General features: G+C 36.0%; 13 protein-coding genes and 1 non-coding gene across 25 annotated transcripts in view; 7 read left to right on the top strand and 7 right to left on the bottom strand.

The window, feature by feature from the left end:
- The window catches only part of LOC132190288 (VIN3-like protein 2), a 4,950-nt gene extending 4,502 nt beyond the window's left edge, over positions 1-448 (bottom strand). For both annotated transcript variants that reach the window (XM_059605230.2, XM_059605231.2), the window contains exon 1: positions 360-448. In XM_059605230.2, the coding sequence (XP_059461213.2) occupies positions 360-408 (49 nt within the window). In that variant the 5' untranslated portion in view covers positions 409-448. The remainder of the gene's footprint in view (positions 1-359) is intronic.
- An 8,377-nt stretch (positions 449-8,825) lies between these two features.
- CER2 (HXXXD-type acyl-transferase family protein) lies at positions 8,826-11,505 on the top strand. The gene is made up of 2 exons (XM_059603517.2): positions 8,826-9,295; positions 10,602-11,505. Exons 1-2 carry the CDS (start codon positions 8,864-8,866, stop codon positions 11,457-11,459), a joined length of 1,290 nt encoding a protein of 429 aa, XP_059459500.2. The 5' UTR covers positions 8,826-8,863; the 3' UTR covers positions 11,460-11,505.
- Positions 11,506-15,701: 4,196 nt separating this feature from the next.
- ATR1 (P450 reductase 1) lies at positions 15,702-23,278 on the top strand. The gene is made up of 18 exons (XM_059603515.2): positions 15,702-16,374; positions 17,091-17,150; positions 17,260-17,336; positions 17,440-17,497; positions 17,613-17,696; positions 17,773-17,809; positions 18,773-18,842; positions 18,994-19,188; positions 19,270-19,362; positions 20,149-20,374; positions 20,453-20,536; positions 20,637-20,788; positions 20,884-20,980; positions 21,120-21,269; positions 21,353-21,430; positions 21,524-21,646; positions 21,736-21,849; positions 22,636-23,278. The coding sequence occupies exons 1-18, from the start codon at positions 16,069-16,071 to the stop codon at positions 22,714-22,716; spliced, it is 2,085 nt and encodes a 694-aa protein (XP_059459498.2). The 5' UTR covers positions 15,702-16,068; the 3' UTR covers positions 22,717-23,278.
- A 1,646-nt stretch (positions 23,279-24,924) lies between these two features.
- LOC132190414 (uncharacterized) lies at positions 24,925-32,840 on the top strand. Its single transcript, XR_015909147.1, has 6 exons — positions 24,925-25,436; positions 25,716-25,908; positions 27,371-27,457; positions 28,320-28,706; positions 30,865-31,015; positions 31,629-32,840. It is a non-coding gene; the product is annotated as an uncharacterized LOC132190414 (transcript).
- Positions 32,841-33,422: 582 nt separating this feature from the next.
- On the bottom strand, positions 33,423-36,986 carry LOC132191040 (spindle pole body component 110). Its single transcript, XM_059606061.2, has 2 exons — positions 36,893-36,986; positions 33,423-36,163 (listed from the first exon to the last, which is right to left on the bottom strand). The coding sequence occupies exons 1-2, from the start codon at positions 36,984-36,986 to the stop codon at positions 33,510-33,512; spliced, it is 2,748 nt and encodes a 915-aa protein (XP_059462044.2). The 3' UTR covers positions 33,423-33,509.
- A 1,071-nt stretch (positions 36,987-38,057) lies between these two features.
- LOC132191133 (uncharacterized) lies at positions 38,058-41,531 on the bottom strand. The gene is made up of 3 exons (XM_059606147.2): positions 41,368-41,531; positions 39,770-40,363; positions 38,058-38,705 (listed from the first exon to the last, which is right to left on the bottom strand). Exons 2-3 carry the CDS (start codon positions 40,230-40,232, stop codon positions 38,656-38,658), a joined length of 513 nt encoding a protein of 170 aa, XP_059462130.1. The 5' UTR covers positions 40,233-40,363; positions 41,368-41,531; the 3' UTR covers positions 38,058-38,655.
- A 4,048-nt stretch (positions 41,532-45,579) lies between these two features.
- On the top strand, positions 45,580-51,020 carry LOC132190119 (L-Aspartase-like family protein). The gene is made up of 6 exons (XM_059605011.2): positions 45,580-46,003; positions 46,601-46,981; positions 48,990-49,138; positions 49,627-49,918; positions 50,371-50,535; positions 50,631-51,020. The coding sequence occupies exons 1-6, from the start codon at positions 45,680-45,682 to the stop codon at positions 50,877-50,879; spliced, it is 1,560 nt and encodes a 519-aa protein (XP_059460994.2). The 5' UTR covers positions 45,580-45,679; the 3' UTR covers positions 50,880-51,020.
- A 742-nt stretch (positions 51,021-51,762) lies between these two features.
- LOC148583911 (chromosome-associated kinesin-like protein) lies at positions 51,763-57,751 on the bottom strand. The gene is made up of 12 exons (XM_088510360.1): positions 57,455-57,751; positions 56,638-56,751; positions 56,444-56,560; positions 56,277-56,357; positions 55,101-55,172; positions 54,881-54,974; positions 54,748-54,779; positions 53,951-54,024; positions 53,354-53,416; positions 53,087-53,231; positions 52,438-52,893; positions 51,763-52,206 (listed from the first exon to the last, which is right to left on the bottom strand). Exons 1-12 carry the CDS (start codon positions 57,584-57,586, stop codon positions 51,952-51,954), a joined length of 1,635 nt encoding a protein of 544 aa, XP_088366486.1. The 5' UTR covers positions 57,587-57,751; the 3' UTR covers positions 51,763-51,951.
- Positions 57,752-58,865: 1,114 nt separating this feature from the next.
- On the bottom strand, positions 58,866-69,101 carry LOC132191039 (P-loop containing nucleoside triphosphate hydrolases superfamily protein). 2 transcript variants are annotated; one of them, XM_088510358.1, is made up of 28 exons: positions 68,873-69,101; positions 68,453-68,640; positions 68,129-68,275; positions 67,879-68,031; positions 67,534-67,787; positions 67,162-67,340; positions 66,870-66,994; positions 65,860-65,896; positions 65,640-65,731; positions 65,434-65,550; positions 65,241-65,354; positions 65,058-65,141; positions 64,765-64,972; positions 64,316-64,416; positions 63,715-63,813; positions 63,519-63,632; positions 63,326-63,442; positions 63,157-63,237; positions 62,499-62,570; positions 62,326-62,419; positions 62,208-62,233; positions 61,887-61,972; positions 60,958-61,029; positions 60,600-60,827; positions 60,330-60,474; positions 60,125-60,220; positions 59,600-60,022; positions 58,866-59,497 (listed from the first exon to the last, which is right to left on the bottom strand). In XM_088510358.1, the coding sequence occupies exons 2-28, from the start codon at positions 68,585-68,587 to the stop codon at positions 59,171-59,173; spliced, it is 3,726 nt and encodes a 1,241-aa protein (XP_088366484.1). In that variant the 5' UTR covers positions 68,588-68,640; positions 68,873-69,101; the 3' UTR covers positions 58,866-59,170. The 2 variants fall into 2 exon arrangements, with proteins under 2 accessions (XP_088366484.1, XP_088366485.1); XM_088510359.1 differs by having other exon boundaries at positions 68,979-69,101.
- A 5,533-nt stretch (positions 69,102-74,634) lies between these two features.
- Positions 74,635-81,648, top strand: LOC132189065 (mechanosensitive ion channel protein 3, chloroplastic). Of its 5 annotated transcripts, none has more exons than XM_059603554.2 (14): positions 74,635-74,790; positions 75,343-75,524; positions 75,663-75,722; positions 76,021-76,178; positions 77,101-77,221; positions 77,314-77,411; positions 77,512-77,625; positions 77,839-77,899; positions 78,332-78,481; positions 78,663-78,773; positions 78,996-79,163; positions 79,269-79,382; positions 80,028-80,084; positions 80,599-81,648. In XM_059603554.2, exons 2-14 carry the CDS (start codon positions 75,444-75,446, stop codon positions 81,418-81,420), a joined length of 2,115 nt encoding a protein of 704 aa, XP_059459537.2. In that variant the 5' UTR covers positions 74,635-74,790; positions 75,343-75,443; the 3' UTR covers positions 81,421-81,648. The 5 variants fall into 5 exon arrangements, with proteins under 5 accessions (XP_059459537.2, XP_059459536.2, XP_059459534.2 ...); XM_059603553.2 differs by having other exon boundaries at positions 74,635-74,807; XM_059603551.2 differs by having other exon boundaries at positions 74,635-74,918.
- Positions 81,649-83,191: 1,543 nt separating this feature from the next.
- Positions 83,192-89,342, top strand: LOC132189064 (mechanosensitive ion channel protein 3, chloroplastic-like). The gene is made up of 14 exons (XM_059603550.2): positions 83,192-83,280; positions 83,751-83,927; positions 84,032-84,091; positions 84,396-84,553; positions 84,793-84,913; positions 85,006-85,103; positions 85,204-85,317; positions 85,512-85,572; positions 85,985-86,134; positions 86,316-86,426; positions 86,650-86,817; positions 86,922-87,035; positions 87,687-87,743; positions 88,269-89,342. Exons 2-14 carry the CDS (start codon positions 83,847-83,849, stop codon positions 89,091-89,093), a joined length of 2,118 nt encoding a protein of 705 aa, XP_059459533.2. The 5' UTR covers positions 83,192-83,280; positions 83,751-83,846; the 3' UTR covers positions 89,094-89,342.
- Positions 89,343-89,802: 460 nt separating this feature from the next.
- LOC132189066 (putative CoA ligase CCL5) lies at positions 89,803-93,453 on the bottom strand. Of its 3 annotated transcripts, XM_059603556.2 has the most exons (5): positions 92,223-93,453; positions 91,154-91,299; positions 90,915-90,982; positions 90,408-90,510; positions 89,803-90,334 (listed from the first exon to the last, which is right to left on the bottom strand). In XM_059603556.2, the coding sequence occupies exons 1-5, from the start codon at positions 93,451-93,453 to the stop codon at positions 90,221-90,223; spliced, it is 1,662 nt and encodes a 553-aa protein (XP_059459539.2). In that variant the 3' UTR covers positions 89,803-90,220. The 3 variants fall into 3 exon arrangements, 1 of the variants encoding a protein (XP_059459539.2); XR_009441002.2 differs by lacking the exon at positions 89,803-90,334 and having other exon boundaries at positions 90,481-90,510; positions 90,915-91,050; XR_009441003.2 differs by lacking the exon at positions 89,803-90,334 and having other exon boundaries at positions 90,481-90,510; positions 90,915-91,041.
- A 184-nt stretch (positions 93,454-93,637) lies between these two features.
- LOC132189067 (uncharacterized) lies at positions 93,638-95,573 on the top strand. 3 transcript variants are annotated; one of them, XM_088510356.1, is made up of 4 exons: positions 93,638-93,722; positions 94,437-94,658; positions 95,030-95,097; positions 95,272-95,573. In XM_088510356.1, the coding sequence occupies exons 1-4, from the start codon at positions 93,687-93,689 to the stop codon at positions 95,318-95,320; spliced, it is 375 nt and encodes a 124-aa protein (XP_088366482.1). In that variant the 5' UTR covers positions 93,638-93,686; the 3' UTR covers positions 95,321-95,573. The 3 variants fall into 3 exon arrangements, with proteins under 3 accessions (XP_088366482.1, XP_088366481.1, XP_059459541.2); XM_088510355.1 differs by having other exon boundaries at positions 95,237-95,573; XM_059603558.2 differs by having other exon boundaries at positions 95,030-95,175.
- A 1,698-nt stretch (positions 95,574-97,271) lies between these two features.
- On the bottom strand, positions 97,272-101,729 carry LOC132190653 (O-fucosyltransferase 31). 2 transcript variants are annotated; one of them, XM_059605692.2, is made up of 10 exons: positions 101,386-101,729; positions 100,894-100,956; positions 100,724-100,805; positions 100,512-100,579; positions 100,263-100,351; positions 99,968-100,171; positions 99,125-99,395; positions 98,539-98,766; positions 98,208-98,405; positions 97,272-97,648 (listed from the first exon to the last, which is right to left on the bottom strand). In XM_059605692.2, the coding sequence occupies exons 1-10, from the start codon at positions 101,506-101,508 to the stop codon at positions 97,439-97,441; spliced, it is 1,536 nt and encodes a 511-aa protein (XP_059461675.2). In that variant the 5' UTR covers positions 101,509-101,729; the 3' UTR covers positions 97,272-97,438. The 2 variants fall into 2 exon arrangements, with proteins under 2 accessions (XP_059461675.2, XP_059461676.2); XM_059605693.2 differs by having other exon boundaries at positions 100,724-100,793.
- Positions 101,730-102,453: the final 724 nt, after the last annotated feature.

The following is a 102,453-nucleotide window of genomic DNA, read 5'->3' as shown; positions in this document are numbered from 1 at the left end:
CTCCCAAATCTGTACATACATTTGCAAAAAAGAAGAAGACGAATATAAGACTGACATGAATGCTGAAAGCCAGAATCAAAATAAATACATGATGAAGGCCCCAAAAATTACCATATATACCTCTGAAAGAGAAAACCCATAAGATTTCAAATACTGGGCAACACACATTCTCAACAATGCAGCAATCAATACCAGTTCTAATGAAAGGAACAAAGCCCAAAAAGGCAAACCCACATTCCGGAAGAAAGTTTATTGATACCACAGGCATTGTCCAACGAACACTCAAAAAGACACAAAAAGCGTAGAGCCCAAAAACATATACCACAAAACACCATAGAAAACATGAAAAGGGAACTGACCTGAGAACACCGAATCCGTGGCTAAAGAACTTTCTTCTGGTTTGCTCATAATGCTCCAAATAAAATAAATAAATAAAGAAAAAAAACCCTTTTATTTAACTCGTATATTTTGGGAAAAATATGGGTTTTATAGTGTTAGAAAAAAGAGAAAAAAATAATAAAATCTCATGAAACAGAGGAGTCAGAAAGAGAAATAGAGAGAGAAAGTAGCATTTAACTATTTAAGTATTAAAAAAATAATATTTATATCTGATTTAATATGAATATGTTGCAGAGGCGTATCAGAACTCAAGAAGGGCTTGAATGTTGTAAGGGTTGAGTTATTTTTGCATGATATTATTATATGAATATCACAATAGTAAAGCCCCCACACACAGCGTTGAGAGGGTCGAGAATTTCGGTTTCGGGTTTTTTCTTTTTCTTTGATTCGGCGCTCAGTGAGAGCCGTGAGCGAGACAAAAAAGAAAGCCATTGCGGGTGGGTATTGGTACGGCGCGGGCGCTATTATTTCGCTACTGGTGAGCCCTCCCATTGGTGCCGTACATCTGCAGTTTGTTGTGATATGTGCCTCCTTCATTCATACAATGGACCACATCTGGGCCTCACCTAGACTTTAAGAGAATGTAAAATTAAATTTGGACCCTTAAAAAACTATATTGTAATTTTTTATTTTTTTTTACAGCCAAATCTTTATTTTTTTTACCGGGTTTTACATTTTTGGTAAATGAATAACAAGTCATCTATTACTTTTATCCGGTTTAAAAAATAATATTTGTAAGATTAAGATAAATTTTTTGTAAGATTAAGATAAATTTTATTGAAAATTTTAAATAAAATTTTGAAGATAAGTAGTTAAGAAATGATATATACTACATTTTTATCCATAATACTTTTTTTTTTTTTGAAAAGATTTTTATCCATAATATTTATGTGGTAATCCCAACAAACTTTTAAATTTTATTTTTTAAAAAAAATTACTGATCCAATAGTTAGTTGGGATGTCACATTCATATTGTAGGATGAAAATGTAATTTAGCAATATTAATTTTGGATAGGAGAATGACAGAGTTTTCCTCTAAATTGGGTTGGAGAAACTTAGTTTATAACAATAACATGTGTCATTTGAACATGTGAGATGCACATGTTTTTTAATAGTAAGAATAAAGTTTGAATAAATAATATTAAAAACTTATGTGCATTTCACGTGTTATTAAAAAAATGGATACATGCCAATTTTATAGACTGGGTTCAAGGAGGTTCCAGCAACCTAATTTGGAGGAAAACTTTGTCCATAAACTGGGTTGAAGTGTTCTTTTAGTTATAAGTGATATTGTTTCATAAATTTTTTTTTAAAAAAAAAAAACAAAAACAGAACAGAAAGTGACATTTATTTATCTTGCCATATTTTTATAAAATAATACTAATTTAAAACTAGGAGAACACTAATAGAGTACCTAACATTTTCAATTTGGATATATGTAAGAGTAATGATACATACCATACAAGCCGCCCATAAATATCATACAAAATCAAAAAAAAAAAAAAAATCATACAAAATTGACGTGGCAATGTATATATATATACACACAATAGATCTTGCTACATCAACTTTATGCGATATTTATATGATGTATGTGTGACATATAACATTATTACAAATTAATATGTAATTAATTCATACAAACGAGTCTAATAAAGTAACTTTACTTTATTATACTGGTTTGTATGAATTAACACGGGATGTGCTATACATCATCTCCGGTTTTTTTCTATTCTCCCATTTTTCAAAATTATAATTGAATCTGTAGGATTCATATGTGAAATCCATATGATCCCACAAATTCAATGGTAATTTTAAAAAGTGAGAGAATAACTAGGAAAAAAATGTAACATTTTCTATTACTACAAACATGGTTGTTAATTTATGTTTGCTAACATTGTGTCAGGTTGAGCCCGGCCCGAGGTCAAGCTCGGCCCGATTGACCTTCAGTCTCAAAGTTTTGAATCCAGGCCACGACAAAATAAAAGCTTCGCCCAAAAAGTTGCCCGAATACCCTCCGCATAAGCAGTATCGGATGAGAGTCGCAGAGGAAAGTAGACAAGGCCATGCCATCAACCGTACTGAGTCTACTGACTATGACTCCCAAAGACTCATAAATTATAATGCTCTGCTTTTTTTTTTTTTTTTTTTTTTAAAAAAAAAAAAAAATCCAGAGAATAACACTGCAAAATAATATTGATATTTTTATAGGGTGTAATCTGCACCATATGAGTAAATAACATCTTTATTTTGCATGAAACACCTAAAAATAAAGTCTCAATGTATATATATATATATATATATATATAGGTGGTTGCTGACAATCTCCACATCTACTTACTCATATTCCGCTATTCGCAAGATCATGATTAGGGATTGAAAATTCGCCTAAGCCATGTGACTAAATGAATGATAGATGAAGAGCGATTTTTAACCGCCCATTTGGACACCCATAATAATTTTTCAATACTTGTTTGACACCTTCCCTCTTCACAGTGTCATCTTTAATCAAAATATGCATCGGATCAATTGATTTGGATTAGTCAATGCCTTTGCTTCCTTTTTTTTTTTTTTTTTCCTGCTAATTGAACGAGGGAAAAGGACTAGAGGGGAAGATCTTTCCCATACTCCTTATCATATATAAAAGTCCCCTTTGTAAAAATGGCGTCAAATTGCTTTCAAAGAATTGGAAGACAAAAGAAAATATGACATTATTCATGATTCAAATTATATTTTATATATTTAATGGGGTATACATATTAACATATGGTGTATATGATGTTACGTCACATTAGATACAATAAAATAAAATCTTGACAGTAAAATGAATCATTCACATTTCATTTGAAATTGAGAGAAAGTTATTTGAGTGAGATTCTATTCCAAATATTTAACACCTATGTCCATACATTTACCCTTGAATTACAATGAACTGAATAATATCCAATTAGTTATATTAGAGGGGTATTTTTGTTTTATTAAAAAGTGAAAAGATAAAAATACCCATCCAATATAACTAACTAAATATTATCCAGTTAAAATGAACTGGAGATGATCTTGTTCCTTTACTCTTAGCCCCTCGGACCCCTCCCCCTCCCCCTCTTATATACACAACTCCATTATCTATTTTTATATTTTTAAAGCTTATATAGCATGATCCCTCAAATTTAAAAATTAATTTTCATACATCAAATATCATATTTATGGGAGAGAGAGAGAGAGAGATAACGTCACATAACAAATTTGCATGCCATTGGCTAACTTCAATTGTTTAAATGTCTCTAAAATTGTTAAATGTATTTTTGTCATTTTATTGCAAAACAAAAAATAGACATCGACGTAATTCAAAGTTGAAAGGGTTATTTTTGTCATTTTACAAAAAAAAAAATAATAATAATAGACATCGACCTAATTCAAAGTTGAAAGGGTTATTCACAAATAGGCAGTTGTTTGAGGGGTAGGCCATAGTCCTATATATTACATTGAAGGACCACAATAATTGTAAACTTTTTATTTTTTATTTTTTATTTTTTATGTTAAGTACATTTTTTTGGCCTGTGTGGTTTATTCAAAATAGTGACAGAAATTAATGCTCTGTGCGACGTGTTTAGACTGCCATAAATGAATGAGCCAATAAACACATGCCGCGTGTAGCCCAAACCAAATCCCATTGTAGCCACTGTTCCGTTGGTTAGTGGAAAGGGGTTTATTCGGCAGGACAAAGGTCGCTCGAATGGAGAAGGTAAAGGTCATTTTCTCCACCATTATGTAGCCTCATAATGCCGGAGGTTGTTGGTGATGATTTTTTCTACATATTTTGAAGTTGAGGTCCCCAAAACTGTTAGTTCTGGTTAACGTTATTTGGAATTTTTTTTTTTTTTTTAAATGTTTTAATGTGATATAATTAGGTTGTTTGATGATATTTTTGTTTTCCTTTTTAAAAATAAAAAATAAAAGGGAGAAGAAAAGTATTTCGTTATTGTTTTAATGCACCTATGATGAATGGTGTTTGTTATTGGTTGGATTGGTGTTAATAAAGACATTTACCTACCAAATCTTGAAAGTCACTTAAGTCAATTAATTTCTTGACTTTATACTGAGAATGAATAGTTACGATTTTTTTTTGTTAATATGTGATTGGTTAAATTGATTAATTGTCGGTTACAAGTTTTTATGTTAAGATTTATCAACTTTCTTGTTCCTATATAATTAATAAAGCATATGTTTTATTATGGGTGAAAATGCTGTTAATAAATTTTACTAACTACAACCGCTAGGCAGTTAATCGCAATTAGCGGTTATTAAATAAATAACCGCCTTTACAAGTTGGGCCTTTTGGGCCAATTTTGAGAGTTGCGCTTTTTTGAGGCTCACTTTAATCGTTTTTTCTTCCTTTTTTTTTTTTTTTTTGCCTTTTCAGGGCCATTTTAGAATCAAAATTTGTTATATACCTCAAATTGGGTCGAATTAGTATAAAAGGAGCCCATATTAAAAAATCTAAAATATTTGACCACAAATTTACATTAGTTTACATTTACTTGTACTTAAAAAAAGTCTTTAAATGCATTTCATAACTTGTTAAGAATCAACATTTATCAATGTTTTAAACAATGAATTAAACACAACATACAAATAAAATTTCCAAAATCCTTGTACGCAACATAAATTTACCAATGACTTATGAGTTATGTCATATTATATATGTATTATTTGTTATTATATAATCATATGATTTAATGATCAATTCATCATGTAATATAATCATATAAATTATAGTGACAATATATTAATACTTAAATTGTGATTTAATTATCTAAAAAAAATTGTAATTTAATGATAATGTTATAAGTATAATTATTATTATATAAAAAGGCAGTTAGCGATTTTTTACTAACCGCTTTTAAGGCGATTAATGGTTATAGCGGTTAACGGTACGACCACCTTTTCAGCCCTATGCTTTATAATAAATGGAAATAAAAAATAAATCAATGGAGCACATACCAAAAGAACAACTACAAATCAATTGGACAAAACAATTATGAAACCTAATAGATAAAATTCAAATTTCACTTGAAAACTTAGTTAAGTCAGTTATTTGTTTGTTAACGATGGAAAAAAAATTTATATCGCTACCAATAGCTGGAAGTCAGTTATGAATCTGTAAGCCGTAAATGATTAATTTGCATACCCATATTAATGTTTATAAATAGAATTAGCCTCGGTGTCTTAAAACTCATTTAAAATTATTCAAACCACATGGTGATAAAAGGCAATATATATATATATATATATATATATATATATATATATATATATATGAGACATGCTATATATTTTCCCTGGGTTCTTTTTCCATTTTTCCAATTTTCAAAATCACTATTAAATATGTGGGACTTATGTTGTAGGTTTCACACGTAAGCCTACATATCCAATGATAATTTTGAAAATGAGGAGGATGAGAAAAGAGAAAAACAATCATTTTCTTTTATATATATATAAAAAGTTACTGTTATAAAATTCAGGCATAAAAAACTGGATCTTCAATCTACAATGTGTAATTACTTGCGTCCATAAAAAAAAAGGAAAAAAAAAAAAAGAGTAAGTAAGTAAGTAATTTTAACTCAAAAGTAATTAATTCTTCAATCTACAGATTTTTTTTTTTTTTTTTTTTTTTTTTTTTTTTTTAATTCAAATGATGGAAAAATGTTATAAAGGAAGATAATTTTAACTCTTGATCCAATCCAAAAAGAGAATGAGAGATAATTTCTTTTTAAATTTACCGTTAAATTTATAGGACCCATTCTAGATCCAATGATAAATTAAAATAAAAATTGAAAAAAAAAAGAAAAAAGAAAAAAGAAAAAGAGAAATGAATGAATAGCAGGTCTCTTTACATATTAGTTTGTTTCGTTTTCTAATAAAGAAAAATGATAATTTATATTTTGTATTACATCTTTTATCCATCTGTCTTCTAGTGGGTTCTCACCTCACCTCCTCACTCCCAAAACCTTTGGTAAAAACCAAGGTATCTATCTCATTCAATTGCATTATGTGATTCTAAAACTATATTTTTGTGACAAGTAACACAATTTCATCTTTTAGCATTACCCGCCTTTCACACATAAAGCCCATAATATATTTGGGTAATTGATTATACAAATACTCGTCGCTGAGTTTGAAGAGATGAGTAAAGATGAAGAAGACGCCCGTATACATTTGTCATGGTGCCATCTATTTTGATTTTAGAATGTCCCTCCTCCTCTCCACCCTCCCCTTTTGTGCGTTTTTTTTTTTTTTTTTTTAATTATTATTATTTTTTAATTTTTGTAGGTATTTTTCGGCCAAAAATTAACAACTTCAACCGCTACCACCCGCCCTCCAAGGTGTTGCGCCTCCCTTCTCCTCCATCCACTCCACCACGTGCTAACGTTGGTCGGTGCCCATCATCTCCTCCACTCTAGTCGCTGCTGGTTTGCTCGCTGTATTGCTTATTTTATTTGTTTTGAATAATAGTTTTCTCTTTAGATCTGCTCTTGTGAGCGATCTACGAGAAAAATGATGTAGTTTTCTGATCGTTTTGGGTCGATGAGTAGATCTAGTTTTCTCAAGAGCAGATCTATGCTTTTATGACTGTTTTTCTGTTGGGTTGAGTTTTCTCTATTTTTTGTTGTCTGTATTTTTGTTTGAATAAGGATTGTTCAGATCTTTGGGTTGTGGATGTGATATGTTTTCAGAGCGAGGAAGAGTTACCTATGCATTGAGTTAGATTCTGTTTGGAACAGATATGATGTTACAACTGAAAAGTAGTCATAGGTTAGCGGGCATTGATGTCATAGATAGGTCTTAAATGCTTGATTTTTATGTAAGCATATATGATTTGTAACCTCGTAGCTTCGGCTATGTTTTTTCAAAACTTTTTGCTCTCTGATGTAAAAACGTTATACTCGTGATCATTTTTCAGTGAGACTGGAATTTTTTCAAAAAAAATAAAAAAATAGAATGTTCTTTGAGTCAAAAATTATTTTTTGATTTTTTTCTAAAGAATAAGGTTTATGCAAAAGTGGAAAGAGAAACCTTAATAGATTGAAACCTAATTTTGAATAGGTGCCATTTTTCAATTGGTAGAATCCCTAATCTCATAATGAAATTGGAGGATCCTTGTTCCTTATCCTTGTGAGTCTGTGACAACTGTGTGTGAATGTGATTAATATGTGATCATGTGAAAGCCGCCACTTAAATGCTCAAAATTAAAAAGGTCTGCTTCATAATATATATTTTCCCCAACAACAACACGAAGACGTACAACTTCCAACCGACCATTATTAATGTGGGAAAATATAGTTTTTAGTTTATTCATTAAAGCTCTCATTAAAATAATTTTTGTGAGATTTATCATAACTTTACGCTCGATAATGTAAAAGTTTTATATTTTGATTTTTTTTTTAATAATGAATAACAAAGATGGATTAATTATATAATAGGATTTGTTTTCATAAATATTTTAAATTTTACCAATTATTGAGTTATATTAGTGTGTTCTGCTGCATAATCTGCTGTATCTAAATCATAACGGTACCGAAGTGGTATTCAATTATCCAACTGTTCTGGTCCTTTTTCTTTCTTTCACTTTATCGTACATAACCCATTAAAACTTAAGTGCCGTAAAGAAGAATAAGAACACTTTTTTTTTTTTTTTTTTGTAAATTTTTTAAATGGTCTAGAACCACTCAGCGAATTTTATTTATTTGTTTATGTTTTGATTCTTTAGAATTATTTTTGAAAAAAAAAAATTTGGTTGTTTTTTATGAACTAAAGACTACCAATATGACCAAAAAAATGAATATTTGAAAGTAAGGGCAAAAAAAATAAAAAACTTAAGAGTATGACCCAAAAAAAAAATAGGGCTAAAATTTTTTATTGGATATGGCCAAAAATTTTAAAAATAGGGTCAAAATTATTTTTTGGGGCCAATTAAAAAATAAAAAATAAAAAATAAAAAAGAGTAAAATTAAATATGAATTGATAAAAAAATTTATAATAAAATTTTCAGGCTCATTTTATCGCACTCACTTCGCACGTTGACTTAACATGAGTTGAATGGAGATCATAAAAAGTTTTATTTTTTTTTAATAATGTTAGATTTTATATTTTTATTCTATAATTGTCCAATAATATTAATGTGACAATTTAAATTAATTATTAGATTTTTTTATTTAATAATAATTAATTCAAATAAATGTTAGATAGAATTATAATATCTATTAATTTTTATTTTTATAACCGGTTATTCTAACAAATGTTAAGAATATATTTATTCTAAGAAAATTCAAAAAAAAAATAAAATCAAGAGAAGGTAACATGCCACGTCGTGAATATCCCCGAAGGAAGGGGCGGGCAGCTATTTAAGGGAAGCGGATCTTGTCTCTCTGCATTGTTATACTCAAAAGGGAAATCCTGAACAACTATGGTCTCAACAAGTATGGGAAGCCCGGAGATTTGTAACAGAAAGCTAACGACTGCGGTGCCGGCGACACAGACCGGCGAGAACAAGGTTTCGGAGCTGACAGACATGGACTTGGCGATGAAGCTCCATTACATTGAAGGGGTTTACTTCTTTACGAGTGAAGCAGCTGAAGGGCTGAGACCAGAGGACTTGAAGGGACCCTTGTTCCATTGCCTCTCTCGCTTCTTCACCGCCTCAGGGAGGGTTCGGAGATCCGAAACCGGCCGGCCCTTCATCAAGTGCAACGATAGTGGAATCCGAATCGTTGAAGCCGACTGCGACCAAACCATTGAACAAGTTTTGGCCACCAAGGATCACTCTTTTCATAGCTCCCTTGCTTATACTCAACATCTTGGTCCTGATCTTGGTTTCTCACCTCTCGTCATTATACAGGTATTACTCTCTTTCTCCCCCGTCAGTATTCTCTATATTTTTGTTTCACAATTATTCAAGAAATGATTATATGAAAAAAGTAAATATATTTTTTTTTAAAAGTACGTTTTATTTCTTTCACTCAATTTCTATAATTATGTATGAGCGAGAAGTTAGAGCTAGTTAGCTAGACTAGAGTATAAAGGATGAATGCCCACATGGGAATTGGGATGAGCTTTATTTTCTGTTCCCATATGTTTCGGGGTTTTTTTCTTTTGGATATATACTGTCGGATTAGTCCATGATCTCTTGAAAAGAAAACTTATCCAGGTAAATTCTTGGGATCCGAATCCTCAGCAATGGGGGCAAAATTGCTAAGCCCCTAATTTTATCAATCCTAGCCCTTTAATATTATTCAAGTGTCTACAAGCCACCACATGTCCTAATAATAATAAAATAATAAATTATTAAAATAAAATAATAAATACTATGGGGGTGGCCGGCCACCCCAAAAGGTCAGTTGGGGGTGGGCCACCCCATGGCCATAGGGGGTGGTTCGGCCATCCCCAAAGACCGGCCCTTGAGGGTGGCTTATGGCTGAGCTGGGGTGGTCAGCCACCTCCTATGGGGAGAATGGGGTGGCTGAACCACCCCATATTTTTTAATATTTTATTTTTATTTTTTTAAATATAAATAATATTTTATATTGAGTGGGATATGTAGCGGGTTAGTGACTGTTGGATGAAAATGGATAGTCGAGATTTAAAAAAAAAAAAATTGATAGGCAATTTTCACACTATTGCCATAATCCCAATCCCTTCAAGTAAACCTAAAACCTTGTAGTCTCAGTCCCATCCCTACTGATATTTTGATTAGGCTGTCCCATTAAGCATTAAGTGCATCACACCCATCTTAATTTGGACAGGATCCAATTCTCTTTAGTATAGGGGCAAAATTGTCCAAAAAAAATTTAGACCATTTTATCCCTACTTTAACAAGAACCGGCTCTTCTCCGATCTATTTGGACCGGAAAGGATCCAAATGCCCTTAATTTATTCATTCTAGTAGTCAAAAAGGTCACTTCTCCTTCTCTTTCTTTTTTTAATTTTTTTAATTTTTAATTTTTTAAGTTATTTAATGTTTTTATAAGCAATAAAGTAGATATAAAGGGGGTGGATGTCTGTTAGTGGTGGATATTACGAATTTACGATGTTAAATATTATCTTAAAAGTGTTTTTTTTTTTTTTTAATATTTAAAAAGAGAATAATTTTACCCTTTATTTTGACCCCTTTTTTCTTCATCTGGCCGGGCACGACTTGTGATCAGTTCACACGGTTCAAACATGGAGGAGTGTCCGTTGGACTCAGCTGGGCTCATGTTCTTGGAGATGCATTCGCAGCCATAGCCTTCATCAATTTGTGGGGCCAGATCTTGTCTGGTCACGCGCCACCGAAGTGTCTCCACGCGCCAATTCCCAGGAAACCCAAATTCCCACCTACTATTCCCAATAAATCAATTCCCACATTGAAAAGGGTGGACCCCGTAGGAGATTGCTGGCTAACTGCCAGTATCTGTAAAATGGACACGAACTATTTCCATGTCACCGCAGAACAACTTGAGCAGATGGTAGCAAAAGCTCGTGCCGTGGCCAAAATCTCACATTTCCAAGTCCTCTCTGCTATAATATGGAAATATTTATCTGAAATCAGGGAAGGGGAGACAAGGATTGTAACAATCTGTAAAACAAATTCCCACAACAGGGAAAATGAATATCCAACCAATGCCATGGTGCTGAGCGCAGTTGAAGCCGATTTCTCAGTGGCGAAAGCCGATATATCGGAGTTGGCAGAGCTGATAGCTGAGAAAAGAGTGGAGGAAAATGAAGAAATGGTGGAGATAGAAAATGGGGAGGCCGATTATATAGCATATGGAGCAAACTTGACATTTGTGAATCTGGAAGAAGCAAAGATTTATGGGCTGGAAATGAAGGGAAATAGACCTGCTTTTGCCAACTATGCCATCAATGGGGTTGGAGATGAAGGTGTTGTTTTGGTGCTTCCAGGGCCAATAAATGGGAAAGGGGAGGGAGATGGGAGAGATGGGTTGGTGGTCACCGTGGTTCTTCCTGAAAATCAGTTCCCGCTGCTCATAAATAAGCTTGAAAGGGATTGGAATGTCGTTTAAATAGTAAAAGATTGACATGCAGGCTGATTCCCTGGATATATATATAGAGAGAAGAGATGGTGGTGAGATGGCTGGTAGAATGCAAAAAAGCATTCCTCTGTATATATATATAAGTTGTGTGCTACTTCTGTTTGATGATTGATATGATATATACTATGTTGTTGTTTTTAGATGTATTTGTAAGAGCAGAAAAAGACGAGAACTGATATACATCTCAATTTTTTTTTTTTTTTTTTCTCAAAAGTTAATTTTTAAATGATGTGTCATCATTTCATGAGATTTATTATTTTGAAAAATGTGTCACCAACTTATGAGATAATGATACATCATTTTAAAAATGACACAAATCCTGACTTCTTTCACTTGTTTCAAATTATGGATATGTAAGAGTCGAAGACAGAGATAGTCTAGTATGGTACCACCTTACGTATACGTTGCACGTTGTGGTGTTAAGGGGCATATTATTTTCTGAGAAATGTCACACATCCCAAATTTGTTTTCTAAAATTTGGTTCTCAAATGATATGTCATCATCTCATGAGTTGGTGACACACTTTCCAAAATAATAAATCACATGAGATGGTGATGCATCATTTGGGAACACAAATTTAGAATGTATAGCACTCCTCTTAATTCTCTACTGCGCATCCCTATATGCCTAATGGACTGGACCATCGAGCCTAGGTGGTTTCAGTATTTGGGACTAATGTGATCCGTTTGTAATGGGCTCTCCTGTCCCAGACCCAATTGGACAAATATTCGTCTTTGGTTGCAAGTCGATAAAGAAAAAAAGAAACATATAAAACATATGGGCCTGAGACTAGACCTAATACGAGCTTGGCCCACAGGCATGCGACACAAAACGCGACGCTCGATAGTCGATAGCTCCACCACCAGCATTATGGACCGTCCACGTGTTCATTGTAAATCGAAGGGAAGTCAAAACAACCACAAAGTTATAAAAAATAGGAAGGACCGAAGGAGGAAGGACATAAAACAAACGACAAAATCATGACTTGTAAAGCTAGTGACACCCCCTCTGGTTTAGCAATACATAAGCGGTACACCATCTCAATCAAACCGCTTAATTAGCAATACATAAGCGGTTTGATTGAGATGGTGCCTTCTTAAATATAGTTGGTTAAGGTTTTTAACAGGAGAAAAAATTTGAAACTTTAACTTAGGGTCGGCTTATAATTATGTTTGAGGGGTCTAAAAGTATTTTTAACATTAAAAAAGTTTGTTTGCTAAAAAAATTAAAAGCAATTGTAGGGATTCAAAAAGCCTAAAAATGATCAAAATGCACTTTTAGTAAAAGCTTAAAAATGAAACTTTTGCCCAAAGTTATTTTTGACGTAAAAACTTTATTTATTAAACGTAATTCCAAACAGACTTTTAGTTTTGAATAAAACTTTTGCAGTAATTTGTGGTCTTTATACAGTGGTATCAAGAATCCTTGATTAATACTTGGAATCAGAATCCATCTTAATTCATCATCTGAACCTCTATATGAAAAAAAAAAGAAAAAAAAAGATTGGATCTCTATATCCGAGGTATTAAAATTCGTTGAAATTTGGACAAACTATCCATAAAAAAAGATTGAGATGCTCACTTGTTACCCAAATTTCAATCAATCATCCAAAAACAAGAAATTTTTGATAGGAGAAAATTGGAATTAATTGATTGATGTGATATAAAAGTAATACGAGTACCAAACTTTTTTAGTGATGTGGACAAGTGAGTTTGACCTTTTTTATTTTTAAAGAAAAATCTTTATCAAACATATATATAAGTTTTGTAACTCTTTATTTTCTGTGCCCGAGTTCAAATAGCCAATTAGGGATTTTTTTTTTTTTTAGGAAACTTCACGAAAGACTCATGGATTACTACGCAATTTGAAAAGACCCCACAAGTTTCAAAACCTCTTAATTTCACTCATGATCTTTTAATTTGATGCAATCTACCTATTTCATCAGTTTTTGGACGTTAAAATTGATGAAAAGCTTGTTTGAGATTACGATTTTTTTCTACTCAAATCAACTCTTTTTTTTTTTTTTTTTTTGATTGTGAATTTAGAAGAAAAAAAAAGAGTTGAGATTATGTTTAAGGATATATTATAAAAAATATAATTAAAAAACAACCAAAATATTAAAAAACAAAATTTAAAATTTAAAAATACAAAAATTAGGTTAAATTTTGAACCATCCCTAGGGGTGGCCAGACCACCACAAAGGGGTGGATCAGCCACCCCCAAGTGTCTAGGGGTGGCCGAGCCACACCCAACGACTACTTGGGGGTGGCCGATCCACCCCTAGTGGGTGAATCGGCCACCCCCAAATTAGACGGGAGTGGCCGAGCCACCCCCTTAAACCGATTGGGGGTGGCTGATCCACACCTAGCTCCCCTAGAGGCTACTTTCAGCCGCCCCCAAATTAGACGGGAGTGGCCGAGCCACCCCCTTAAACCGATTGGGGGTGGCTGATCCACACCTAGCTCCCCTAGAGGCTACTTTCAGCCGCCCCCTTAAATCGGTTGGGGGTGGCCGATCCACACCTAGCTAATGGGGGTGGCAAGCTTGCCACCCCCAACTGCTACTTAGGGGTGGTCCGGCCACCCCTAAATATTTAAATTTTTTTTAATACTTTTAAAATGTTTATTTATAATTTTTATTAGTTAAGGTGAAAATCTTTTAATTGAGTTTAAAAGGTTGCCAAACATGAATTTAGCAAAGAATTGAGTTGAATTGGGAAAATTATGTTTCCCAAATATCTCTGAAACTTTTATAAAATTTTCAATTTACCCTTAATTTTTAAATTAATTAATTTTTTAAATTAAAAAAGAAAAGAAAATTGAAGCGTTAGTCTGTATTTTTAATGGGAAAGGTCAATTGTATCAAATTGAAAATTAAGAGGGGTAAAATTGAGAGTTTATAAAATTTGAGATATTCTCAAAACAAGTGGTAGTTCAGAGATTCTAAATGAAGTTATTATTATTATTATTTTAATTTTAATTTTTTTTTTGTAAGAAGCCGGTAGGGATCCTTAATCCATGAAAGGCTTGGGCCCCATTTGGTAAACCCCTTCCCCTCTCCTCAATATTCAATACTATTCACTTTTTTTTTTAAAAAAAATCAACATCAAAATATTATCAATTTTTTCATTTTTTATATCACATCATTTACCTTTTATTGCTATTTAAATAAAAAAAATAATTATAAAACAAAACATTTTCACCTTTCCATATCATTTTTTTTTTTTTAAATACCAAACATTCTTATTTTTATTTATTTTACATCAATCTATTCAGTTCTGTATCCCGGTGGTCAATGTTTACTGTCAAGGTTTACCAAACAAAGCCATAAAAAAAAGAAAGTGGCGTACTGAACGGACGTAAACAACACAAAAGTCACAAAAGAAAAAGCGCGAAATCCTGAACATCAATACAGCTTTTGTCAAAGCGCTGAATACCGTTCCGGTAAACGTGAACAAAACAAAACGGGTAATGCTATATATATTATTGAGATAAAAAACAGCACCAATCGACGATTTGTCAACGCGCAGAATTCAGTTGCCGTAAGCGACCGCAAACGCGAACGTCACACGTATTGAACGCTCGCATAGGAGAATCTTTGATTTTCAGGCCCAGATCCATGCAATATTCAAAGGTAATATTTTACAGTATATATATATATTATTTAGAAATGTAATACACCGAGCTTCTATTCTATTTTTATCTTAATTGTTAATGCGTTACGGATAATCAGACAAATAAACGGCTCAAATCATGTGTAATGCAAATAACAAAATAAGACATTTTTATCTCAATACAATTTCACTTGCTCCGGTGATCATGTCAATTAGTCAGTAATTTTTTTTCTACAAGAAATTAATTTAAAAATTGATTGACATTACAGGGGAAAGCCCATGTTTGCAATGAAGCCCCCACAAAATAATTCCTCAATAAATACCCGACCCTCCAAAAGGCAATTTTCATAATTTTGCCCCCACATGTGAAGATTTCCGATTCCATCCCGGCACTGCTATATGGTACAGTGAAATAGTAATGACGATATAAAAATAAAAATATATATAGCATTACTCTCACTCGAAAACGGTGGGGTGGAAGGGTACCGAATGGGTCCAAATTATTTTTATTTATTTATTTATTTTTCATTGCTATCTTAGCTGGACCATTCGTTTAGAATGAAGGGTTTATTGCAGTAGTGTTGCACCATGCAATTCCGATCTGAATCCCTCGTGAAGATAATTGAAAGCGCCCAAAACTTATAGTCAAACCCAGTGGGACCCACCTCACAACACACACAGAGAGGTAGCTCTGGTCTCCACGCTGTTCTCTCTCTCACACAGACAGGTAGCTCTGGTCTCCACGCCGTTCTCTCTCTCTCTCTCTCTCTCTCTCTCTTCGTCACTAGCTTTCTTACACACAACAACCACCGGCTTTTAGGGCTTCCCGAGCTCTCCAAAAAGACGCAAGAGAAAGAGAAAAGAGGAAAGAGGAAAAGCCCTAGCCTGAGTGAAAAGCTTGTCCGTACGAAAGAGCTTTGTGTTTTTTTTTTGGTTGGAGCTTAAATTTCGGATCGGACTGACACTATGGGGGGTTCGGATTCGGAGTTGGTACGGACGCTGGAATCGGCGCTGGGGATATCGCTTGGCGGGTCGGTGTCGGACTCGGTGGTGGTGATCGCGACGACGTCGTTGGCTGTGGTGATCGGGCTGTTGGTCGTGTTGGTGTGGAGGAGATCGTGGGATCGGAATGGTAGCAGGGAGGTCAAGCCGGTGGTGGTGCCCAAGTTGTCGGTCAAAGACGAGGACGACGAGGTCGAAGCAGAGTCCGGGAAGTCTAAGGTTGCCATTTTCTTTGGTACTCAGACCGGCACTGCTGAGGGCTTCGCTAAGGTAAGCTTCTTCTTCTTCTTCTTGGTTTTGAAGTATGAAACAGTTTAGCTGTTGATTGTGTGATTTGTGGTAGTTATGGTGTTAAGCTGAAGATTTGGAGTGAGGATTATACCTGAAACGTCTTTTATTTATTGGTTTGGTTTGTATTATGTGTAATTCCTTGTCTCACATAGTTGAATCCTAATTCATTATTGCAAGAATTGGTACAATTGGTGCTATGAAATTCCAATTTGTTTAGAATTCGGATTACAGTGGACATGAGTCGAGGATGCGCTGTGTGAATTAGGCATTTCTTGCATTTAGGAGAAAGTTTTGCCCTGGTTTTTGCTCCCAATGCGAGAAGGGCGCTCCCTAAACGATAGCCAAGCAGCTTCTTGGTTAGTTTTCAGCTGATGTACGGAACCTGGTCTTAAACAGTATCAGGCAACATGTTCCTCAATCATTAATAACATGTTACTTGGTGTACTAATAATCACACATTTTGCTAATTTAGTTGGGAACACCACAATCATTACGGTAGGGGATGTTCATCGCTAATTCTCTATCCTGGATGGTTACAATCTATGTTAATACGTGACTTGAACTCCTGAAAGAGTCGGTTCCTCAATAAAAAAGTTTATTTTCGTCATTGTTTTTCCACAAGCAATTTATATTTATTTTTATCACTTTTGCATAAGTGTTCTTAAGGCTTTTATGTTTGCGTTTTTCAATTATAGGCTTTAGCTGAAGAGATCAGGGCAAGATATGATAAAGCAGCTGTCAAAGTTGTTGACCTGGTATGTTGGATTGGAATTGTTGTGTGATGTTGCATCATGGGATGCATGATTGCTTCTTTAAAGAAAAAACATTTACTATTCAACTTCTTGTTGACTATGTTTAAAATAGGATGATTATGCCGCGGATGACGATCAATATGAAGAAAAACTGAAGAAAGAGACTTTGGCTTTTTTCATGGTGGCCACGTAAGATAGATCTTTAACTTAAATGGCATTATGTTAAACTTGGAATGCATATTGCTTTTCAGAATGCATGGTATATTCAATATATTTGAGCTTGACATTGTAGTTATGGTGATGGGGAGCCAACTGATAATGCTGCGAGATTTTACAAATGGTTTGCTGAGGTTGGTAGATTTACTGCGAATCAACCATGAAAACAGATTATGAAGTCACAGTCTGGTTGAATTTCCACTTTAATTTTTAGCTGATATATTAAAATGCCTTAAATTCTATTTTCAGGGTAAAGATAGGGATCCATGGCTTCAACAGCTCAGATATGGTGTTTTTGGTTTGGGTAACCGGCAATATGAACATTTCAATAAGGTAAATTAGTAAGTTGGGTATGCTCATCCATATCATATTGTAACTGTGACATCTGATGGCACCCCTTTTGAAACAGATTGGGAAGGTGGTTGATGAACGACTTAGTGAACAAGGTATTTGTTTTCAATATTGACATTCACTATCATGAGAAGCATCTTCTGCTGATCTTCTATTGTCTAATCCTGTAACTGCGCCAATTATGGGCTACAAATTTACTGTTTGGACTAGGAAGCATTTTGTAGTACTTCAACAGCATAAAAAAGTTTGTACTTGTGGTAGATTTCAATGAAGATAAGCATGTATAATACAAGTATGGGAATATTAGCATTCTCTTTTAATGGTAGCCTGACTATAAATGATATTGGCTTGTTGATGTGACATGAGCTTGTGAACTTTCAGCTAAATGCTTTGTGAATGCTTTAGTGGTGTGTGAGGTTATGTTATTTGTAGTGTTTAGTAATTGATATGTAATTTTCAGATAAATTAATGTTAGGATGGCGAATTCAGTGAGTGACTGGGAGACACTGTTTGTCTGCTTTAACTGGTCTAAATTATTATTTTCTGCACTGCTGCCAAATTGTCTTACATAATGTTTTAGGTTTATCAAAACCCCATTAACCAAATTTGTGGATCTCATCTTTGTAACTTTAGAGGTTTCTTTCAACCGGGTTTTATACAGAGCAAGCTCATCTTGTTGTTTAAATATTGATTCTGGTTGCTGGATAATCATCATTAATTTCTCACCCTCTTAAGTTTTTGGCTCGACTCTTGATACCAAAGTTGGTCATTCTTTCATTTGGCTCCTTAACTTCTGAGATTGTGCATTCAATTGAATCAGTGGTTGGTCGTAATATATTCGCTGTGTGAAACTTAATTTTTTCTGGTTTCATACTTGAGCTTCTTTCAAAACGCGACTTAGTGATATGCTAAGTATATACCCACGTATATCTAACTAGTAACTTCCAATTTTGTAAGAGCATAGTTGTTGATCAATATTTGCTAGACACCATGAAATGAAGTCTTCAATTTCGTTTTAGTTGTCAAATCTGTGTAAAGCGTTATACATCTTGGTGCAGGTGCAAAGCGTCTCATTCCGGTTGGTCTAGGTGATGATGATCAATGTCTTGAGGATGATTTTGCTGCTTGGTATACTTTATAGTCTTTAATAGACTTAACTTTTATCTATTCTGTTGCAAAATTTTTAACTGATTTCTAATGTTAGCTTTGGGAAGATTGAGCATTAGTGTCCAGTACGACTTGTGTTTTCTGCTTGAATGATTTGGTTGTTCTTTTATAGGAAGGAACAATTGTGGCCTGAGTTAGATCAGTTGCTTCGAGATGAGGATGATGCAAATACTGTATCTACTCCATATACAGCTATTATTCCTGAATATAGAGTAGTGATTCATGATCCTACTATTACATCTTGTGAGGATAATTATTCAAACATGGCAAATGGGACTGCTTCATTTGATATACACCATCCTTGCAGGTGCTTTGAGATTTAAATGTTGTTAGTCATATCACTGTAATTATTGTTTACTAAAATTGGTTTTATTTCTTTTACCTGAAGGGTTAATGTTGCTGTTCAAAAAGAGCTTCACAGACCTGAGTCTGATCGCTCGTGCATACATCTGGAGTTTGATATTTCAGGGACGGGTGTAAAGTAAGTTCATAAGTACATAGTACTTCCTTGCAAATTTGGGTTTCAAGTTAATGATTTTATTCTGGTCACCTATAACTCATGCATTCCATTGACCAGGCTCTGCCTGAAAGTTAGCCATAAAAAAGAGTAGTTGCTTTTTTTGTGTTTTTTTTCTTTGCAAACAGTAGGATCATTTGGCAATGCTTTTTAGGGTAGCTTTTTATCTTTTTAGCAAAAGCTAAAGCATTAACAAACAACTCAAAACACTCAAAACTATTTTTACCTTTATTTTACAACACAACCAAAAAGAAAAAGCACCTTCTAAAATGTTTTGTCAAATGAACCCAGTATTTTCCCTTCCATGGTGGGGTTTTTCTTAGATTAAGATCTTGTTGGCATTTGAAGTATGATATTTTGTTTATCATCTCTCCAATCATACAATTGACAAGGAAATAGATTTATCACTTAGGCAACCTAGGTCACAGGGTGTTTTTGTGTTTATATATTTCTCTATTTGCGCAAATGCTTTATCCAATTGTCAATGGAAGTATTGGAAAGAAATGAAAACCTAGAATCTTATATTGTAACCGGTTAGGATTGGAGTGGTTGTAACATCCTGGCTTCTGTATATAGTCTTCTAGGATGTTTTATTTGCTTACCAATATGTGCTCCCCACCCCCCATCCCCCATCCCCCCTTTCTCCCCCGATGTTTAACAAATAGTGGATTAATGTGTTGTACTTTATATTAGTTCTAGAATCAAGTCTTTAACTGGTGACTATCATTCCTCCCTTTTTTTTTTTCTCAGGTATGAAACTGGAGACCATGTGGGTGTTTATGTTGAGAATTGTGATGAAACTGTTGAAGAAGCTGGGAAATTGTTGGGTCAACCTCTAGATTTGCTGTTCTCTATTTACACTGACAATGATGATGGCACACCCCTTGGAAGCTCATTGCCACCTCCTTTCCCTGGTCCTTGCACACTCCGCACTGCATTGGCTCGTTATACTGATCTATTAAATCCTCCTCGGAAGGTTATCTCTTTGCATTTGCAGCTTATTTTATTACTTAAATATTTGGTCTTACTGGTTCCTAATTGTTTATTCTTTCAGGCTGCGCTACTTGCTTTGGCTGCTCATGCTGTTGAACCTAGTGAAGTAGAGAGGCTCAAGTTTTTATCTTCGCCTCAGGGGAAGGTTAACAAATCCCTCCCCACCCGACTTTTGTCTTTGTGTTCTTGTTTCACATTTTTTGTTTGTGTTTGTGTCAAAATTTGCTGTGTTTTTCATTTTGCAGGATGACTACTCAAAATGGGTTGTTGGAAGTCAGAGAAGTCTCCTTGAGGTAATGGCTGAGTTCCCGTCAGCAAAACCTCCCCTTGGTGTATTTTTTGCTGCAGTAGCTCCTCGCTTGCAGCCCCGTTACTATTCAATCTCATCTTCGCCTAGGTATTTTATCCTTCCTGGTTATGGTACTCATACGTGGGTTTATCTCATAATATAGACCTTTCACCTAATATTGTTGCTTCCTATATTTTGTACAGATTTGCACCCAATAGGGTTCATGTGACCTGTGCTTTGGTTTATGGTCCAACTCCCACTGGCAGAATTCACAAAGGAGTGTGTTCAACCTGGATGAAGGTAATACTCATGTGGCCTTCTTTTGTGAGCTGTAATGCTGAACTAATTTTATAAGGGGTTCTGTCAATGCCACACGTGGATCATCTCTAGGAACAAAGCTTAGGTCTAAATATTTCTAACATTCAACCATATGAAACAGAATGCAGTTCCTCTAGAGAAGAGCCATGACTGTAGCTGGGCTCCAATTTTTATTAGGCAATCTAATTTCAAGTTACCAGCTGATCATTCACTTCCTGTTATCATGGTGGGACCTGGTACTGGCTTGGCACCTTTCAGAGGATTTCTACAGGTCTGGATTTTTTTTTAATGGATTATAGGGTTTCCTTGCTAGTGTATGAAAATATGAGATTAAAAGTAAGATTGTTTGTCCAGGAAAGAGCGGCCCTTAAAGAGGAGGACGTGCAGCTTGGCCCTGCATTACTCTTCTTTGGATGTAGAAATCGCCGGATGGTAATGATTGTTGCTATGCGTACCTTTGAATCCTAATTTTTGAAAAGAAGTGAGTTTGCTGTACGATTTCCTAAATTTTATCTATGTTGGTAGGATTTCATCTATGAGGATGAGTTAAATAATTTTGTGGAACAAGGTGTGGTCTCAGAGATGATAGTTGCATTTTCACGGGAGGGGCCTCAGAAGGAGTATGTTCAACATAAGATGATGGACAAAGTAAGTAGTGTAGGGGGCAAGCAGAGGTTGCTGTTCGTAAGATAAACATATTACTCCTGATTTCATCAACAATTCTTTTTCATGCACAGGCTGCGTACGTATGGAGCCTGATTTCTCAGGGGGGATACTTTTATGTTTGTGGTGACGCCAAGGGTATGGCTAGAGATGTTCATCGGGCATTGCATACTATTGTCCAACAGCAGGTAAGTACTCTCTCTCTCCCTCCCTCCCTCCCTTGCACACACTCAAAAGACCAGAGCTAAACTCATACTTGAGGGGAGGTAACTATCTATAGGGATATATGGAATAATATGGTTCAGGGATATGTTTGCTTATTGTTGCAACATATGCTACTTTTATTCTTGAAGTTACGATTTTACATCTTAACACACTTATAATGTTTCCTTTATATGTTCTTGTTTATCTCTGCTACACCTAATTTATTACAATTTTATTTCTTGACTGCTCACTATAGTATATCATTAGACTTATTGTTGACCAGGAACCTATTTTGTATGTTTATTTACTTAATTTGGTTGGTAACGTGCAACATCCAATTGGCACTTCCTTTCACCAATCTCACTTAGGGTACTTTTGGGTACACGGAAATTGCTATTCTATTACGAAAAATAGTAGTTTTTATTCGAAATGAAAAAAAAATGTGGAATGAAATAGCATTGGAATAGCCATTCACAAGTGTTATATGATTATGATCTTATCCTTATCATATACTCTAACATCAAGGCTATTCCCATTGCCCATGAGAGAAGGACTATTCCAAGTGTTAGACTATATGCATACTTTAACACCAAGGCTATTTTAGTCCACCTTTCATTCTTAATAAAGGCTATTTCTTCTTCCTAATGGAATTGCCATTTTGTGTACCGAACGTTCCCTTAGTTTTTGTAAGTGATATTTGGATGCCATGGTTGGTCTTCTATTGGAGGAATATGTGTTTCAAAATCTTTTTTTTCTGGTATGTATTTCAGGAAAGCGTGGATTCATCAAAGGCGGAGGCTATAGTAAAGAAACTCCAGATGGATGGACGATACCTTAGAGATGTATGGTGACAGTTCCATATTTTCCATTTTCTATCCATGGTTGTTTGTAGCATCTGTGCCAAATGTAGCAGTCAATTTATTTTATCTTCAAGCTCAAGTATCTTTTACTGGCAAGTTTCTGCCATCCTGGAGCTGTAGCAGAGCAGCAGATTATGACGAAGGTGATGGAAACTGAAGCCCTGGTTCGGTGGTTCCTATAAAATTTAATTATGATTTGAAAGATATTTTTGTCCCCCTCCCCCTTTTTTTCTTTCTCCCCCAACCCCCCCACCCCCAAAAAAGAGCAACATTTATTTTTAGAAACAACATAATAGTAGCTAGTTATGAAGATGTCGGGAAACAAAATACTCATAGGTGGTTATTAGGTTGTTTTGAATTGTGTTGTACGAATTAATGATGATATAGCGGAATAAAGCTGTAGTCTCAAAATGTTCTGCAAGTTAAATAGGACTGAGAGATTGATTCACCTAAATTGTGTGGCATTGCCATGTGCACCATTTAGTACTGAACTGGTTGTGATGTTAAATTTTCTCCTTGAATGGCATATAATAGACTCTGCTGATTCACTCTCTTTGGGATTTGGTTTAGGTCCGATAAAAAAACTATAGCCATTTTCTGTTGTCCTTTCATTTATTGGACATTACTAAGAGGTTGGTTGCCCATCGTCTTTTTTGACTTGATGGTCCAGATTAGGATGATGGCAGGTCGGGTTGATTCCTATATTTTTTTTTTTTTTTTTTTTTTTTTATATTTTGTTGCCCCATATCAACCACAGGGAGATGGTATTTTAATGGGAAAACGTCATTTCTCTTTCTTAAAGCATTTACAATAGATGAGCTAAATGTTATTTTTATCTAAAATGGCTCTTCAACTAGCTTCATTTTGGGATTAAATCCCAACATTCCGTTGTTTTACAAGACGACTTATATTATATGATATCCGCTATTCATTTGCATATGTGCTGATAACGGATATGATATTCTCTGTCCAAAGTTAAGGCTAAAAATTCACCTATAATTCATGCAAATGGACAGATAGCGGATGCAAGGAAGGCATTCCGATCAATGTTGATGGAACAAAAACAATCGAAGGCATTAACATTTAAAAAATAAAAAAGAAAAAAAGAAAGAAAGAGAACTCGCTGAAACATCTCTCAAGAGACATTATAAAATAATTGCTTAGCCCATCACGCCAGGGGTGAAAGCTTCTGGATTGCCTGGTAACTGGTTCTGACGGGTGGGGTCAGTTACCCGTAGAAGTTTGATTAACAGTGATGATTGTTGTACAGCATGCGTTTACGACGTGCAATTAATCTTAGTAAAGTTCTCCTACGTTATCAAAAAAAAATAATAATAATAATAAATAACTACTCTCCAACAAGCATTAAAAACAAAAATGCTTCATCTTTTGTTTTTAAATTAGAAATAAAAATACTATAATTTTATTCAATATTCATCTAACAAAATTAACTTTTCACTTCCAACTAACCCTGGAATTAATCTTTGTTAAGTAAAAAGTAATTTCAAGATTATTATTATTATTATTGTTGACAATTGTAATTTGTGTAATACAAATATAGAATCTAAGATTATTATTATTATTTGCTCGTCGTTATTATAAAAGAAATAAAGCACTTAAAATTAGGGGTGAAAATTTAGAATCGTTATAACCGCTAACTGCTAACCGCATTAACCGCTAACTGCTTTTGAAAGTGGTTATTAAAAACCGCACTGAAAACCGCTAACCGCTTTATATATATATATTTATTTATTTGTATGTTATGTACAAGACTATAAGTGAAGTGATGATTTACAAAAATTGTTGTAATTTTATTTATATTATATGTTGTATAGATTTGTAGAACGTGACCAACAAGGATTTTGGTATATAACAATTTTTAATGCTAAAATGGCCATGAAAAGGAAAAAAAAAAAAAAAAATTGTTTAAAGTGAGTCTTAAAACCAGCAAAAAAAAAAAACCCCAATAAAAGGCCCAAAAAAAGCAGTTAGTAGAAAAACGGTTATTCGGATGCAGTTAACCGCTAACCGGACGATTAACTGTCTAGCGGTTAGTGAATACGGTTAGTAAAATTTACAAATCGTCTCGGCGGTTGCAGTTAGGTTTTAAACACTAACTGCAACCGTTTTTTCAACCCTACTTTAAAATGGGAGTAAATGCTGTACACTAAACAAAGAAAAAGAAAATTACGGATTTATAATAAATGCAAAATCGCGGTAGGGGCACTACCGTCAATTCGTCGTCCTCTTCAGCCACCGAGGGCAGACCGGCAGAGCAACGATTCCAGTCATCGCGGGGAAGGGGAGAGTGTCGTCGATGAGAGAACGGCGTCGCCGGGAACCCGTTCCACCCATTTCTGTTGGCCAACAAGTTCTGAAGGGGCGCGTGTCGTCGACGCTCTTCAACAGCTACTCCTCCACCCTCTTTCTTCACCTCAACTCTTCTCTTGCGACCAATACTTAGCTCTCTGTCTCTCTCTGAAACACAATCTAGGGTTTAGAGTTTAGGGTTTTGGCTGTTTTTGAATTCGTCTCTCTTTTCCTTTTCTCTTTGCGGCCGATTTGATAGTGTTGCTTTTTGAGGTTTCCAGATTACGTAAGTACATAACAATATAACATGCCATAGGAAAAACAAGAAGAATGGTTGAGAAAACAAAGAAGCGCATGAAGGGTTCCATCAGCGAAGAAGACATCTCCACTCTCCTTCAAAGGTCCCATCTCTCTCTCTCTCTCTCTCTCTCTCCAGCTCTTTCTTTTTATCTACTCTATCTGAGATTCTGCATGAATACATATTTATTCAACTTCTTCTGGGTAATATGTTGTTTTAGGATTTTTGTTTTATTGTTTTCTATCTTTTAATTTTGGAGGATATAGATTCTGCACACACACACACACACACACACACACACACACATACACACACATAGATAGGGGTGATATGTCGTTGGGTTTTACATTGATGTGGGTGGAGGGGTTCTGGGATTGGGCAGGTATACGGCAACGACGGTTCTGGCGTTGCTTCAGGAAGTCGCGCATTGTCCGGGCGTGAAGATCGACTGGAATGCGTTGGTGCAGAATACTTCAACTGGGATTTCGGATGCTAGGGAGTACCAGATGCTATGGCGCCATTTAGCTTATCGTCATACTTTGCTCGATAAATTGGAAGATGGGGCTCATCCTATGGTCTGTCTGCCCCCTTTCCTTGAATTTTCATAGGCTAACTATTTATGAATGATGGGGTCTGATAGTCGAAGTAAATTGGTGAATTTGTAGTGGTTTGTGGGACTAAATGGGGTTTGTGAGATGCAAGGGTGGAGCTAGAAATTTAGGTTTGGGGGCAAAAAACTAAAAAAGAATACTTTTTTAGGATGTAAAAAAAAAAAATCATTTTGTAGGGTAAACATGAGAAAATTTAAAAATTTTAGGGGAAATTTTAAAAGCCTCCACCCATACACCTAGTTCCGCCCCTGACTAGCTGAGATGACAAATACGATGGCTGTGATTGAAGTGTATGTCTTCGTATTGCATTGTTTGCTACTTTTATGACAAGTTAGGATTCTATATGGAAAAAAAGTAGAGAGGGGATATTTCACTAACAAAAGATGAAGTACAATGGTGGTGAGAAACACTCAAATCCTTGCCCTCCATACACCCAAACGTCTCCCTCATTGGTACAAATTTCACATGGCACGAGAATTTCTTTTTGTCTAATTCTTTGGCCATGACACTGCTCACAAGGAGAGGATTTTACCAAAGCTCACTAACTGACAGAAATGCGGCCACAAAGGCAGTTGAAAAAGTTGACTGTCTCAAAGGAATCTTTTGGTCCCATTAGATAGAATTCGAGCAATGCAAAAAGATACTAATGGTTGAATTCGATCCTAAATAATAATTGCATACTAGTTCTATTGGCACATGGTGCATACATGGAAGCGAATTCGATCCTAAATAATAATTGCATACTAGTTCTATTGGCACATGGTGCATACATGAAAGCGACCTTAAAAATGTAACGTGTTTTAAGGATTGGCGAATTCCTTGAAATAGGCTTTTGGATATTAAATGACATATTCTGGACCTACATATGATAGTCGGACCAAAACTCTTGCGACGTGATGTTATTCAGGGTATTTAAGAAAAAGTATAACAAGCCTAGTTTGTGTTTTAACTTGGCTGGCCAGTAAAATATTGCCAACTTATATTTTGTTTGGTACTGAAGATTCTGCATATTGTGGATATACCATATGGACTGTTCTAATAATGAGACAACATAAAATGGAAAATGCACTTGTTTTGGTCATTTCTAGTTTGTGTTGCTGCTTGTTTTTGCATTCACCAATGTTGTATTCTTTAGCATTGTCTTTTCAGTTATAATCATGAATACCTTAGAGATATAGCCTAGTAATTTTGCTAACTTAGAATTTTGTTATCTTCTTGCACACCTGTATCTTCAATGAATTGATTATCATAGAACTTTGGCGTATTTAAATAAATTATAACGTCCACCTCTTGCAGTAGACCTTTCCCCACATTATCTTACCAGCTATACCTTGTATTTTATCTCAGAAGTAAACTTTGCCTCACATGATCATTAAGATACATATATATTTTTCATCATTACACTGATGTTAAAATTGGCTTGCAGGATGATGATAGTGATTTAGAGTATGAAGTTGAAGCTCTTCCCACTGCTAGTAATGAATCTTCTACAGAGGCTGCAGCATGTGTAAAGGTATGTTGAGTATGATGATTGATTTACTTCAGAATTCTTCGTTTTGCATTTTCTGGGTGAACAGTTTTAATGGAGTTGGTCTGCTTCATGAATTGACTATTTTGGTTTTTTACTCTCTTGGATGGACAAAGAGCCCTGCTAGTTCTTTGTTTAAAAGTATGCTTTTCAACACAAATCTAGCATCCAATCTAGACATTTGTAGGTTTCTTCAGGTAATTAGAAAATTTTATTTTGTAAATAAATCAGTGTTTAGAGTAATAGCAGAAGAGTAGTGGTGAAACACAAAGAGACTGTCCCTAGATAAATGTACTGGGCAAGTAGGTTCAGTAATTTCCAGTGACTTTCTGATTCTTATCTGCACATATTCTGTAAAAGGTATTAATATTCACAAAAAGTTACAACCTTGGAGAACAAAAATTATTCACACAGAGGTTTATGAATCAATTAAGGGCCAAGACGCATGCCATGAATCCTCCTCCTGACCCAACCGACATAATATGGGGTAAATTTTCTTACTCATAGATTGTAGGATATCTTAATGGCTTGTGCTATGAATGGGTGGGACTACAGCTGAGATTTGTGATAATTCGATTGCTTGCATTGAGTATGGTTATATTAGTTGTATATGAGTTCAGCTTCCCTTCGTTTTGATTAAATTTTTGAATATTCACATGAGGCAGAACATCGAATATCTGGTCAGTCCATTAGATTATATACTAAGGCTGGCATGTCATATTTTGCACATCTATTTTGATTTGATATTTTTGAACAATCATAGTGCTCGAACCATTTTTTATCTTACTGGTTCATAGATTTTAATTCCCTCCTGTTTAAATTCTGGGAGCGATCGCTTTTTGTTCAGGTACTGATTGCTTCTGGTTTACCAAGTGAGTCTAGCCTCCCAACCAGCTCAATAGTTGATGCACCATTAACTATAAATATACCCAATGGTCTGTCACCCAGAGCTCCTTCAGAAAATTCAGAAGCTACCTGTTCAATGCAAGGGACAAGCATTACTGTTTCGGTTTCTGTTCAGAAGCAGGCCCTTCCTGTAGCTATACCTGCTGAAGTATTGGATGCGAATGGATCAGCCAGTGGCAACCTGCCTCCACGAAGGAAAAGAAAACCATGGTCAGAGGCAGAGGATATGGAACTGATTGCTGCCGTGCAAAAATGTGGTGAGGGAAATTGGGTGAACATTTTAAGGGGAGACTTCAAGTGCGATAGGACTGCTTCACAGTTATCTCAGGTTAACTAACCCTTATAACTTTTACATGGTTGTTCTCCTTTTCTGTGTACTTTTTTCATCAATGCCTTTTCTTCATCTGTGTGATTAATGCAGTGGATAGAGAACAAATGCTCCATTTGAATGATAGTAGGGTTTAGCCAATAAAGCTGTCGAGTGTCACCTGTTCCCTTCTGTGATTGACCAAGGGTTTAATTTTCCAATTTTACTGTTGGATTTTATCCGTTTTCCAATTTATTTGCTCTGTGATCCTGATGAACCACTTTGGCCATGGGGTGGATGATGGCTGGCTCATTTCTAAGGAAATCATTGATGTGTGCCATCTGTTAGACGGGCTTCTAAGCACTACTGCAAAGTAATGTATTTACAGTGGTTCTTGCCTTTTTGTAACTTTTCATTTTCTAATAAATTGCATAAGTTGGGAATCACCTGATTTGACAATTTAGGGCCATTTGAATGCTAATAAACCTTTTTAACATTTAGAATTTTTTTTTAGTGACATGGTGCAGTTTTAATTTTTACCTCATAAACGTTTTATATTTGATAATGCTAGCTCTAGTCCTTAACTTTAAATTTCAATAGCTTCTATATATGAATTACTACCTATGAGTAGGTGGATGGTTACTACCATCCATCTCCACTTCCTATATGTACCACAGAAATGAAGAAAAAGTAAATTGTGTTGGATGATTCATGAGTTTGACTAAGTGTTAGTCATGTTCCTTGAAGTAAAAAATGAGAGCCAATCCTTTTAAGCCAAATTTGGGGTGATACAGGAGTTTGATATGATAAATAAACTCAAATGAATCATATTGGAATCAAGGGTGTATTTGGATGACTTGCACAAATTAAACTTTCCATCGTGTTTATATAATAGATGACTTCAGTACAAACTCATTATCACTAATTGGGCCCCCATGAATCTGCCATCTAGGAATACACAAATTGAGCGATATTCAAAATTGTGGCATTCAATTCTTACAATTGATCTCCTACCATTTGTTTGTGATGAGACGAAATTTTTTCAATGACCCTATTGAAGAAATTCAGTCTACTCTTTTGAATCCTATACAATTTACAACATTAGCCACCAAATTTTCATGTAATGCGTGAACCCTAATAGGTTGTGTATGTATGTGAGATTTTATCTGTACACACTTACCTAAAACAGTATTTTTTTTTGTGACTGATAATCACTAGCAACAACATTGCCAGGGAGGAATTGACTACATGCAACAAAAATTGAAATTTCACTCTCATATTTAGGTTCCATTTGTTTTGATATAAAATATTTTTCCCTAAAAAATAGTTTTCTAGTGTTCGGTTTGGTTGCATTGAAAATCTCAACTGTAAAATCAACAAAAAACCTACAAAATGTAGATAGGTAGTGGTGGTTGGAGATTCCCGCTTTTGGGGGGGGGGGGGGGGGTGGTGGTAGTAACGGCTCAGAGGAGTTTAGGGGCAGGGGGATGTGGCGGTGGCAGAGTGGTGGAGGGGCAGGGAGAGAGGTGGGCATGAGGCACAAGCTTCACCTGAAAAATGGCATATGCTTCAGTGAAGTGTAAGTTGTTTTCTTTCTTTTTTAATATAAGTTTCTGTTGACTATGAAAAGCTTTTTCTTTAACTAACAATCATGAAACTTAGTTTCTATTCTCTAAAGATCCGTTGTCATCTAGTCTGGTCAGGATGTCTGGGTTTCACCCAGTTCTCCCGGGTTCAAATCCCGGCAACGGATTTTTTTCGTCTTTTATTAGTTTTTATTTCATTTTAGTGGATATTGTGAATGTCACTTTGTTATAATGTCTTTAAATTTCTTTTCTATTATCATATCAGGTCGACCAAATCAATATATTTACGAAAACCCTTTAATGTAGTGATGAAATTGTGATACATAATGAATCCTATATATTCTTGTTTATTACTAAAATGAATTGAATCGTTATGCATTTACCTCTTGGTGATAGTTTTGTATAGTCATTGTTTGCCCTGACCTTTGTTCTACTAATAATCAAGATGATTTTCTGAACATGGTAGGATGTATCATGCCAGTGAAACTCAACCTCTGTCCACCCTTAGAGCTTTTTTTCTTCATTTCTTCCCTTTTCTGCCTTTTTTTTCTTTATATTCTACTGATTGTTATAGATTTTTCCTGCATATGCAGAGGTGGGCCATTATTAAGAAGCGGCGTGGCAACTTAAATGTAGGATCCAACTCCACTGGCTCACAACTTTTTGAGGCACGGCGGGCAGCTCATCACGCAATGTCCCTAGCCCTCGATATGCCAGTTAAAAACTTAACAGCCATACGTTCTGGTAATCCCCTCCATTTTATTCTATTTTTAGTATATTGGAGTGCCTGGCAAACAGTATATCAAATATTCTAGTACTGCATGGTTTATCCCCCCCCCCCCCCCCCCCCCCCTAATTTGGAATCTTGACTATTTGATGGGTGTGTTCTCTATGGGGGACACATCTGTCTGAAAACCTACATAAGCTGTTGATCAGTTTTGAAATTATAGGCATCTACGTTTACTTGAGGCCAATATCTGGAACTTTCTTTGGTGCTTGGTCCAACGTTTAGCTGTGTTTTGAATTATGAGAACTTATATCTATTTTTGATAATTTGGAGAAAAATGAAATATGCATTGATTAATTTTCTGCTCGACGGACTGAATATGGTTTTGACAAGGTGACCAGATGATGTGTCCTGAGAGGACAAGATAAATGTTTGGTGGTTCCCAAAGCTGTAAACTAGTACTATATGCCTGTACTGACGAATCTACAAGTTCTGATGAATTTGTCTGAATGATTAACTTCATTTTCATAAGCGATTGCTTACTATTTTTTGGCTTCTGGTGTTTTTAACGCAATTAGTTTTTGGTATGTGTTTAAAATTTGGATGATCTCTCCTTGAATTTGGCAACAGCTGCAACAAATACAACTAGTAACTCTGTGCTTCCTACAACTGGTGAAGCTGCTATGGTTGCCAGCAACTTTATACAAGCTCAGGACCAGTCTGAAGAAGGCTCCATTCCTACAAAATCCTTTCCCATTGGATCATTGGGTTCCCTAGCAAAATCTCAAGTATCCTCAATAAAACCTTCAACAAAACCTACTATTGATTTAGATTCTGCATTAAGAGCAACTGCAGTTGCTGCTGGTGCCCGCATTGCTTCTCCATCAGATGCTGCATCATTTATCAAGGCTACCCGGGGAAAGAATGCTGTCCACTTCAAATCCGCAGGTGGTTTTTCGACCAAATTGTCTGTGCCTGGCGGTGTGTCAACTCACTCAGAGACCCAAACTAATGTACGTCTTGAAGCCAAACCGTGTTTGTCCTATCCTGCTGCCACTGTCACAAGTACTGCTTCACATCCCGGTTTGGTAAACGCTTCCTTGCCAACAGTTCAGCATGCTCCATTCGCTTTTGCCACATCATCAAATATGTTGTCTGAACCGACTAATGCTGTTGGCTCTAGTCTGCCCTCTGAACTTCTGCCAAAGCAAGAGGTTAGGACTGCAGAGGGATCAAAGCCCCGTCACCAGACAAGAAAGCAGAGTGCACAAAACAATTGAATGGTGTTAACAATCCAAATAGTTCTTTGAACACGAAGACAGTTGAAAGTGATGAGAAAGCTGTGCCATTGACAACGGCTGAAGGTAGACAAAACATGAGCGATAATGATATGATGGGTTCACCACTTAGATGTGAAAATCAGTCTGCAATTGAGGTGAATTTTCAGAATCAAGGCACAAATGAGAAACAGGCAGATTTGCCAACAACGGTAGCAGATGGATGTGGTGAATAGCTGGAAATTTCAATTTTGAATTGTGTTTAGGAAATTGTGTATAAATTTTAGATGTTAGAGAATATTGTGGAAATTGGTGTAAATTTTTCTCATTTTGTTAATAGGGTGATGGTATTGTGGGGGAATGGGGGATGCACTCGAGCATTCAAGATGGAATATCGTTCGAGTTGGGTGGTTTCCATTTGAAAGGGAGGTCTCTTTGGGATGCTAAAATCTGTGTTTGTGTGTGCATATGTATATAGCAGTGTTTCCGGAAAACAGAAATTATTCGCATATGACATATAGTATGCAGGCAGGAGACCGACCTGGCAAGGAGCTGGTAATGAAACTATTTATTCCAGTTTTTTTTTTTTTTTAATATATATATATATATATATATATATTTTATTATGGTATTTTATTATTATTATGGTATTTTTGTTATTTTGAGTGTAACCTCAATGATAGATTAGGGGCCAATAAATGTAATTTTCCCAAAACATTCAACCTGGAAAAGTAGGAGGCAGGAGTAACGTAAATCTGTGTTTGGACGTGCAAAAATGACATTTGACTATTTGTAAGTGCAAAAATTTGACACTGTTTCATTTAAATATTTCAAAATTTTGAAGTATTAAAGTATTAATTAAATGATTAAATTTAATTAATTTAAGCTTTTGAATCAGCTTTGAAGACAAAGGATAATTTAACATAATCCATGGGATTTCAAAGAGAAGAAGCAATAAAATCACAAAAGATGCTCGCTTTGATTTATCCTTTTCAGATAACCATATACTTATCCTTGATCTTGGAAGGTTTCCCACTGACACCTTTTTGGCTGGCCACGGTATTAGAAGATTTGAGTCATGCAAAATGCACAATTATGCTTTTTTTTTTTTCTCTTCCAGAGGGATCATCATCAAAGCAGGTTTTTTTTTTTTTTTTTTGAATGTATTCAACTATCAGAATCAAGAAAGAAGACTCCAATTGAAAGTAAACAAAACAATGAGAGAAGGGCTAATCTACACATGCAATCCAGCTAGATCACTGTACTGTTTCTGCAATGCCGGATTCGCACATGGGAAGAATGAAGGGATTGATGGCTTTTGCTTCTTCACCTTAACCCCAAATAAGAAAGACCTTAAGGGAATTCTAGGCTGACTTCTCAAGTATTTCTTTGATGCTGTAATCCCAAGCTCTTCATCCAGCTGCTCCAGGGTCCTCTCAACATCAACCTTCAGTGCTGTCACACGATTGAGGCCTGCTTGTAGTTCATTGGAGACCTTGCTGTTCTCCTGTTTCATGTTGAGAATCTCACCTTGAAACTTTCCAGCCTGGTATGCAGTAAGAGCTGTCTTTTCTTCTGCATAATCCGCCTTGGACATTCTTGATAGGTTTTCTTGAATGCTGCATAAGGATGATAATCTACTAAGCAGATCCTCTTTTAGCACTGCATTATGTTCCAACCATAAAGACACTTCAGTTTGTATCTCTCTCAGGTGTCTGTATATGGGTTTGAGATCTGATTTTGATGATTGGTTTTTGCCACTTCCTTCTTGCTTCTTATCCTTTACTTTCTGCAACTCTGCATGCAAATCCTGGACTGAAGTCTGGAATTTTTGTATCTCATGAACTGAAGTGCTAAACCTAAGCCAGAACTCCAGATTTTCCTCCAGCAGATCATCGATTTCGGAGCGGAATTTTTCTTCATTACTTGAAGCAGCATGGTGGTGATCAACCTGATTTACCTTGATGTTTTTTTGCTTTGCAAGAGATCTTTTCGAGTTTCCGGGGGATTCGCCGATTAGTTCTGTAGATTCATCACCAAATAAGTCAGAAAGTGTCTTTCGATCCGAATTCGAAGGTAGGAGGATGTTAGAGGCCTCTGTGATAGCTGCTGTTTGGCTAATGCTTTCCTGATTCACGTATTTGTATTCTGGTGTGGTATTTGTACTTGGCTGTGGGCAGCTTAGTTTCTGAAGTAAAGATTGGATCATCTCATCTTTTGAGGCAGCAGCACTCTTCAGTTCTCTTATCTGCATTTCCAGTTCAAAGTTGCTATCCTTGTTTTTCTTCTCCACTTCACTAAGCTTCTTCCTTAATAACTTATTATTACCAAGAACTGAAGTGTACTCATCTAGTATAATCTTTTCTCTGTCCTCTAACCCCTTTACAAACATCTTCTTCCAGATAGGTTGATCTTCTTCCTCCTCTTCCTCTAATTCCTCTGCCACAACATCAAGATTACTGTCTACTGTCTCAGATGAATCTTGCTTCTCATCTCTCTCCTGCTGCAATGGTTCCTGAGGTTTTTCAGGCATCGAAAGGGTGTCGTCAACCTTCTTCTCTTCCTTTTCTGCTATCTTTTCTCTATCTTCTTCCGACCCATTTTCTGGTTCGGCATCAGGAACAGCTTTGATCACATCCTGGAACAATCCTGTATCCTCATCCTCCTTATCCTGCTCCACACCTTGCAATTTCCCAGAAAGATTATTAGCTTCAGAGAAATGTGTTTGCAGATTGTTATTTTTGTCTTCCAAACTTGTGTTGAGAATTTTAACTCTCCGCAGCTCCTCCTCCAACTCTTTTAACTTGTTTCCCATATTTTCTGAACTCTCAACAAGATTCTCCTTATCCCCTTCCAATCTTTGAATGTGTTCCTGAAGTTCATCTGTTTCTGACCTTAGTGTCTCTACCAAAGCAGTCTCAGAAGAGGCAGCAGTTTCCAGAGTAACAACCATTTTTACAAGATCATCAATCTTCTCTGCCAGTTCCATCACACTCAGCGAGCTTCTTGAATTCACATCAACTTGTTCCTCAACAACGTTCTCCCGTTCCAATTCCATGTCATGTCTCTCTTGCTCCATGTTCTTCAATTCCACTCCATCCGTTTGTTTGGAAACAAATTCATTTTTGATTGTTGCAAACTTCTCATGGACATCCTTAATCCTTTGGTGCTCTACTCTTGCATCTTCTGCTGATTCCTCTTGTTTCTCTTGCAACTTAACCAAAGTCTGTTCGCACGATTTTAGAGCCGTGGCAGCCATCAAAGTTCGAGCTTCATCATCATCTATACCAATTTCTATGCCAAACTCATCCTCTAGGCCGCAAACTCTTTTCTGCGTATCCGTGATTTTGTTTTCAATTTCCCAATACTTTTCATTAACGCGTTCATACAAGCTTTGCACAAACTCCTTCTCAGTTTGCAGTGCCAATGTTTCTTTCTGAAGCTTATCAATCTCCTGCAATGCCTCACTTTTGCTCATCCCTGAAGCAGCTTTAGCAGAACTAACAGCTCTCTTAAAAGGCCCCTTCTTCCTTGAGATCAACATAGATTGGCTCCTGAAATCTTTCTCTGGAATCTTGGGGACTTTTGGGATGGGTTTGTTTGGATCAGTGGATGTTCCAGGGAGATTTTCTTCATCATCATCATCATCATCATCCATTGCATACTGAGCATGCTCAGGGAAAACTGTGGCAATGGTGCGGTTGGCAGTTTGCAGCTGTCTTGACAGGAGATCATATCTCTCTGCCAAAGCTCTGTATGCCCTGAAGGCTTCTTCCACAAAGTTTATGAGCTCCGGCCTCTTCTTGTAGTACATTTCTGCCCTCTCTCTAAACGAATCCCCATCATTGTCAATGATTTTGAGCGTCTCTCTCACCTTCTCCTCCAAATCTGTTAATTGTGAAAATACATGTCCATTTTTACAATGGTCTCAAAATATATATGAAATTTTTTTTCTTACAAAAGAAAAAATCATATTACCCAATTGGGACATTCAAGTACAAATTCTAAAGCAATGAAATAATTCAGCAGTTGCTTAACCATTATAACTTGGTGCTCTTTTAAGCTACAGTCTTCAAGATATAGGTTTTGACAGAATGCATTATAACCAACTGGTGAAGAATTTCTGAGAATGTATTAAAGTATTGATTAAGCTTAAGTTTTTGGAATATTCGGTGATTTAACATGGTATCAAAGCAGACGTTCTAAGTTTGAACTTTGTCTCTGTCATTTACCTCTCATTTCAATTAAATATTTTATGTGTTATTCCTCACTTATCAAACGAGAGTTTGAGTCCACATGTGAGGAGGAATGTTAAAATATAAATTAAATGATTAAATTCATCAATTTTTATCAACTTAAACTTTTGAGATAGGTGATAATTTATCAGAAGTGTCAGTGAAGAACGAATGAATGCAAGGGAATAGACGAAAGTTAAAGGAGAAACTAAGAAACTTCTAAACATTCAAAAGAGAATTGAACCAAATATGAGTGAATCCAAACCAACAGAAATTTTCACTGCTCTATATATTGACATTAACGAGTTGATCATGAGAACTGAGAAACACCCAGATTGATAGAATCAAAAAAAAAAAAAAAAAAAAAACCCAACATGCATACCTTGGAGGTTTTCTTCCAGCCATCTTGACTGCTTTGTCCTGATGTGGCTTGCCCACCACCATGAATATGCATTGCTTGCTGCTCTCTGCAACATTCTGTCTCTCTCTCTCTGTCCAGAGAAGAGTCAATGACATGCAATGCAATTCATTGGAGAAAAACCGTGAGGGTGATGATGGTGGTGGTGGCAAGCAAAGTAAAAGATGGCAAAAGAGAAACACGGCTTGGTAAAATGCCCGACTATGGACATAGGCATGGAGGGGAGGATATTTCGCCACAAGTACAGGGGCCAGCTGGATCTTTTGGAAAGCTCTAATTTTGGAGGCCTCTAATGAGTTGTGTCCACGTGGCAGGTCATGGCTTTGCCAAATAGAGAGGGCATTGTCTTTTCTAAATTTGCACAAAACTGGAATCACTGTTGTTAGCAAAAGAATGAAAATGAGCCATTTTTTTGCTGCTATGCTTAGAAAGACTCCAATGGCTCATGGTTACAACTGGAATATAGGAGATGTTATGTACAACAAAATGTGCGTAGGATTGATGAGATAATATATTAATATGGATAGGATTTGAACAAGAATTGCCCAATATATAATAATTAAGTGACATACAATCAATTATGACACATTTACGGATCTTTTAAAGATGACAAATATAGGAGTTGGGGGATTGTCATGGGCTTGTGTGGTTTTTTATTTATTACATTATTATTATTAAAATAAAGATGAGTGAACTACAGTCACTCTATCTATAGGGAAACATGGTTGTTAAATTATAGTTTAGGAAAGGTGTACAAAATGAGCTGGAAGGAGGTTTTGGGGGGTTTTCCTTCAATTTAGGAAAAACGAAAAACAGTTCAAAGAAGTTGCTGGAACTGCTCATAAATTTTACTCATTCAAGAGCTTGTTATTGCAACTGAATCACCAGTTGCAAGAGCTTGTCATTGGACCAAAAAAGGATAAACATGTAAATAAACGTGCATTGGTAACATTGCAGAGAATTCGTTAATGCAACTCCATTATCCTCTAGATACTGAAGATTTGCATCAGTGAATCCTTTGTTTCATATTTCCTCTTGTTTTATAAGGACTTCAACTTGTTCCCAAATTGCATCCTCTTCCACACTGCTTTCATTCTTCAAAAGAGGCCATAACACAATAATAGAGAGAGAGAGAGAGAGAGAGAGAGAGATATAACATCTTAGTATTCACAGAATATTTACATTTATCTCATTATTTACACATGATATTAAATGAAACATAGGCCTCCCTCCCTTATATACAACAAAGAATTGCAAGAGCACACTCACACACATATTCCATTTTTTAACCCACTTTTTCCTTCACCCTTCTTTAAATTTTCTAGCCAACTCACACATCTGTCTTTTTTTTTTTTTTTTCTCCTCTTTTTTTTCTAGCTAAGCACTCCAATTACGATTACATTACACATGTTATATTCACACCCTCCAATTTGTATGGCAAAGAGGGGGAAGACGGGCAAGAGTTCAAAAAGAAGTGAGAAAGCAAGTTCTCTCTCAACATTGGGAGAGCCATCCATCCCTCATCCTTCACCATCATTGTTCCTCAGAGTTAAATTTGGTTGGACCCAACATTAGGCCAATCCCTTTCTACTAGTAACTTAAATTACACATCTCTTTTTCCTTCTTTTTTCTTTTTCTTTTCTTTTCTTTTCTTTTCTTTTTTCCTTTTTTTTTTTTTCTTTTTTTTTTTTTTTTCTTTTTGATTTTTGGTTCACCACCATCAGTATTCAGCTACTTTGAAGAGAAGAGAGCCACTGTTCCATAGATTTCTTGCTCTCTGCACATTGAAGAAAAAACAGGGAAGAACTAAGTAATGACAATTAGCACATGGAACTATTTACAGTGAAGAGAGCCACTGTTCCATAGATTTCCATCTCATATACAAGCAAATAACAGACGGGAAAAATTGCAATATTAAAACTCAAGAAGACAAAATACACTAAAGATGTTTTGCTGGCACGAAATTGGTCATTTTCTTAGCTCAATGAAAATCCCAAACAATTCAGCATCCAATATACAAGTTCAAAAACAGCAGCTCCTTTGAATGAGTGTTTCCCGAATTTTTCTTTTTTCAATTGATGAGTTACATAGGTATGCAGTCGGTTTTGAATCAACAACCTTACCTCAACCGTGTTCTTACAGGAGAGGAAGTATCATTTGAGCAAGAGCTCATTGGCAAGTGTTTCATGGAATTTACATACCCAATATCAAAACTTAATGACATGCAATCACTCTATGGATTACAATTTACATATTTCATCAAGTCCAGGTTTCAACATATTTTAGCTAACCAAGGTTAGTGCATCAGGGCATTGACAGAACTTTGCATGCTGTTGCTTCCTACATGAACTTCTCTCCACTTTTATTTCTTAAGACCCAGAAAATGTAAGCTTTTTATTGACATTCAAGGCAAATAAATTAACAGGCTATATCAAGACATCAAATTTTCAGTATGACCAACACAAATTTCAAAACCAAGTTAAGGTTCTGCTTTTCCTCACATGAAATTACCAACCCAGTAACCATGGCTGCTGCATTTGACAGTTAAATAATTTCTGTATATGGAAATTTACCCCTTTCTGATATGATCCTAAATTATTCGCAATATAGCCAATGACTCAAGCATGGGACATAACTCTACAGTATTGGCGCATTGATAAGCAGAATACTTATGATTTTAATTCAACATGAAAGGGGCTAGTGTAATGCATCCAACAATCAAAAGGTGACTTAACCAATTATATTTCAAATACCAAAAACACAAAGGAAAACCATATTGATCCTAGGACAAGAACCCATGTGAGCAATTAAATAGGAAAAACAAGAAGAAGCAGCTCTTACCATCCAAATAACTATCCGGGATGTTCCCAACAGTGCTCAAGATATTGTTCTTCGAATCCTCCACGAGATCATCATAGCCATGCCCATAGCATGGAACTAGCACAGCAAAACTGTCATCAGTGTCATCATCACTCTGGAACCCAGGTCCATGAGGCTCCAACCATCCAATTGACCAATCTGAATCATCGGACTCTGAACCTGAAACACATCCTCCATCAGATGGGACAAGAACAACATCATATTCCCTATCAATTTTCCGTTCTTCCCGACTATGCCATTTGCGCTTCACTCGTCTTGATGAGGAGGCCATATTGGCCCGTTTAACCAATGGAAATTTCAGAGCATCAGATTCCCACATACTTGAATCAGATGAAGAATTTATAGAAGACCCATTGGAGATTCTAGGCTCCTGATGCTTCCCACTCCACAACCACCATGTGAGATTAGTAAAAGCCACAGCCATAAATTCACCAACAATAAATAATCCCAGGCAATTGGAACCAACTATTCCAGAGAAAAAATATATCCTCAAGTTCTGGTACTTGGAAGTCCAAACTGGCGATATGAAGGGTAGTTTTGCCCTCGATGCAGAATCTTCATTGAAAACAATTTAATCAGTGAGCATTCATGAATAACAAAAAATGAAGTTATACATGCAAGTTCAATTCAAGAGCTAGTGATCGGAAATAACTAGTAAAAGAGAAACTACTCACTTTCATGAATCATATGCAGCAAAAGCTATAACTTTTAATGAAATATGGATAAGTTTGGTCGCTGAGAAATCAGAGACGGTAAAAGAGCGAGAAAATATTTATAACCTACACAATTTCTTCTTTAGATTGTCTTTCTGATTAATTGACAACCAAAAATGTACAAAAATTTAATCATTCAGTTTCTCCTCTTTCCTTCAGATTTTCTCGGCAACCAAACATAGGCTATCAGAGTATAACAAAATTGTAATTACAGAATTACACACCATCCACTACAATGAATAAAGACGCGCACAAAGAGTCCAAATTAAACCCAGAAAATCTAGCTCGTCCAAAACTCACCTTTCCTAAAGAAGAAAATACGTATTTACGAAATTTAGCTCTCTCAAAAATGAAATGAAAGAGAAAAATTCGGAGAAACAAAAAAAAGAAAAAATAAATCTCAAAGCCCACCTGGATTACGGGACTCGTTCTCGACGCCAAATTTTACAAAATTAAAACAAAAAAAAGAAAAACTTTCCCATTATCCGAATAATCAAAACAATCAAAACCCATGTCTTCGTTTCGGACTTTCTAATCAATAAAGCATCGAAATTACAAAAAATAAATAAATAAATAAATAAAAATAAAAACACATAAAACTAATTTTAAAAGAAAAGTTCCAGATTTTATATATATATATTTCTTCGTTTCTACGAGACGTATGAACAAGAACGATAGCGGAAACTACCTTTTGATCATAGAAATCCAGATATTGCAACAAGGAAAGCTTAAATTCTTTCCTTGTTGTTCAGACTTCGAATATTTGACGAAGATTCAATGTACCCCCCAAAAAAAAAACTTAAAAAAACTAAAACAAATAAATAAATAATATTAATCCATTTATACCTTGAGAGTTTTGGCCAGATTCACATTACGCAAATGGAGCCTCGGCTTCTATCTCTCTTCACTCAGAAGAATCAGTTTTTTATTTTTTTCTCGCAGAGAGAGAGAGCCGGGGTTGTGTAATCTATCTATATAACGTGTCGTCCTCCTCTAACCTCCTCCAATAGTTTGACGGATAGAATAGAATTATATAAGAACTATAATTTCGAAGTAGGTTAGTCCGGTGCAATTACATGCAGGCAGCGGAGGCACAGAGGGGATACACGTGGAAGAATAAATAATTTTGATTGGAAGACGAGAAGGAACATATGGATATGGGTGCAGACGATCAGAAGGGGTCGTGTGGCACTGGAAGGATGGAAATGCCAGGTCAGAGTTGATGTGCTGGGGGTGACTACTTGGAAGTTGGAAGGTGGGCCAGAGCCGGAGGGAAGCTTAGCTAAAGTTTGGTCAATTTGGTGGCGTTAATCTTGTTTAAGTAACTTTAAGTAACGACCCACTTGTCCCTTGTTCGGTTGTTTGTTCGGTGGCAGCCCTTATTGACCCCTCACAAATTACCCCTCTGCCGCCATTCAAGGAGACGTGTCCTTAGAAATCATCTTTAGATTTTTAATATATTTATTAATAAATTTTAAATTTAATCGTAATTTTTAGCAATAATATATAATTAAGAATGTGAGAATAAAAATGAGTGTTGCGTTTTTCTAGAACAATTTTCTTTTGACATAGTTTATTAAGATTCAATCTTGACCGTTGATTAAACTATAGCCGAATCTATGTTCATATTATAACAGCATATAAGCCGAGGTGTTATTAAAATAACAGCATATAAGCCGAATCTATGTTCATATTATAAGATAAATTTATGTGTACTTTTAAATACTTACTCATTAATGTGACAATAAAACTTATTATTGAATTTTAGATAGGTTAATTTGTATATATCATACCGTGATTTTTATTATTATTATTGCATCATGGCATAAACAATTGAGAATTAAGTACTTTAAAGTACGCATAACATTTCTCAAATTATGATATGCAAAATATGTGGACTCTTTCAAGGTTTGAATATACTTTGCCGAGTTGAATTTAGATCTCTAAAGTACCATGCTCGAAGTGTATAATATATATATATTTTTTCTATTCAAAAGAGTAGGTTGGAGAGACTATTCGTTGGGAGCCGCACATGAAGGGTCTAGATGGTAAGAACTGCAGGCGCTTCTTCAAGTCCAACTGAGCCATAATCTAACACAACCCCACCAAGGCATCAATGTGAACCAAAGTGGCTAATACTAATTAGGCATATGCGGGGATTCTCTGTTGTGGAGATTTGAATCCACGTCCTAGTACATGCCTAACCACTTTTAAAAAAAATTTGGATAATTGAGCCACTACTGTTGATGGTGCTCAAGTGCAAAATATTATAAGAGATTATGAGATATTCTTGATTGGACTATTTATTCGAATAAGGCTCTCCTACTTATTAAGTAAGGGGCCCCAATAGGGCTTTTCATAATCCTTTGCCTAATTGCAGGATGTATGGAGAATTGTCAAAATTTCAAATGGTAAGAGATTTCGATCGGACCATCTTATATCTAGGATCATAACTTGAAATATAGATCATTTATTTAATTGTTCATATTAGATTTCCAAAACCTAATAGTGTATATTGAAACATTGTGAATATGTTGTTGTATCATTTAAACATATATTAATACATGCAACAAAACAAAATTTTGAACATAAAATTAATAGTCTCCATTTTTAATACTTGAAAACAGAGAAGATCCTACTCCCTTTATGTGTTATATCTAAACGATGAGATCCATGGTCTAGAAAAATAATTTTTTAAAGAGACGAATTAAGAATTAATTTTAATCATCTACAAAATGGTTTGGTAATCTAATCGTGTCCAGCTCACTTTGGACATTAATCAATGATAAAAACAAGTTGTAATTAATTGAACACTGAAGACCAGACTTGGCAAGTGGAGACGTAGAATGACCATATATGTATATATATATTTTACGGTTCTCTGGCCCTTTCCTGGAATGTAGGCAGAATTACTATACAGTCAACTATGGAAGGAAAATATTAGGGGCATATGAACCATTCACTGCCTACCGACGGCTTATAGATCACCACCGAATGATCACTGACCAACAATCGACTTCCAGCAGTTAGTAAGCGGAATTAAAATATTGTTTTGACATCGGTGTGGTTCGGTAGACAGTATAATTTGTTTTTGTCGGTTAACTGACTTAATCCATTTTTTAAGTGAATTTTGAATTTTATCTAGTAATTTTTTTTATTGTATTTGTCCAGCTGATTTGTGGTTGTAATTTTGGTTCGTGTTTAATGAATTTATTTTTTATTTTCATTTATAAAATGTATTCTTTAGTTATAAGGAAGTTGATAAATCTTAACATAAAAATTTATGACCGACAATTAACTGACTTAACCAACTGCCTATTAACCGACTAACTAATTAACCGAAAAAGTCGAAAATATTCATTGTTCGTATAAAGTTGGTTAATAAATCGGTAGACAAAAATACTCCTACCGATGCCAACCGAACTGATACTCACTTCTAAAAAATATTGTTGATCGGGTAGCCATTAGCCAACCCATGCTTTTACCGACCCATAAAAATACTGTCGCTTGGGTAACCAATCCCATGATTTAAGGTTGGGGATGATGTTCATGTGTGGCGTCCACATCCAAGTTGTATTAAGGTGAGGACAAAAGCATGTTCGGTCGGGCTGGGGCTCCAATCCACCACCTAATTAAATAGGACGATACATAAAGCTCCAGCTTAGAAACCATATACTTGTGATTTAACGTGTCTTTGTTTATTTGTTTGTTTTTTTTTTTTTTCTCGCCTTCTCTCTTCAATCAATCATTCATGAGTGACGATTTATGCTTCATCCACCAGCCCACCCAATGCCACACATGCCACATGGCACTCACCACATGATTGTGTCGACAAAGACCACCCCCATTTTCGTATTGCTTTTCCATCAACTATGCATACGTGGATGTGCATCTATTTCGTGGTGCATAATCTATTGTATAAAAGAAACTATTGGATAATTGAACCCTCCATATTCTAAAATGGGTGACTGGCAAAAGCCTTGAAAATAATACGGCTAGGTGTAGCATAACTTTAAGAGCAACGTAAGAGTATCTTTTGATGTGATAATTTGCAAGATATTTACTAAGTTAGTCGCTAAACAATTAAATATGGTTGTGATTGACGTGGTAGTACCACTTGAACTTTCACATTTGTTTGTAAGTCTACATTTTACTTACCGAACCAACAACTAAGAGCATATCCAAAAGAATAACCAAATATTTAGTAATAGTCAAATCTGATTGTTATTGATATTTTTTTGTCTCCAACATAATAAATAATTTAATTTTTTTATCTAATGTGAACAGTAAGTAGGTTGATTAGTCTATTTACTATTCACACTATAAAACTTTGTTTATTATTATTTTCTTTTCTCTCACTTTCTTTCTTTCACATTCTTTCTTACACAAAATAATATTTTTAAAAAATAAATAGTATGATAGAAAATTTTTTGGAGTGTATATGAAAAAATGAGTAGTTAAAGTAAAAATTTGTACTTTTTTAGTAGTTATTTTGCCTGCTTCAGTTGGAAGAGAGATGAAAGAGAAATGTTTATATTAAAATAATGTATAAAAACACTGTAGTAACCCTTGATGGTCGGTTAAATATAAAAAATCTCATGTGAGTATGTGGGTTTTTTTTTGAAATTTTTTTTAAACATAAGAAAGTGAATGACGTATAGGCATCTACTACTAGTACTCTAAGTAATTAATATGATAAATGTTACGTGAATTGTCATATCAACTTATAAAAAGGTTATATAAACTATTATATCAATTTGTAAATTTACCTGACAATTGGATTAATTTAATTATTTAATAACTAATATGAGTAACGGTAATTGTCATGCATGATGTTATAGTAAAAACCGTACTAATTGAAACAAACGGGTTGTGTGTCCCGTCCAATCCTGGTTGTCTTATGCCGAAAAGCAAAAAGCAGAGATAGAACCCATTGAAATCAAATGGGCCCGAGCCCAATTTAACGAAGACCGAGGCGCGAGGCTCTACTTTTTTCCGGAGGTTGGACCCACCGAACCTCAAAAACCCTGTTGGCCTTCCACTTCAACAAAACCACTGAAGCTCAAAACCCTGAGATAGTCAGTCCCCCACACCGCACCACACTCACTCACTGAAACCAAAACCACCTATATATAAAAAAACCACTTTTCTCAGGCGAATGGAATCGCTGGCTATTTGTACGACCGCCTCATTCTTCTCGCGCCCATTCCGACTCTCCAACCACGTGAGCGCCAAACATCGAGTGCCCTCGCTCGGTTTTGAACGAGCGCTTAAGGTCTGCTGCGCCTCGGAAACCATGAGCGCTTCTCAGGGCGATCGAGTGGCGGAGAAGGGCAAGGAGGCCAAGCTCTGGGGCGGACGGTTCGAGGAAAGTGTGACCGACGCGGTGGAGCGGTTCACCGAGTCGATCTCCTACGACAAGCAGCTCTATAAGCAAGACATTATGGGAAGTAGGGCCCACGCTTCCATGCTCGCCAAACAGGTCTTTACTCTCTCGCTTTGCGTGTCTTGGTCTGTTTGGTTCCTGAGATAACTTCGAGGAGATGAGCAACTTGATTTACAGTGTTTACGTTGTGCTTTCGTTTGGTTGCTGGGAAAATGTGGAAAAATTTTGAATTGAGCGAGGTGATTACGTTTTGTACGGACACTTGGCTGAGTCTAAGTCGTGGTTTTTATTATTATTTTTTGGTGAATTGAAACGTCACGTGATATATTGCTTTACTTTCATCAGATTTCTTGGCAAGCAAACAGGGGTTTGGGGCACTGGTTTCATGAGACCAAACGTTCTTTGTAAAGCTTATTCAATGTTTGGTTGATTAAAAAATCTACTTTGATCATCCAAGTAATGTACCAGGCTTTGTCGAGTTCAGAATCTTAATTTTTTCTTGAATCAGTTAGAATTCGTTGAGTGTTGATTTTTCCTTAGAATTCAGAGGCGAAAGTGGGTGATAAAAGCCGAACAGCTCGCTTTTGGGTTTTCGAATTTCGCAAAATAAATAAATCCGTTTGTAATGCATACTCATTTAGTTAATACAAGAGACAATTCATTGACATTGGGTGATATGTTGTTCTATTGCAGGGATTGATGAGTACCAGTGATAGGGACAGTATCCTTCAAGGTCTGGATGAAATTGAGAGGAGAATTGAAGATGGTCAATTTGTTTGGAGAACTGATAGGGAGGATGTGCACATGAACATTGAAGCAGCACTTACTGATATGATTGGTGAACCCGCCAAGAAGCTCCACACAGCTCGGAGTCGCAATGATCAAGTTTTGACAGACTTTCGCCTTTGGTGTCGTGATGCCATTGATAAGGTTGTTGTACGCATCAAACATCTTCAGATTGCTCTGGTGACTTTGGCTTTGAAGAATGAAGGCCTTATCGTTCCCGGTTATACACATTTGCAAAGGGCACAACCTGTTTTACTGCAGCACCTTCTCTTAGCATTTGTTGAGCAGGTTTGAATCGATTCATTTGTGCATTATCTGAGACTGCATGAGAAGGCTTCTATTTATGTTTAGCCAAGTTAAAGAGATGTAAATGATATGGTTTATGCAGTGTTTTAGAGTCTGGATGGTTTAACAAACCCAAAAAGTGAGAGGTTCAAGCGTTAGAGGTCCAACAGGCAGTTCAATAAGGGTCAGACCATGATGTTATAAATATTTAATATATATATATATATATATGTGTGTGTGTGTGTGTGTGTGTGTGTGTAATTAAAAGTGTTGGCATTGCTAAAGAAAATTTTTGGTAGGAGTGATAAGAGTGTTAGTAAAATAATTATAAGGCATGAGTTCAAATTTTAGCATTTACAGACAGTCTTTTTGTGATCATTTGTATGAGAAAGAACACACACACACACACATATATGGATGTATGTATGTATGGAAGTAAATATTAGTATAAGACCTTATATGAAAAGTCAAGGTAGCCTAGCGGTAAACACTATATATAACTATCTCTTTGTGTGTGTATAATTAAAGGGATGAAATTGACACTAAAAAAAAAAATTAAATTGATATTAAAATAAAATAAAATTTACTCTGATGGTTGCAATGTTAGTAAATGATTACTCCATTAGATTTAGATTTAAGTTTTTTTCATTTTATAAATTGATATTGGGGTGTTCCTTAAGTGACTCCTGCTTGTTTGGAGCTAGGATACGCAAGTTGTCACCCTAAGGGGCAATTACCCTATGAATTCTAGAATTTGGAGCAAAATTCAGTCTAATTCGCAATTTGATTGATCAAAATTGTGAATTTTACTGCTAATTATTATTTTTCCCTGCTACTTACATATAAAGATCATAAGCGTAGGGTCTTGTGTTAGAGTCTAAATAGCAAGTTGACATGGACTGAAAATAACACATAATGAGGCCTTAGGTTAGATTCTAAAATTAATGCAGCAGTGTTCTGTGTGTTGAGGCTTCTCGTTGGTGGATGAAGGCGTGCCCCGACAACCCTTTTAGTTGGTTAGCTCTTCTGGTGACGACTGTGGTCCTAGTTGTTTGTTAGTGAATTTTGTCATTCCTATTGGGAATTGGAGGTGGTTTTTATTGAATCCAAATCTTTTGAGTTTGTGGTGGAGGGCGGGTCTTTCTTGCTATGGATTCTTGAAAGGATTGGAGTTAGCGTTGGTTGGTTGTTAGCCACCGTGGAGGCCTTGGTTCAAGAGAATGAGACCAAGGATTTTCAGAGAACCTCCATAGTTGGGATCACAACCTTCCTTGCCTAGCATTGCTCTAATAAGCACGGGTGTTTCTTGGATGTGGCAGAGTATGATGGGGGCGGACGTTGGAGTTTTATTGTAGTGCTGTAAGGTGGTGGTGGAAAGGGGTGGAGATCTTTCGACCATAAGTTGCACTTGGTTCTTCAAATTTTCCATTTGATATATGGTTGAGTGTAGACCTCAGACAAATGGGGTTTGAAGTGGTGGCTATTTGTCGCGTGGCTTGGGCTCATTGTTGTAATTTCTGATGGAGGTGGAGGTGGTTGGCAAATAGGTCATATGCGGAGGTACTGGCGGGAGCAAGAGTCTCTGAAAACTAGAAATCTAGAAATTTTTAGGGAGAAAAAAAAGAAAAGAATAAAAGAATAGAAGCACATGCATTCTTGACGCACAGTAATAATGCAATGTTTTCAGTGACAACCCATAGAGTCCATGAAATGGCAAGAGGCCCTTGCAGAAGCAACTGTAAGGATGGAGTCTTAGGCCCCTCCTGAACTTAAAACTCCATGATTGAAACTCTGGTGCTTCCCATAAGCACGAACTTCATATTTATGAAATCCTTTGGAACCCTTGTTATTGGCTTTTTTATTCTAATCATGCATAAATTGCTCATAACATTAATACATTATTACCAGCATAATCATAAGTGTTGAAATAAATCCTCTTTTAGGTTAATTAAACTGTAGTTTTCATTTAGAGTCCAAGAGACTTAACTATTGCCAAAATGTTGTCTTGTAGCTTGAACGTGATGCTAGTCGTTTACAAGATTGCAGAGTTAGGCTGAATTTCTGCCCTTTGGGTGCGTGTGCATTGGCTGGCACTGGCCTTCCCATTGACCGATTCATGACTTCAGATGCTCTGGCATTCACTTCTCCCATGAGGAACAGGTATGCCCTTGATAATTTATCCCGTAGGCAGTCAAAGCTGAGTACTTTTGGTCCTGTGGCAGCATTAACAGTTTTTTTTAACAGTATCTTGCAATCTGTCTTTCACATAGTCATCTGTTATTGTGTAATGATCTCCCAAGTTTGTCAATGTGGTAAATAGATGCTAGAAGATGCAATATCTAAACTTTAAGTTTATACTTGGAGATCATTTCCTTGGTGTAAGGATTAATTTTGATGGTAAAACAACATATGAGAAAGCAAACATATGCCGTATGGAGAAGTCAATTTGTTTTGAATGATGCATTAGATTATTAATTACGTTAATCTGTATAATCTGATTCTGCCCCCAGAAGATCAATTAGCTCAATCTGGTAGTGGTGATTTGTTGTCCATTTGCATTCATCTGTTGCTCCTATTTGTTCTATTTTACCTACTTCTTGATTGCTGGCATGCTAAAATAACTGGTTACTTTTTTATATTTTGAGCAGTATAGATGCAGTTTCAGACCGAGATTTTGTTTTGGAGTTTCTTTCTGCTAATGCCATCACGGCCATTCATCTTTCTCGGCTTGGTGAAGAATGGGTACTGTGGGCTTCAGAGGAATTTGGATTTATCACACCAAGTGATTCTGTTTCCACTGGAAGTAGTATAATGCCTCAGAAGAAAAATCCAGATCCAATGGAACTTGTTCGTGGAAAGTCTGCTAGAGTCATAGGAGACTTGGTTACTCTTCTTACATTGTGCAAAGGGCTTCCTCTAGCTTACAATCGTGATTTGCAGGTAGAACACTCTGATTCATTCATTTGCTGATGGGAAAACCTATTACATGATTATAAATAGCAGATGATGGTGCTCCTGGCAGGGAGAGAGAGAGAGAGAGAGAGAGAGAGAGGGGTGGGGGGGGGGGGGTGTTCAGTTGGGTCTATTTCAGCCTTTATGCTATTCAAAGCTTACCTGCATACTAGTGCACATGCACGCATGTTGCAATGATTCACTCACGAATGCCTACATATTATGTGTTCATCTATAAATCTTTTGAAAGTTGCAGAAGATAGTGTAGATGCTCGCTATTTCTGCAACAGTTGTGGGTGAACTTTACTTCGTTCAGAGTAACTCATGCAACTGTCTTGTATATTAATTATTCATCCAAGACAGTTTTTTCCCCCCTCTTCTCCATCAGTCTCTTGAATATTTTTGATGTTTGATTATGGAAGTCTTTTTTCCTTACACAGGAAGATAAGGAACCTGCATTTGACAGCGTGAAGACAATTTTGGGGATGCTTGAAGTGTCAGCAGAGTTTGCGCAGAACATCACCTTCAATCGGGAGCGAATACGAAAGGCTTTACCTGCTGGTCATCTTGATGCCACAACACTTGCCGATTATCTTGTGAAAAAGGTATGCCATGTTATATATGTTGATGAACTTTTTCACACCTTTTTCACCAACTAGAAGAGCTCAAAACCCTTTTTTTTTTTGTTTTTCCCTTACAGGGAGTGCCTTTCAGAACTTCCCATGATATAGTTGGAAGGGCTGTTGCCTTGTGCGTGTCGAAGGGTTGCCAGCTTCAGGAGCTGCGTCTTGATGAGCTAAGAATCATAGACCCTGTGTTTGAGGAGGATGTATACGATTTTCTTGGAGTAGAAAATGCAGTTAAGAAATTCTCCTCTTATGGTTCCACGGGATCAGAGTGTGTTGCCAGTCAAATTGACTACTGGGTTACCAAACTTGAAATCAAATGAAGCTGAACTCTAGGAGTATTTGACATGATCTCCTCACAAAAGGGAGGAAGTCCTTTTTGGGAACAATTTTAGATCAATGCTTTGTTGTATGGAAAACCAGTTCCAGTTAATAAAATATTGTGTCTTACATTTGCTCTTCAACGTTCATTGTGAGAGTTCATGATTGTGATTAACCCAAATCTAACTAATTTTTAAAATCTAAATCTAAATTGTGTCTCCATTGGATGGAGCAGATACATGAATGATGAAGTTAGGGAAATGATAAATTGGATGAATTTAGTTTTCAAGACCGCATATTTTCACGGTTATAAATTTGTCTTCAGCAGGGTGTATTTCAGTGAAGGGACTCTGGAATTGTATTAGAATTTGGGCATTACAGCGAGGCCTTTTTGTGGGTCCAGTCCTGTTCAGCGATGGGGCCCAGGGGATCAGTTGACGCTGTTACTGTTGCTCGTAAGACTGCGCGTTCGATTCGGCAACATCTTTCTTCCGTTAAGCTTGTTGTGTATTTGACCAAAACGACATGCTTTCCTTACTGCGGTTTTCATTTCATTCTTTCATTTAATGTCGTTTCCAAAACGTCTCTCCTTTTGTTTGGACAATTATACCCCTTAAAAAAGGAAAACCGGCACCTCTCTAGAGAGGATCCGATTGCACCTTATATGCCCGACGCCAAATAAAAAAGTCACAACTGAATTTTATTTTATTTGTTTGGGAAAGTTCATCGTTCTGTTCGAATTGAAATTTTTTCTAAAACTCCCTAATTTTAAAAGGTGACTGCAGTAGAAGATGAAAATCCATATTTCCATACAAAAAACAGCATTCACTACATCAAGCTGAAAAACCAATTACGTAAAAAAAAATTCACCAATCGTCACAATCCTCACAATCCACAAATCCATTCCCGTGAGACAATATTCTCTTAAGATTCCGAGAGAAAATTTCACTTCCAACTAATGATGTACATCTCAAACTGTATGTATTGGTGTGAATTTCGTACCTCAAACTCCTGTGTTGGTGTGGATTTCCTACTAAGAGGGGGGATTAAGGAACAATTGTCAATTGACTCAATTCAAAGGCTATGGTTCTCTTTTTGATTCAATGCTCTGGCCTGCCGGACCGGATATCTAGCAGCAGGAACACCAGTTGCCTTACTAGGTACCAGGTCATCAAGATGTGGGACTGCTACCTGCACTTTACTTTTATCTGCTTCTTTTGGGGCTTCGATTTTTTCTGGCAGCGAGGAAGGTGGATCTGCGGCAACAAGCTGAATTACCGGCTTTCGCCCTTTCTTTGTCTGGCGAGGTTTTAAAGCGTCTGATTGAATCTGTAGGGGTTCAAATTTTCTGTTAGCAAGGAGAAAAATGTACACAAGATGGACGCTGTTTGTGTAGTGCTAAAAGAAAAACCCAGCAAGCAGTTGCAATGACTTGAGAGTTACAATTTTTTTTTTTTTTTTTTTTTTTAAGAGAATGCAGACAGCCAGCAAATGTAAGGTTAAGTTTCTGCCTAATATGGGAATGAGTTAAGGAAAAGACATTTGTGAGAAGAATGATACCAAAGTATTCCCAATGTCACATAAAGGATCCTTTCTTGGCCTACAATTGTTGTTCATCTCAGCAGGAGGCTTCTCAGCTAGTGCACCATGAAGTAGAATTGCGCCTTGAGAACCAACAATGCCAGTCTTCTCTGCCTCAACAATGTCTGAACAATCCAGAATGCTTTCAGCCGTTTCTGATTGTGGGGAGTTGCTCAACTTGACTTGAACTGCTTCTCTATTGGTGCACTTAGAAAGTGCACAGCCGCATGATTTTCCACAGCTATCACCCCTAGATCTGCATTTACATTTTGATGTCTTGCACAAAGATTTCTTACTGCACGAGCAGCACTTCCCAACTGCACTTTTCTTCTTTGCATTATTAGCTTCCCCAAAATTTTCTGATTCAGATGTATTTGGGCCCTCAAATAACTCATCACTACTCCCAAGAGAAAAAGAGGGTTGACTCACATCATCCTGAACATCAGATAGCATTACTGAATTATCTCACGATTATATTTCGATAACAAGTAAATTAATCTTGCATTTGAATTTGAACCATGAGAATTTATCAAACCTCAAAGCTTTATTCGTGTTACTCAGGCTGGGTTAGAATATTTTCTATTCTGATATAAAGAAAAAACATCACACCACAGCCAAATGCACTAACCTGTAATTTATCCCTATGATTGAGTTCAGCCTTTTGGACTTTTAGTTGTGCAAGCAAACCACTTAGACTGACTACTTGTTCCTTCAGCTCTTTTATATCTAAATCCTTCTCTAAGCAGTCAACTTCTTTCTCCTGTAATGTGCACCTTAAAAGTTCAAGGAAGAAAAGGTTACCGAGTTTTTATCAGTATAGAATAGCCACATAAAGTTGCCTGGGAAAAGAACACAGAAACAAACATGAAGGAAATTCAACAACAAAGTTTCCCACCTATAATTTTCTTGCTTCAGCATTTCTGCTTCTTCCTTGAGCTTGGCGACCTCCTCAGCCATCCTAACCATCCCATGATATGGCGAATGCATTAATTGATGGTGAAGAGAAATACTCAACAGATCTTTTATGTGTAATGACGGATTCCTTATATGTACTTACGTTACTGAAACGTCAGCAATTGCTGCCAACTTTAATTTGTACCCTTTGTGAAAACGTGGGAACAAATTGCAGATAGACAATGGGAGTACCCATTAGTGTTCTCTATTCAGCTTTATGCAAGCTGGGCATACAAGACATCTTTGCCTCAGCTTTCGGGGGGGAGTGTTGGAAATTTTTTTATATGATTTTAATAATTTTATTGTAATTATTTATGTTGTAATCCGCAATGAGTATATTTCCATATAGCTTGTATATTAGTCTTCTATTTAAACTTATGTATCCGTATGGTAAATCATCAAGGAAATAAGACTGTTTCGTTTTCTCTTCTTCTTTTAACCGTTTATACCAAGGACTGAACCTTTGAGAAAATCACAATGAGAACAGATGAAAGGACTATGATAGTATTAGCAGAAGGAGAAAGATGCAGGAACTCACTCTTCCATTTGACGTTCATATTCAGAACATAATTCATGTAACCGTGTTGTGGCGTCAAGTTCATGTTCAACACTCTGCACCAGCCATTTTAAAGAGGTAACATATACAAAAAATATAATAATTCCCCTATAACAAACCATAGACCCCAAAAAACCTATCAACCATCCAGGCATGCATTAAATCCAAATATCCAGTAAAGCCAGCAATTGCACATGTATCCAGAGTATATAACTTTTTGGTCCTTAACTCCCAAATTGAATTCAAAAAGATTAAAAAGACCCCAGTGCTGTAGAGATACAGTTCAGTTAATTCATAACTCGCAAAATAAGACTGTCCAAAAAAAAGCACCACTTTCTCTATGGATCATGAAATTCTAATTACAAGGTGGAATAGACTTCTTGCTTGGGTAAAAATGTCATGTAATCTTGGAGAATTACAATTTTTCAAAACAAACTACAGTATAAAAGGCAACTTGTCACAAATTTTGGAGAGAAAAGGCGGGGAGAAAATTGATAGCATTATGGCCACGAATTTGTAGTTGTTTAGGCTCAATGAGCTCACAAGTATTTCATGTGGCCTTTTTCCCTCTATATGAAAATCTTAATGTCTTAATTCCAAATAATATAACCAGTCACTTGCAAGTAAACATTCCTGAATCGAACCTATGCACAAATGTTATCCAATCAGAAGCACATCTAAATTGCCATTTATATTACACGAATTATTTAAATGGTGAAAAAAACCACATGCATGAATCACAAATAGAGTCTAATTCTTCCAATTTGGTTATTAAATACCTGAATTCTAGGAATGTTCCCACCTCTTGCGCCTACATGAGATTTGACCACAAAAAAAAAAAAAAAAAAAAAAAACTGTCAACGTATTGTACTTGTGGAAAACAAACATGAAATGAAAAGTAGATCTCCCAACCAGCTGATCTGCGCAATAAAGCTTTTCGAGATTCTAAAAGCTCTTTTAGCCGTTTTGTAGACATGGAAGCTTCTTCTGTTTTTCGTTGTAAAACCTGACATAAAAAAACGAAAATGTAAGAAAAATAATTGTCCAGAAGTTATACACCAAAAAAGAAAACAAAAAAAGTGGTTTCAGTAAGTAGTATGTTTATAATATCATAAAGAAAACATGAATTTACCATCTTAAGTCTTTGGTTTGAAGCAAATATCTTTTGCATCTCATTCTCATTCCTCCTTCCTTCCTTCCTTAGCTGTTGATGCATATATTCCAAAGAAATTAGACACAGACATAATGAAAATCCCAGATAAAACAGACAACAATCACCAACAGCAACATTAACAGAGCCATTCAAGTTACTAGTTTAAATCTCTATAGTGCCAAAGGATAGCCAAAAAAAAAATGTTTGAGCACAAGTTCTCACACCATTCTACAGTTTGTTCAAGCTTCAAATTCAAGGGCTTTTACAGTGAGTCACTAAAGAGGTAGGTTGAGTAATACATCTTTTTGTCAACTACATCCAATGCATACTTCAAATCGACAAGGGAATATATTACGATGTCTCAAATCAACTGCATAAGCATTACGCAATACTATGACATCCTGTTATGCTGACACATACTCAAAGCATGATCAAAGAATTCATGCAAGCAACTTTTTCCTATTGAGACAATGTATGATTGTATTTTGTAATTCTATTCGAGAGGAACTTCTATTGGTGAAAATTCATATTTTTTACATGCCAGTTACGGACACTCTCGACATAGTTTCAAAATTTTGATATTCAAATTTTATTGAATATTATAATAGACCAATGTGATACCACATTCAATGAATATTTTAAAATACACTATCTGATAATAAATCGAAAATTTAACTTGTTTCAGTTTATCAATGTGCCTTCGACATGAATATATAAACATCATAAGAACAAACCAAGGAGAATCATATAGATCAGACCAAAAACCTGGAAAAAAGCTAATCAAGAAATACTTCTAGATAAAGATGAGAGCATCGTGGAAAGTAAAAATCATCAGGTGACCCTTTATTAGATTTTCATGACAATATACTTCAAAATTCAAGTATGGCTAATTTATAAATAAATAAACAAATAAGAAGAAGAAAAATGAATATATATATATATATATAAAATGAAAATCTTGGACGGTCTGAGAAGGAAGATAAGCCAAATTTGAGGCATCAACTTGAGACTAACAAATGAAAATAGAACGACTAATCGAACTCAACCCACATCAAACGCCTTATACTTCAATTCAAGTTAACCATGGTGCCTGGATTTAAAATACTGGTTTAACAAAAGGCATAATGGAGTTAAATCCTTAAGCAATGCATATACCTGAAGAACTTCTTTTTCCAGTGAAGCCTTGCATAACCTAAACTGCACAGACTGTAGCTTGATCTTACATTGCAGTTGAACCTAAATATTAGGAAATTGTTAATAAGGGAAACATTGAAAATAAACAAGTATTTACATAAGCATGGTCATCTACAAGAATCCAGCACCTTCTGAGCCTTTAAACTTTGAATCTCGAACTGTAACCTTTTTGTTGCTTCATCACCTTTTGGTCTTTGAGTTGAGAGTTGAGATTGAATATTTTGTTTCTTCTTCAACTCTGTAACCTACAAAAGCAGAATATGGTTTCAGAACATGTAATTGAATAATCAAACATACTGTCACAAGCAAATAAAAACTGTACCTGTTCTTCAAGGACATTCAGCTTTTGCAGATAGTCCTCTTTGAGCTTTACAACACCAACATTAGGAGTAGATGAAACATTTGCAAGTTGTTTCCTTAGTTCCTCATTCTCCTTCTGCCAATTTTGACAAAAATTACAGTAAGGCAGCTGTACTGATGTTTGACAGTTGAAAAAACAAGCTGAAACAAAGTGTTTCCAAAGTTCTCTCTCAAAAAACAGTTGCGTTGAGGAACGATCCCTTTCAAAAGACCTTTTCCATGCTTTCATTTTCATACCTAGACTGAGAAGCACAAAGAAATTTCTCATATTATTATCAATATTTTCTAAGTGCATTCTCTGAAACGAAAATGCATGCTTTAAAAAGCACTATCAAACAAACCTATTAAGTAATATACATTTCATTTTACTCCAAAAACATTGTCAAGCGCAATTCAAATAAGCCAAATAGCTGTACTGCGCTGGAAAGACTTTCCGCTTTCCCAGGTTCTCGATGAGATCCCAATATCCGAACACTATCGTTTCGTTTCAAAGGTTCAATCAAGTTAAACTTCCGGAATTTTCAACTTCCCAGCACTTGGAGGACATAAATATCTAAAGACTCAGAACAGTTCTAGCACCTTAGTTTCCACATTTTCTCACCAACCAGTCTCGTTGTTCCTCAAGTACTCAGCAAAACGAAAACCTAACTAACACTCAAACAAATCGCTTTCAATTCTTTTCCTAAAGTTTCTCAGCAACCAAACGGAGACTGAAGAAAACAAACAATGACCGAAAAAACCAGAAATTCTAAACACTATAAAGTGAAAATAAAACTGACCTGAAACGCGTTGTTTTCTTGTTGGAGCTGACGAACTCTCTCCTCGTAATGCTGCTTTTGCTTATTGTCAGGAGCTGATGGCGACGCACTGCCTGGGCTCGCTTGCTTTGAGCGACGATTCGTCTTCTTCATGTTCTGCAATGCAGGGAAAAAGTGAATGGAAATTCAGAAAACCCTAATCGGTTCTCGCGTTTCGAGTGGATCGGATCCAAATGCCTTCGTTTCAATAAAAAAAGCAATTTTCTTGGTGCTCGGGATCCATTTTCACTGCTGAGTCCTTTTATTATTACATTCAATGATTCGATTCACTCGGCAACAACGTCTAATTTGCCACGTCAGTATCAATACCCAAATCAAAATGGAGCGAAAAATGCAAATTTGAATTCAAATTTGCCACGTCAAAGTTTTTTTTGATTGTAAACGTTGTCGTTTGAAATACTTGATATGCATAAAACTATCTGCCGTTTTCAATCGTTTGATTAATTGATTCAAGCCGAGAACAATCCAAACGGCCTGTCATTTCACAACTATGGGTCGTTAATTTTCCAACGTGAAACCTTCTCTTTGATATCTGGTTAGCCGTTTTTGACCCGATCAAGTGAAATTAAGAAAATCGTGACAATATATATTATTAAATTTGTAAAATAAGATCTTCTGTAACTCATGGGCAAAAGCTTATTCGATCTCTAATGTCAATTTCTTCTACTTTAATCAAGAATATAGTTATTTTAAAAACGTTTATAAAATATTGAAGATTTTAAAGAATCTATAATTCCAAGTTCGAATTCTATAGAGAATGTCTCATTGTATAAACCCTACTAATATTTAACATCATACAGTTATCATTGTTCTTCACACTTCCACCTCCACCTTGCTTACAAGTTACAACCAACACAAATAACATGACAATCATATCATAATAACCATTACAAAGTATTTGTCACCATTACTGAATTATCATTATAACCATTATCATATTCTAATTTCTTAACTTTATTCATCAAAATAGTCATCAATTTTAATTCCGTCATTTTACAAGTTCTTCCAAACACAAGTCTATTGTATATAAATTATAATATAAGTAAAATGTATCTTTAAGCTTCTTTTTTAATCATTATTATTCATATGAAGAGGTTGGAGTTAATTGCAAAAGGAGTTCGGTTTTGAAGGGATGAGAAAGTTGGAGAGAAAATAAATTAAATGTGACTGTAGTATTGTTTAAAATTTTAAATGGCTATATTTGTATATGCAATACCCTTATCCTTTTAAGGACCTTTAGTTAGAAAACATGTTTGATCTGGGCTAAATTTGGATCCCGTGCAATGAAACTGCCTTGCACTGGATCCCGATCCGGGTTTAGATAATATAGTATTTGACTTTTCATTCAAGGTTTAATGGAAAAGTCTGTTCAAGAGAATAGCATGGATCCGGATCCAAATAGGTGACTTTATAATGTCATTAACCAACAGTGCACGGAAAAAATAATACATCTCTTGACAGCCAAACCAAAAATAATTTCATACATTTTCCTACACAATTGAATACACCACAAAAGGCTTGGAGTGATCAAAGCTCACTATCACAATACATTTCTCTTTGTTAGACATCGTGTCCCTTTCTTCAACAAATCCACAGAAAGCTTCATCGATGGAATCATGGTGAATGCATACATATATCTCAAATCTCACCCATCAGGGCAAGGGGAGAAGTATGAAGTCAAAGGCCATTGTTCTCTTTCTCCTCTGATCTTCTCTGCCGGAGAGGACTGGTTGGAGTAAGAACAGCAGGCTCCTTGTTCGCAGCTGCATCTGATTGACCAGCATTCCTCTCTCTCAATAGGTTGCCGCTGTTTGATGCAGCCGATCTCATAGCCCTGGGTAGCTTTAAAGGGATGTCCCCCTCAGTAGCACTACTATTATCTGGCTTCTGGGGGGCACCAGTGTTTTCTGGCTGCGAGGACGGTGGTGGAGGGCCAGAAACAAGCAGAACAGTAGATGTCCGCCATTTCTTTCTCTGGTTAGGCTTTGGTGCTTTTGACTTGGCCTGCATCAGTTACAAATTACGATGAACAAGGCAAGAAAATGAACCAACAGCATTGGATTTGCAATGATGAAATAAGTGAAGAATGAGCTTTATCAAACATACCAAGGTGTTCCCAATGTCAGACAGAGGCTTCCTTCTAGGCCCATTTTCACCATTTGTCTCGGCAGGCTTCTCAACAAGTGCACTCTGAAGTAACATGGCACCTTGAGAAACAAGAGCGTGACTCTTCTCCTTTTCATCAGACCCCGAACCGCTCCCACTGCCTTCAAAAATCTCGGTCCCCGGCGACTCATCCAACTCGTTGGTCGAGGCAGATCTTCTGTTGGTGCATTTTGTAGCCACACAACCACATGATGCCCCACAACTACTCCCATCAGCTCGGCATTCGCATTTAGTTGTTTTGCATGAAGAGTGCCTGCTACAAGAGCAGCAGGCATGTACCCAATCATCATCATGTCCTTCTTCACCATGTTCTGATTCAGATGTATCCATGTCCTCCAATAAGAAAATGGAGCTCCGCTGATCCTAGAATCATATATAGAATATAATTCAGGCAATAAATTATTGGCTAATCGTAAAAACAAGAAACAAGACATTACAAAAGCAATGCTGTACTCATGAAGCTACCTGTTTGCGCAAGTCATACTTATGTCCCCCAATGTTCAGGTCAGAAATCCGGTCTTCTATTTCACTTCTCATGGAATATTTCTTCAAGGCTGAGTTCTGTTACAGAGTCAAAAAAAACATTTGATTGAACTTTGATGTTTTTTTGCTCTCCAACTCAAAGGAACAAGAAGAGGCTCGGATCACACTGACAGCAGAATGCACTTACCTGTGACTTCACTTGATGTATAAGTTCTGCTTTTTGCTTATCCGCCTGCCTGACATAACTACTGAGTTTCACTACCTTTTCTTTCAAATCTCTTATTTCTGAATCTTTCTCTCTGCTGGCAACTTCTTTATCTCGTACAGAGCATCTTGGAGAGGAACGGAAAGAAAAAGTTTAGTTAAAATCATTACAACAATGACACAATGGCAAACCAATCAGTTACATAAAAATACAAGGGACTTCTAAATGAAAACTTTGAAAAAAAATTACTACCTGGAGGAGGATGCTAAATTAAACAAATAATTCATTATATTTCTTGCATCAGCGAGAGACCGGACTTGGTTCCAACGACCCCTGCCGCTAAAAATCCGTTCACGCTCTTCTGCTTCTGACAACTGCGATGCCATAGAAACCAGGGTGCTGGATGAAGTAGCTAGCATGTTTTCAAGTGCAAAAATCCTCGAATTTCTTGCACCAGGAGACATTGTGTCACAGCCATCACTACATCAAAAGCAATTGAAGGTAAATTTCAGAAAGAAAAAAGAAAAGTAGAGGTATTTAAGCATTGGTTGCCATCTAAAGAGAATATTAAAAAACCTAACAAGAGGACATTCATTAGAAAACTTTTAACCTTAATTTTGCCTGCTTGAGCAAGTCTGCTTCTTCCTTCAATCTTGCAACTTCCTTGGCCATCCTAGCCCTCCTATAATATCAAGAAACATAACTTGGATTAACTTGGGCAGCAAAAAACTGATAAGAAGTTTCATAATAAAGTCTCAATACCCCGTGTGAAATTTATATGGTACAAGCAAGAAAGAAAATCTAGAAGATGCATAATGAACATAAAAACCAACTCTTAAATTAATATGGCTACAAAAATAAATAAAATCAAGGATTTGAGACAATGTTGAGTCGACATTAATTTCCCAATGCCTGAAACAAATTTAATACCCAAATATTCTTATCTATTGTAAAATACCAACAGACTATCTATTTCCATTCAATAGAACATTAAAGTTGTAGTTTAACTACTTGCATGCAAGACTGGTTTTTTTGACAGTATTTATTTTCCCATCAACCCATAAATAGAACTTTGTGCAATTAAATATCTAAGCAAGCTGAAATTTCCAGATTAGCCAGAATCATAATCTCCTTGAACATCACCCCACTTCTCTTGTAATTTGATCTTGCACCAATTATGTCTATTGGATTTAACTTTGTGCAATTAAATGTGCAAGCTACAAATTGCAGTTCCCCTTGAAGTACTGGATTTATCTCCCTAGTTCTCAAAACTTGGTCTTGCAACAATTATCTCTATTGTGATTACTCATGCTCTAGCATCCAATTTCCATTAGACCGTTTTGTTTATTAACCACTTTTTCCTCTTTTTTTGTTGTCATTTATTATAGCAATTAGTGATGTTAAAAGAAAAACTGCACCAGCACAAAACTTTCAAGCAATACCTCAAATACAAAACAGACATTTGAAGTTTGGAAAGCTCAAACATCTCTAAATGGAAATAATAATTAAAATTAAAAAAAAAAAAAAAAAAAAACTCACTCTTCCATCTGACGCTCATACTCAGCACGCACTTCATGTACCCGTACAGTGACTTCAAGCTCATGCTCAATTGCCTGCATCAAAGCCTTCGCAATAACAACAATGTGTTAGTGAAGAGACAGACACCCAAAGCACCAGGTAATCAAATCCGATAATAAGATACATCAAGAAACATGAAATAATTAATGCCAACCTAGTGCTAAACAGAAGAATTAAAAAGCAATTATTATATGACACTAGATCATTTACACATCAATGCACACACAAACCAATTCTCTTGATACATTTTCCATTTAAGTACTCCTTATACAGTATAAATACCTGAATTCCAGGACCATTTCCAGCACCTGCATATAAAAGATAACTCATCAACAAGTTATAAACACAGGAAAAGAAGAAGAAGAAAAGGTGAACTGCGTGATGCAGTATAAATTCTAACCAGAAGTTTCACGTGAGGAAGCCTTTCGTGATTCTAAAAGTTCTTTTAGTCTTTTTGTAGCCAGAGAAGCTTCTTCAGTTTTTCGTTGCAAAACCTGGCATGAAATACAGAAAGTAAGAACAATTTCTCTTAAACTAGTAAGTTCATAGAATCCTAGGCAAACATCACCTTACCATTTTTTGCCTCTGATTCAGAGCTAGTAGCTTATGCATCTCATACTCATTCCTTCTCCCCTCTTTCTTAAGCTGGTGATTGACAAAAATGAAATCCAAAAGAATTACTACCGTATGATAATGAACAATGTTAATAGAACACGACACAATAGTCAAGCTGCTCTATGCAATGTATCTTAACAGTTTACCGATCAAAACCACACACACACACACACATATATACATATATAGCAAGAGCAAATTTCATCTACTCCATCTAGTTCTAAAATGGCAAAATGTTTTGCATTAAAACAAGCAGGAACAAGTAGAATGTTAGTTTCATGATAGAGCAATTTAATACACAGACACATGGAGAGAGAGAGAGAGAGAGAGAGAGATGGTTAGATAGATAGATTGTTTTATATATATATATATATATATATATATTTCGCAGTCCCATGAAATCCATGACCACACTATAGGACAAATGATTTTAAAGGCCTCTCTTCCAATCCCCACAAAAGAGGTCAAAGTAAACCCAACCAACAAAAGATACTAAGCATCTTCAGCGTTAAAACTTCTGTAATCCACATCTCTAGTTTCAGCAAATAATCTCTAAAGCGTTCTGAAACCATCTACTGAACATGAAAAAGAAGGATCACTCTGTATTTTTGCATACCTGAAGAACTTCTTTTTCTCTTGATGCCTTCCATAACCTAAACTGCTCAGACTCTTGCTTTATCTTATGTTGCAGTTGAACCTAAAGACACAATATAGCACTGATACTCAGAGAAAAGATAATTGTATCTATTTTGGAATAACAAGGTTCTTCCACTACCAAATTGCACCTTTTGAGATTTTATTCTCTGAATCTCATCCTGCAGTCGTTTTGCTGCCTCATCACTTTTTTGTTTTTGTCTCAGCAGTTGAGCTTGAGCATCTTGTTTCTTCTTCAACTCTGAAACCTGCAACACAAAGTAGGAGTCTCAAAAGTATGAATGCCAATGAAAGGGGAAAGGGGAAAGGGGATTTAATATTCACCTGTGCCTCCAGCATATTTAACTTTTGAAGGTAATTTTCTTTCAACTTTTGAGCACCATCATCAGAAGTAGATGAAATATTTGCAAGATTGTGCCTCAGTTCCTCGATCTCTTTCTGCCAACAAACAACAGGTAGAAAATGGCTTACTAACAAGACCGTTCAATCACAGCCTAAGTTTTACAGAAACAGCACTGACCAGCAAAGATTTCTTCTCGTGTTCTAAATCCAGAACCTTCTTCTCATAATGTTGTTTAAGAACCGAAGTATCAACAGTTGCAAACCGCTTCATTTCAGCCTTCAACAAGTAAAGCATGAATGGTCACACAACAATCGAGAATGTAAACAAGCAAATTCAAGATTGTCAGAAATGTAAAGATTCAACACTCTATTGCATACCAAATATGTGACTCTCTAGAAAAAATAGTTACAGTTTTTTTTTTTTTTTTTTGTCTTGATATATAAGAGATATTCACAGATTTAAGCAAGGGTTTATTAGAAAAAGGCTTTTCATGAGAAGTTTTTCTAGGGAAAAAAAAAAGAAATCCTTTTTCCATTTAATGAATTGGTAAGCGTCTACCTGGGTTAAGAAGCGACTATCACAAAAGGCTTTATAAGAAGTTTTTCTTAGGAAAAAAAGCTTCTTGCCCATTTTATGAATTGGTAAAGTCTACTTGGGTTAAGAAGCAACCAACACAAAAGGCTAAAAACTCTACTGAAAATTCAGTCTCCTTAAATTGGAACATACAGGTAAATCTAGGTAGCAATGATAATATAACACAAAATATTATAATTTTTACCTCTTTCTGCTCAAGTTTTTTGTCCAATTCTTTGAGCTCCATATCCAACTTTTCTTGAAGAGAGGAATGTTCTAGCTCCTTTTCATCATCTTCAATCTCATCTGCATACAAGTTTTATATAATTTAATTTGCACCATCATATGGCCAGCTCTCAGGATTGAAGATAAAATGCAGAGATAATGAGAACAAAAGGAAATGTTGGGCAACAATTATATAAAACTTATTCCTGACTACTATTGTACCCTAACCACTAAAGTAACAAAATATCATGACATGGCTTCCATTCTATGGACAACAACTAAAAGAACTAAAATTAGTTGTAATAAAGACTAGCAAAACTTATGTGCTAGACAAAATTTAAAATAAAAAAATAAAATAAAATAAAAAGAAGGACAAAAAAAAAAGTAAAACAATGTAAAGCATCATAATGAAAAAGAGCATTTCATTACCTGAAATATCCACAGCTTTCGTTTCATAATCAGATGGATACTCGTTAGTAGATGGAAATAGCCCATTTTTCGAGCAAAACCTATCATCATCTGAGTCAACACAATCTACAGATCGTCTGCGTTTTGAGCTATTCAAATTTTTCATGTGCAATAGTTCTCCTTCTAGCTCTTGAATTTTCGAGACATAATGTTTTACCAAGTCAAAATCCTGAAAAGTTTAGAATTTTGTGTCAGCAAAATGTTTTTGCCAAAAAGCAGAATTAACCTGAGCAAGAAAATAAATGTTCTCAAACCTGATTTGAACTGGAATCAATCTCATCCCAGGATTTACCACTTCGAGCTGATTCAATTTTCATGATCAGCTTGTCTTTTTCAACCTGAAGTATTAGACGAAGGTCAGATTTCAAAACTGAATTTTAATGTGCATAAGAAATCATAACATCTTATAATCACTGAAAGATGAAATTAGATAAAACCTGAGCATCAAGAGCACGTTGTGTTAAATGCTCACAGGTAACTCGACGGTCTTGAAGCTCCCGTTGTAGCTCTGCGTTGCTCGCTTCAAGTAAAGATATTTTGTATTTGAGAATCTGAAAAAGCCAAAGATTAATAATAAGCATCTGAAACCAGCAAATAAGGAGCGCACGCTAACTTTTCTTATATGATGACCTGGAGTTCCTCAAATGGTGTACTGGCATCACCACGATAAAATAGAAGCTCAGCCTGCAACTGCTCAATTTGGCTCCGCATTCTTTGTAACTGAGCTGCCATTGGATCACGATTGATCTAGAATCAAGAAAGAAGGCAAGATCATCAAAAACAGAAGCGCTTTATATGTCAACAAAGAACAAATATAATTACAAAAGAAAACTTACGACTGCCTTGTTCTGAATGTTGCGAGCACGATTTGCATACTTCAAAGTGTTAAGGGTTTCTTCAGCATTTGTATCAGCAGGACTAACACAAGCTTCAATTGCATATAGAAAATGTCAAACATAAAAGCTTAAAGAATCAAATAATAGATTACAAGAAAGCAAGATCTTAAATGCTTAAAAGAAGTATTATATTGCCCTGACAGACATAAATGACACATACCAATCATGACTGTTTTGCTGTTTCCTCCAAGAGAATCCTACAAATTCAAATTCCAGTGATCAGGAGTGAGTGTTTTGCAGCGCTTAATGAACAACTTTCAGATAAAGACCATAATGAGTCAATAATGGCTTTGCCAATGAGCTTTAGCTCAAAGGCACTACCCCAATAAGACTGGGATGAAAGATGCGGATGTGGGTTCAAAACTTATTGCGTGCATGTGTAACTTAACAATAAAATTTTGTACCTAATGGCCTCTTTCAATTATTTTTTGTTCTCCATATTACACTTAGAGCATTCACAATGTATTATCTACATTTCTACCTAAAATAGCTAACCAAAAGCTACTTTTATATTTAAACTAATGACTTTTCAAATGCACTCTACGTCTAAATATATATTCTTTCTTTATATAATTTAAATATTCTCTCATTTATTTCATTTTCCAAACATACTTGCTCTTGGACGAAAGAGAGTGAATGAGAAAGAGAAAGAGGGAGAGAGAGAATCATTTTTTGTATAAAAAAAATGTATACATTCATCTACAATCTTTCCCTACATTTGGGTAAGTTCTATAGATGAAATGCAACATGCCTTTGGTTTAAAGGAACGGATGGAGTTTTTTTCAAAGTTTGGTTAGCCATTTTACATAGAAACCCAAAATGTATAAGCTATTGTAGATGCTCTTCCTGCGTGCTCCCATGTAACGTAAAATATAATATAGTAATTTATTTCCCCCAAAAACTCTGAGCATCCACTATAACTGCTTTTGTGAGTAGTCGAACACCAATATCAGTTTTCTTTATTTGTTTTTGTTTTCAACTAAATAATCTAGATTCAACAAACAAAAATCATGCCCATTCAGATGACCATAAGCATATGTATGTCTCAAATAGAGTACAGAAAACCAATCCAAGAGCTTTAGATAATCTTCAATTTACAGTATTGCAAGAAATTCCATCTAAAACATTAAGTGGGAAAGGAAAAAAAAAAAAGAAAAAAGATCCCCTTGCCTGTAACAAGCGCGTCAACTTGCTATCACGATATGGAACATGACCTCCTTCTTTCCTCTTTTTCTCATCTCCCAAAGCACTTATCACGTTCCCAAGAGCCAATAAACCCTTATTGATATGAATGCCTGAACCACATACAACGGGTAGATCAAATTGACCATATATGAGGATATAAAAAATTAAAACAAAAAGCTATAGGTGCTCATCTTGCCACCATCCAAATAACCCTATTGGAACAGAATTGAAACCCCTAGAACAAGGAAAGTCTCCAATGTGTAAACATTAAATATACCTTCTTTGAAACGCATGCCATCTGCACCCGTTCGTTTTGCACGTTCAGAACCAGCAAGATCGACTAAATGTAGTTTTGCACATAAGATATCATCACCAATGTCATCATTAGTTACTCCAGGCAGGGAGTGAGACGTTTTCTTTTGCTCCATGGTAATTGTAAAAATAGCATGTGAGCGACTGAAAGACAGTACCAAAAACAACATGCAGAACAACATTATAAACTATATAAACATGTGAAAGCCATAGGCAATGCAAATCAGTGAATAGTAGAGAAAAACAAGTGGGTTTCAAATAGTTTGAACATATTCAGAAAATAGTAACAAACAGAGGGAAAACAGATCGCAAATATATAGCATCATGAAATGTGAACCTTGATTGGCTATTCATATTTGTACTCCCAGTGGCACGAGACTGAGAACCACGAGATAGATGCGTTGCCATCTCTTCTTTTGTCCTAACTTCCGCCTCAGTCACACCAGCAAGTGTTATTCCTCCATTCACTGTTTCTCTGATTTGTATGGGAACTCTTGCTGGCACTGCAGGCTTTGCCAAAGATGCCCCATCAGCTTTAGAGACAACCGGTGAATTTGGGTCAAGCAAGTCGAACACTTCTTCCTTGAATATCTGTCATCAAAGCAAACCACATTACGCAAATAAAACCAAGCATTAAGATGAAAAAACAAAAATTAATAACATAACTGGAAGCATCTTTTACCTCAATAAATGATACTCTAATCAAAAATTCTGTGGAATCTTTCGTCGTCTCCACTCTTTTGAATATACTTTCCACTACTTTAGGTATAACTCCACTATTACTTCCTTCCCCCATATAGTTAGTCCCCATCGTGTATGTTTTTCCCGAACCCGTCTTAAATAACAAAAAGAATAAACTCAATATGCATATCGAGATTAAGGAACTCTACATAAAAACAAAACCAACAATAATATATTTATGAAAGTTAAACCTGGCCATATGCAAGAACCGTGGCATTGTAACCATGGAATAGCGCGTCAACAAGAGGAGCTACACAATCGTCATATAATCCAGAACAAGGGGGGCCCGTACTACCATAAACATAATCATAGGTGAATGAATGCGACCCAATTTGCACCTATTTGAACACCCAATAGACATCGCACATTAAACAAACTAAAATTTCAACATTCTAAAAAGATTTTGAACTTTTAAGTTGAAGCATTATAGTGAATAATATGCAATTTAATATCAAAATATAAGTAACTACATTGTAAATTATGAAACAACAGCTCAGACACAAAAATTTGAGTACCTGAGGTTCACCAGGAGCAACGGAAATGCAATCCGTGCAGCCGAGTAGGAGCTCAGATGTGATCAAAGGCCTAACGTTAACTGCGACTCGCACGCATTGAGAAGAATCTGCATTCCTCACGTCCAAATTCTCCATCTCCAACTTATGCGATCCCTTCTAAACCAAATCGGAAACCCTGAAAAACCCCCCTGTACCATATATAATATACAAACAAAACAACAACGAAATTAGTGATTCCAAGCACTGCATTGTTCATCTGACGAAAAAATATCCAAAATCGAAACTCATTGTTTCCCAATCATTAACCCGGTTAAAAGACCAAAAAATATCCAAAATACGATGAGATTTTGCAGAACAACGATATAGAAATTAGGCTTCAATGCATTGAAAATAATCAGCAGAAACTGGATAGCATAATACCCTATTTGGATCAAAGATTAGGTCAAGGCTACGAACGATTTTAAAAAATGAGGTAATCAAACTTTGATCTGAACCAAGGGGAAGAACGTGGCGGATCTGACAGTACCTGTAGGAGATAGGGGAAGCAAGCGAGCGATTGGTGGAAATGGAAGAAATGGGTTCTCTGCGAGAGAGGCGTTGTTTGTTTTGTTATTTTTTGAATAAATTGAATGGAATTGCAAACTACGAATTTGAAAGCGGGCGATTGGGAATCGATTAAAGTGAATTGGAGAAAAGGCGCTTAGGTCCGAATTCAAATATAGCAATAGATCACGTGCACGTCATGTGCGTTTGTAAACGGTACTCATGTGCGGGTATTTTTGGAAATATCTGATTCGGACCAGGCTGGCCCGCCTCAAATGGACGGTACTAGACTGAGTGTGTATCCAATCCAACTCGACTATTAATAAAACTTAAACAGAGCTACACCAACTATGAGTAATTCTATAATTTTTTTTTTTCTTAATTTTTCTAAATTAACGTATCTTTTAAAATTATTATTTAATCAAAATATTAATCACAAGCTTAACAGTGATTTTAAGATACACAACATTCTTAGAGAGACACAAAAGTAATACAAGAGAGACTTGTAACATTACTTGTACATCATAGCTAGTCTAAATAATTTTGAATGAACCCAACTCATCAGTACAAACTATTTATGAGAAACAGTTAGGTTCACTTTTTTTAATGTGACAGTAAAAATTATTAATTTTTTAATTTAATAGTAATTCGTCTAAAATTAATAGTAATTTTAATTTTCACTTCAAATAATATGCACTTTGCGGTATGAATTTTTTATTGTGTGCATATCTTTTTTCTTATGAGAATTTAATCTCTTTGTTTGATAATGTAGTTCCTTCTTGACTATTGTGTGTTGGATTCTGTTTGGATTCAATCTTAGTTGGAATTGTACTTGTTAAAATCAAGGCACATGTCCCAAATCCAACAGTCCAGCTCTAAGAGCATTCACAGCGGTTTGAGATCCCCTCTAATTACTCAAAATTGAAGAATCTCATGTTACAAAATTGTAGCCCTTTATTTTAAATTCAATAGTCTAAAAAATGTCAGCTACTTTTGTATAACCAATGCATTAACTTTTTATTTTAAGCTGACTTTTATTTTACCGAGGTTTCAATGGTTTTATAGACCATTATATTTAAAATGAAGGGTCACGATTTCGTAATATGAGATTCTCTAATTTTGAGTAATTCGAAGGGGTATCAACCCATTCACAACAACTTCCTTCTCATTCTCTATAAATTTAAGGAACAAAATTACTTTTTGTTTTCCTGTTCAAATACACTTTACAATAACTTCGCTTTATATTTCTCTATAACATTAAAATATTATATATTTTTACTTTTATATTCATTTATTTTGCATAGAGAGATCTGAGAGAAGAGAGAATGTTCTTTTATGATTATAATAAACCATGTAGATTGCTACAATCGAATGGGTTTAACTGTAGCAATCCTAATATATAAAGAAGATATAAGGAAGTTGCTGTAGAATGTAGATGAATTTTTGTGATTTTTTTAAAGATTTTTCCTATATGTAGATAAGGGAAGTAGCTTTAGAGTAGATGTTGAGAATGCTTTAAGTAATATTACACCTAAACCAAACCGTGCACGTTAACGTGCAAGTAGCAATTTAGCTATTGAGTAATATTATATATTCAACTCTTATTTTATTTTTATACAACTCGATTAATATATCAATCCGTATACTCTTTGGTCAGCCTTTATATATATATATATATATATATATATATATATATATATATAAACCGATAAACACTAAGGCCTGTTTAAGATTGCATTTAAGGGGCTTAAAAATACTTTTAACACTCAAAAAGTTCATTTGAAGAAAAAAGTACTCGTTTGGTAAAAAAATTAAAAGCGCTATTAAGGGTCCAAAAAGCCTAAAAAACTCACTTCTGGTAAAAGCTTAAAAATGAAGCTTTTGCCCAAAAACTCTTTTTGACTTAGAAGTTCTATTTTTCAAACTTAATTCCAAACAGGCTCTAAGAGTACTAGCAGCAGCTTCCCAAACATATTTCCTCAATTTAGGGAATAAAACTACTTTGTGATTCCCTATTAAAAAAAAAAAAAAACATTTCACAATAAATTCCCTTATTTTTTTCTATATGAATTAAATAGTACTTCTTTTTATCATTGCAAGTTGCAACCAAGGAGAGATGAGAGAGAATCCGTTTTTTTATAATTTAATAATATATTGGGCATCTACAGTGTTTCCCAATACATTGAAAAATATTGATGTTAATTATGTTTAAGGCTTCTAATGTATGTGCTTTTTTGTAATTTTTTTGAGATTTTTCCTAAACATAAAGAAGAAAATGGGCTATAAGGAGTTTGCTTGCTGTAACACATCAAGAAAGGGAAATGAGAGCTTAATATTTAGCATTACTCTTAATTAAGAGTATATATACTTTTTGTTAAGTTGTGCTGTAACTAGATTTTTTCATATATATATAAGATAGGATAAGATACATTGCCACCACACTATTGGCGGACAAATATCCGGCAGGTTCGGATAGACCCGTACCCATGCAACCAAAGACATTGGATTAATTGGTCACAAACCAAAATTCCAATTTACGACAAAAGCCTCGTAAACCATCACGTTTAAATAGAACTGGCGGCCCGGCGGGTGAGATTTTCAAATTGAGCTTTTAATTACCACAACAACCGTCAACCCTTTCCACTTCAGCGACCGTTAAACCCTTTCCACGTACTATTACCTTTTTCTTTTCTAGTTTTTAATCCCACACCACATCCATCATTAGTCATTACGAATGTGCACTAAAGAGAGAATGAGAGAAAACGGCTAGATTAATAGTACTGTACACAGAAGGAGACAAAACTGAAAGAGAACACACACACACACACATATATATATATATATATATATATATATATATATATATTTCAGGTACATAATCGTTTATATTTGGGGTAGAATTAGGATAAAATTAAGAATTCACGCTCAAATCTGGATCCTTTCTTCGATGATTTCTGCAATCTGAGCATTTGTCAAGCCCAAAGGTTAATTATTCCATGCCTCAAGTTCATAGGTCTATGACAATTTGGTGGTAGCTCCAAGTTTCGCTGGAAGGATGCATCTGGAATATCAAATCACCCATAAGCTGAGAGAACGTATAAAACAGCCTACAATACATAAAGGCTTATATGCTGCTCGTATATGTGTAGCTCCGTGAGTTTTCAATATAAGAGGTGAATTACTGAGGCGGAGTTATATATAACTCAAAACTTATACTTTAATATTATGTTAAACTACTAGTTGTCTTAAAAATTGTTTAGTAAACATAGATCGATATGCACAACCCATGTTAATTAATAGCTTTATTAGGGTTAGCAGTCTTGGAATTTAAATATCATATAGAAGTTTTTGATGTTTGATAGAAGAAGAGAAAGGAGAATTTGGTTTAACACATTAGTCGAGACGAGAGATGTGAAGAAATCATTGAAGAAGAGAGCATTCAATTCACGTGGGAGAAGGGTGATGTTCTCTTCCTTGATCCTCTCCGGTTCAAATGAACAGGATAATATCCCGTTAGTTATAGTTGAGAGGTATTTTTATTTTTTCACTGTTTGAGGGGACAAAAATATTCATCTACTATAACTAACTAGATATTATCCAGTTCAAATGAAATTGAGATAATCTTTAATTCGATAATTTTGGCTTTGCTTCATAAAAGAAAACCCTCCCTTTCTCCTAGAAGAGTCCCGATTGCCACATGCAAGTAGTTTGTAATTAAGGCTCTGGATATTTATCAATTATCCAAAAAGTTTAAGCTAAAAGAGCTATATTTATACTTTAACACCCTCTCACATGTGGGCTCAAAACTTCATTTTAATAGGTGAGGCCCAACACGTGGAATATTTAATTTAAATGGAGGCAGGGTTCAAACCCAAAACTTCTGCTTTGATACCATATTAAATTACCACTTGTTCTAAAAGCTTAAGCTAATAGGAAGAGGTAAATTTAATCACTTAATTAATACTTTAACACTCATCTTCACGTGTGGGCTCAAACTCTCTTACTTAATCAATACTTTAACACCCGCCTCACGTATGAGCTCAAACTTCCTTACTTAATCAATACTTTAACACCCCTCTCACGTGTAGGCTCAAACTCTCTCTTAATAGGTGAGACTCAACATCTGAAATATTTAATTTAAATGAAGGTGAATTGATGGAGTCAAGGTTCGATCTCATGACCTTTAGCTCTAATACCATATTAAATTACTAGTTATCCAAAAAGTTTAAGTTGATATGAAAAGTTATATTTAACCATTTAATTTATACTTTAATAAATAGAATATGTTTTTCATTTAAGAGGCGCACGGAGCTTATTGCTACTGGTTTTGATTTTCCTTAAACATGTGGCCATCACATCTTGTTCTTTTGCTGTTTATCGTTTCTTCAAATACAAGCCCCCATGGCCCAAGAAAGCATCAAAGTAATACTTATAGAGTGCATTTTGCCTCAAGATTTCGCAGGTCAATTGCACTTTAGAACCACAAAAAAGAAAAGAAAAGGAAAGTATCCATGTGAGGGTACGTTTAAAAATAGAGTAATGCTAGTGATCATCTTTTTGTCCTATTTTTATCTTTCTAAAGTCGATGTGGCTCTCAAAATAACCATTGGATCAAAATTCAAGTATGATTCATCTAAAATTTAATGGTAATTTTAAAAATCACATCAGCTTTAGGAGGATAAAAAGATGCTCCATAGCATTACTCTTAAAAATAATTGTCATTTGAAACGTGATTTTCAAATTGCAAGCAAGAGAGTGTATTTTTAAAAATACATAGTTTTTAAATGTTAAACAGCAATTTTATCAAACTCGTAACTTTATTTTTAAAAATTATATTTTTATTAATTGCATTTTAAAATTGCTATTTTTTCAAACAAAATATTTTTAAACCCCTAAGTAACCAACCATGCACTCAGAATGTCTTCATTACCTCCAATAAAGGACAGTTAAATGTGGGAAGCAGATTAAGACAAATTTGAAATCAAAATGCATAAATCACTTTGGCTTCATCTTTGTTTGGAAGTTTAACTTTTTTTTATAAAAATTTTAATTTCTGCTTAGCCCGTCAGGGGTGAAAGCTCCTGAATTACCTGGTAACTGGTTCTGGCGAGTAGGGTCAGTTACTTGTAGGAATTTAATTAACGGTGAGGATTGTTGTGTAGTATGCGTTTACGACGTGCAATTAATCTGAGTAAAGTTATCCTACGTTATCAAAAAAAAAAAAAAAAAAAAGTTTTTTACATGTTTATAGAAAGAGAGAAAAAATGGATGATTCAAACTGATAATCTCCCGTTCATAAAGCATGGTCCTTAATCAATTGAGTTACGCCTCGAGAACATTTGAAAGTTATTGAAATATGTATCATAGTGAATTTTATGAAGAAAAAAAAAAAGGATAAAATTTTGAATTTTTCATAAAAATTTGCATAAAAATTTATACTAAAAACAAAAACAAAATCAAAATCGCAATCAACTAATGCCGTTAATCCGGCCCGAGCTCAGAAGTTAGAACCAAAGGGCAGCTTTTCCTGTTGACAAGTGAGCCACGTGGCAGCTCAGCAAAGTGCTGGGGTAGCGGAACCCGTGCACGTTTAACATTCTCCATCCATTCGCCACATACACGCCACCGTAAACTTCAATTCCCTGCCCACGGGTCCACGTAAAAAGTTGACAATATTCGAAACATTGCAATCGGATTGGAACACGTCGGCAACGTAAACTTCACCCACCGGCACATATTACCATATTGCCAGCCATTTCGTTCTTCTCCATGCCTTCCCACGGAGAAGTTTCCTAGTAATTACTCTCAGCAAGTTAATTTTCTTATTCGTTCTTCGACATTTTCTCGGATTGTGTTCTGTTTGTTTCTCACGAAAGTTTTCTGTTCTTGAATTTTGTCGCCTACTTGACCTGTAGCTTGTCTGGTATAAACTGAGAATGCCTTTTTTTGTTTGTTGGCTTGCTTTTTGTTAAATTGATGTTTTGTTGTATGAAATTAAGAGGACTGGCGCGTCTAGTTGAGGCATTAATTGTTTGGCGTTTTGAGATCTAGGGTTTTGGTTAATTAATATCTCTTTTTGTACTTTCTAAATCCATTTGTGGATTCGGTTGCTGAAAAATCGTTGGAAACAAAGGAAAAGGAGAATTGAACGTTTGTAGTTGTATATTAGAGTAATGCTTGTACTCATTTATCCACTTAATTAAGTCATGTACTATTGTTTTTATTAGTTAAATAAATCAAACAGTACCTTTAATAACAAACAGTATCTAGAATTGGAACTGTATTTGTTGGGCTATTTCCTGTTTTTACTTTCCGTCTACTGAATTTCTAATTCTTTACTTTGGCAGGTGGCGCGCTTGTTTGGTAGTCTGAAACCCATAAAAAAAAAAAGGTTGCTTTATGAGATTTGATGCTTTAGTCTTTGGGTTCAGAGGATTCGACTGAGTCAATGATGGCACATGCTGGTTCTATGCGATTGTCCCGTGAACTGGAGATATGTAGTGGTTATGGATGTAGTAAACAACATACTGTATGTGATCTGCATATTTTTTTAATGTTTTTTTTTTTTTTTGTTGTTGTAAGAAATGTTTTTATTTCTGCTTAAGAGTATCTTTTTTTTTTTTAGTCAAAAAATGCCGAGCTTTTGTTGTTTTTGTTTTGTTCACAGAATGTGATGGGAAAGGGTCGATTAAGCTTGGTGCACATCAATCTTTCATCGAATGTTTTGGTATGGTTTCTATGGGTCCAGGCATTTACGTGCCTTTGTTGGTGTTTTATGCACATCTTCTAATGTTACTTTCAACACAGTTTCCCAAATGCTTGATATGTTACTATGCATTCTTGTGTGTGGTTTAGTGTTTTAGATATCTGTCCTTCATACTGCATGCGAAGGTTTCAGCAGTTCCATGCCTATAGTTTAGCATACAATTCCTTCAAGCATGTCTCTTTGTGCTTAAGATGAAGATTGAAAAGTTCTCGTATTTATGGAGTCTGAGCCAATGGAAAACTCTGTCTGTTGATGTTAGCGACAGGATGCCTGGAGTCTCCATCTTTTGAGCAGTGTGCGTGGTCCAATATGTCCTGTATCCTCCAGATGTAATGTTTTCTTTTGTCAATCTGTTCTAGCACCTGGTGGCGGAAATGAGACTTCTCTTCTGAAATCTACAACTGTGGTTTTAACGAGGTATATCCATTCTTGGATTTAATGGTTTACCAATTTTTTTATTAGAAAGAAACATACTAGTATGGTCTATAATATTATTTTTACTCCTGAATGGTAGAATTACCTGCATTTTGTAATTGTCTACTGGTGAATCCAGCTTCACTGGAAGCATGGAGAGGCTGTAATTTAAATACTGCCTTTACATCTTGTGCATGTAATTTTGACCCTTTAACTGGATCAGCATCTTATGATGTTGCTTATCTTGTCGACTTTTGGGTAATCCTTTTGTAGCTTGTTACGTGTTTGATTTATGGTACCCAATTAGTTACAAGGATTCAATCTCTTTCTCTCTCTCTCTCTCCCCCACTCTCTTTGGAGTGGGTAAATGGGGATTGTATGAAGTGGACAAAGTACATTGTTCAAGTTCACAAACTCTTAACCTAATGTGGGAATTGGGAATATATGAAGTGTGTGAATGGGAACTTCTTTATTATTATGATTATTATTTTATTTTTTACCAAGCTTGTAGAGCTCTCTACTTACACCTTGGGTTGTGTGTCTGATTATGGTACTAAATGGGATTGCTGAAATAGAAAATTGTTTCAAACATGATTTTCTATTAGTTTTCTTTTACTTACTGATGTTAGGATTTCTCTTGGATATCAAGGTGTTTGGGTGTATGTGTGGATATATTGTACAGTTTGATGGTTCTATTGGGCTGACCTTACTGCTTAGTGGGGAAAGGGAGGTCCTCAATTATTTTCTACTTTATAACCATTTATCTCTTCCATATGATTTGGTTAGGTCATAAATGCTTAGTTCAAATACTTAATTATGTAACATATCGTTTGGGTGGGGATGTTAATGTTCCGATCCGGTGTTGCTAAAAATTATTGTATTTTTCTTCCTCCTATAAATTTTTTTATTCTAATATATCTTGCAGGTCATATGAGGCTCTACGTGGAAAGCCTCTTGCACTTTTGATTCCAGCTGTTGGTATCATTGCTTTTGCCGCTTGGGGTCTTGGGCCACTCATGCATATGAGCAGAACTATATTTCTTCATGTATTTATTCAAATATTTTACCATGCCCTTTCTTAAAACAGCAGTCAAATCCTTCAACTGGCTCATTCACTCCTTATGACAATTTGCTGCAGAGAACTGATAGTAGTTGGAAGAAAAGTAGTACATACTATTTTATGACTTCTTATCTTCAGCCTTTGCTGCTATGGACTGGAGCAATACTAATCTGCAGGTGTATATCTATGTTGCAAGGAACTAGAGTTCAGCTCTATTTCCAAACCATCTATTTGCATTAATTATATTGGTACTAACAACGGTGTTATTTGTTTTAGAGCATTGGATCGTGTAGTCCTACATTCAGAAGCCAGCCAGGCTGTCAAACAACGACTTTTGAATTTTGTACAATCGCTATCGACAGTGCTAGCATTTGCCTATTGTTCATCAAGGTGAGTATGGTGCTATGTTGGCTCTTAAAGCCCTTCTCTCTCTTTCTCTCTCTCTCTGTTTGGAGATTTGCTGGTTATCAAGAATATGCTGCTTTGATATGTTCTTGTCAATGACTTTGATCTTAGCTTGTTGATTATTCACTTATTCTGTATGTTGGTTCTGGTATTGTGGTTTGAATTATGATTTTATTTCACCTATCTTTCCCTCTGCAGCTTGATTCAACAGGGACAAAAATTCTTTATGGAGACAAATGACCCCAGTGATGCAAGAAATGTATGCTTCGGTTATTTTTTTGTCACACAACTTTCTTCATTTCCTTATCATGTTTTTATTACTTGATTCGTATTGGTTTGCTACAGTAATGATGATGGGAAAGTGAATATTTCATGTAGAAATATGTGCAGTGAAATGTTAGGAGTCTTGATGTTTTTTTTTTTTTTTTTTTTGAATAGGAGTCTTGATGTTGGCTAGTAAACAACGAAGACAAATTTCAGACAGTTATAAAAATTATGTTAAATTGCATCTCCTCTTTACACCTTCTGACCTTTTTGAGGAAGCATTGTGGCATACTCCCCCCTCCTTTTCTCTTTTTACTTTTTTTTTTTGGGCTCAAGGACTTAAAGAAATTATTTACCAATTATGGCAACACTAATTTGAGAGCAAAGGCAAGTCTCATTTTACAACAGTTGATTCTTTTTTTCACAGATGGGCTTCAGTTTTGCTGGGAAAGCTGTTTATACTGCAGTTTGGGTTGCTGCTGTCTCATTGTTCATGGAGTTGTTGGGTTACTCTACCCAAAAGTGGCTAACTGCCGGTGGTCTTGGCACAGTATTGCTCACGCTTGCTGGTCGTGAGGTACGGCTATATTTTCTGTCATATAGTCCATTAAAATTGCTGCAGGTTTTCTGTTTCTAGCTCGCTGTACATCCTTGTAGGTACCTGTAAAAGTTGTACCAGACCAACATTTTTTTAGCCTTTTGTTGTCAGGGTAAACGTTCTTTTATGCAAAGCTTGAATCATATTTTGCTGTGTTCAGATATTTACCAATTTCCTTTCAAGTGTAATGATTCATGCAACGCGGCCATTTGTTGTGAATGAATGGATTCAAACGAAGATTGAAGGCTATGAAGTTTCTGGCACAGTTGAGGTTTGTATGAAATTTCTTTTTAATCAAACCTCTAAAAAAAGGGTATTTACATGAGTGAAAAAGAAAGGAATATAACATGTATGTCTATCCTCTGATTGCCTCCCTCTGAACATAAGTAGAACTTTAAAGTTTGGTTCCTTTTGCAAAATGATAAGAACTCTGCCCACAGTTTACTGCTTTTTTTTATTCCTGTAAAATAAGTGTTTTATCTATATTTTCCAGCATGTGGGTTGGTGGTCGCCAACAATTATAAGAGGTGATGATCGTGAAGCAGTTCACATTCCAAACCACCAGTTCACTGTTAACGTTGTGAGGAACCTTACTCAGAAGACGCATTGGCGCATCAAGACCCATCTTGCCGTCAGTCACTTGGATGTTAATAAGATCAATGTGAGAAGAAATCTTGGTTTGCCTGCCATTTACATTTTTGCAACCAAGGACTTTCTGTTGGTTCACCTGATATGAGCAACTTGGTTTTCCCTTTTTTGTGTCCAGACCATTGTAGCCGATATGCGTAAGGTTTTGTCCAAAAATCCTCAAGTAGAGCAGCAAAGGTTGCACAGAAGAGTTTTTCTAGAAACTATCAATCCAGAAAATCAGGCTCTTATCGTGAGGCCTCTCTCTTGACTTTTTACAGTTTCATTTATGCAATATAAATTTTCAATTTGTTGATATATTACCTGTCATTTTCATGAGAATGTTTTAATATTGTATTCACATCTCTGACTAATATACAAAGAAGACTTGAAAGATATATGATGAAAATGTGTTTTCGTGGTGTCAATGAGCTCATAAAGAGCATAGCGATTTAAGTTTCTGCCCTTCAATTTGTACTGGTTGAGCATTGCATCCCACCTTTGAAAAGAATGTGTTCGCTGACTTGTGGTTGAATGATGGTGTTAGTTGTTAATAGATCTGCAAGATATATGTGTCCGTCCTAGCTATAGCTAACAATTCCTTACTCAAGGCCAGAGAACATCTATCCACTTGCTTATGAAAGGTGGTCTTCTGAGCTCTTTAGGGAAGTTTCGTAGGATTTCTATTTACACAGCTAAAGGGTCTATATTTCCTATGTGACATCTGGTTGGCACACTTCCCCGTGATTTGAGCTCACCTTTTTCTTGCTTTTATCTCAGTTATGTATTTAGAAGACGTAACAGTCTGCTATATTGCCTTTTTACGAATGGGGGTTGATGATGACTATTGGTTTTATTGCAAGTGCTAACATTTGTCCGTTGGCTAATACTGTTACAGATTTTGATATCTTGCTTTGTGAAAACCTCACATTTTGAAGAGTACCTCTGTGTCAAGGTGAGACTACTACTGAATATTTCATGCAATGTTGTTCATCTTGTTGAAAGTAAGTAATATAATAATTATGATCATAGGGAGCATACAGCCTTTTTTTTTTTTAAAAAAAAAAAAAAATTCTATTTCTAAGTTGGTATTGTTATTATCTACATTGCTGTGATTAAATCTCCAAAATTATAGCCGGAAGATTGAATTGGAAGCCTTTTTGAATGAACTCTGATTTTAGATGCCAAATTAAATCTTAAGAAGCCTTCTTAGAGATATCAAGAAACCATGATATGAAGTAGTTATACCTTTTAAACTAGACATAGGTCTCAGAGAGGACGGTCCCTGTTTACCAGAATTTATGGTCCTACATTTATTTGCTTTTTGCCTGAAAATTTGGGGTTCTGGTAGTTTGGAGTAGGCATAAATTCCTTTCTCCTTTCTGAATGTTAGTTTGATTCCTTTTAACATGCTTTATTTTGCCATCAACATGAAATTTCTCTCTCTGAGGGTTAACTAAATTAAACAGGAAGCAATACTGCTGGATCTTCTCAGAGTTATCAGCCATCATCGGGCGCGGCTTGCCACACCCATTCGCACGGTGCAGAAAATATACAGTGAGGCTGACTTGGAAAATATTCCGTTTGCTGACACCATTTTCACTCGTTCGCGAGCAGCTGCTAACAATCCCATCCTACTCATTGAACCCTCTTATAAAATCAGCAGTGATGATAAAAGTAAGACTTCGGCTCGTCCAATACGTAATGGAGAAAAAGACACCAAGGTTGAAGCAGTATCAATACCCGACTCCAAGGCAGATACAAAGGCTGGATCAGACACAAGCTCAAGTTCTAAGACTTCAACAATGCAGATATCTAACAACGAAACCCAGAATTTGGTGTCTGATGGTTCAGCCCAAAACAACTCCAAAATGCAGCATCTCAAGCAAGAAGGCACAGGAGATGTAGGAAAGGAGACAATGGAACCAAATTCCATAGATTTAACTCCATGTGGGTCAATGGCTGAGAAGCCATTATCTACTTCCCTGGAATCAGGCAGTGAAAAAATGGATAATGCTTCAGCCGATTTACAAGCGAAGCAAGATGGTGGGAGGGCTGTTGCATCACAATCAACACCGAGGCCGCCCGTGGAAGAGAATATTGTTCTCGGCGTAGCCTTAGAAGGGTCAAAACGAATGCTTCCGATTGAGGAGGAAGTGGCTCCTTCTCCGACGCATGTAGAGTCAAAAGAATTTACTGCTAGGAGAAATGGGTGCGAGTCTCCTCCCATTAGCAAAGATAAGAAAGATGGTCAAATGCCAGCAGTTCCTATCGGCACACAAAGCGATTAACTGCATGAAAAAGGCGACGATTGCTGATATTATAAGTAATCAATGCTCCTACTGATTGAAGTTTCAAGTGTATGTGGCTGAGTTTTTAAAAGCTGCATTGCATAAAATCCCTTGATTGTAGTTTGTAAATAATTGTCGAATCAAACAGTTATTCACGGCAGACATGATGATTTGCCAGTGTTATTAGATAAGGTGAAATCTTAAATGTTTTTTCACCACTTCATTTTATGCCGTTACAAGTGTAATTCATCATAGAAGGGGCGTTTAGTCCTCTTCAAGCACATCCTCTTTTGGGGATCCTTTGTAGAGGAATTACTTGCATGGTCTCCAGAGCCATTCCAAATGGCATCTTTTATTGGTAACAAGGGGATTGGATTATGGCATGTCCTTTAGTCTCCGAAATACGTGCATTTCCTCAGAACAAATAAACAAATAAGGGAAGGCAATAAGAATAACAAATAAACAATATGTACTTGCTACGGTCCACCGAAGAATGAATGTGATTATATGATCATAGCTCAGCTAATAAAGGCCCGTTTGGGATTGCGGTTTCAATAAGTGTAATTTTAAAATTTATGTTTTTGAAATTGTTACTTTTTAAAATCGTAAAGACATTTGGTAAAACATATATATATATATATATACTTGTTATGTGAAATCGTAATTTTGGTTTAAATTCGCATTTTTTTTTTAAATAAGTACTCTCTAGATTGTTTATAGAAATTGTAGATATTTTTCATATTTTAAATTAAGTGCTTTTTAAGTCGTAATGTCAAATGCCTTATATTTTGCAATATCTTTCAAGGGTCCGTTTGGGAGTGCGTTTTTTTTAAAAAATAATCTGCGTTTTTAAACCAAATCACAATTTTGAAGTGTTTGGGATTACGATTTTAAAAACGCAAATTTTAAAATCGTAGAAAAATCTGCGATTTCTTTAAGCTGACTATGAGGTGCTTATTTGAAAAAGTGCGAATTTAAACCAAAATCACGATTTCACTTAAAACTATATTTGGCGCAATATTTACCTATTTGGCCATGAAACCGCAATTATATGCTAATGTTATCCAAACACTCAATTGATAAAAAAAGTATTTTTTAACATGTTTAATCAAACGCCTATGAAATTTTAAAAAGTAGCAATTTCAAAAACATAATTTTTAACAACGCAATTTTTAAAATCGTACTCTCAAACGGGTCCTAAAAACGTAAATTATTTTTGCAAAATCACAATTCTAAACCCACCGTAAATTGTTAAACGAGCGAAGCACCATAGAATGAAAAAACATTTACCTCCAACAAAGACAGTTATATGCGCGAAGCAGATTAAGACAGATTTGAAATCAAAATGCTTATAAGGCTTACAATCCAAACCCGGCCCGAGCTCAAAACAACCGGGAAGCTTTCCCATTTGACAAGTGAGCCACGTGACAGCTGAGCAAAGTGCTGGTGCAGCGGAAACAAAAAGAATCGCAACCCGCGCACGTTTAACATTCTCCATCCATTTGCCACATAAACTCCACTGTAAACTCCATTTCCCTTGCCCCGGGTCAACGTAAAAAGTTGACAATATCAGAAACGTTGCAGTCTGATTGGAACACGTCGGCACCTTAAACTTCACCCACCGGCGCATATTAGCATAATGCCAGCCATTTCGTGCTTCTCCATGTCTCCCACGGAGAAGGTTCCTACTAAATACTCTCAGCAAGGCAAGATTCTTATTCTTTCTTTTGGTTTTGGTTCTTCGAAATTTTCTCGGAGAGTTTTTCTGTTTGTTTCTCAGGAAAGTTTTCTGTTTTTGAATTTTAACGGCTACTTGAGCTGCAGCTTGTCTGGTATGCTGCTTGAACTGCAGCTTGGCTGGTATAAACTGAGAATGCCTTTTTTTTTTTTTTCCTTGCTCGTTGTTAAATTGATGTTTTGTTGTATGAAATTAAGAGGACTGGCGCGTCTAGTTGAGGCATTAGTAAATAATGGCTACAGAATGTGGTTAATTGTTATGCATTTTGAGATCTAAGGTTTTGGTTAATTAATATCTCTTTTTGTACTCTCTAAATCCATTTGTGACTTTGGTTGCTGAAAGATCTTTGGAAACAAAGGAAAAGGAAACTTGAATGCTTGTAGTTGTATATTAGAGCAATGCTTGTACTCATTTATCCAATTAATTAAGTCATGTACTATTGTTTTTATTAGTTAAAGAAATCGAACAGTACCTTTAATAACAAACAGTGTGTTTTTATAACAAACAGTATCTAAAATTGGAACTGTATTTGTTGGGCTATTTCCTGTATTTCCTTTCTGTCCACCGAATTTCTAATTCTTTACTTTGGCAGGTTCGACGCTTGTTTGGTAGTCTGAAACCCATAAAAGAAAGTTGCTTTATGAGATTTGATGCTTTAGTCTTTGGGTTCCAAGGATTCAACTGAGTCATGATGGCACATGCTGGTTCAATGCGATTGTCCCATGAACTCAAGATATGTAGTGGTTATGGATGTAGTAACCAACATACTGTATGTGATCTGTATCTTTTTTTAATGTTTTTATTTCTGCATAGGAGTATCTTTTTTCCAGGAAAAAAATGCCGATCTTTTGTTTGTTTTTGTTTTGTTCACAGAATGTGATGGGAAAGGGTCGATTAAGCTTGGTGCACATCAATCTTTCATCGAATGGTTTGGTATGGTTACTATGGATCCAGACATTTATGTGCCTTTGTTGGTGTTTTATGCACATCTTCTAATGTTACTTTCATCACAGTTTCCCAAATGCTTGATATGTTCCCATGCATTCTTGTGTGTGGTACTGGTTTAGTGTTTTAGATATCTGCCCTTCATACTGCATGCGAAGGTTTCAGCAGTTCCATGCTTATAGTTTAGCATACAATGCCTTCAAGAATGTCTCTTTGTGTGTAAGATGAAGATTGAAATGTTCTCGTTTTTATGGAGTCTGAGGCAATGGAAAATTCTGTCTGTTGATGTCAGCGACAGGAAGCCTGGAGTCTCCATCTTTTGAGCAGTGTGCGTGGTACAATATGTCCTGTATCCTCCAGATGTAATGTTTTCTTGTGCCAATCTGTTCTAGCACCTAGCGGAGGAAATGAGACTTCTCTTATGAAATCTGCAACTGTGGTTTTAACGAGGTATCCATTTTTGGATTTTATGTTTTACCAACTTACACCCTGGGTTGACACTATTCCTGCACTTGCACTGTTAACAGGGTGAATGTATCTGATTATGATTCCAAATGGGATAAATGCTTAGCTCAAATGGGCGGTGGTTGTTAATGTTCTGCCCAGTGTTTGCTAAAAATTATTGTATTTTTCTTTCATGGCTTCTTTTCTTCCTCCTATAACATTTTTTATTCTAATATATCTTGCAGGTCATATGAGGCTCTACGTGGAAAGCCTCTTGCGCTTTTGATTCCAGCTGTTGGTGTTGTTGCTTTTGCTGCTTGGGGTCTTGGGCCACTCATGCGTCTGAGCAGAACTATATTTCTTCATGTATTTATTCAAATATTTTACCATGCCCTTTCTTAAATAGAGGTCAAATCCTTCAACTGGCTCATGCACTCCTTTATGACAATTTGCTGCAGAGAACTGATAGTAGTTGGAAGAAAAGTAGTTCATACTATGTTTTGACTTCTTATCTTCAGCCTTTGCTGCTATGGACTGGTGCAATACTAATCTGCAGGTGTATATCTATGTTGCAAGGAACTAGATTTCGGCTCTATTTCCAAACCCTCTATGTGCATTAATTATATTGGTACTAACAACAGTGTTATTTGTTTCAGAACATTGGATCGTGTAGTCCTACCTTCAGAAGCCAGTCAAGCTGTCAAAGAACGACTTTTGAATTTTGTACAATCGCTATCGACAGTGCTAGCATTTGCCTATTGTTCATCAAGGTGAGTATGGTGCTATGTTGCCTCTTAATGCCCTTCTCTCTCTCTCTCTCTGTGATTGGAGATTTGCTGGTTATCAAAAATATACTGCTGTGATCTGTTGTTTTCAATGACTTTGAGCTTAGCTTGTTGATTGTTCACTTATTGGTATTGTGGTTTAAATTATGATTTTATTTCGCATATCTTTTCCTCTGCAGCTTGATTCAACAGGGACAACAATTCTTTATGGAGACAAATGATCCCAGTGATGCAAGAAATGTATGCTTCGATTATTTTTCATCACACAACTTTCTTCTTTTCCTTATAATGTTTTTATTATTTGATGCGTATTGGTTTGCTGCAATAATGATGTTGGGAAAGGGAATATTTAATGGAGAAATACATGCAGTGAAATGTTAGGAGTCTTCTTGTTGGCCAGTAAACAATGAAGACAAATTTCAGAGGACAGTTGTAAAAATTATGTTAAATTGCATCTCCTCTTTACACCTTTTGACCTTTTTGAGGAAGCATTGTGGCATACTCCCCCCTCCTTTCCTCTTTTTACTTATTTTTACTATTATTATTATTATTTTGGCTCAAGGACTTGGGATATTATTTACCTATTATGATGACACTAATTTGAGAGCAAAAGCAAGTCTCATTTTACAACAGTTGATTCTTTCTTTGGCAGATGGGCTTCAGTTTTGCTGGGAAAGCTGTTTATACTGCAGTTTGGGTTGCTGCTGTCTCATTGTTCATGGAGTTGTTGGGTTACTCTACGCAAAGGTGGCTAACTGCCGGTGGTCTTGGCACAGTATTGCTCACGCTTGCTGGTCGTGAGGTACAGCTATATTTTCTGTCATATCATCCATTGAAATTGCTGCAGGTTTACTGTTTCTTGCACGCTGTACATCCTTGTAGGTCCCTGTAAAAGTTCTACCAGATTTACATTTTTTTAGCCCTTTGTTGTCAAGGTAAACGTTCTTTTTTGCACAGCTTGAATCATATTTTGATGTGTTCAGATATTTACCAATTTCCTTTCAAGTGTAATGATTCATGCAACACGGCCATTTGTTGTGAATGAATGGATTCAAACAAAGATTGAAGGCTATGAAGTTTCTGGCACAGTTGAGGTTTGTATTAAATTTTTTTTTGCTCAAACCTCTAAAAAAGGGCATTTACATGAGTGTAAAAGAAAAGAATATAATATGTATGTCTATCCTCTGATTGCCTTCCTCTGAACACAAGTAGAACTTTAAAGTTTGGTTGCTTTTGCAAAATGATAAGTACTCTGCCCAATCTACTGCTTTTTTTTTTTATTCCTCTAAAGCAAGCGTTTTATTTTATATTTTCCAGCATGTGGGTTGGTGGTCTCCAACAATTATAAGAGGTGCTGATCGTGAAGCAGTTCACATTCCAAACCACCAATTCACTGTTAATGTTGTGAGTAATCTTAGTCAGAAGACACATTGGCGCATCAAGACCCATCTTGCCATCAGTCACTTGGATGTTAATAAGATCAATGTGAGAAGAAATATTGGTTTGCCTGCCATTATATTTTTACGACCAAGGACTTTCTGTTGGTTCACCTGATATGAGCGACTTGGTTATCCCTATTCATTGTGCAGACTATTGTAGCTGACATGCGTAAGGTCTTGTCCAAAAATCCTCAAGTAGAGCAGCAAAGGTTGCACAGAAGAGTTTTTCTTGAAAATATCAATCCAGAAAATCAGGCTCTTATGGTAAGGCATTTCTCTTGATTTTTTTTTTTTTAAAGTTTCTTTTATGCAATATAAATTTTCAAATTTTTGTTATATTACCTGTCATTTTCGTTAGAATGTTTTAATACTGTATTCACATCTCTGACTTATATACAAAGAAGAATTGAAATATATATGATGAAAATGTGTTTTCATGGTGTCAATGAGCTCATAAAGAGCATTGCGATTTAAGTTTCAGCCCTCCAATTTGGACTGGTTGAGGGTTGCATCCCCACCTTTGAAAATAATGGGTTTGCTGACTTGTGGTTGAATGATGGTGTTAGTTGTTAATACATCTGCAAGATATATGTGTGTGTCCTAGCTATAGCTAGCAATTCCTCACTCAAGGCCAGAGAACATCTATCCACTTGCTTATGAAAGGTGCTCTTCTGAGCTCTTAATGGAAGTTTGGTAGGATTTCTAATTACACAGCTAAAGGGTCTATATTTCCTATGTGACATCTGGTTGGCGCATGTCCCCATGTTTTGAGTTCACCTTTTCCTTGCTTTTATCTCAGTTATGTATTTAGAAGACGTAAGAGTGCTATATTGCCTTTTTATGAATGGGGGTTAATCATGACTATTGGTTTTATTGCAAGTGCTAACATTTGTCCGTCGGGTAATATTGTTGCAGATTTTGATATCTTGCTTTGTGAAAACCTCACATTTTGAAGAGTACCTCTGTGTCAAGGTAAGACTACTATTAAATATTTCACTCAATGCTATTCATCTTGTGCAAACCAAGTAATATAATAATTATAATCATAGAGAGCGTACAGCCTTTTTAAAAAAAAATTCTATTTTTAAGTTGGTATTGTTATTATCTACATTGCTGTGATTGGATCCTTGAACAGTGATTAAATCTCCAAAATTGTAGCTGGAAGATTGTATTGGAAAACTTTTTGAATGAACTCTGATTTTAGATGCCAAATTAAATCTTAAGAAGTCTTCTTAAAGATGTCAAGAAACCATGAACCTTTATATGAAGTGGTTATACCTTTTTAACTAGATATTGGTCTGAGAGAGTAGGGTCCCTGTTTACCAGAATTAAAGGTCCTACATTTATTGCTTTTTGCCTGAAAATTTGGGGTTCTGGTATTTGGAGTAGGCATAAATTTCTTTTTCCTTTCTGGATGTTAGTTTGATTCCTTTTAACATGCTGTATTTTGCCATCAACATGAAATTTATCGCATTGACGGTTAACTAAATTAAACAGGAAGCAATACTGCTGGATCTTCTCAGAGTTATCAGCCATCATCGGGCGCGGCTTGCCACACCCATTCGCACAGTGCAGAAAATATACAGTGAGGCTGACTTGGAAAATATTCCGTTTGCTGACGCCATTTTCACTCGTTCGCGAGCAGCTGCTAACAATCCTGTCCTACTCATTGAACCCTCTTATAGAATCAGCAGTGATGATAAAAGTAAGGCTTCGGCTCGTCCAATACATAATGGAGAAAAAGACACCAAGGTTGAAGCAGTATCAACATCTGACTCCAAAGCAGATTCAAAGGCTGGATCAGACACAAGCTCAAGTTCTAAGACTTCATCAATTGAGATATCTGACAACGAAACCAGAAATTTGGTGTCTGATGGTTCAGCCCAAAACAACTCCAAAATGCTTCATCTCAAGCAAGAAGGCGCAGGAGATGTAGGGAAGGAGACAATGGAACCGAATTCCAAAGATTTAACTCCATGTGGGTCAATGGCTGAGAAGCCATTATCTGCTTCCCTGGAATCAGGCAGTGAAAAAATGGATAATGCTTCAGCCGATTTACAAGCGAAGCAAGATGGTGGGAGGGCTGTTGCATCTCAATCAACACCGAGGCTGCCCGTGGAAGAGAATATTGTTCTTGGTGTAGCCTTAGAAGGGTCAAAACGAACCCTTCCGATTGAGGAGGAAGGGGCTCCTTCTTCTTCGACGCATGTAGAGTCAAAAGAATTTACTGCTAGGAGAAATGGGTGCAAGTCTCCTACCGTTAGCAAAGATAAGAAAGATGGTCAAATGCCAGCAGTTCCTATCGGCACACAAAGCGATTAACTGTGCGAAGAAGGTGACGATTGCTGATATTATAAGTAATCTATGCTCCTACCAATTGAAGTTTCAAGTGTATGTGGCTGAGTTTTTAAAAGCTGCATTATTTGAAATCCCTTGATTGTAGTTTGTAAATAATTGTCGATTCAAACAGGCATTCACGGCAGACATGATGATTTGCCAGTGTTATTAGATAAGGTGAAATCTTGAATGGGATTTCACCATTTCATTTATGCTATTTTTATGTGTAATTCATCAAAGCAGGGGCGTTTAGTTCTCTTCAAGCACATCCTCTTTTGGGCAACCTTTGTAGAGGAATTACTTGCATAGTCACGGAAGCAATTCCAAATGAATAATGTTAGGGATTATCTTTTTATCCTCCAAAGTTAATGGAACTTTTAAAATTATCAGTAGAAGTAAACCATTCCAAATTTCGTGATAATCTTAGAAGTCACATTAACTTTGAGAGGATAAAAAGATGATCCCCAACCATCATTACTCTTCCAAATGGCATCTTTTATTGGTAACAAGGGGATTGGATTTGGGCATGCGCTTTTATCTCCAAAATGTGTGCATTTTCTGACCAATTAGTTAATTGAATGACCAACCTTTCCAAGTTTGGGAGATAAACCAAAAAAAAAAAAAAAAAAGGGGGTAAGGCAATAAAGAAAACAAATAAACAATACGTACTTATCACGGTCCACCGAAGAATGAATATGATTATACGTACTATGCAATGTATACAACCAGCAGCACAAGCCCACCAGCAGGGCTCCACTTGAGCATGGCAGGGCAGTTCTATATATTGAACATAATTTTTATCCGTCACTTGATACTTGATAAATTATTTCACCTAAGTATATTACTTTGGTTGATCACTAACAAATATGACAAAAGAAATGTCTTTTTAATGCATTTGACATGATTAATTAAATTAGTCATATTCATATTGACTTATATAATCACATACTCATGACTCCACTTTACCTTGACAAGACACGACCTATATATATATACCTGAATTGCCACCATTTTGAGTAGCCAAATCTCCGTTTTGCGGGTGCAAAATGTGTTCCCACTTTCACACATCACTGCATTGCCGCCCTCAAAATCCCAGCAGAAAACCAAACAATTCAAAGTTTTGAGGTTGCAAGTTGTACAAGATCCTTCCTAAGAATCTTGCCAGACTGATTCTTGGGTATAGAAGCTATAAATGCCACTCTCCTGATTTTCTTGTATGGAGCCACCTGTGAATATAACAGCAGCAGCTCAAGAATACAGTGACAACAAAGAATTTGACTACTCAATACTTCGACTCACCTGTCCCGCTACGAAGTCCATGACTGCGCCCTCAGATAAATTACTTCCAGCTTTTCTTACCACGTATGCCATGGGATACTCTCCAACCTCCTTATCAGGAAATCTAAAACACAAGAAATTAAACTGAGCTCTCTTTTTTTTTTTTTTTTAAAAAAAAAGGCAGGCAAATCACAAATTACTCCCTAGAAAAATCACCTTCCATGAAGTGCATTTTGTTTTTGTTTTGTTTTTGTTTTTGTTTTTTGTTTTTTTTTTCTAATTAAAAAGACAAAATGGGAGAGACTAGAGTAACTATTCTTCCTAGGCGACATGCGTAATCATAGTAGCACATGTCTTCCTAGGTGATATGCGAGTAGCACATGTCTGCCGAGAACCAATGACATGAGGAGCCTAAAGGAAACCCGAGTGTTCCTTCAAGCCGGTTGAATCATAGTTTGACTCAGTCCCACTGAGAATATTAGCGACACCCAAACTTATTTATTTTTTATGTGAATAGAGAAGACTTACGGTATAACAGCAACATCAGAGATTTCTGAATGAATAAGTAATAAGGCCTCTAGTTCCGCCGGGGGGACCTTAAGACATCAAGAGACAAATCAACGTACTTTCAAGACAATTTTTGTAACATTTTAGCCTGAAATATCTTTCCAAATGTAATATCAGAAACTAATCATATATAACTAAAGCAGAGTAGTTCTGTGAAGGACAAATTTAGAGAACTTAAAGATCAAGTATGAATGTTTCACCTGATATCCCTTGTATTTAATGAGCTCCTTCAACCTATCAACCACAAAAATGAAGCCATCATCGTCAATGTAGCAGAGATCTCCAGTTTTCAGCCATCCCTCCGGATCAAGAGTTAATGTTGTTGCTTCTGCATTCAGGAAATAACCTGCAACAACAACATTCCCAATATCAGTAAAAGGAAATGTGAACCGCAGACATAAAATTTCCAAGACATGTAAATTCGAAAAAAGGATCTGGCACTTGGCAAAACATTGAGGCGCTAGGAATAATAAATTCACTTTAATATCTGAATTAGCACGGGATTTGAGAAGTTCTCTTTGACCTTCAAAATCTTACAATTTGAACTCTTGAACTTTTAATTGCAGTCAATTTACTCCATCTATCAATTTTTGTCCTTAAAACCCCTAAAAAAATAAAATTACCTTTCAATTTTCTTCTTATAAAAAAAAAAAAAATTGAAAAAAAAAATGTAAAAAAAAGAAGAAAAAAATGTGGCCCAACTGTGGGTCACCTTGTGATTTTTTTTTTTAAAATTTTTTATTTTAATTTTTAATTTGAAATTAAGGGTAAATTTAGAATTTTATAAAAAAGTCAAGGTATAAACGTCATTGTCTCACTTTTAACCTTTAAAATTCGACTGAGGAGTTCAAATTGACAGCAATTAAAAATTTATGGGTTTAAATTGAGAAATTTTAAAGTTCAAAAGGCCGGTCAAATTGCGTAGTATTCACAGAAACCTTTAACATGAAAAGTAAGATAAAGTTGCATTGACTTATAAAATGAAATTACAATTAAAAATCTCACGCATAGTACGGACTACTCAATAATAAAATGTGACATTATATACAATGTCTTTAACATAAAAATATCCTTAAATGTCTTTAAAGGGTACTTCAATCGAAGAAGGCTATTACTTCGAATCTAATCCTCCTTTTTACTTGTCAACATGTTAAAAAAAAAAAAGAAAAAAAAAAGAGAATATCCTTAGATTTGTTTGACAGAACATTCAATTAAAAAATCAATAAATGGACTTCACAAAGTGACGAGCACAAAAAGTCAAAACTGTACCTTTCATGATGGGGGGACCTCTAAGCCAAATCTCACCGGTCCGGTTCACCGATAGAGCCTCACCGGTCTTCGGTTCCACAATCTTCGCTTCCATGTTCGGAGACAGCAGCCCCACCGTACCGTACCGCCTACTCTCCTCCAGCGAGTTCGTGGTCGCCCCAACCGCCGTCGATTCCGTCAACCCGTACGCCTGAAGAATGACCACCGTCGGATACCTCTCCACGACCTTCTCTATCACCTCCTTGCTCAGCGGGGCCCCACCACACGAAACCGTGCGCAGCGAGCTCAGGTCGTGCCTGGACCGTATCTCATCCGCGCCTTTCACGAGCGCCACCAGTACCGGCGGCACGAGCGAGGTGTTTGTGATCCGGTACTTCTCGATCGCCGAGAGCATATCGTGCATGTCGTACTTGGAGAGGATTACTGCCGTTGTTCCCGATGCGGGTAGCGCCAGCGCGTATATTAGACCGTAGATGTGAAACATTGGGGCGACGCAAAGGAACCTGTGCTCTCCTTCGTCTAATCCGAACCGACCGATGAGGATCTGAATCATCGCTATGAAGCTCTTGTGCGAAGTCTCCACGCCTTTGCTCGCACCGGTGGTACCTGATGAATAGAGAAGGGTTGCCGTGTCGTCCTGGTTGACTCGGTCCCTGACTCGGCGTGTCTCACTCGGCTGCTTCTTCAGCATTTCCTCCAACGTGGCCACGATCCTAGGGTTTTCAACGGCGGGTTTAGACTGCTCGTCGAGCAGTACGATTCGAAGGAGATTTGGCGACACGGAGAGTTTCGGGACGAGTTGGCGAGTCGTGAAAGCGAGGACCGGTTTCGAATCGGCGATCTGCTTGACGATTTCTCCTGCGGTGTTGAGGGGATTAGCGGTAGTTATTACGGCGCCTAGGGACATGGCGGCGAGACACACCGCGGGAACGAAGACGGAGTTTGGGGAGAGGATGAGGATGATGTGGCCTTTCCTGACGCCATTGTCGGAGAGAAACGTGGCGACGGAATCGACGGCTCGCCAGAGTTGGGCGAAGGTGAGTTGGCGGCCGGTGGAGGCGTCCACGAAGGCGACCTTGCCATGGTGGGCCCGGGACGAGATGAATGTGGTGACGTCCAGGGCGTGGTTGGGTGGGTGTGCAGTGGGCTTGCGTTTGCTGTAGAAGATGGAGTTGGACTTGCAGAAACCGCTCCTCGGGTCAATCGCCGGGTTGCCACTGTTCGGTGCCATTGGGATACGATGCCGTTTTCTGATAATTGTTTGAGTAGCTGACCTTTTACTGATGTTTGTGCCTGCTTGTTCGTCTTCTGTAAATTACTAAATTGTAAACTTGCACTGCTTTACCTACCGTTCTGAAAATGACCGCTTCCTTTTTTGTCTTTTGTTTCGTTCGGAAGTGTTAGCGCAGGCAGGACAAGAACCGGCGACAAAGTTCATTTTGGCCGATCATCTCAAGTGCGGAGATGATGTTGGGAAAGTCTCTACGTTACGTGAATAATGTATGTAATGTGGATAGAAGAAACTTAGATTTTTAGATTAAAATCTTTTTCAAACACAAAGTTAATCTCGTTACTTCAATTGAACGTGATTAAATAACTATACAATGGAAAGATAAAAGATACAAGCACAATTGCTAATTAATGGATAACAAGATAAGGGGACTACAGCAGCCGTCCTGACAATTGAAATTAGTTAAGTCTCTTTAATTAATTAAACTATTATTATTTTAAAATATTTATTAAACTATTATACTCTTACCTTAAACTTCAAATACTTCAAGAATCTCTAGACTCTCATAATTTGGTTTCTTTGGATTCTCTGGTTTCTTTAGCTTAAAAAATTTCAGCTTTTGGCTTCTTTGGATTTCGGCTTCAGCCTCCCTCCACGGCCACTGTAGTACTCAACTGGATTTTGCATTTTTGCTTCTTCCTTTCGGCTTTTTCTGATTATTTGGTTTCCTTACACCTTCAGGGTGCTTACTTTTAGGTGGAAAAAAATTCTCATTTTCTTTAATTTTTGTTTTAGTCCTAGTGGGCTTAATCCTTTGTTTAAGATAGCATTTGAAAGTTTAAAAAGTAGTATTGCTACCTCCTCTCAACAGAATCTCCGTGATCCTCTCCAACCGGCAACAACAATGTGTGTATATATATATATATATATATATATATATATATATATATATAACTTTTGTTTTTACCACATGACCTCTACAGATGGAGGGAATGAGCGGGAAAAAGGGGCAATCGGCTGCTGTAGAGTTAAAGAGAGAGATATCTCCGACGCCGAGAGAGGTGGCGGTACTTATGAGTACGATCTTCCTGGGTAGTCTGGGGATCGTACGCTTGGTAAATATTTTGGATTCGAGAGGGCTCTCCTTCATAGCAGATCTCCTTCACTTATTGGGAGTCGTTAAGCTTGGGTTCAACCTCGGGGAGGTGAAGACACATGCTTTCATTTTCGTTTCATCGATCATTGTTAACTATCTTTTTGCAGGGCTTTCACTGAATTCACTGCGACTGACAGAGCTACATCTGCCGGTTAAATTGTGTCATGGTTTCCTGCCGCAAGTCTACGTGGCAAAATGTCACATCATCTTTTTTTTTTTGTTTTGTTTTTTCACTCTACAAAAAAATGACTTGGCATCTTTTTCCCTTCTATTGTTATCTTCATTTTATTTCGATGCTACCTCAATTACAGCAAACTATATATTTATGCTGGGGTGTGCGAGATTGGTATATGTTGAAAATTGGGTTAGCTCAATTTCTTTACAAGCTATTGATATGATCTGTTTCTTTTATATATGCAGATATTGCTTACTAAAGGACAATCGGTGACATTTCTGGGTTATACATCTCTGGCTTATAATAATTTATGGTGCGCTTTTGTTGCCATCCTATTAGAAATTGTGAATGGTTTGATTCTTGCAGATTTTTGCTACTACTACCTGATCCTGTATGTATATATTATGCTTTTGATTTTGCAAACTTCCTAATTATATCTTATACTTTCCTAGGAACCACATTGTAAACATTTCCCCTTTGAATGCAGCGATTTTGATCAAGAACATGACATGCATCTCCCATTAGATCTGGTGTGAGCTTGGGATGCTTCAAAAAGTTTTGGTATATTTCTAGTTTAGCATAATTTTTCTAAGGTTTTGATAGTTTATTCTTGACATGATGTATCCTCATGGTGTTAGTTATCCTCACTGCTTTTTAGTCCAATAGTAGTCCTGAGCATGAACTTGTATGGTAAAATTATCGGAGGGATTCTTGCAATTGTTTCTCAAGATTCGAGTGCAATTTGATAAGAAATTGATAGAGCTCTTCAAGCAGATGACTGCAACCAATTCCGATCCAAAAATAGAGGTTTTGAATTTAATTTAATTTATTTTTTTTTAAAGGAATTTAAAATTTCTTAATTTAATTTGTTTGGCACCAAGTTTTTTTTTTTTTTCGATGCCAGTCTTGATTAGTAATTTAAAACCCTAGACAATTGGTTAATTTGGGTGGACCCAAACTCGATTGTACAAACCCTAACATACTAATTTTATGTTGAGTATACTTGTTATATGCATTTTTACTCACTAAGTCGTCGGACCCCATAGATTTGATTTGAGTAATTTTTGAGGAACTAGATCCTATATAGCTAAAGTCTAGATGTGACGCTAATGGAGCCACTCGACAGAATATAATCGAGATAGTTTTTATGTTATATTTGGTTAAGTGTAGGCCTTGATTTTATTAGAGAACAATTAAATTTGGTTTGTAATATATTTTGATAACTAATTATGATCAAGATAGTTCCAATCAAGGTTATGATCGATATTGTTGAAATTAAACCCTAATCTTGAAATTTCGAATGATATTGTAGGATAAAATTGTGCTATAACCTATAACCCCTTTGGTAGTCTTTGATATTATATAGGTAGTCTTTGATATTATATATGCTTTTGTAATCATGTTATTTGGGTTCAAAAGTTGAAAGAAATTCTGTTTCAATAATTTAAGCTGATTAGGGGAATTAGTTTATTTGATTTACTTCTTGAATTTTCCTTGATTTACAGAAAGAAAGTCGAGATCTCAAGTTATGAACGTCTCACAAATTTGGATGTAATTTTTTTTAATGTGTATTCAATATCCATTAGAAATTGACTTATCAGTGACATAGATCCGGTTGCTGTAGTCATCAAGTTGAGGAAGCTATTATCTGTTGGACTAGCAAAAGAGACTGAGAAGAAGGGGAAGTTCCTATTCAGAAACGCATGCCATTTGCACACGTTTGTTTTGCACGTTCAGAACTAGCAAGACCAACTAAAATGTAGTTTTGCACATTAGAAAACTAAAGTGAGAAGTTTTCTTTTGCTCCATGGTAATTGTAAAAATAACGTGTGAGCGACGGGAAAATAGTACCAAAAACATGTAGCACAACATTATAAACTATATTTTTTAAAATTTTAATTTTATTATTTCCTTATTTTTTAAAATTTTAATACTACTCTTTGCCACGTGTAAGTTTTTTATCGTGCTGATATGAATTTTCATCAGTTTTTTGGACGGGAGTGCTAACTCTGTTTTAATCAATAAGTGGGATATCATTTGTAATACGAATTAAAACTCAAGTGAGTAAAAATAAAATTGTTAAACCACGGAGGACAAACTTATGTGCCATTAGCTTTGGGTTATGCTAGTACATACAGCTTGGAGGAGAACTCTTTCAAAACAAGATACTCCATATGTTCCAAATTTCAATAAAATCGTATCTTCAATGGTAATTTGCAATCGTCCAAATAAGAATACTGTTCAGTTTTTTATTTAACAAGTATATAGCAGAATACATCGATTCTTACATTATGATTAATAATATAAAAATTACATTTATACTAGAGGGTTCTCTCCTTTTTGGGCTATAAGAATAAATGAAAATTTCAAAAAAGAAAAACATTTATTCATCTATGTGTTGTATTATGATTCATTTAATTTTTATATTAACGATTGAATTTCATGTCTTTATTCATTGCTTGTGAGAGAGAGAGAGAGAGACCCTGCTCAGTTGAAAGCCATACCTTATCTTTACAGAAACGAGAAACAGGATATCACCAATATTCTCGCCAGTCCATAATAAGCCACTACAAATTGTAGAGCTGGCCAATCATGAAATACAGAAAAGCCACGTGTTTTTTTTTTTTTTTGGTAATCTCTGAGATTGGACTCAATTAAGCTCGACACATGCAATCAGGAGCAGGATATGTATATATCGATTGCTTCTCCTTTCTTAAACGGATTTGCCCTTGTCTACTTTTATGCCCTTCCAGAACTGCTCCTTGGAACTCTGACCACTCCATGCTTCTATTAAGAAAGAGCTGGCCCAAGAGTGCCATGTTTGGTCTTATAGTCTTCAAGTTCAAGTAAGCTCGATGTCCCACCTGATGATACAAGTAAAGTTACATTTGTTCAAAGAATTTTGATATTTGTCGATAGAAGAATTAAATGCTTCAGTTTTATAGCATATTTGCAGGCTTTTGTTGCATTACACATAAAGATCTGGAATCACTAGCTAGGACATTATGAGCGCGTTTGCAAATGCAACTTTAAACCAAATCGCAAAAAGTGTATAGTTTAGAAGTGTGTTTTTTTTTAAAAAAAACAAATGCGGTTTAAAAACGTAGAAAAAAACTATGTTTTCAAATATCAGGCAAAGGAGTACGTTCTTAAAAACACATTATTTAAAAGCTAAACTCTGATTTTAAATGTCAAACCGCGACTTTACTGAACGTTTAATTGCGTTTTCAAAATGCACATTCTAAATCTCACTTTTTAAAGCCGCAAATTCAAACGGACCAACATATCATGACCCTCTATCCCATTGGTCTTACCATAACAAGTGGCCAGCCAGCAAGTCATGATCTGACGATTCTGATAATCTGACTTACTATAATCTTAATGAGGACATAATTTTACATAAATTTATCTGGAGATACTTACCAAAGCATTGTGCATATTGCCTGGAGAAGCAGAAATAAAGATGTCGCTCTGGATGCTCACATAATAATCAACCGCAGCCAATAAAGAAGCCTTGCCTTCAACCTTGGCCCGTTCCTCCACAGAGGCAAGGCTCTTCTTATCTTCCATTAGTGGAAACAATTTGCGCAAAGTTGAGATCCTCGCCTCTCCACCATAAACCTGAAAATCATAAATCCAAATATGAGATACATGTTTCAACTAATAACTACAGAGATATCTGACAAACCATATAAACCACCTTCTTGTCTAACGATTGCTCAGAATTTCAACTTAATGAAAAAATCATGAAAACCTTGTGGGAAGCAAGATAAAGGCGAGTATTATTGTCAAAGCCCAAAGCTGCTAGCAGCAATCCTATCTCTTCTGGAGTCAACGGGCACCGTCCCTGATTTCGCAACTCCTCATCAGTGAACTGAGAATTTAGGACCCTTCCTTGCCAAATCACCTGCCGGTATTTTGCAAGAGCCAGTTTCTCAGCTTTACCCCCGCCAAAATCACAAGCTGAGTGAGCAGCCATATCCTGCACGAGCACAATTTTTTTTTTTTTTTTTGGGTAGGTTATGAGGAAATAATGAGTAAATTGGTGGTCCTTATACCCTGCCCCAGATATTCACAAGAAATTCACGTAAATAAAAGACACTAAAGGCAGATGAGATGGTCTAGAAAGATGGTTGCTATTGGGAGTCCATCCTGGGGGCTTATTCTTTGTATTGGACCCACTACCTGCTACTGAGAGTCTGAGACCCTAGATACTTATCCCAGAAACTTTCATTTGCACAATTGGTCCAACACTAGTATTTGATAAGATATTAGTCCAAAAAACTCCAAAGATAACTTAAATCAACTCTAAATTGCCATAAAAGAAAATGAGAACATACTTTATCAAAGCGAAGATGTAATACGACAAATTTCTGAGCTTTCTGTTTCCCAATCTGATATTTTTTCTCCGAAAGGTACTCAGTCTTTGTTGCTTGGATTTTATTGGGAGGTGAACGGAGGCGATTGACAAGGGTGTCTCCTAAAGCCCTGATATGAGGAACAAAGGCTAGTGCTTGAAAGTTGACTTTACACCGTAGACACTGAATGTTTGCAGGCAAGTTGTCAAAAGTCAATCGGTGAGAGAATGGGGAGATAGCAGCAATTCCATAACTGCATCAGAGAAAACCCTTAATAAATTTGAAAAAGTATTTAGGATTGCAAACCTAGAGCGCCAACAAATAAATAAATATTGAGTATTGATACCTCAACATAAAGGGGGCTTTCCATATGAATCCAGGCAAAATGAAATAAAAACATCTATTACCGAAGAAAATTTGGCTAAAATCCAGATACCAATTAAATCATCAAGTTCTGGCATTAAGTATTTTAAGAAACAGGTGGCTTGACCGGTTTGTATATTATTATATATCTTAACCAAATATCTTGTTTCACGGAGCAACATTCCCAAGAACGAAATCTTTCACATTATCCCCTATTTTGAGAACTTCTCTAGAGCAAAAATGCTTTCCATGTTTTCCAGCGAAATCAGATCTAGCATGATCAGTGTAATAAAAGAATGACGGCCAAATGCCCATTGTAGTGACTAGTGAGTCTCCAAGCAATACCAGGAACCCAAATCAACTGCAACAGGAGGCATCTTATGGACAAGAGTAATATAAACTTAAAACCACCAACAAAGCAACAATTTTAAATCTCAAGAGTAGACGTAGTTATTCATTTACCTCTGCAATATGGGCAGGACATTTTCCAGATACCAATTAGCTGAAGCATGAACAGGCGCTGTCTTAATTCTGGTAGCTCGAATGCCCGTGGCATAATACTCCCTTGTGCTCCAAGAAAAATCACTAGGCAGCTCTTTCACTATTGAAACTTCATTGCTCAGGACATCAATAAAGTGGTCAACATCAAATATTTCTGTGAATGAACTGCAAAAGCATAACTAGTATAAATGCCTTACTTATTGGAAATAAATAAATAAACTGCAGGTAAGGTTGCAAAAGCTTACTCATAAAGTACCTTGAATCTTGCCACACAGGATTCACTTCTAGGTGAGGAATCACGAGGGTTGCATTCAAAATTTTAGCAACAGCAACTGCATCACAGATCTTTAGGAAACATGAAACAAAAAATGAAGTTATGTAGACATCTCTACAGCGGCAAAAAGTTTGCTACATAGTTGTTACAACAAATAACATCTCTCATTATGAATGTCTCTCCTATTCTCTCCAAAAGATACATCCTTACAGTAGATTGTTGGTTACTTACCCCCATCTTCTGCTGGTTCAATCCTCCATCAAGGAACACCTGGATATACCCACTAGAATTTTCCGGCACTAACACAAGACATTAAATGTGAGTACATGAGAAGACATTTCAGCACCCATCCGAAAAAATTCCTAACCAGCACTTCATCTCATGTACAAGTATAAGTAATGGACAAACCTATATATTATGCTCTATTTTCAGCACTCACTCACATGGTACATTTGTAGGCTTGGCACAGGGTTTCCATCCTTGGTTTGCCAAGGGAGACCAAAGTTTACTCTGCTGTTGAACCGACTAAAAAAAATCTCAGTGCAAACATCTTTACCATTTACATAAATTAAAAAAAAAAAAAAAAAAAAATGTCAAGTGCTCAGTTACTTACAAATTGGCCTTGTAAAGCGCCCTGTAATAGAGCCAAGTGCCTAGGTTTGGGAGCATTCCACTCCTGCAATGCAATGAAACAATTTCTTCATTCTTTTCAGTACAAATCATGGTTTAATCATATTAAAACCAGAATGACCACGTTTCAAGCAGAATTTTCCTAAAAAAAATTTGCAGTGCAAGTTAACAATAAAATACAGAAAATTTGGCATTTGATTTATTCAATTTAAACTGTAATCTTTATAGAAATCATAAATTACTTAGTAAGACACAGATTAAGTGACACACATAGAAATCAAATCACATTGACGCTATTTAGCTTATCTGATTCCCCACCGATTGAAATAAAATCATTTAAAATAAATGAATACAAATAAACAAAAGAGCTCGGACCACTTGCGAAGCCACTGAATCCTAGCATTTTCTAGTAACTTCACTCGCACAATCAGGTAAAAAAGAAAACTAATCATTCACTATAATCTGAGTGACGTACAGAGAAGATGGAAGGCGAGGCACGGCCCAGAGGGCCGAACAGATTGGGCAGGAAAACCGGCAAGAGGACCACGAAAAGCCCGGCAATAGCAGCTCTCTGGGACCCGCTGAAGTAGAGCTTCATTGCCCGTGGTTTTGGTGTCGACGGAATGTCTTTGGCGTATATGATTGAAACCCTAACCGTAGATTTCAGTCTGAAAGTGTGTGAACTTTGAATCTATGAAACTGGCACGAGTCGAGCAGAAGAAGATTTTAATAACTCTTTTCTTCTGTTCTTAAAAACTCAAGGTACCTGGTAAGTGGCACCTGCAGTTACTCCCTTCCCTCCATCTACGTTCCAGAAAATTAATGGCCCGCCACGTCGATGTTATTCAACGGCAAGAAAGATGCTACTAAAGAGTGTAAAATCGGCCGTTATTAACCGCCTCAAAGGTTAAACGCTATAATTGGAGTAATGCTACAAGTCTCTCTTGTATTTTTCTTAAGTCTATTTATGAAAGATGTGGCTATTAAAATCACCATTGGACTTATGATTAATCATTATTGTATTTTAATCAAATGTGATTTTAATAGCCACATCATTCTTAGAGGGAATTAATAGAGACACAAGAAGGACTTCTTGAATTACTCCTATAATTATTTTTGTAGGCAGTTAAAAAAATTACTAACTGCTTATATATAAATAATAAGAATAATATACAAAATGAGGTCGTTTTGGTGGATTTGATGTAGGGTTTCGTTTCAAGTGTAATAAAATTGATTTTTATTAATTAAAATAATAATAATATTTTTGAGGTTTGTTACATTTTGAAGTATTCTAATTCTTCCCTTTAAAAAATGCTCAAAACCATAAATAGGCCCGAAAGGTCTATTTCTAAAAAGTTGTTATGTGGTACGGTTATTAGTTTCAATAACCTTATTTTAAAACTAGTAACTGCCTAAAACGGTTGTAGTGACGAAAATTCGATAACCACCTAAGACATTTGTAGTTGGTGATTAGAGACAATTACCGCTTGTACACCTACTGCTACGCATATTTATGTTCGTACACTCTTAAATGTACACTTCC

Source organism: Corylus avellana, chromosome 9, assembly GCF_965113065.1.
Source record: "Corylus avellana chromosome 9, dhCorAvel1.hap1.2, whole genome shotgun sequence".
In the NCBI taxonomy this organism is placed as follows: domain Eukaryota; kingdom Viridiplantae; phylum Streptophyta; class Magnoliopsida; order Fagales; family Betulaceae; genus Corylus; species Corylus avellana.
Note: the sequence above shows the minus strand (reverse complement) of the source record. Positions and strands in the feature narration are given on the sequence as shown.

What these genes read in the sequence shown, in the direction of transcription:
- CER2 (XM_059603517.2), top strand. Translation starts at nt 8,864, where the DNA reads ATGGTCTCAACAAGTATGGGAAGCCCGGAGATTTGTAACAGAAAGCTA. An exon ending in CACCTCTCGTCATTATACAG is followed by an intron (nt 9,296 to 10,601) that starts GTATTACTCTCT and finishes ACTTGTGATCAG; the next exon opens with TTCACACGGTTCAAACATGG.
- ATR1 (XM_059603515.2), top strand. Translation starts at nt 16,069, where the DNA reads ATGGGGGGTTCGGATTCGGAGTTGGTACGGACGCTGGAATCGGCGCTG. An exon ending in TGAACGACTTAGTGAACAAG is followed by an intron (nt 17,810 to 18,772) that starts GTATTTGTTTTC and finishes ATCTTGGTGCAG; the next exon opens with GTGCAAAGCGTCTCATTCCG. An exon ending in TCAATCTCATCTTCGCCTAG is followed by an intron (nt 20,789 to 20,883) that starts GTATTTTATCCT and finishes TATTTTGTACAG; the next exon opens with ATTTGCACCCAATAGGGTTC.
- LOC132191040 (XM_059606061.2), bottom strand. Translation starts at nt 36,986, where the DNA reads ATGTTGCAGAGAGCAGCAAGCAATGCATATTCATGGTGGTGGGCAAGC. An exon ending in GCTGGAAGAAAACCTCCAAG is followed by an intron (nt 36,164 to 36,892) that starts GTATGCATGTTG and finishes CACAATTAACAG; the next exon opens with ATTTGGAGGAGAAGGTGAGA.
- LOC132191133 (XM_059606147.2), bottom strand. Translation starts at nt 40,232, where the DNA reads ATGGCTGTGGCTTTTACTAATCTCACATGGTGGTTGTGGAGTGGGAAG. An exon ending in CCCGGATAGTTATTTGGATG is followed by an intron (nt 38,706 to 39,769) that starts GTAAGAGCTGCT and finishes TTCAATGTGCAG; the next exon opens with AGAGCAAGAAATCTATGGAA.
- LOC132190119 (XM_059605011.2), top strand. Translation starts at nt 45,680, where the DNA reads ATGGAATCGCTGGCTATTTGTACGACCGCCTCATTCTTCTCGCGCCCA. An exon ending in TCTTAGCATTTGTTGAGCAG is followed by an intron (nt 46,982 to 48,989) that starts GTTTGAATCGAT and finishes GTTGTCTTGTAG; the next exon opens with CTTGAACGTGATGCTAGTCG. An exon ending in ACTTCTCCCATGAGGAACAG is followed by an intron (nt 49,139 to 49,626) that starts GTATGCCCTTGA and finishes TATTTTGAGCAG; the next exon opens with TATAGATGCAGTTTCAGACC.
- LOC148583911 (XM_088510360.1), bottom strand. Translation starts at nt 57,586, where the DNA reads ATGAAGAAGACGAATCGTCGCTCAAAGCAAGCGAGCCCAGGCAGTGCG. An exon ending in TTTATTGCGCAGATCAGCTG is followed by an intron (nt 54,780 to 54,880) that starts GTTGGGAGATCT and finishes AATCTCATGTAG; the next exon opens with GCGCAAGAGGTGGGAACATT. An exon ending in CTGAAGCAAGAAAATTATAG is followed by an intron (nt 53,232 to 53,353) that starts GTGGGAAACTTT and finishes TGAACTTTTAAG; the next exon opens with GTGCACATTACAGGAGAAAG.
- LOC132191039 (XM_088510358.1), bottom strand. Translation starts at nt 68,587, where the DNA reads ATGGAGAATTTGGACGTGAGGAATGCAGATTCTTCTCAATGCGTGCGA. An exon ending in TTGCTCCTGGTGAACCTCAG is followed by an intron (nt 68,276 to 68,452) that starts GTACTCAAATTT and finishes GTGTTCAAATAG; the next exon opens with GTGCAAATTGGGTCGCATTC. An exon ending in TATGAGCGTCAGATGGAAGA is followed by an intron (nt 61,030 to 61,886) that starts GTGAGTTTTTTT and finishes TTGATATTATAG; the next exon opens with GAGGGCTAGGATGGCCAAGG.
- LOC132189065 (XM_059603554.2), top strand. Translation starts at nt 75,444, where the DNA reads ATGATGGCACATGCTGGTTCTATGCGATTGTCCCGTGAACTGGAGATA. An exon ending in GATGTAGTAAACAACATACT is followed by an intron (nt 75,525 to 75,662) that starts GTATGTGATCTG and finishes TTTTGTTCACAG; the next exon opens with AATGTGATGGGAAAGGGTCG. An exon ending in GCAGAACTATATTTCTTCAT is followed by an intron (nt 77,222 to 77,313) that starts GTATTTATTCAA and finishes AATTTGCTGCAG; the next exon opens with AGAACTGATAGTAGTTGGAA.
- LOC132189064 (XM_059603550.2), top strand. Translation starts at nt 83,847, where the DNA reads ATGATGGCACATGCTGGTTCAATGCGATTGTCCCATGAACTCAAGATA. An exon ending in TTTGCCTATTGTTCATCAAG is followed by an intron (nt 85,318 to 85,511) that starts GTGAGTATGGTG and finishes TTTCCTCTGCAG; the next exon opens with CTTGATTCAACAGGGACAAC. An exon ending in TCACGCTTGCTGGTCGTGAG is followed by an intron (nt 86,135 to 86,315) that starts GTACAGCTATAT and finishes TGATGTGTTCAG; the next exon opens with ATATTTACCAATTTCCTTTC.
- LOC132189066 (XM_059603556.2), bottom strand. Translation starts at nt 93,453, where the DNA reads ATGGCACCGAACAGTGGCAACCCGGCGATTGACCCGAGGAGCGGTTTC. An exon ending in AGGTCCCCCCATCATGAAAG is followed by an intron (nt 91,300 to 92,222) that starts GTACAGTTTTGA and finishes TTGTTGTTGCAG; the next exon opens with GTTATTTCCTGAATGCAGAA. An exon ending in TGGACTTCGTAGCGGGACAG is followed by an intron (nt 90,335 to 90,407) that starts GTGAGTCGAAGT and finishes TTATATTCACAG; the next exon opens with GTGGCTCCATACAAGAAAAT.
- LOC132189067 (XM_059603558.2), top strand. Translation starts at nt 93,687, where the DNA reads ATGATGTTGGGAAAGTCTCTACGTTACGTGAATAAT. An exon ending in CTCTACGTTACGTGAATAAT is followed by an intron (nt 93,723 to 94,436) that starts GTATGTAATGTG and finishes TGACCTCTACAG; the next exon opens with ATGGAGGGAATGAGCGGGAA. An exon ending in TGCTACTACTACCTGATCCT is followed by an intron (nt 95,176 to 95,271) that starts GTATGTATATAT and finishes CTTTGAATGCAG; the next exon opens with CGATTTTGATCAAGAACATG.
- LOC132190653 (XM_059605692.2), bottom strand. Translation starts at nt 101,508, where the DNA reads ATGAAGCTCTACTTCAGCGGGTCCCAGAGAGCTGCTATTGCCGGGCTT. An exon ending in GCGCTTTACAAGGCCAATTT is followed by an intron (nt 100,806 to 100,893) that starts GTAAGTAACTGA and finishes GATTTTTTTTAG; the next exon opens with TCGGTTCAACAGCAGAGTAA. An exon ending in GCAATATGCACAATGCTTTG is followed by an intron (nt 97,649 to 98,207) that starts GTAAGTATCTCC and finishes TTGTATCATCAG; the next exon opens with GTGGGACATCGAGCTTACTT.